The sequence below is a fragment of the Channa argus genome, chromosome 2 (genome assembly GCF_033026475.1).
Source record: "Channa argus isolate prfri chromosome 2, Channa argus male v1.0, whole genome shotgun sequence".
Lineage (NCBI taxonomy): Eukaryota > Metazoa > Chordata > Actinopteri > Anabantiformes > Channidae > Channa > Channa argus.
The window spans coordinates 13,613,202-13,734,277 of NC_090198.1; the positions used below are offsets into that span (position 1 = coordinate 13,613,202).

Sequence of the window (121,076 nt, forward strand, 5' to 3'; positions counted from 1 at the left end):
AGTAAACCAGATTGAAATGAGCCCATCAGCAAGATCATTTGAAAACCAGCCTTTGTCAGATGAGCCTATACTAAGCAATTTTTGTATTAGCAGGACAGAATTCACAGTTTCAAACGCTTATGAGTGCTGGCTTGCCTCTGCCACATTGTCATAAAATGTAAACTAATAAATAATGTTTTAGTTGAGCAAAACAAGTGGTCTGCAGGTAACCCGCTGTAACCACCCTGGCAGGCTGATCACACACACGTGCCACAATGTGGAGCCGCAATCCCCAACTCAGCGTGACGCCATTTCACATTTTCTATTTGTAAATTGATGTTCGTTTTTTGGATTATTTAATAAAATAAAACATGATTTTATTTTATCATATGAAAATTTAATGGAAACTGAAAAAACTGGGGAAATGTTCTATAACTATAAAATAAAGCTTAGTAATAGGTAAAGTGGATTTATATAATAAGCCCAAGATCATTGTAATAATCCTAAAACCAGGTCTTTACTATTCCAATGTTAATACAAACCTTTCTGTGTGTATGAGAATCTTCTAGGCTCTACATGCAGGACTAGTCATACTGGATTAAGTCCAAGGCTCAGATATTATTAGTATCCAGTTGCAGAGAAGGCTTTGTATCAACAGCACTTATATTACATAATCCCAGTGCAGGCTTTCTAACTCAGAGGCTCTTTGTTTCAGATCATGAGCATGCTTGATTGTAAGTGAATCCATTAAACCCACACATGGATGTGTTGATCATCAGTCTAAATCCAATGCCCCAATTAAATGGTTTAATGTTTCTGAGAAGGCATCATCCCGTTCATGTAGGCAGAACAACCATACCTTTGTTTACTGGATTATTATTTTAGTAGATGCATTTGGATTCTTAACATTGTTGCTGTTAAGCATGTTACAGTACGTCTACTGCAGTTGTAGCACAGCTGCTGTGTACACAGGGATTTACAAGATGTCAAGAGCTTTGTTATACACTAACAAATGTATGATACTGAGATTTCCATAGATCTGGGCAGCTTTCCTCCCAGTTACCAGAATCTTTCTCCAAAAAGTATTTTGTATTTATAGTCGAAGACTCACCTCCTGTATTATTAATAGACAGCTCTCGTCTGTCCAGCGGCTGGCTCCTTGTTAAAGATGGCTGCTTGGATTTATGGCAGGACAATGGACAACAAACAGTTTTGCTGTGTCAAAATGTCAATTGAAAACATTCAGCCTCGTCTTGCAGTTTAATCAACTTCTCTGCTTGTCAGTCTGTATGATCAGTACCCTATGTGTCCCAATCTAAAAACGCTCTGCTCTATGTTTCATTTTGTTCAAAAAAATAAAACAATTTCACTGACTTTATGTAAAGGCTTGCAAGAATTTTTTACTAGCACACTTCATTTGTCCCTACTCTTTCATACAACCAGTAACAAACAGTTGTTTTACACCGAACTTCGATCTCCTGTGCCTAGTTGACCAATCCTTCTACCCTGTTACTTCCTGTATCTTAAGACTGGGTTACTGTAATAACTTTGGAAGCTATGTGTCTCCCCAGGTAAATGCTTTTACATTGGACAGTGCTTATTATACAACAATATGCCTAAAATGTCAACCACAACATATTAACATAAAAAATAAGATTGAAACAAACTTGCATCACCCTCTAAAATAATCATTAGCTAATTTAATCATAATCATAACCTAAAAGCCAGCGCTCGAAAGTAATGATGGCCTATTTTCCCGAGGACAGCTAAACCTTGGCAATATTAATAATTATTTGTGTCACAAATACTCACAGGATATCAATACTTCATAAGACCAGTGAGATTAGTGGATCTGAAAATATAGTTTCTGGAGCAGCTGCCTCTCTTACTCTGTGTGGGGCAGAGCTCAGCTCCTCACATCCAACGAACCAACTCCGGCTGCAGGCAGAAAGGAGATAGACAGCTCAGGCAAAGTGAAACGAATGGACAAAATCAGTGCTTGGTACTTTAATGAGTTATGTGTGTTAAAAAGCTCTGTGAGTTTCTGGCCAATCCGAGTAATTTTTATAAAAATGTTAAGTTCAGCTCTGACCTTCAGCCACATGTTTAGAAAAACAAGCTTGTGGGCTAACTGCTATGAATGTATTAGCATCCATACAGCTAAAGCTGGAAGTTATGTAAAGCTGTATGTGTGTCCACATTTATAAAACTGTTCTGGTAGACAGCAGCTCTCATACCAGACAACCCTGTAGCAGCAGTCAGGGGAAGTCAGATCAATGAGCAAGGGTGACTGATTCTATGTTTATGTCTTTTTAAACTTCATCCAGTCAGGAGAGTGTTTATAGATTTTACATTTTATTAAAACGAGATATTATTAAGTCTGTATTGTGAAGTTGCTGTTCTACATATGATTTAATGAATTTACATTTACAAACTAAGTAAGTCTAATTTAACAGTGAATCCTCTGACCCATGTATCCACTAGACAGATACAATGTAAAGGGTGTTGTAGTACTATGGGTAGGGTCTGGGTGACTTCGTTTACCGTTTGCCACATTAATCAGTTTTAACAAATTTCAGGATTTTATTTTCCTAATTGAAATATAAAATTGGTATTTAATGGCTGTGACTCCATTCAGCAGTAAATTACAACTTAATGATTTTTACCAAGAATTATGTTTTAATTACTATTCCCACTTTCCTGTCCTTCTTAGTATGTTCCCTTTTCTTTTTGTAAGAAATCCCAAAAACCTTACTGATTTGTAAACACAACATTCACACAATACTGTAAATGCAAATAACACATTTAGTAAAGAACATATCACTCCTAAAAGAAAATCAACAGTCCTTTAAAATTAAACTTTGCAGGCCTGAGTGGACGCTAGTGAGCATTGTGACCTAGAGCTTAGTGGTTGCTCAAAACAACATAAGAGCACATGCATGTTATTTGTCAGTACTCAGGACAGGACAGCTGAGCTCCCCTTGACTCTCCTGTAATTTTAAAGAGTCAATCATTTAAGTTGCACTCAAAGTATTGGCTTTGATTTATAATTCAATGCCGTATGAATAGTATGTATGTACTTTATAGCTGTGTTTGCTATGAATGAATTGTGCAAGCTGATTTATTATCAGGAGGAAAAGGAATTGTGCCTTTGACATTGGCCAGTTTTTTTGGCAGACTAAGTAACAAAAAGTAAGTTGAGAACAGTAAGAAATAAGTACTAGTCAGATGATAGATGCATGCAGTTCTACAGGTAAGTGGTTCTTGATGTGATAATAATTACCATTCAAATCTGAAATGGTTGTTAAGCCATTCCTGAACATAATGTTTACTGATAATACTGTAGTTCTTTACTTTTACTTTGGTGCATTTAGAGAGAGAGGGAGAAAAAGAAGGAGAGGGAGAAAGAGAGAGCAGGAGGATGTTGACAGTGCAGGGAAAGAAGGTGAAATAGAGGTGAGTGAGAAAAGGAGCAGTACTAAAATCCCCTCTGCCAATGCAAATGAACTTGTATTTAAATTATAAACAATTTACAAAAAATCGGGTCGTCTGTTCGTATAAGAAAGAATTGACTTCTGTTCATTTCATTATGTTTAAGGTTTTATTAATCTCTAAACATTATTGAATCAAAAAAAGAAAAGAATTGAATTCAGTACACTGTTAGACCATATTGTAAAAATATGTGGTGGGGGGCAGGGACTGTTGGGGGCTGATTTGGTCCCCCCCCATTGATGACTCAATTTCTATGATCATGGTCAATGCTTAACATTTAACATTATGCTGTGCAAAAACTAAAGTATAGGGCACTGGTAAGTACTGAGCTTGTGTTTCATGCAAAAGCTTGATGTCTCCATGCATTTTGTCAATTCCTTGGTTAATATCTAACATTGAGTTGAATAAATTACCATCAAATTTCTTTTGGCAGGGAGCACGGCGGTGGAGTGGTTAGCACTGCTGTCTCACAGCTAGAAGGTCGTGGGTTCCTGTTTGCTGCCTTTCTGTGTGGAATTTCTGTGTTCTCTCCTCTGGGTACTCCTCTGGGTACTCCTGGTTCCTCACACAGTCCTAAAACATGCATGTTAGGTTAACTGGTGACTCTAAACTCCCCTAACCTAAGATGTACAGGTCTTAAATGAACTTTTCAGAAATTAACAGTTTGTTGAATTGCACTTGCCAAGAGTCAATGAAGTTATAAAGTTGTATGAAGTTGTAAAATGGAATGGGAATATGTGAGTCTGTATGTATGTATGTGTTTGTTTCTTTAGTTACTACTTATTTACTTATTAAATTATTGTACTGTTATATAAAGCTGGACAAATTTACACAAGAGGTTGAAGATTGTCCACTGTGAAGCAACTTTCTGTAGTGGTTATTGAGACCATGAGAATGATATTTACATGATGTGGATTAATTGTGATTACGTAACATTTGGAAAGCAGTGATTAACTATGAAATTCTTTGTAAACCTCTTTTTTCAGTGCCTAAACCTAAACACATTGTTGTTTTTTAACCATTGTAATCAAGCATTTTTTTTTAAAGTTTTGGCAGGCAAAGTTTCTTTTCTATGGTTTGCTTGACAGGGAAGGGACAAACGATGAAAATGTGGATTTATGTTGCAGGACATGTTTCAAAGGAACCAGTAAATGAAGCAATAAGAGCAAGTCCTTTTGATTTGTTAAACTGATAAGCTGTTTAACAATAAACATTTGGTTATTAGAGATAAATTAATGATTAATTGAAAAGTTAAAGTTACATATTAATAGAGTGGCTGGTAAGAAAGAAACTGCAAAAAACTTCCTGCAAAGTCTTTAGCAACATTTCAGAGACTGCTCAAAAAGGTTCACATCAGGAAAACCTGAAGTTGGCCCAGTAGTGACGTATAATCTGTGGGACTGCTGTCTTTGCTGTCCTCACCAGCAGTGACTGTGATGACAGATGACAAGGAGATATTACCCATGTATAAGCAGGACAGAGATATGCCCACAAGGGAATAGATGTCCTCAAAACACTAAATAACTACTTAGTGGGTTGCCAAATATTTACAGCGGGACAGAACTTTAACTCATCCTGAGGACTGGACATGACAGCCTGACTCCTGCAGAAGAAGAAGAGACCTCATAGTCCCAATATGTCCCAGAATGTACAATTCATGATCTGACGATTTACTTGTAGGGCAGAAGGAAGTTTTTCTTGTAGTGTATTAGATTCCTTTGCTGTGTATATTGTTTCTTTAGTGAGGTTTTTAAAACTATTCTTTCCAATAACACACTGCAAGGGGGTAATCACAGCATGTACAATCCTTTGTTATACACTACTTATTACGTCTTACCATAATTGTAATGCTGTGACACAGGATAAAATACGTTTCACTGTAATAAGGTCCTGTTTTATATTATATATTATGCTTCATAAATTGTTTTGGCTTCTCAAGCAAACTTATTAGTCATTAGTCATAAGAATGAGAGTGCCTGGAGGACTCACAAATGAAAGAGAGAGAATGTCCTACCAAGGAACAACAAGAGGTTCATTTATTTATTTATGGCGAATGGAATACTGAAATTAGAGGAAAAGTATGGAGTTTGCAGAATGAGGGAGCCAGCATGGATTAGATAACAAAATGTTGGACTGCTGCTTATTTTCTAACATAAGTAAATGTTGTGTGTTAACCTTTCCCTAACATTAACCTCATGGACATTTTTCAAAGCATATTCAAAGCAAAATATAATTCACAATAGGATTGCTGTTGCCTTGAATTTGACAATACATGAAAAGCTGCAGGGAAACATTTTCCTTATACATTCTTTACTGTAGCAGCTTTCCATTTTGTCCTGTAGTGATCCATGTCACTGACAGAAGGCGAGATGGTGGGTGAAACAGCGGGAAAGTCTGGTAGTAGTTCTCTGTCATTGTAAAACTTCCAGTCAAGCTATTTATCTTATCTAAGAGGTGTTGATTTAAGTCCAATCTCAGCCTCTAATTTGGTGTGTTGTTGTGTTTGGATTACATTTATTCTGCACGATGTGCCAAATTGTTTTGTCCTCACTCTGTAATTTTTCTGAGACGAGAAAACAGATCAGAGAAACTGAAATATTTGATTATCTTGCTTTCTGAACGTTGTTTTTCATCCTGATCAAGAGGAAAAATAGATTTTGCTGGAATAGAGAAAAAACTGTTAATTATGCCACTGTGTCAACACCACAGAGATGAACCTGATGAGCCTAACAAAAACCAAACAAAACAAAACCACAGTATAACCCTTGAAAATGAGGGAGGACTTTAAACTTCATATGATGCAACATGGCTTTTTCTCTCCATCCCAAATAGAAGCTCCTCAGTGTTATATTACAGGTCAGTCTACACTTAAGTAATCCACATCCAGAGAATCAACATTCTCCCTCCCTCACCCTCCCTGTTCCTCTTAAGTGAAGAAAAACTACTAACTAAGCCCAAGAGGTCCTTTGACAGCAAACGCAGCAACTTCTTTTCAAAGCATCCTAATTAGTGCCTTTAAGAGAATGCACATCCTTATGCACAGCACCATATGCAGGACTGAATATTCATGTGAGCACTGAGCTGGCTGTCCCTGTTCCAGCCCAAATGCCGTGTTTTTCGTGCCCTCATTATTCTGACATGCTGACAAAGAGCAACACTGCAAAGACCAAGGAGGAGAGAGCAAAGTCAGTCCCTGGCAAAAGTTCACAGTAAACTTAACAACCCTGGAATACAGAAAGAGAGAGGAGAAAAATAAAACATTCTACAATGTGCTTAAAGGCAGTGACATCAATGTTTTGCTAATGTTCAATGCAAAATTCATGTTAAGACCAACTAGCCACTCACTTGATTCTAAGGAAATGGGTACTTGTTTGCTGCAGGTCTAGTAGAAGTTTTCATGCCTCAGTTTATTATGAAGCCTATGAATACTGAAATTATTGCTGACACTTTTAAAAATTACTGTATATAATAAAAATAGTCCACCACATCTTGGGTATTGCAGTAAATGATGTACGGGTTTTTTCTGTACATGTTATAATCATGTGTACTGTATTTTAATTTACATCTTTGGATAAGAACTTTAAAGCAAATGTTAATTTAAGCATATGCTCAAAGTCAATTTCACATTCATTGCTCATAGGTCTGTAATAGTTTAGTCCAATGACCCTGTGGTCCATAGGCGACTGCTTTTCCAAGTGAGCTACAGATGCCAAAAAGTGGCTTCTTCCCTCATTACTTGGGTACTTAGGTTCTTTGAGAACTCACCTGAACATATGTTCACCCTGTTTGTTTTGGTCCACTGTCTAACGTTAGTAGAGCCGGTGTTGGCCTGAGTCTGACGACTTAGAACATGGATGAACTGGAAACAGTGGAGGTTAGACAACTTTGGCCAAAGTCATTGGCTTATCGTGGCTGTCAATCCTGCCTTGAATGCTCAATTTATTACTTTTTAATCTCAAAAATGTTGCATTAACAAACGTGTTCGATTTAATTGCTTAATTAGAAACAAATGAACCCCCATACTGGAACAGAAGGCTGCATTAACCCATAATTGTACACAAGTGGTTGACACGATATTAACCTGCGTGATGCAAATCTAGTGCTTGTCTGGCAACAGGCTAACACAATAACTCAGTGTTTTTTTGATCTTCAAGCAGAAGTGACGCAACATTGATGAATTCTAAACCCAAGCGGTCTGCGTGACACCTGTATATATAGTTATGTGTCTTAGCTGTCCACTTGTGTTTGGATCATTTTGGTATCACCCTAGGGGTTGAATGTCTCAAAGAGTTGTTCATCCCTGAAAAAAACTGTTCTTGATTATTAGACAGATAACATTATCTTTCTAAATGAATGCCGCTGTGACACACCTCTTTTTATTCCTAAGCAAATAATGAGACCCTCCTCCTATCCTGGCAGCATTATCACATGAGAGGGCACAGTATATGACAAGCATTTAAATTGGTGCTCAGGAAGTTATGTTTATTTAATTATTTTTGTCTTCATCTTCATTGCACCAGGTGTAGTTGGCAGTGTCTCGCAAACTGTGAATGTTTGTTACATGAGTCAGAATGGCGGCATTAACAGAACAGCAATGTCATGGCAAGTTACAGAGAGGCAGCAGCAGTGGGAACAAGCAGGGGTGTGTGTGCATGTGTGGGTGAATGTAGAGTCGGAATAATTTGATGAGAGCCTCCACTAGAGGAGGAATGTGAGCTGAAGAATGAAGATCGGCGCAGCTCCAGCGTTGACGGTGCTGCCTGTCCTTCACCCTTATGCCCGGCTCAGGCTTCTAGCAGCCTTCGCTTGGACGAGCTCCAAGTACCTCCAAGGTCAGGAGAGCACATCATTCAACTCCACTGTCTGTGTGTGCATGTGTGTGTTTTGGGGGATGGGAAGGGTGAGGGCAGGGGGTAGAGACATGTGTGCGAGAGCAAAAACAAGCCCAGACGCGTGTGTTTGTGTATTAGTTGCTGTGGTAACTGCAAGAGACAGTAACACTGCCGCTGCAGTGGGGTTTGGTCTTTTTTTCTCCTAGCTATCTGTGTGTGTGTGTGTGTGTGTGTGTGTGTGTGTGTGTGTGCGCGCGTGTGTGTGTGTGTGTGTGTGTGTGTGTGTGTGTGTGTGTGTGTGTTTGTGAGTGTGATAATCATGTCAGAATAGCTCCTGACTGTGACGATCCCACTACAGATCTGGTTCATTTGTATGTCAAAACATCTCATCAGTGTCCAGCTGACATTCGAATAAAATCAAATCAGCTATAACAAGCATTTTGGTTTTAATTTAACATTTACAACAAAAAAAAGGCCTTTAGAGGTGGATGAGTAAACATTTGCTAGGTATAAGTTAAGATCCTTTCCTCCAACCTTTATCATATGGTAAAGTTAGGCCTCAAAGGTAAAGATACATGCAAGCCTAAAGTTACTTAATGTACCAACAGAGGAGGTCCAGAATCCCACTGACCTCTCCATTCTTGTTTTAAATGTATTTTGTTATGCAAAAAGGAGCTGTGTTGGGTGTAGCGCAGTTGGTAGAGCAGTCATCCTTAACTACAATGCCAGTCGTTTGACCCAAGGTTTGTCGAATTGTCTTTGCACAAGACACTGATACCTCCATAGCAGTGCCATCATCTATGTCCAGATGAACAATTAACTACTAAATTAACTACGTCTCAGATTTCCTCTGGTAGGGCTCCTTCATCTTGCACATCTGTATGCTCTGCTGTGTGGGCCCCTAGATGGGCCTGTCCACGTCCAACATCCTCCACCACTAAAGTGGATATGAAAAGCAAAGTTTTCAACCTCTGGGCCTCATACGTCCCCCATCCTCACCTCCAGCTGTTGGGGGTCTTTCCCAGTCACACACATACACAATCCTGGAGACCACAGGACCTGATAGCTTTTCAGAGATTCCCTGACATGATGAGATCTTATCACTAGTTTGCAACATAACTCAATGCCTTGAAGAAAAAGCATTTGATACTCTAAAGGAGCAAATTGATAAAACCACCAGTGTAAAGACACCGAAACTACAATGTTCCCTTTATTTTGCATACGGACACTAGTGAGATGGGCCTTGGCGCACTACCAATACAGAAATCTGGCCACGAAACTGAGCCAACCACAGCCTTAATTCGGCTGACAGGAACTCTTCTAGTACTGAGCAGAATACTTGGCTGAAATAGAGGACCCTTCTAGAGGGCCAGCTGTTCACTGTGATGACAGCCCACGCTTGTCTCCTGTGGGGGTATAAACGTGCATACCCAGCACTCAGTTAATCAAGGCGGCACCCAGGCTCACAGGAATGGAACATATAACACCTCTCCAGATTCCTTCTCCTGAACCCCAATGGTAGATTGGGGCACATAACTGTATGTACTACCCTCATAACTGCATCCAGAGTACCATCAAAAAAACTCCCAATCTCTATCCAGGCCATGTGGAAGGTACAGCAAGAGGACTCAGAGTGTCAGATCCCATACCAAAACAATGTGGGTTTCTGGAGCAGCTTTTGGAGTATTTCCACCAAGACCCCTATCTGGTCAATTGGAAAGACACAACTACCTACTGGAGGCATGGTTTACTGGCCAAAGTTGAGCTGGGATGTCAAACAATATATACAGGACAGCCAATTTGTTGATGTGTGATGTGCTATAAACCAGAAAACCAAAAACAAGCATGGAAATTATAACAAACACAGGTCCAGTCTCTCTTGGAAATGCTTGGCATGGACTTACTGGGCCCCTTTCAGAAGAGCCCCAAACTAAATGTCTATGTACTTTTCATTGTAGGCTATTATTCCAGGAGGGTGGAACTTTTTCCAGGCCACTGCCAAAGCCATCTCTCAGATTATAGTAAAAGAAGTATTGACCCGCTAGGGACTTCCAGACCACAATCAGGACCTCTTTTCCTTTGTCTGAAAAAGCTAGACACCGCATGACCTCATTAAAAACAACATTACGACAAACACAAAGACCTATTAATAAATAAATAACTTTGAAACTAGCAGAATTTGATCATTACTTTTACTTTAACTGTATGTCGTTCGGAGTCCATCTGCCTCCTACTGTTGTGGATCCTGCCAGCTAAACACCAACTCTCTTTCGCCATAAACCATCTGCCGTCTACAGCGAGTGTAAGAGGAGACAGTGGTTTGGCAGTGAGAAATAATCGTTCTGATGTCTGTCATCCTGCTCTCCTCCTTTCCAGTCATCACAGTGGAGGGTCTCGGGATGTAGTTTAAGGAGTACTGACCTCCTTACTGGTTTCCTTTTCCTTCTGACTTCCTTCCCTGTAGTTGCAACTCATTCTTGTCCACTTCACTGGACTGAGTGCCATTGTACTCACAATCACTGACATCAATAATGCAACTTTGCATTTTACACAACTTGAGTGTCACCTGCCAATATTTATTTCTGGTTTAGCAAGAGGGATTTACGTTTTTAAATTTAGAGTTAGTATGAATGTGGATGATTAAATGTCTGTCTGACCTCCTATGTCTCATTGACTTTTTCCTTCATAGCCCTACAGGAAATATTTGCCAGTGTGTTGGTTTTTACAGTTTGATTGGGCAATAAGAGGAAATTAGTTTATCTACTTCAGAAACAGTCAACAGAGAGAAGTGTCCTGGAACTTCTCTGACCCTGAGCAGGAAAACAAACAGTTTCAAAGATGGAAGACAGATATCAGTGACAAATGCAACAGCATGGGAAATATTTAATACTGGCTATAATCGACAGCTATCTGAATACCAATATGGTATGGGGCTGCAAACTGTTGCACGTTTAATCTTTTTATTATTTTTTTGTTAATATATAGTTTTTAAAAAATAAACTCTTGTTGAACATTTTTTTAAACTTGTTTTGATTAAAATACATTTGTACTAAAAATACATAGTTATTGCACTGGGCTGATGTCCCACTTCCCTGAAGAAAGCCCTCCTCTCATCATCTTGGGAAACCTGAACATCAACATCACGTGTTTGCTCTTCTAATCATGTTCGACCTGAGACTGGTCTCCACTTCCCCCGACCCACAAAGCTAGCAACAACCTGGACTTCATTCACACCTGGAACTGCACCACAGACAACATCTCAGTCACTCCTCTGCAGTTATCAGTTTTTCATTCAGCTCACAGTCTTCATCCCTAGACCTTCGCATTCTCATACCACACTTTTAACATTTCGCTGTCACCTCAGTTCGCTCTATTTGGACCAATTCTCTTTATTGGTCACTGCAACTCTGCCCCCACCACAGGACCTCTCCACCCTCGATACAGATTCAGCCAGGGACAGCCTCTGCAATACACTTTCAATGTGTCAGTGACAATTTTCCATACTTCTTTACTAATGAGGTGGCTGCCATCAGCTTAGAGTTCCCTCCTCTAGATGATGACATCCTGGTAACTTCTTCCAACACTGCATCGCTCTCCTCATTTTCAACTCTGACTGAGAGCGACATATCCACCCTCCTCCTCTCCAACCATCTGACCACCTGCTCTCTGGATCTGATCCCCTCCACTGTCCTTCAAGCAGTTGCACCCACACTAATGCCAGCTATTAGACAAATCATCAACACATCTATAACAACAGGCCCAGATTACCCCACTGCTTAAGAAGCCTTCTCTTGACCACTCCCTTGTGGAGAATTTCAGACCTGTCTCTCTTCTTCCATTTCTATGGATGAAAACCATGAAACGAGCAGTCTTCAGTTAACTCTCAGACTTTTTCTCCCAGAAGAACCTCCTCGATGCCAACCAGTCTGGCTTCAAGAGTGGTCACTCCACAGAAACAGCACTCCTGACGGTCTTGGGGGCTCATCGAGCTGCAAAAGCCACAGTTCAGTCTTCGGTCCTAATCGTACTCAATCTATCTGCAGCCTTTGACACTTTGAACCATCAGATCTTCTTGTCTGCACTCTCTGACTTGGGCATCTCTGGACAAGCTCTTGCCTGGCTTTGGTCTTACTCATCAGGATGAACCTCAAGGTATCCTGGCATAGCAATGTTTCTAACTCAAATAGCTTCTTTACCGGTTTGCTGCAGGGCTCGTTTCTTGGTCCTCTTCTTTTTTCATTTATACTACATCCCTTGGTTCTATCATCCGCTCAAATGGCTTTTCCTATCACTGCTATGCTGATGACTCACAGCTCTTTCTGTCCTTTCCACTGGATTACTCCACTGTCTCATCACACATTTCTGCCTGTCTCTCTGACATCTCTCCTTTGATGAGAATAAGACATTGTTAACCTCTTCAAGGCATCAACACTGGATCTGCATTGATTGTCCCCACTAAGTTGGCCAGAAATAAGGGGGTCATCACTGATAACCAACTGAGCTTTACGGACCACATCTTCTCAAACAGATTTGTCCTCTACAAAATCAGAAAGATCAGACCCTACCTCAAATAATAAAAAACACAAAGTGCGCAGGCGCTGGTCATATTCCGTCTTAATTACTACAATACTTTGTTAATGGGGTTACCGGTATGCACAATCAAACCCTTGCAGATGACCAAAAATGCGGCAGCATCCCTCATCTTTAATCAGCCAAAATGGACTCATGCCAAACCACTCTTCAGATCTCTACAATGGCTTCCTGTAGTTCCTGTAGATAAAAAGTTCTGTCTCTTGCCTACAGTGTGGTCAACTCAACAGCTCCTGCTCCTCATTAAGGTCTACAATACCTCTCATCTGCTGCTTTATTTTAAACAGTCTGTAAATGTTTTAGATCTGCCCCACCTACAAACATTTATAATGTAAGGTGATGCAAACTAACATTGCACATTAAGCTAGTACAAATGTTGTTTCATCATAAGTAATAACTTAATAAGGAGTCTATTAAAAAAGGTTTGAGTGAAATAAATAAAGTTAGTTTGTATATCCCTTGATAAATTAATTAAAATTTGACAAATTATTTATGATGAAAAAACATTTGTCATTCATTGTTTTACTCTTTTTGCCATTTAATTTAATAAGGGAGTACTATCTTTTGCACATGACTGTATATTACAAAAGAAGCTTTCATCTGTTCTTTGCTCACTATTTTAGTAATAATAACTAAAATAAAGGGTAATGTTATTCTAAATTATGCAAGAAATGCTGGGAAAATAATTAGAATAAATTTTATCTGTTTAAGAAGAAACAGAGCCCAGTTTGTAAATTTTTTTTATGTGCTAATGGTCACATACTGTATGTCATATAAGGGTCTGTGGTACACAGATGAAGTGTGGCTTAAATTATCATTTGAAATTTGATCAAGAAGCAGTTAGGTTTGGATAATTGTTTATGATCACACCAATTCCCTTTTCAGCACTGTTGCCCACGTTTCCTCAGACAGCTTGACTTGATTTCTTGATTTGTAAAAGTATTTTTTGTTAACCTGTATTTCTCCATGGAGTGTGTTAAACCTCTCCGCCCACTGGGCACAAAAACCCAATGACCTTACAATAACTGCATAATGGGAAAGAAACAAAAATAGTCAACAAATGGTCAGCTTTTGTAACTTTACAAAAGGGACCGGCAAGGATAAATGTAGGCCCATCAGCCATGAGTGGATGTTCACATAATCCTCATTGGCCCTATGTGGTGGACTTACACTAACAGAATACGTGATTCTGCTTTCATGCATAATTTAGGCCCAGTGTTCTGCTCTTACTTTGATTAGGAAAATAATTCAATTTATGCGCTTAATTGCACAGGAGAAGATTGCCCTCTACATATTTAACATTTCATGTGCTCTTTGCATAATGTGATTATTGATTCTGCACATATGCATCTTTCCTAAGTGGCTGTACTCAAAGTCCCTGCTGTCATAAATTATAGTTATATTAGCCCCATGATACTTCTGTTTTGTGTGTGTTTGACTCCCACATTATTAAACCTGAGAGGGAAACTGTGCAAGCTAGATGTAAACAAATCTCATAGCTAGAAAACTTAACATCTTTGGTTTTGTTAAGCAAACGTACTAACTTGTAAAATCTCTGAGGACAACCATTCAAGTGTTAAAATTCAGTTAGATGAATATGCTTAGAAGGCAGTTTAAAATTGTGATCATGGATATACTGTATATTGAGCTGAGCAGAGTGATTGGGGGTATCTCCAGGGATCTAACGTAGCAAAGAGGTTATAGAATCAATAGATGAAAAATGTCAAGAAATATGGGAACCAACAGGATCATGAAGCTTTAATATAGTGTTTGTATTTACAAGATGATGACATTTCAGTACTGTGCGTAATAAATTTACCATTCGTGACCTATCTCACTATATCATTTGTGTTTTAAGCTTCAAGTCTATTTATTCAAGTCTATGTACATAAAATGCTTCACAGAGAGCCACCAAACCAAAGTAGTTCTGTAGAAAAAAGAGAGAAACACATCAGGAAAACACTATTGAAACAAATAATCTATCCTATTTAACATCAGTCCAACTACAGAAGACTGCCTAAAGCCATTTCTGGTGCTCTTGTTTCAAAAGGGGGGCTGGAGACTCAGTGGTAGAGCATTGGGTTGGGATACAGGCCCCGCCCAGACACCAAGAGGTCACCTCAGCGCCGGTACGGAGACAAAATTTATTAATAAAACAAAACAATTAATATACAACATACTCATGTCAAATAAACTTGCGGAACAAGTTCTGCTGTGGCGACCCCTGAAGGGACGAGCAGAAAGCTGTTGTTCTGGGGCTGTCGTTTTCATGATCAAACTGATTAAAACTGACAATATCGTACCCACTGGTAACTGTTTTGTTTTAGAACAGCAGTTTTCTCCTATCCAGTGTGTTTCTGTCGACTCTTTCATACTCCTCTCTGTGCTTTTTGTAGACCACCAGCTTCCAGTGTGCTAGTAAACATGTCATGAGAGACTCTACGTCCTAAACTATACAACATGTTTAGCATTTATTTTAGGTGATTGACCAGGATGTTGTAGCATTTGTACTTCAGTTGTTAAGGCTTGCTATGTGTCATAGGATCCCTGGGCAAGACACTGAACCCCAAGTTGCTCTCTGTGGGTCAGATGAGCACCTTGCATGGCAGCCACCACCATCGAGATAGTAGGCAGGTACGTACTGTACCTGTTTACTAGAACTTTCAGGACAAGAACTGAAAAAAATAAACTAAAATAAAAATAAAAATTATAAAAAATAAAAAAGTTTTAACATCATATACATTTCGGTTATCCAGAAGTTTGTCACATTGAATTTTGTAGCAGTTGCAAATAAGCAGTTTATCCCTCCAAGAGATCGATTTATGCCCCCCCCCAAATGTTTATTATTAGAGTCAAAAATTGTGAGCTACATAAAAAAAAAGTTACATATTTGGCATTTTTCACAATAAATAAACAATTGAATATATTATTATGAATACACAGTTTATTACATCGGAAAAGGTTTTTATAACTGGAGTTTAAAACCTTAAAAATTATTTCCAAATGTGCTGCCCTCCTTTGAGTTTGTGCTCCAGTCTGGCCATCCCAATAAGAAGTCCTAGGTCCTCCACTTGCTCTTGACACAAATAATTGGAAAATTTAGATATTAATGTATTTCTAAATGTATTATTGATCACTGCAGATGAGGAAAGTACTGACCGCCTCAGGACAAATTTCAGCTCACAGTTATGATATAACTTTTCTTTTGTTTGCACCTGTGCCACTTTGTATTAAATCTATTGTCCTGAATGTCATTCAGTGCCCAATTTTCAGTCTGGGGGTTAAGCCCAGTGGACCACAGAGTAGTTCACGACTGAATCAGCCTTAAACAACAATATCCTGTTCATCACATCTCTGTGCAGCCCCCAGCTGTCAACACATCACCCACAGAGAATGAATAAAAAAGTAATGGGGAGAGGGGGTTGTTGCAGTGGTGGCTGAGATGTTTTCCTCCTTGACAAAGCCTTGGGGCCCCTGAAAAATCCCAACCTTCTCTGGACTTCCCCTAATCAGCTGCTGTCCATCATGGCTTCCCCCGCTCCGCTGCTGCTGACTTGGCCGATCCGGAGAACAGGTACTGTAGCCGCCCACCCGCCTCCAGCAGTGCTGCTACCACCAAGCTGTTACCCTTAAATATACACAAATTAGCTGTGTTAGCAAGGCATGCTCCAGGGCATCTTTTAATTGGCAGATACTGAATGACACTCTCTGCTCTGCTTCTTCCTCATTTGGCAGTGAAAGAAAAAAGCACAGATCCAGGCCAAGGCACAAAATTTGGAAGTCACCTTGACATAAGCAGGTTTTAACTGTATAGTTTACGAACTAACACTTTACTGCATTGCTGAATTTTATTAATACATATTTTTCAGATATGTATGGCAGTTCATTCAAATGCTCTGTCCAAACTTCTCTATAATACAGTTACCCATAAAACATATCCTTTGTGGCCTCACTCGTGTATTTTAAATTGTTTTACTTGAGTAATATAATTGTGTACTTTTTATACTTCTGGCACAAAGGCCCTGCTTGAATATTACTTTATTTTCTCCCAACAAAATATCTCGTGTAACCCAAGCTCGTTGACTGGCACACATGCTGTCACAGCACTGCAGTGACAGCAAAGAAAAACTAATCTCCATTTTGCAATTTAGGCCTTTTTTCCATTGTTAATAAGTAAAAAAACTAATCAAGCAAATACATTTTAAATCCCACCCACCCAGCAACCTTCAAAGCTCCCCAAAAAACAGTATTGTACAAAAACATATAACTACTGCCTGATTTCCATCAGTACATAAAGAGATTTTTAGCAAGAAGTCTGTGTTGCCATGTTGCCCTAAACAACAAGAGAAAACAACTACTGATATTACTTAGTAACCCTTTACAGCTTTATGCAAAGAAACGACTTTTGATTGAACTGTTGGTCTTCTGAGGTCTCCTTTTTGCGAAGCATGGCTCACATGCTCACAGCTGATGGTGTTTGTGAAAGTTGGTCTAAAGCACACCTCCATAGTCATTTCATTGAGTGGATTTCAGGTTTGTTAACAACCAACTACAGAGGACATTTAATGACATAAGAAGCCTAGTGTTACTTTTTCCACCATCACTTTGTACAATATGTTTAATAGGTGTGTTATGAGTGATCATGACTATGTTTGTCACTAACACTAACCAGCTGTAACTTTGCTCTTATGTCAGGATAACTAACTTACAGGCAGCACTGACCTATATGTTTTCCCTAATTCCTTACAAGAGACAATATTTGTGAAGCTCGGGAGTTTGAAATCACTGCATCGAGAGGCTACAACATTTGATTTTTATCCCTTCAATGTCACAGGTCATTGTGTGTGTCTAGACGTCACACACAGACATACACTGTAATGTATAAGAACCATTCATCCTAATAAAATATTAGGACTCAGAGATTGATTGGAGGTCAAGTCACCGCTTGTCTGTTTCTGATTTATGGTAGAATTTTTTCTAGTTTTTACAAATACAAGTATATGAGTGTAGTATGCATTGCTGTTTAGGGTAAAGTGTTAGGTCTAGAGTACATTTTGTGTAGATATGGATGTGCCCTTACCCTAATCTGACCAAACAGTTTACCTGTGTTCACACATCTTTGCCAAGATGGCCACACTGTGCCTGTTCAAAATATCTTGACAAAATAAGATTTATCATTGTGAAACCCTTGAAACCCCATCTGTGCGCCAGATGAAAGATTCTTCTCCTGGACCCAGACTGCAGCTGATGAGCACTGGTTTGTATACACTTGCATGGGCATAACCTGTAATGTTACATGGCTATATATGGTATGTTACGGCTAAAGTGTAACCACCTGTCACGGCCTGATAAGCTAATTAAGAGGCAGTTAGTTGATTGTGGAGCCGCAGAGTGGATGTGCAGTCAGATCAGGGATTGTGTGTTTGCCATTAAGGCTTTACGCTAGGCTGAATACACACAGTGTGGACAGGCACAAACAGAAAGAGGAAAGCCACATTAATGGTGGCTGAAGATTTTCTTTCTTTGTGTCCCTTCATCCCTCTCTCATTACCCCTCTGTAGAGTCCCTTGATTGTTTCACATGCTTTTTATAAGAAACAATGAAGTGACCCCCTTCCTTCACCCTGAGGTGCTTCCTTTGGGGCAACACAGGGGCCTCTGAAAGACAGAGAGTGCAAGTGTGTCTGAAGCATTGTGCGAAAGTGTATAACTGAGAGGGTCTAAGTAATTAAGTGATATTCTGTGTGTGTCTGTGTGTAAGTAATGGCCGGCATGTAGGTTTACACATTTGTGTGCGTGAATGCACGTGTAAATGTGATGTGAAGTGGGAGTGTGTGATCTGTTTCCAATTAGCCCTCTTGTGTCTTCAGTAGCCGGGAGGCATGACTAATATCTTGGTCGGCTGAAGCCCCAGCTGATTTTGCTGAAAGGACCCCCATCTGCTGACTGAACATCACAATAAAGAGCTGGACAGTCACAGACAGAGGAGTGTGACAGGGCTAAAGGCGACGAGCATCATGGGAATGTTGGAGAGAGGGGGGAGGGCGGAGGGAGGGGCTTTTAGGGAAGGACTGTGCTTGGGGGGCAATTTCCTTGATACACAGTGAAGAACACTATTTGAACTTTTCAGCATTCAAAGGCTGGGAGAATATCAGACGAGTGTACACACACACACACATCTGTTTTCTTGCTCTCCATGAACATTTGCTGCCAAATGCAGTTGGGTGCAAAAGTTTGTATACTCTTATTTGAAAGGGCAGAGTACAACAAGTAATTAATTCTCATTAACATAATATTGAATGCATATTCACATAGTACAACTGTTCCTTTGAAAAGAATAGATTTTTTTCATAATAAATGGAGGTGTAAACCTTTACACTGATGTCAGTTTTATTATTTTACCATTATAATTTTTTTCCATTTTAAAACAATGGGGGGGGGGGGCAACGTTTTGCACCCAACTGTACATACAAAGCAAATGTGCTCATCTACTTGTTTATATCACAAATTTTTTCTCTTTATGATAAAAACAGCTTAATCTACTGCCTAAGAGTAAATTCTTAATCATATATTTACAAATAATAGTTTAATAGATAATTTAGTCTTTTTAAAGACATTACTCCATGTTGTGTTTTCAAAAACAACTTGTTTCCAAGCAACTATGTAGCAACAGTAGAATCGGAGATTTAGACTGACTGCTTCATTTCTCTCTAACACGCTGACAATCCCTTGGAATTTAGTTGATTGTGTTTGCATAGAAAAAAACTAGAATTGTTTGGCTGCCTGTTCCACACTGTACATTGAGCCCTACTCACTGAGACATCTTTCTTTCTTTCTTTCTCTCTCTCTTACACACACACCCACACACACACACACACACACACACACACACACACATTATGGAATCTGAAACTTTTTTATATATTAAAACAGTAAGGTGTATCATTCAAAATGTTTGTTTTTTTATGTTTCCATTACTATGAAGATCATTCAGTCTTATTTCCAAATTCAAACAACAATTTGGTTAAAACAAGTATTAAAAAAAGAATAGGAGAAGCTTGCGATACACCAATGGCTGAAAGAAGCGTTATTGTGGAAGGTGAAGGGACCAACTAGAACAATCGGGGCTGGGGGTCACAGCCCCCCAAACAAAACAGGAGATGCCAGTAACAACATCTGAGATCTCTGTCCAGTATATATATATAAAACAACAACAGGGAAATTACTGTATCTTCAAAGCGGAGCAAAGGAATGATAATAGATGTTGGGCTATGGAGACAACTCTGGATTTGAAACTCAGTAAAGGAGAGAGAGGGAGACACTGGGAAAGGTTTGTCTTTGTAGAGTCTTTGTGTATGTCCTGGTGACTCAATGGGGCATTGTGTCTGCTTCAGTGTTTAAACTTTTAAACAGCAAATCTGCCTCCCAGGTGTCAGGCTGCAGGACAAAACGACCCATCTTCTTCCTGCAGCTGGATGACTCTACAGCATAGCTCCCAATGAGCTGGGAGACACACAGAGTATAGAAGAAAACGAGAAAACAGGTACAAAACAGAGAAGAAAAGTAATCAAGAAACAGAAAGAAAAATGGTGAAAGGCAATATTAAAATACCTTTAGTGATTTAATTCCTTTGTTGGTTTGTCCTTGTGGTTCCCATGGAGAAACAGCTTTCATTTCTCATTGCCAGTGTACTATGTGTGTGTGTGTGCATGTGTGTGTGTATGCACACCTATTTTAAAGAAAACATGCAGTGTGTCCTTGTGACAGTGTCAAATGCTTGTAGTACTTAGTAGTACAGTGCTTTCAAGGACTTGAGTTTTCACAACTCAAAATTAAATGTAAATCTTTAACCATGTTGAGGTATTCATGGTTATTTCAGTCGTAAAAGCAGATTCATGGTGTGGAAAATACTTGTGGACACATCACAGACCCTACTCAACATGATTATGGATGAATAGACAGCCAAAGAGAGAGGTGTGGTCTCTGAGTCAGTCTCTGAAATGAGGGTCATGCGGACAGCTTTCCCCGTAATTTTACTGTGTGCACATCCTGCTGCTGGTCACCTGAGAACCTTAAAAACAGAAGAAAATATATTGTTAGGATATAGGTTGTGTTTGAGTTCCATTTACCTTGGTGTAGCATTACAGTTTATACAACACTGCCTCAAGTGTGTGTGTTAAATGGAGGAACATGTTAATATGTTACCAGTCGTACGGACTCAGTATTGTCAAGTTTGTTCATTAACTGTGTTGGCGTATCGGTTTTTTCTAAATTAACAACCCTATTTAGGGTGAAGTTTATCTGAAGAAGAGACAAATTAACTTTTTTTTTCGTTTTTCCTTTTTTAGAATCTTGTTGTCAGTGTTATTTTCTATTAGTTTATTTCTAAAACAATTGTAAAAAAAACTCATCATATACAACCTCCTCTACACCAATACAAATGTATGCCAATTAAATCAAATAGATGATGAACAAGGGGAAAGCATTAAGCAGCTAAAGAGATGTGTATTTTAATAAGGCAATTTTCAGACAATTAAGTCTTTCATTAACATACCAATAAATAATAGCGATTTCTTATGGCATGATTATGGTTAATTTAGAGTTGCTGCAGGATGTGCTTTTGCTGTTTTTTGTTCTGTTTTTGTTTTTTAATGTTACAGTTGGATCATTGGTCACAGACAGAGTGTGACATTGTGTGTAGCGCTCATACATTTTACATTCATGCTAAGAAACCATGTTTATAGAAATTAACCATATGAGGAAGATATAATGAAAGGTCAACATCTTAAAATCAAATGTCAGCTGTCAAGCACCTATGGGTCAACAATGTCACATTTTGGTATTGAGGTCATGTCCTACAGTATTGCTCCCTGTCATCCTTGGCATATACAATCAATGTGTGGCATATACAATCACTGTGTAGGAGAACAGAGGGTGGTGAAGGCAGTTTTACCATTTCTTACTCTTACCATCAATATTTATAATACAGTTGTGCACATGTATGGATTCCATGTCATCTGTAATGTGTACAGATGCAGATGTTTCAGTGCTGGTGTTGTGTATATTTGTGTGTGCAGTTCCCTTGGCAGCTCCAAAAACACAGATGTAGCTCTAGTAAATATAGAAGAGAAAGTTTGAAGCCATAGTAAGGTTGCTCTCAGGCCAAAGAAACCCCAGCAAAGTTAATGCTGCTGTCCTGCCATGGTCACATCTGATACATATTGAAATATGCTCTAATTGTATTTTTTTTTTTACATACAATACATAGGTATTGAATTTACATTTGGAACCAGTATTTAAGCAGCTTTCATAAAGGTATATGTTTTATCTAATTCTGTGACATACACTTGGGGTGGGTGGGTGTGTGTGTGTGTGTGTGTGTGTGTGGGGGGGGGGGGGGGGGGGGGTGCTTGTGTGTCTGTTTGTATGTCATGACTGGTGGTTTGCAGATTTTCCAAATGTGGCCTTCTGAAGCCCAGCTGACTCTATAAATACTGTGCGGAGCTTTACATAAGTGTGGTTGTCATTAATGTGGCAGGCTTTCCTCCCTTCATCCTCTGAATCACCAACACACACTCAGTGTTGCTCACAAATAGCTGCTTCTCAAGTTACGGACCATGGGCCATAGCACACAAGACTTTTTTACAAAGAAGCACAATTATGGTAAAAATAATGTTCCACTATTTACAGATGATAAATGCAGATGCACATGACCATGTTTATATAGTTGCAATTTTAAGGATATAATTTCTAAAATCCCCTCACATTTATTCAATCGACCGGAATTGGAAATCTTTGAAGAAAATGTTGCTTAAATTAATCTTATATGGCCTGTTGTAAATGATCAGAGGTGTGTCTGGGCTGTGGCTAGATTGCCAGCTACAGAGGGAAATACTGGCTCTATCCAGCCTGTTCTAGTTCCCAAGACATCATAAACATTGCTTTGCAATAGGTACTGCTATTGCATCGGTAATAGATGCACAGGGCTGTCAGTCAAGTATAATGGATACCCTTGTGCTCCAATATTTGATGCCTAAAGCGGTCACATACTATATAAAAAAATTCCTCAAAGGAACGTGGTCGGGCTGGTTGGACGGTACAACAAGGCGCAGGACTTTACCAGAAAGACTGGAGTTCAACTCCAGGGTGAGACGCTGTGCGCTTTAATGATCACTGTTAGGCCTGTGGTTTGTAGAGTAAGGAAATATGTGAGTAACGTTGTCACTGTATGTAGCTATTTAACATTTTGTTTTTACACATTTTATCTTTTAACTCAACCTTACCACATAGTTTTTCTGTCAAACTAACATAGTTTGTGAATGTGTAAAGTTGTTTCCGTGGTGCCAAATAGTGACGCCAAACTTTTCCTGTGGCTTTCATAAGGGACACAAAAGGACATAAAAAGCAGAAATATTGATGCCTCGGGCAGCATCATTATGTGACACTGGAATGAGAACACGTTGATCTATCTCTTCAGCAGCTATGTCTATGGTAACTAGCAACTTTCTAACTGTGTCTGTCAGCCTGTTTGGTGCCAAACAATTAGTGTAGTGGTGTAGTCTGTTGTTATTTAAATTTTTGTTGTGTGCTGCTGAAAATGACCCAATTGAGAACAAGGGCATAAACTAAAACAATAAAGTTGCTCATCGTGATTCCCAAACACAGAGATTGTTCGATGGTTCAGTAGAGCTGCCCTCTGTGGGTTTGTCCCCATGAGTAACCTCTTTCTTAAAATCCAAATCCTCTGATGTGTCATTAGTATAAAATCTGCAGCTTTGAAGTCTGTTATTAAAGTAATAGTACCTCAAAAGAAAAAAAAAAGAATAAATAATGCAGGTCGTTGAACACTGTACATAACTAACCTCTACATATAGGCTTGTCAGCACTTATTCAACACACATTCATTTGTGATCAAGTAAAAACGACCAAAAAGCAAAGAAGAATAATAGGACATTGAGCCCAGCAGGCAGCAGAGTGAAAAGAGAAGGGAAACATCAAAAGAAGACGACATGATGGAGCAGGCCTGGGGGAGAGGCAATCAAACACCCCTCTCACATACACACTCACAGAGCCTGCATGGCACTCATATGTCGGAGAAAAGGGCAAGCCCCTGCTGGAGATTAATTACTCAGTACCATTCACAGAGAGAATTTGGGGATTTTTCGACTCTTGTCCCATTAAACGGACACACACCTCTGCCCTGGGGACATTTGTGTCTGTTGGTGCAGCACTCCCAAAAAAAACCTGCCCACTCAACAATTACTGTTTTGCATACTTTGAACTTCAGCTTACACAACGTCCACAAATAAAACTAAACTTGCAGATTTAGTGCTATGAGTCTCAGGATAAACTGCGGACTTGCAACAGTTTCTAGATTTCTTTTGTCAGTGTAAAAATTATTATGTTTGTGACTATTTACTGCAAGCACCAACGCACATTCTAATACTCACTGATACTGATATTCACAACATCTATATTTGGAGGTTTGTTTGATTGTTTAGTTCTCAGGATAAAGTACCTCAACTGAATACTTACTAGTAAATACAGTACAGTCTGCCATATGATAAATTCACCTCTATCACCTCATTGGTACAGATGCCTGTTGCCCATTGAGATACAGTACTGGGTTAGCAATTGTGCCATATTTCCACTTCTTTCCAGAGCTTGGTGGTATGGAATTAGCAAGCGGTCACTATCTTTCTCCCCCCCCCGCACCTCCCCTGAGCTGAGTGAGCTGTTCCAGCATTTATTGCCTATCAGCCACAGCTATCTGAATGCTGGCCCTGCTTGCTGGGGATGTTAAAAACAGAGGGGGGGGGGGCACTGATTCCAGAATGGAAAAACAAAAATGCCCTAGAGTGACTGGAAATGGAAATGCTTAGCTGACATGTTCCACTGGAAAATGACATGCTCAACATACCACCTGTTGACACAAGATGATGAGTGCATGATGCTTCTCAGTTGGAAGCCTCCATTCTGGGAGATATCCATAGATTAGGTGATTGTGGCACAGGAGGTATATATACACTAGCAAGAAAAAGCTTGGAAACACCTACACACTAATGGTCACTCGATGGGTATAGCAGCTGGATGGGATGCAGAAGTCTGCAGGATCAAAACCCAGCCTACAAACCAGGTGTGTCCCTGAGCGAGACACTTCCTGGTTGCCCCCCAGGAAGAGAACAGATTAATGTTTAAACAACTAGCCTGAATATGGGTCTGATTTTGGTTAGTTTCTATTGGGAAAAAACAATTCTTCCATTGACATTGGGTTTGTCCTTTTAATGTCTACTGGATGACAGACTCACACTCCTTCCTTACATGTCTCTATTTTTTCTCCGGTCAACCGGGTGCTATTTTTTTCCTTCAGTGAAAGATTTCAGTGTGGTTTGGGGATCTGATACTGCAGTGGCCTAAAAGTTAAACAGATGAGCTTGAAAATGTTGATGGTTCACTGTGCTGCCCTTGAACAAGTGCCTTAGCCCCAGCTACTTTACTGGAATTGCTCAGTGGCCACAGGTCAGACAGTGGTTGTACTGAGCAAGTGTTTTTTATGACACCGATGTTCCTATGTCCTCTAAAAACACTGAGTGCAGTGGCTGATGTGGTAAACAGTGCTAGATTTGAAAAGGATAATAGGTGTAAGGGAAACAACACACACATACACACACTTAGCTCAGTTCACCTTGTGTCCTCTTCAACCATAGGCTACATGACATTAGAGCAACACTATATCACATCTTTTCCTTCCATCCTCCTCTTCTCTTCTCCCTTTATCTTTTGAAGTTCACACCTCCTCTCTGTACAGTAGAGAATCATTTACAGGTGGTATTAAAACTGTCAGCCCATCACTCTACACAATGGAGATGGCTCAAGGCCAAATGTGTGTGCATGTGTGTGTGTTAGTGTCTTTGTGGTTATGTGACTGTAACTTATAGGGTAGCTAGCAACAAGGATAAGAGTCAGATCAAATTCAGTACAATGGTGCTTTGTAAGCATGTCAGACAGGAATGTGTATGATGGGGAGGATGAATTGTTCCAGATGCACAATATTGGAGGACTTTGCTCTCAGAACTCAAATTTTGCTCTATTTTATTTAGTTTTCTTTTTCAAAATGATCTGCTTTTCTTTTTCTCCCTTTTCTTAACTCCTCTCCTTTCTCTCCTCTCTCACATGGGTGAATCCATTCACATGCCGTCCACCATGATGAAGGAATGTGACCCATACAGAGTCAGAGTGATACTTTGTAGTATGAAGTTACATTTTTGACATATATCCTTACAAAGGCATGCAGGGGTGGGGGGAGCCATTGTGTTTAAGACTCTGTGAAGGCCACATTCAAGATTGGTATGAGAGACAGGAGGGGGTAAAACCTCTTAAATCTGCCCTTCATTTGACCAAAGCTCTACTTTTTAGTTTTTTGTCTTACTCAAGTTTATGAAGGAATAAATGTAGAGGATTATCTACAGGGGTATTTAGATTCCTCTGGGAAGCTTTGGACAACATTGTGCATGTAAACAGTGTTAAATTAAAATATGAAAATGTAGTGAATATTCAGCTATTCCTTTAATGTTTTCTATCCTAAGAACAGAGCTTTAACCAAAGCTGTGGCGAATGGAGAATTTTTGTGAGAATGTAGTAAATGAATTCAGTTCTGGACAAATTAAGTGCTAGTGGTGCTGCAGTAAAATTATTGAATTACAACATTCATTAAATTTCATCTTTTCTTCACCACAGATATCTGTAACAAATAGTTCTAGTGTTTTTAAGTCGAGGAGCACAGTGGTCACAACTAAAAAGGTTGGGGGTTCTCTTCCACAGCCGTATGCTGCTTTGCATGTTATTCCCGCACTTGTGTGGGTTTCCTCCAGGTCTCCCGTGTCCTCCCACAGTCCAAAGATATGTATGTTACTGTAGGTTAATTAATAACTCTAAATTTCCCATAGGTGTGAATGTGCATGTAACTGGTTGTCTGTCTGTGTTGGTCTTGAGATAGACTCATAACCTGTCCAACGTGTACCACCCTCGCCCAATGAGAGCTGGATAGGGTGCAGCCCACTCTGCACTGGATAAGCTGTCACAGACAGAGAATGGATAAACTTTTCAAGTCATTATGAACTACTCACTGGGGACTATAAACCACATTTCCTGAAGGTTGCAAAGTGCATTTTTAAAAACTATATCCTTATTTTGAGTTTGATTCCAAATCAATGTGCGAAACATGTTCCGCTGTTGCGACCCATGAAGGAACAAGCCGAAAGCTGTTGATCTAATGGATGGATGGACAGATAAAGTTTAACCTAAACCATTACAAAGTAACTCACAACAATAATTACTGGTGGAGCCAATTGGTTTTCAAAGTCACACAACTATTTAAATGTAAATCACCTGAGTGCAGTTACTGATGAATCAGTTTCCCAACCAAAATCTACAACAAAAAACATTAATTTCAAGCTGTTGACCACACACTTTGCCCCATCCTTACTTTTGAATAACCCACCTTCTCTAGTATGGTCCTTTCACGCCCAGTCACAATACTAATCGGTTGCCAGTTAACCTCATTAGTTGTGAAATGGTTCATCAGGGGTTTTTCGTTTTAGCATTACACAACTTTTCCAGTTTTTCTTTTACTTTATCCCAACATTTTTAAAATGTGTTGCTGCCAACAAAATAAAAGTACAAGTAAACATAGTTTTAAATTTATTTGCAAACCATTTTCAGTGTAATTTACATTGTGGCCCAATTTTTCTGGAAATAAGATTTGTGATAATAGTTGACATGTTTCAGTTTTGACAGATGAACATTGCCATCGGGTTAAAAATTACTGTAAACAAAACAACTGAGATACATGACAGTCTGACCGTAACCCTTACATTCAACCTAAATCTAAAAGGTGACCAGTTATTTAAAACAAACCCTATTGATGTTATTGAGCTGAATCTATCTCAGTCTTTAGTAAACTACAGGCCTTCAGTACCTTTAGGTTTTTCATTTATGTTCATGCCACTCAGAAGTGCTTTTAAGTGTAACTCTTTCAGGGGCAAAGGTCTGCAAACATAAAATGTTTGTGCCAGACTCCTAGGGATACATGCAGGTGTATATACACATACTACTGACTGAATGTTTGCCATCTTGCTTGTGTGACAGTTGGTTGTGTAATTCCAGTTCACCTCCACACATTCATAACTACGTTTTACATCGAAATAAACAATAATATATGATATCAGCATGACCCAACCTTTAACTCCGGCTTCCACAAATAAATCTGTTGAAGAAATTAACACTCATATCCAAGCACACTTAACACCATTGATTCACTGGAGCAGTTTGATTACTGCACAGCTTAAACAAACAAGTGACAGGTTTTATAGCTGTGGGTGACCTTTCCATCAGGTGGCTATTTTTCTCCTGCTCAAGGCAAAGGTTTTTTGGCTTTCCAACACATTTAACACAGTGAGGAAAGAGTTTTTGTAGCATGCTCTACTCTGTGTGTGCAATCCTGTTTATGTACATACATTTGTTTTGCATTTCCAAATAATCATAAAGAGGAATAATGATGACACCTGCACTACATATTTTCCATTTCTTTAATGTTTTCATGTTACAGCTACAGCTTTTTTATCTGTTTGTGACCAAGTGGATAGAGATTTTGAATTCCCAGCATATGTCAAAATGGTGGTGCATCTTTCCCTTCACAACTTTAATCAGCTCCGTTTTTTTAAGCACCTGTGAAAAAACGTATGGTAAATCAACATATGGAACATGTTCTGATGTGCCAACTCCTGAAGGGACAAGCCAAAAGCCATTGATCTTTGAATCAGGTTAGTCACACATATATACTAACAATGCGCTTGAACTAATTACATGCAAATAAAAATAATAACTATAATCTTTCATGTCTTTTTGGAACACTGTTGGAAAAACAAGTGAATGTTTGGATTTATTCAGTGGTCAAAGCGCATTTGGTGCCAATAACCTCTATCAAGAGCTTCCAGTAACTGTTATTAATCATAACATATCCATTGATATGCATCTGATGGGAAACAGTTTTATTTTTCAACATGATAAAAAACCCCAAATCACAGCAAAAGTGAAAAAGTGAAATAAATTAAAAGAACTAACAAATAAACAGTAAAACACGGAGTGGCCTCAAAGGAGTCCAGACTTAACCATACCACCATAGGGGTGGTATGAGATCACCTAGATAGAGAAAGAAAAGATAAAAGACAGCCTAGGCCTAAAAACTCTGAATATAGATTTTTACATCATTACTTAAGAAAAAACATCAAGACAGTCACCAGAAATAACTACAGTTGTGTGTAAAGGAGTGCGCTGACTTTTGCATGTTTTAGATATTGTGTACATATTTCCTGATCATATCTTAATAAGACAACCTAGAAAGAAATATAAATAAAATTGTCAATGCAACCTGGCGAAAACGACAAAGCTGGTGGTGGCCAAAGTCAATTGCACAGTTCTGTACTTCTGTGTTTAGGGTCATTGTTCTGCTGCACCACCCGTCTACTCTGATCTTCAGCTAGTGGTCAGTCTCTAGCACTGGTGTGAAGATTACCAGCTGCATGTTGCACCAGACTTATCAGAGTGTAAACAGACCTGTGTGTTTAGTTAGCAGTATGCATGGCCAGACTGCAGACACATGGATTGCTAAATAGTTAGAATGCACGCCACATAATCTCCGTGTCCTGTGTCTCAAACAATTCGTGTTTGCCCTCCACTGGCACCTATCTAATAAGAAAAAGCATAAGGGCCAAACTATGAAACCTGACATACAGATGGAGGTGATTTAATGTGTTGGTGGGTTGGGAGGTTGTATAACCTGCTTCTCTCCCCAGTGAATTAGTACCTGCAGTTTCAGCAGAAATAGGGCACAAACAAATTGAATTGTGATCTGATTCTTGAGATTTATTTTGACACAGTCATATGAAACAAAGCCATATGTCAAATTTGTATCTGTAATTAAAACAGCAGATATTCATCTGGCAGACCCAATCCCTGTGTGACTGTGAACAGTCCACAATCTGAACATGAAAGCTGCTTTAATGTGAACCCAACAACTTTATTGGAATTACACACAGACATAACTGCTCAGAAGGCTGAACGAGGCTAAGAGAGTTAGTTTTCAATTATACTGGAATAAATCTTGATCAGTTACAAGAATGTATTTTTTCTAATACAGCATAATAGTTTTTATATTGTAATAATAGAGCCAGTTGGTAAGCTCCCAGAAAAACACAGAGGCACTTATTAAACAGCTTAAATCCCGACATCATAGACAATGTGGTTTTTAAGGTTGGTGCTTTGTTCACATGATCACAAGCTTAATTAGTCATCAAGATAACTTAACCATTTGTAAAGCCAGCTGGTTTATTGATGTGACAAAACAACTGGGATCAACAGTGTTAGCTGGAGCAATATGTTGTCTGACATAAGAGAAAAAGACTAAAAACCATAGAATAGGTTTATATCAGGGGCATGGTGAGTTAAAAGATTGTTGTTTTACACTTTCAAATATAATTTTCTTTGTGTACATCAGTACATTGTACTGGTTGGTTCAGGCAGAATGTACGTTCTATACCTCAATCAGCCACAACACTGAGACCACTGATGTAAATAACAGTGATGCCCTAGATACAACAACACATTTCAAGGGGTGTAATATATTAGACAGCAAGTAAACAATGACCTCTTAAAGTCAGTAGTAGTTTTAGAGTAGAGTGTTTAGAGCCACTTACAACAAGGAACGCACACATTGGACCTCACAGTGTCTTCCTTCAACAAGTGGACTTTGAGACGTGGGGTAACATCATAAGGCATTTTGTAACAATTAATACTTAAAATTAAAAAATTTCTTCAGCCTGTTTCTGTGTATGTCACTATCTTGACCAAACAAACCAGATCCCCTCACAAAATGATTACAAAAATTATCATATATATGAACAAGCTAAATAATTCTTAATGCTCTTTGTAGTCTGGAGTATTGTAATAGTAGTAGAAGTAGTCAAACTCTTCTACAGAGTGTATTTTTCATCTAGCCCTTTAAAGGTGAATAAGCCTGGACAGATGAAGCAAAATATTACAGACGATGTATATTTGACAATAGCGCCATCAAGTGGTTTACGGCTAAACTACACCGATGCGCTTGCATTTCCCCACGCTCACTCTTTGCTTTTAAACCTGGACAAGTTCTGCGTTCTTTCCTCTTCCATTGGCTTTAAAGTGGAGAATTTGCTACCGCCTGTTGTCCAGGGAATTCCTGACCTTGGGTGAAAAGTAACAGAAGAAATACTTACATCCAATCACCATTTACTCTGTATGACAACTTGCCATCAGGCAGGACAGAAGCAGAGGGGGTAATGTATTTAGGTAAAACTCTGTTGTTAAAAAAGTACTAAAGCAATGATTTTTCTGATGACTGACTGCCCTTAGCTTGCTTGAATGTCTTTGACAGAGTGAGTGCTGAGGTTGCAGGGTTTGCTGATGTGCCAGATGCTGTAAGCCTATAAATAATCCATCACTGCCTTCAGTCAGACAAGTTCAGGCTTGAATAGCAGTGGCTGAGCAGTGGGGCAACCAAACGTGAGCTGGCCAAGGAACACTGATTTTTGCTATAAGGGAAAAAAGGTCAGTAAAGTTATGTTGTCGCTGAAGATTTCAATAGTTCAGGTGTAGTTATCTGAAAACTGAGTCATGTCAAGTGGCATTTCGCACATTGACATTGAATCGCTGTCCGTAGCATAACCACTAAAGTGAAGATGTCAGCGAATGATCATAAAATAAATATCATTTATAGAAACATTTATCATTTTTCCAAATATCAGCAAAATGTAAATATGCAGGGTACCTGCTCTGGATCCGGCTGAGTGTGAGATCTGCTCTCACCTACACTAAACACAAAAATGGAGATTCATGTGGGTACTTGACACAGAAAGGGGAGGAGATCACAGCTCGCCCTGGAGATTTGCCTGGATGATGGTCTCTTCATGCTATTTTAGGACAGTTTGGTAATATGCTGTCAGTCATCAGGTCTCTCAATTCATCTGATTGGACAATGGGGAAAAAATGCTTTCCACTCTGTAATTATTATTTTTTTAGAGCGGAGAAAGGTGAGACATAAGCTTATGCAAAAGCAGCGTGCAAACTGCCTTACTCACGTTTAAAACAATTGCCTAAAACCCCAGCTAAAATGCATTCTGACTGAATCCTTCATGAGGAGACCGGAAAGGGCAGTATGGACTCAGACACAGTCTGTGTCTGTTAAGAGGACTGTCCATGTGAGCATATGCCTTCATTTACTCTTCTCTCATAACATTTATCTTCTCTTTCCAAAATGTGAACATGGTTATTCTGAAGTTGACTTCAGAACGATATAGTGAGTAGGTGAGTAGGTGATCTTGAACAGGTAGGTTTTGAGTCTGATTTGAGATGGATGAACTGAGTGAATTTCTTAAAGTCTCCAGTGAACCTTCTACTGTATTGTAGAAGTATTGCTGCCAGGCTGACATACAGAGACGTGCAAATATTCACACCTATGGGCAGTTTTACTGTAGACTCTACAGTGTATAGTCACCAATTAACCTGACTGCCTGTGGAGTGTGTGAGGAAAGCCAACATGTGGGGAACATACAAGCTCCACATGGAAAAGCCCTCGCTATTTGTGATGGGGACCTTTTGAACAGTAAGTGGTAAATGCTTTTATCCAAAGTACTTTTGCGTGTCGTTGACCCTGTTTACATATTCTCCCCCTCCCTTTTGTAAGACAGCAGTGGCAGTGCCACTAAAGACTATGAATATTCATTGTATCTCCTCTATAATCGTACTGTCAATCTGATTTTATTTTCAAAGTATATGAAAATAAAAGGTGTGGTGTGTGCAAGCAGGGTAGAAATTGGGGAGGGTTGCGTCAGGAAGGGCATCTGGCGTAAAAACTGTGCCAAATCAACTTGCGGACAATGATCTGCTGTGGCCACCCTGAACTCATGGCATAAGCCGAAAGGACAAAAAAAGAAAAGAAAAACTGAAAGGAGGAATGAGCTGACACTAATAGAACTGGCTTACTATTACAGTGTGTGCACGTATGGTGACATCTTTCACTGTATACTTTTTGTACAGTTTAGGTCAAGTCTGAATCATTAGAGCAGATTATAGACTTTATCTGTGTGGGACCAGCTACGTCACAGGGGAGGAAAATGTCTCTAAACTACTCTTTCTTCTTTAATTTTTACTCTACAAGCACAAAATATCTTCAAACGCAGCCATAAGCTTCTCTTTCAAATTGCATTGTAAAAAAACCACGGTGTCTTTGTGAGGCCCGGCTCGTTTTCCTCAAGCAGCCGTTTTAAAATGTATTAAGCAGCTGAATAGCTGACTCAATACAGCTAAAGACTCTGAACCTAATGAATCCTAATGATATGTGGGAGACGCAGTGTCTCTCTTTATGGTAACACTCAGCATCAACTGACTGGATGAGCAAATACATAAATCATGGTGTTTCCTTGTATCACTGCTTCAACTCGGCCACTCTCTGTTACTGTGCAGCCGCCATTGTTTATGTTGTCATTGTCTCTGTATCAATGTTTAACGCTGAAATTATATTGATTTGTAATGTGTCTAAGACATGGCAGCACAATGATGGAGTGGATCACACTGCTCCATCACAGGTGATCCGTTTGAATCCTGGCCGACTGAATTTGAAAATAAATAATTGCTGTGTGTGTATTAAGTTCAATACAAAACACTTATATATTACAAAAAATGACAACAATCAGTATAGATTGTATGATCAAAGGTACTGAGTACATTTCCATAGAAATAGTTTATTGTAATGCAGACATTGTTTGATCATATACAGTATGTCGAGAAACAAAAAACAAAAATAAGTCTCTGTCTTAATTAATTGAAGTGATAATTAATTAATTTAGGGAAAAATATATTTTGTAGAATGAGGAAATATCTGTGCAGCATATCTAAATATAAAAATCACAGTTCAACAGTCATAACCTTTTCCCAAATATTCAAAAGTCCCCTAGTTTAATAGATAAAGGTATGTTTAGGCAATAAATGTTACGCAGAAGTCCCACAGAAGTTGGTAAAGTGTTTAGCTATGAGTTATTTTAAGTCCCATCACAGACGGAACCTTCCCATCTCTTCTTTTATATGTGGTTTAAAAACAGATTCATTGCTCCATACTTCATCGAATCTCAAATGTTTCTGGTCAGATGCACTTGAACTGAGGAATCTGTTGTTGTAGTGTGATGTCGTTATTGGTCATTCTATGCATCGCGAAGTGCTACATAATTTTTTGGTGCCCATATCAGCCGGGTTACTTCTATGTCACGATTATTACCAATACTCCGGTCCCAGCAGTACTCGGGGGAGAGCAGCCTACTTGGTTTGTGAAGCCAAAAGTACTTGTTGAGGTGACTTTCATCATGCCAGAGTGCCTCCACATCATTTATTTTGTCATCCATGATGCTCAGATAGCAAGCGTCTGCCAATTTTTTGACATTGTCCCAGGATCCTCCAAAGATCGCAGCGTGATAGTAGTAATCTCCTGTTTCCATGAAGGCTTTGGATTTGGGGTTTCTGTCATAAGTGAACATATCCTTTGGAAGTTTGTAAAAGTGGGCATGGAGCAAAGCCACAGAATCCCCAAGAGCTTCTGTGCCAAATCTCCCTTTAAACTCCTGATCCACATCAAAGCAGAAGACATATTTGAATTGGTGACGAATTTCAGTTTCTATAGCTTCTGATATAGTCTTCATACGCATCATAGAGATGTCCTGCCACCTGGAGTGCTTTTCAACCTTCATAACCTTCATGTTTCGCTTAGGTGCAAGTTTAATGTTTGGTACCTTCTCTGGTTGATCGGTAAATACATAATATGTCACTGGTAATGCCAGCATGAAATGTTGTTCTGCAGAGATAAGGAATGTGTTGAGGTAGGCATCCAGGTACCTTAGGTAGAGACACACAGAAAGAAAAAACAACTGACTTTTAGTCACTGATGATGAAATGAAAATACTGCACCATAATAATAGTTATAGTTAGTTAGTTTTAACTTTGAGACAGCTGTCATACATACACAGTCTAAACACACTGAAAAGGAAAATCTGGCTGCAAAAGCAAAAGCACTGTCAGATTTATGCAATTATTGTGGCCGCAGAAAGAGGTTGATCAGAAACAGGAACATGTGTACTGTATTCAACTACCTAGTACTAGTTGCTGAAGCATTAAAAAATAATGATTAATCTTAATTATGAACCTTCCACGCACACAAAAGTTAGCCAAAGAGTTCCACAAGGCTCTGTGTTACGACCAATACCTTTTACTTTTTATATGTGTCCTTTAGGCAACATTATAAGAAAACACATACATTTCCATAGCTATGCTAATGATACCCAGCTATATCTGTCTATGGAACCAGATGAAAAAAAAAAAATTAGTTAATCAAGCTTCAAGCATGCCTACAAGAAATAAAAGCCTGGATGTCCCACAATTTCTTACTTCTAAACAAAACTGAAGTCATAGTATTCGGGCCTAAAAATCTATTCTGTCTAACTATATCATTACTGTATCATTACTACTGCAAGGAACCTTGGAGTTATTTTTGACCAGGATTTGTCCTTTTCCTCACATATAAAACAAATATCTAGAACATCCTTTGTGCACCTACAGAACATTGCGAAAATGAGGACAATCCTGTTTCAAAGTGATGCCAAAAAAAATAGTCCATGCATTTGTTACCTCTAGGTTGGACTACTGTAATTCCCTACTTTCAGGATGCCCCAGTAACTCCCTAAAAAGCCTGTCATTAATCCAAAATGCTGCAGCAAGAGTGCTGACTGGAATTAGCAAGAGAGATCATATTTCTCTTTCACTAGCTTCTCTCCATTGGCTTCCCATAAAATCTAGAATAGAATTTAAAACCCTGCTTCTTACATATAAAGCTCTGAATGGTCAGGCTCCATCATATATAGAAGATCTCATAGCACCATATCATCCCAGTGGACCACTTCGCTCACTTTTCTAGGAAGTACACAATTGTACCAGAGTTATTGCCAACATAAACATAAAGGTGTTTATATATAACTATAATGTTCTTAGTTGACTAGATGTGTAAAATTTGAGGTTTTTCTTAGTATTTCAGCTGTGGTATCTCAAAGGTAAATACACATTTCAAACTTTGTTTTCTCCACATTCTAACCAGTCTGTTTGGTAATTAGGGGTCTGTTAAAGTAAGGGCTACCATTGTACCTTGTGCTGTTCGTGTTTATAGTTTCAAAGTATACACGGTCATGTTCAAAGTCTTTTTAAATTCTATTAGAGAAGAGCTACATCTCAGACCCAACAGGTCTCACTGAGCATGTTAAATGTTAAACTCCATGAAGGCATAATTAGCAAAAGTATGGTTTGTCACCATAGAAGAAGTTCACTGAACGTCAACTAAACAAACCACAATTTCCTATAGGCAGAGTGGAATTGTTTGGCCTTAAAAAAAATCCACACAACATATGAGCAGAAACACTACATATTCACTGTCCGCATGGAGCTCAGTCCAAGTCTGCATTAGGTCATGTGGTATAAAATCAAATACAAGAATTATATATTTCAAAATATATATAAAAATTAAAATATAAAAAATTATATATATATATTTCAAAACATTACAAAATCTAAACTGGGTTAAAGCCCAGATTAATCAACAAGTGGTACATGAATAAAATGAACAGAATTACCAGTGGGTGGCACTGTAGATCCATCAGGCATTAATCATTTTTTCTAATGAATTACTATCTTTGCAAATTTTTATAGAATTCCAGTCGGACTCGAACATCATGAAATCTATTATGGAAACTTGTTATTCAGGCTTCATGAAGATTAGGACATATTGGACTTGCACCAAATTAAAGTCTCTTCCTGTGGCAACGGTTAATGGTTTTATGACTAGGAGAAAGTCCTATCATCCAAGTTTTCATAAGGAATCACAGTGTTGTCCTTTTGTAGGAGAGTGTTGATAATTTACACATTTAAAGTTAGGGGTTCAGTGTCCTTGTGCATTTACATGTTACAGGAACATGTTCAGCTACAGAAAGTTTATTTATGTTTTCCAAGACATCATCCAGGAAAGGAGGGGTCCACTCTCCTTGTTCTGGGAACCAGGATAACAGTAACTTTGTTGCTTTGGGCAGGATTCTGTCTGCAGCCTTGTGTGCACTACACAACGTTAAGCATTTAAAACTGTTTATTCTTTCATCTGTATATTTTCTCAACTATTTATCCTCTACATTTATTATACTAGTTGTTAGGTCAATAAATATTCATTTACTCATGTCAGGTGATGTTTTGTATTCCTTCGGTGATAGAAGACATTTGATATGTGACCAATTAATTTGCTCTGGGAAATTAATAATTAACAGGTTTCAACAGAGTGATCATCTATTATAACTGATCCAGTGCCTTATAACAAGGATAAGTTAATTATTAATAATGTGCATGTTTGCTACATTATTTTGATATATTGATAACTCCCATTGCTACACCTGACCTGATAACTATATTATATGAATTGAATAATGATATTGAATTGATATCACCACCTCCACACACACACACACACACACTTAATAATGAATCATTTTCTGCAATAAATTAAAAAGTGTGTATTTATTTGTTCCTCTAATCTGGTTTTAAAACTTGACGGTGATAATTTGACTATGTTTAGGTTATTTATGCATAAATAGATAAGGTATCACAGAGGGAGAGTGAAGGAAAAACCAAAGAACAAGAATTCCTTCACCCCTGTTAGCCCACAAAACAAAATTATCCAATTGGGCTCAAATGTCAGGCCAGTGTTCTAGTATGGTTTCTTGATCTGTATTTATTATTGTAATAAGAATAATTCAAAGTCTAATGTTTTCAGTTTCAGACTAAATAGTCTATGGAGAAACAAACCTGCCAACAGCAAACACAGTAAGGGCCACAGATGATTGGTGCTGGACATGACTTTGGTCATATAGATTAGGATCAAACATCCTCTCCCAGATGATAGGAGCTTTCCAAGATGTGTATGTCTGAACCTGTGGTCTGGCCCTGAAATAAATAAAAATATTATAAAATATATAAAAAGATTATATTTAATGAAGTAGCCACATGAGTTGGTTCATTGCATTATGGTCATGAATTTAATCTAGAAGTGAAACATTGTGTGTCCGGCATTTGTACTGCTACAACTAATAACAATAATAACATTGACAATAATAAAAGCCCTTAGAAGTCTGTAATCACATCAGCATGATCGATCAGCGCATGATCCCACGATGGTGGAACGAGCTACCAAACACTGCACGCTCAGCTGACTCTCTCCCATTATTCAAAAAACTGCTGAAAACTGAACTCTTCCGCATCTTCCTATGCACTTAAATCTCTTAACAAAAAAAAACAAACAAACAAAAAAAAAACCTTTCTGCTCTCTTGCACTTGTATCTCGTGAACTGTGAACACTTTTCTGATAGGACTTTGCTTTGATGTTTTCTCCTTGACTTAGATTTTTGCTGCCTTGTACCTCACTTGTAAGTCGCTTTGGATAAAAGTGTCTGCTAAATGACTAAATGTAAATGTAAATGTAAATCGATTGGTTAAATGGTAAACATCTTTTAGTGTGGTACATTATGGTAAAATCAAAAGTCAGTAATAACAATAATACTATTATTATAATTATTATTATTAGCTATTAATATAAACTAGTGGGCAGCCTGGTAGATCAATGGGTAGAGGTAGAGCATTGGGCTGGGATGTGGAAGGCCCCACACAGCCAACAAGAGCAGATAAAATGGGAGGGTTGTGGCAAAGAAAACTCATGCCAAATCAACTTGTGGAACATGTTTCGGTGTGGAAACCCCTGAAGGGACAAGTTGAAACTTACACCACATCCTAAGATGTGTTGTAACACTTTTAGGTAATATAACAGCCTTTTATTTTTTATATAATTTTATAAATCAAAAGAAAGGTTGAGGGAGCCACACCAAAAATCTTTAAACCATTTTTTTTTTAATAAGGAAGCCTAACAAGGTAACCAAGAGGTAAGAAACAAATTGGATGATAAATAATTGTTTTGAGGGTAATTTATGGCTGATTCAAGACACGGGTCAGAACCGACCCGTTAACACAAGAGATAGTAACAGAAAGCTAACGTAAGAGGAAGGTTAAACATGAAGTAAGTTACTCTTGAAATGAAGCCAGGTAGGTTACTTTTGACATGACTTAGGTTGTGAAAGTGGCGACAAGGTTACAGTGTTAACTGTATGAGCCTATGGTGAAGAAACAAACATAAAAGAGTCCAAAGCCCGAGTCCAAACATCAGAAGAAGCACAGGATAAATGGTCCACAAAATACATAGTGAGCATGGAGGAAATTAAGGCAGTAGCAGGGTTATTAGGAGATTTGGACTGATGATAGTTGCCATTGTAGAGTAAGATAACATACAAACATACTGTAGTGTGAACTAGGGGCCTCAACAGCTGCAGCCCTGCTCGCTTCTATCCCTGGACAACCAAGTGCTAATTATTTGAATCCAGTGTGCAGGGCTGCAGTTCCGGAGGCCTGACCTCCAGAGCAACACCTGCCTTCCTTTAACAGTGCAGTTTCAGCGACACCTTCAGAAACTCCAGACACTATCAGAAATCTAAAAGACGTTATAGATTTGCAGGAGACTCATGGAATCCAGGAGCTGTGCTGAACACAAACTTTAGCTAGTAGTAGTTTATGAGAGGCTTCTTTCTTAGCACAGCATCAGACAAAATTCTCAAAGCATGCAAGTCCTTTCAGATATTCACCACAGGTTTTTTTCATCTGGAGGACATTCAGACATGAAGATGCAACTGAAGTCAATGTGGAAAACATTGTTCTTCATTGTCGCACAACAATCATTACGTTTAAGTCTCTAACCATCTGTTGCAATGGCTACTGCAACAATCAAATTTCCTTTTGGCTATTTATAAAGTAGCTTGTTATTTATCTTGATACTTTAACAAGGAGCAGGACAAGTTTTAACATGAAGTTACTCTGAAATTAAGTCTGGTAACTTACTCTTAACATAAGACAAGCTGACAAGGTGGAGATGGTGCATAGATATTTGAACTTAGGTAATATGGGGAGGAAACCTTAGAGACAGAAATTAAAACACCAGAGGACACCAAAGAAGAACATACAGGTCCTCCAAAATAGGATAAAAAGAGATGTAAAAAGCACAGCTAGGAAACAGCAGTCAGAAAAACTTGAGCGACTGGACTGATTATGGAATTAGAATGAATTGCAAAATAGGGTGAGGATCTAACCGCAGAACCTCGCTAAAATAAACAAGCAGGAAGAGAGGTTCATTTGAAATGAGGAAATATAGAATAGGGTGGGAAGAAACAAACTAAACAAATAACAAAGCCGTGTCCATTTGTGTGTTGGCCAGTAAGTTCCTCATTATTTAGCGTGAACAATATTTGCACGGCGAAGTCATTGTGGTTGTGTCAGTGAAATGGTGATCCCATAATTACAAAATACACATGCTGGCATACTAAAATGTATATTATGATGTCTTGCCATTTTGGGATTGTTTTCTCATTTGTTTAATTGATTGTGACAATAATGCTAGTAGATATTTAAATAAAAATAAACTGGCATGACATCTGAACTTATGGAGATAGAACCAAAGGATTCAATCTCTTACCCAAAGTTGAGTGTTTCATTCAAAAGGAATTTCACTCTTGGTTTTCCTATAGTAGTCGCTGTCAGGTTTCCCACAGAGAAGAAGCTTGTCATATATCTAAAATTAGAAAAAATATTATCATGAAACTGTAATTTGTGCATCCAGAGAGTTTAAAAGCAATAAGGAGAAACTTGATACTTCGATACTTACTTTAAATATTGAGAATAAATGATAAAAATAATGAGCAGACAGCAGAAAAGTACAACTCCCTTTCCCTTGGTAATGAACCCACTGGTGTGATGGACAAGTAGACGAACAAACAACAAAAATAGAAAAGAATGCTGTTAAAACATAACATATTATATTAAATACTTAAATACATACACTATGTTACGGCTCTGTTCAGATCTGTGTCGCACAACAGCGCTACATTTTTGTTCAGTGAAGGTATAGGATGTTTGGTTTATTCATTACAAGCATTTTGCCAGACAATTACAGGAATCGAACACCACACCATCTTCGACGAGTATGTGTGGCAACACAACTTGTCCAAGATGTGTTGTCCAACAACACAACAAAGCACAAGGAGTTCAAAAAATGGCCTGCAACTGATTTTAGCCACTGTAGCACAGAATATTGCAGTTTTTGGGGACTAGAAGAAGTTCATTTTATTAGCATTCTGATGTCATTTGTATTAGCATATGAGATTCAACTTATGCTCGTTGTAGGAATCCAGTAAGATCGTTTTTATTATATAACATACATTAAGTAAATCTAATAGTGAGATTGCTTATAACAAAAGAAGCCATGACTATTATAAACCCTGAGTGCCATGCCACAAAATACCCAAATTCAGCAACAGGAAAGAAGCTAGAAATAGACCTGCTGATGATCAAGGGCTGATGATTAGCAGCACCCAGTTACAACTTATGCTCTTATAGAATTACTAATATTGCCCATATGTGGCCCAGCACACCAATAGGTCTAAACTGCCATCCATGCAAAACCTCTACACCCAGAGGAGCATGAGGATAGCTGGAAAAACCATCAAGGACCCCAACCACCGCAGCCACAGACTCTTATGACCACCAGGGAAACTATTTTTCTGTGCACTTTCTATGCACTTAAATCTGTTTAAAAAAAAAAAAAATCCTTTCTGCTCTTTTTCACACTTGCCTTGTACCTCACTTGTAAGTCACTTTGGATAAAAACATCTGCTAAATGACTAAATGTAAATGTATTTAGAATCATCAGAGACACATCCATCAAGCTGAGAGTCAACAGGTTATTCAGACTGCTAAACTCAGGAATACTATGAACACATGCACAATACACACACACATACACACACTATATATAGTCAGTCTAAAAATGTGTGCATGTTAGTATGTGAAGTGAGGACCTTATTCAACACTGATCATTTTTTCCAATTAAGCACCTTAGAGCTGGTCTGCACTGGTCTCATTTTTTGAATGCAGTGTGATGAAATGGCAAAAAAGTGCAAGTAGTAATAGCTGTCAATTGTAGGAAATTGGGGTATGATGGTTCAGCCCCACCGACATCCATGCTAAGTTCAAGAGATGAGCACCATCTTAAGAAGTGACATTTTGTTAGATTTCCATGACTATTGTGTTGTGAGTGGTGTGTACAACTGATTTCCAGATCAAGTTTCACTGACTATGTGTTGTTTTTTCTCTTTAGCATGACAGTAATTCTAAAAAAACTCTGTATTGTGTATTGTCTCACCACAGTAGCACCTATACGTGACTTTATTTTTAGCATACATCAGTGTGAAATGAAGTATGAAGTACAGAAAATATGTAAGTGCCTAACTATGATCATTCAGTGGGAAATTAAGTTCTATATGTAATTAAAATATAAATAAGTAAATTAAAATAAGCAAATATGAAAAGGGGACAGTTTTCCAGTATTGTGTCTTTTTTTAATCTTTAATCCCTATGATTATTAACAAGGGAAATTACTGTCTTATATGTAGCACTGTACTGTAAATAAACTTAACTAGATTTTTTTTCCTTTTAATAGCCTACATGCTGGACATATAGAATATGCAGTATTTTAAAAATGTAATTATTTTGAATTATCATGAATAAGAATTACTACTTCAATGATTAATTTGACTTTTCTTAAGACATGTTATATAGACTTACATTCTCCTTATTTCTGGCACAATTTGTAATACCTAATAAACCAAAAATCCTATACAATCACTGAATGGAGATTATAAAAATAAACTGCATATTTCTTGCTAGAAATGTTAAAATGTTTTGAATATTTTTTAAAGAATAAAATGAACTGCACAATAAATATATGTTTTTCTATTAGCTTCATAACATAAAAATGTCTTCCTTCTTATGTAATAGTTATCCATAGAGAATATTCTCTTGAAGCCTACACAGACTGATAAAACAAATGACAGATTGTTCTTTCTTTTGGTCCCTAAACATTGTAATATTTAATGTTACAGTGACTTAACACGGGCGTTCCTTTTGGTGAAATGCTCGTCACAACTAATTAACTACACGTTTTGAAACATATAAAAATAAGCTCTATATTTATCACTAGAAACAATTTCAAATGTCTTTTAATGGCAAAAAATGTTTTAAAAAATTGCATATTCCACTGTAACTGTAAGAAATGTCCACCATTTTTGTTACTTTTGCTGCCAGAAAGTCTCACAACAAATGTGCAGGCCAATAGAAAAGAATAGGCAAAAATACCATTGGTATCTTAAAATTTTACAGCCCATATTGTGAGTTGTGGACCAATGTAGCTATTGTACAATTTCATATGAGATTGGGTTGCTTAAATGCAGTTACTCTTTTATTGTTATCTTTATCCAGTTTATCAATTAAAAACTGTATAATAGAAAATAAAAACATAGACTATTAGAAAATAATGATTTCCTCTTACCACAGGAAAAAATATGTGGTTTAAGTAAACTGAGCTTTTTCTATTGCTATACCTTCCCCATTGGGAGACCCCTGAAATATACTGTAAATGGCAGAATACCTCATTGGTGTAGAATGCTCTCTCATACTCATTTTCATGAAAAGAAATTCTTGATGGTAGGAGAAATTATGAGGACGTTTTGTTGGATGTTGGATGATACAACACCTGGAAGGCAATAAAAATGACAGTTAGTTAGGCAAACATCATTAAAACAGTTTTGACAGATTGTGTTAAACCAGATGTTTTGCCTTTGTGCTTCACAGTGTATCTCATTATTTCTGGCAAAGGAAAGAAAGATTATCCCCCTTCTCATGTTGTTTGTCATGTAAAGCTTGTCCAACATAGGAGGGAAATTGGAACTAAAATTCAGCCTGTACCTCAGACAGACGTGACAGCTGCTGGTATACTTGTAAATTTATCTCACCTGTGCTATTCAACTGGGTCCACACAAACACAAAGGCAGCAAGAACCTTGTTGCTTTCTGTAATCATTGTTTTTGAGCACAGCATATATACATATTTAAATGAAATAATTTTTACTAGTTTAAGAAGCTATGTGGATATATATATATATATATATATATGAGTAACAATCTTCTGTTCAGAAAGCATGTTTATGTGTAAAGTGGCATCTGCCAATAATGTTTGGTTCACCTCAACAGGAGGATATTAATAGGGAGTGTAGCTGTTGTACTCTTCACTGTGTGCAGTGGTGCTTAAATGCCCGTTTAACTTTTAGCTAGTTAAATAACAGACGAAGACATTCAAAAAGATACTTGGAGTAGGTAGTACTGCCCAGACCAAAATTTGTCACAATTAGCCAAAATTCTTTCAGTGTTAAACAATCTTCCTATGCAAACATTAAAGCAATATTGACATTTTAAGAATTTATAGGCATGTTATATGGCTACAGTCACTCGCCAGTTACTTTAGCTTTATATATACACATACTCACTGGAAATGTGGTAAAACCTAGTCTTGCTTTGTCAGAAAGTTATATCTCTTTTGTTTAATGGGTATAAACAGCAAAAAAAAAAAAATGTTACTGGACTAATTAACCGAGAACACTTGTTCATGTGTTCTGGTGTTTTCCTGGTGTGTACACCAGGAAAAAATAATGAAAGAGATAAAAATCATCTGTGTAGCTGCAGCTACTGCAAATTGTCAGCCATAGATCTTTTCACAAAAAAGACTCAAAGTCCAACTTGTTATACAGATAGTCAGTCTGGAACACCATTAGTACAAGCATGCAAAAGGAAATGTATAAAGGGACACTACAAACCAAAGGCATTAGTAGTTGGTTATTATCAGAAACACTAAATTTGTGTGTTTTTATTTTTACTTCCCGTTTGTGTTATGAACACAGAAGCAGCACCAATGCCAACCCTAACCCAGCCAGAGGCACAGTTGAACTTTTACAGCTATAAACAGTGGACTCTCTAAAGTCTCTCTAAGTGCAAACTGTGTGAAAGAAACCATCAGTTTTAGATGGACAAATGTCAAAACACTAAGACAAATACAATTGTGTCAAATGACCTACTCTGTCAGTAATTTTTAACTTTGGCCAACGGCCTAACTCAAAACCCGCCTGACCAGTTTTTAAGTACCAGTGCAGCAGATTTTGTTAAGAAATTCCTGTAATTCCTGTCTTCTATTACTCAGTGGTAACTTGAAACACCTAAACATTATTTTTCAAAACAACTACACTGCAAATTAATTTGTTTTGTTCCCCCATTTTCAGTAAATATCTTTAAAATTAATGTAACTGGCCAGTCTGAACATAATGTGACATGTGTCCTGTGTAACAACATCAAACCTAATGCCTAATGGACACTGAATATCATGGATTTATATTCAATTGATGTGAACAGATGTGAGCACTAGCATGGGTAGCACTAACCCATAATCTGTCAATCGTTATATATTCTGTGTATGTTTTTTAATTTACACACAAAGCTTTGCTTACTTTTAAAGAATGCCATTGCATTTTTATGCATCAGAACAGGACAAATTGGTGATGCCACATGCATAAAGCTCACCTGCCAGCTCACATTGAAGGAGGAATTGACAAAAGTGGGGGTGTGGGTATTTTGCGGCACTCCCATCATTTGGAACAGATTTAAAGGAAGGTAAACATGGTGGATGGTTGTGCTCAATCACCCTGCGCTCTGGCATACGTGGCCTTCTGCTGGACAATAAAGTGTGGCAATCAAATACAACTTTATAAAACGGACCAAAATTGATAAAAAGTTATTTAAGCCCATATAAAACATTAACTGGGGAGTGCTTGATTCAAACAGTCATTTCTTTGGAATGCCGTTACAGAATTTGCTCTTTTTGATAAAATGTCCAATGTTAGTTACAGAGCTTCAGACCCAGTTTAATCTCACTTTGCTTTCTAGCAGGATAGGGTTAACACACACACACACACACACACACACACACACACACCAAAAAAACTAACAAGAATACTGAACATAAGTTAGGGAAATATAGGAAAGATAGTGCTAGAAACCAGAAGGAGCAAAATACAGACCTAAATATAAAATGATGAACCAGAGAAATTTACCAAAAGGAAGGAAGCTAGGGTTCCCTTTACACATGGGAAAAAAAATATTGCACTAATTGCCAAAGATTTGGCAATGAGTGAACCTAACTGGGGATTTAAATAGGCAGGGGTACAGCTGAAAATAATCAGGACTGATGAATTGGCTGAAATTACTATAGGACAGGTAGTGAGAATTTGGAACTTTGAAATAACAGGAAACAGGAAGTAAATCTGGACAAACAGAGTAGAAGAAAACATAAATGTCAGCACTACAATTAAAGCCTCTATCACTGCTGCACGTTGTACACTTTGTTTAACTATGTATTAACACTTCTGTGTTAAGGATGTGTCCAGCTACATCAAAGCTGTTCTACATTTTTATGTTCAGCATGTATTTTCTCTAGAGAGTCACAGTTTTATCTTCTACATTGAGTGGTTTGTTAGAGGTAAAACCAGTCCAGAGCAAGGGAGGGAACAAGTGTAAGAATGTCACTGAAAGGGTGTGAGAGCAAGTAAATCAGGGGGCAGAGGAGGCCAGAGATCAAAAGCAAAATCAAGTCCAGGACCGGGATCAAGACGATAGCAGGCTATATGTTAAAAGAAATACCACTAAACCGTTTAATGTAGACCTTTGGACTCTGCGTTTTTAGTCCAAAGGTCTGTAGACAAGATATATATATATAGCACGACATTTGAAAGTGCAAAAAAACCTACTTTGTCTGCTAAATTCTAACTCATCGTCTTTTTGCTGTCTGGGACTGTACATAAAAATAATGTCATTTCTTTTAAAAGAAAATATTATTCGACACCTGTGAAAGCAGCTATTACTCAGTGTTGCCTTATTTGTGGGTGGAGTAGGTTAGTTGAGGAGACAGCTGAGGAGTTTGGCAATGTTTTGCATAGACTTGTGGCCAGGGCCGTTGCAGCTGATATGTGAGACAGATTAGTAGTTTTATCCATTTGCTGAAGTGTGATGACAAACTCACATTGTACCTGACACCTGAGTTAGGAAAGTTATAGATGTCCCAGATCAACTCAACAGTTAAACTCAAGTGTGTGGAATGGGGATATGGCTGACACGCAACACTGTACAGTAACTGTCCCTACTAGGGATCCTGAAGGACGTGGGTGATGGGGCCAACAAATTTTCATTCTTTTTGATTCATTCTAGGGCAAATTACAAAAGCAGCAGCTGAAGAGACAGCTGTGTACTGCCGATAGCCAAACCACTAACTGTCATTAGCACTGAGCACACGGAAAGAATTCTGACACTAGAATGTGAGACTGTGAACATTATCAAGATTGTGACAGTAAAAGCACACAGCAGCTCAAACTGCAGAATTTAGCTCTAATATTACGATCACAACACACACATTTAGGTAGAAATAATGCACAAAAAAGCCTCTTTGAAATAACGGCAGTCAGTGTTCAGCAGGGCTGAACATTTATTTTGTAACCAAAGTGTGTGTAGTTGTAATTATGTAATTGTGTCTACTAAACCATTCATTTGGACAAAATTTATTTTTAGGTGCAACTGAAAGTAAGTAGTTTGAATAAAACCATTTCTACCATGATAAAACATATTTCTTTACTGAAATGGGCAGTCCTTAACCACTGTCCTACACAGGAGTCCCACGTTATCATCGCAGACAAAACACATTAAATAATTACGTGAAATACACACATTCGGTGTAGTTGATGGTGATTCTTCTTGAAAGAAGCACAGCTGGCAGAAAAAAACAGAAAAATAGTTCACAAAGATTAAAGCTTCTATAACTGCTGCACATTGTACACTTTGTTGAACTTTGTATTAATATATATAAAATGAATTACAGACCTTACTATATCTAAATGCGGACGTCATCTCTCCCTATTTTAATCTGACCAGGTCATGAATGACACCCTAAGCAAGTTTTTAGGTGGAACGTGGTACACAAGTTTAACCACTTCACAATTACAAAAATAAATATCCTGGTTAGTAAATGAATAACACTTTTTGTAAAACTTTCTTTAAAACCAAGTCTTTTACCTGCTTATAATACTGTATTTCTTACACACACTGTCTTTTTTATTAGCACTGCAATATAATGAGTAATTCAGATCCTACAGCATCCTACAGCTGTAGGCTTTTTGCAAACCAAACACTTGCTCCATATACTATCATTTCAACACAACTATCAGTTTACATTTGAAAATAACAAAGGTGGTGGTTAAGACTCTTTAAAGTTGAACAGCGGTGGAGCATTGATTCCTTCTATAGGGCTGTGTTGTTAACCACCCACATCACCATAACTAAAGTTCATTCCAGAATCAGATTTGATTGTTATCATTTGTTTACTAAAGTGTTCAGGTAATTATTCTTCTTTATTATTTTCTTCTTTAATACTTTGTAATTTGTGGAGGTTTGTTAGAACCTTTGTTGAGAAGGTAGGACTAATTTGCATACAGATACTTTGAATACTTTACAATGTGGTGAATACACAGGTGAACATTTATCTGCTAGAAACTACATATTATTTTGGAGTATTTTTCTTTGACATGATTGTAAATGTATTAATTTCCTTCTCACAGTATGTATGCCTTATGTTAACTGGGCCAATAGAATGTCCTGCTGTCAGCCACTTCTGCAACTCTCTTTTCACCACAACTTCCTCTTCAACACGGCGTTCGAGGGCGTCTTACCATGATTACTTCAGTGCAACGTCACATGCATCTTTCTATTTCGATATGTTGTATTGTAAAATTGAAAATGGCTAACCCTTACATACAGATCATAGCAATACAAATAATTTTTCACAAAGACACGTTATCCTCATGTGTTAGTCCACATTTAACCTTAGTCTTAGACTAGTCTAACACAAGTAAATACTTTTTAGTTGTTTTTTATCGAGACTACAAATGTTAATATTCAGCTTAAGTAGGATAAAGACTGGAGATTTTATCAAATGGCACGGCTGCAATCCTGTCTTTGATTTACTTTGAGTTTGCAGAAGCAACAGACATGCACGGGCTTTCCGAAAAGAGGAGACACTTACCAAACAACGGGACGGCTGCTGAAGTCATTTAAGAAAAACACTTCATCAGAGTTCCCAAATCAGATGGGCCAGATTTTGCACGAGGTAAAAAAAAACATGAAGGTAGAAGACAGGCACGAAGTAACAACAACAACAAATAATACTAAAAAAAAAAAAAAAAAAAAAAAAAAAAAACAATTCGGAGATCAGTGTCTATCTGAGATTCTAAAAAGTTGGAAAGTGTTCCGTCCAGTCAGGATGCAAATGAAAAGCGGTTAAAACCCCAGAGCGCGCTGCTTTTACTGGCTGAGTGGCGGAGAAAGAATGAGCCCGATACTTGTGTCGCTCAGCACATGTTAGCGACAAAAGCTTTGAAGCTGTAATGAGTCACTAACAGGTAGTCATTCTGCATCTGGAATGAAACCAGCGCAGTTTCAGCACAGAAACTGCGACCAGAGAAGCGCCAAGAGCGTTTTTTAATTATTATTATTATTATGTTTTATGTGCTGATTTGTATATGTAAAGCGGTTTGATGTACATGTAAATCGACTAAAGAGGATGGTGAAGATCGTAGGAGTGGAGCATCAGGGGTGGATACTCGCGGTTCCGGCTCTGAATAACAATATTTGAATAACAATATGAATAACAATCTTCCCCCCCCCCCACATTTTGCTATTATTGTTGTGATGTGTGAAGTTATACGAACATTATTCGCTGGTAAAAATGTCTGACCCATACACGGAATTTGCATTAACACACGTTTAAACATTTTGTAAATAATACACAACATGGCTTAAACCGTGAAGTGGACAGCGCCGCCTCATATTCGGAAAACACAGGGGAGGTCCTGAAACAATTTGTGCAGAACGTGGGAAAACATAATGCAGAGCCACCCCGCAAAAACAGGAAGAGACTGACTGACTGCATTGACACTGACTGCATTTCCACAAAGCCCATCAAAACTACAAATATAGTAGCCAAACGTGTTTGAAACATGATGCGGTTTTTCACCCTTACAATAACAGGGCCCAGCGCTCACACTGTTTGTTTTACTATTTGCGTATAGCATTATTCATACAATCCCCAACTGTAATGTTAGTTTAACTCGTGTGTGTTATTATTTTAAACGGTTACGTTGCGAACATCGCAGCTTTCAGGGAGAATATACAAAGGCGGCTCCTTGGCTTTGACTTTACATATATATGCAACAGTCAAACAACCCCTGCATCATTGCGTTCTCACTATTACTCTCACGGTGACAGAAATGGTGCGCTTTTACGCACAGCCAGTCTTCATGTTTTTGCTCAGATTAAGTTTCCATGGTGTCGATTCTTCTACCTCATTATACTTTTTGTTCATGGACTAATTTGGACCTACAGCCCGTGGAACTTGGATATAAAAATATCAAATGTTTGCTTGTTAACCAGTCACAACACCCAGGTCAGTCTAAGTCTATTAATGGCCACTATAACTTTTCAAGAGATCCGGATTTCAGAATGTTGCAGCCCAATTCTAACACAGTTGTTAAAATCCACCGTCCTCACTCAGGACTGGCACGTATAGCGAAACCAGGGCCGTTTATGGAATTTATGGTGCCCTATAGGCAAGAAGGATTTTAAGTGATTATTTATCTTATTAATATCTGAAATCAAGATCATAGCATCTAAGTTAATTTGCGCATGACTTGACTATATCCACTCAAACTCTGGTGTGTGATTCCTGTAAATGTTCGGATTTTAGAACCCTTCGAAATATAAACAGTAATTGACTGAATTATCCCCAATAATGAACCCACTCGAATACACTGTGAATTGAAAAAGAAGAGGTCCAGTTTCGTTTGGATTTAACATAAATATAGAAGTAGTTGATCCGGACAAACAGAGATTATTGTCCTTTCCTGCACACCCCGAACAAGAGCTACAGACACATGAGAGCAAGTTTACTGATAAACATTAGTGACTCACCTTAAAAGTGGTAGTAGTTTAGGTCTGAGCAACAATATACGTCACTAGTCAATTTTTCACTAACGCAGATGCATCCTGAGAGGAAGTGGCCAAGTAACTAACTGAGAACACGGAGTTCGGTGCGAGGGAAAGGCGGGGATGTGTGGGCACTGCTGCTGCTGCTGTGTGTTTTACTACATCTAATAGCAAATATCTGTGCTTTTTACTCCATTTCATTTCTTAAACGTTTACGCATACGACATTAATTGTTATTTTTTTAATGATAACGACTCGATAGCGGGTCAGCAATTGCTTCACTAAACCAATCGGCTTACTTATTTTTCTTGCACCCTCCATGCATCTTTAGTGGATAGGGACTAAAGGTTCATCCCAAGTCCCTTTTTTTGCTTCCACGTTTCACTCACTTGTTTTCCTGCATCCTAGTCCCTACTAAAAAGCAGACTTCAGTGTAGACTTCAGTGTAATTACTAAATAAGGGTCATGTATTTTTAAATTTAAAGATATTGACCTTTATTTGAATTTGTATCATTTATAATTTAAACAAATTGTCCGGTTTTCAGTCCGAAGCTACACAGCAAGCTAAAAGGACTATGTTCTAACATTGGTCAATTATCGCCTGCATTAAAATGTCCTCACATTGAACTATTCACCACGGCAGATGTTGGCCCAGGGGCCAGTCTATCTCAGGGCCAACACAGAGAGAGTTACATTCACATTCACACCTACGGGCAATTCAGAATCACCAATTAACCTAACCTGCAAGTATGTGGACTGTGGAAACTGGAGTACCTGGAGGAAACACAAGCACACAAGCACATGGAGAACATGCAAACTCTGCTCCGAGGCCGCAGGCAGCAAGCCTTCTTGTTGTGAGGCGGTAACCACTCCACCATCATGCTGCCATTTAATTCATCATACATGAATAAAATAAAATAATATTACTTGTGTAAAATACCAAAGTAGGTTTACCTCAATAAAGAAAGAACTGTGTGGGGGGAAATAACGTTTATATCACACTGCCCTTATTTGGGTTTCAAAAATTGGAGAAAAATCCAAGTTAAAGAAAATTATGACTTTTAAATTCTATCATTCATTTAAAGGGTGTTGCATAAATTAAGTAAAAGTGTTATCTACTGTCATATAAGAAGCACAAAAACAATAGGCTTAATAAAATAATTTTAAAAAGGAATAAATATATCTAATTTGATAAATTAATCAGAATCATGGGGCCTCTGAGAAGGTAACAAGCAGGCTGAATGAGCACCCCTCCCCTCCCCTCCCCTCCCCTCCCCTCCCCTCCCCTCCCCTCCCCTCCCCTCCCCTCCCCTCCCCTCCCCCTTACTCGTCCACCTCACACCTAACACCACGGCAATCTCCCGTTTTCACGTGTTACATTTAACCACAAAAAAGCAGTTCTGCTGCTAAGAATGATGTTTTTTCTCTTTACTGGTAATAGATGTAGTGTTAGCTATAGCTTAACCTTACAGTGTCTCTGTGGTATTTTTCAGCACATTTTTTGAGCCCAGCTTAAGTAAGAAACACAAAAAAGCTAAAGAATAACCTTTGTTCTAAACACACCCAGCCTAAGTGAGTTTGTTGGCTTTCCTTTGGTGTACAATGCTGTTGAAAAGTCTTTGCATATTTGCTTTTAATGCAGGGACATTTCCAGACAGTTGAAAACAAGATAACAGTACGTCCAAATTGTTTGCATAAGTCTGTGACTAACAAGAAAAACAAGGTTAAGTCTTTAGCAACACTGGGCCTATAGACAAAAAACTAAGCATGCTTTATTTTGGTCTTCTCTCGGTTTAATGTAATGTTTCCTAATATGTAACACATCTTGTAATATAACTTGTAAGAAAAGACATTTAAACAGAAATGTTTTTTAAATCTTTTTAGAGAACAAATGGAACATTGTCAGTATGAACGCTGTCTGTAGCAGAAACAGGGGAAACAGAATTTGAACACTGCTCCCACTCTATAGCCAAAAATGAGACATATTATTTTATAAAAATTCTGAAAAACCAGTGGACTGAGTGTCTCAGTAATTCCAAACACTCTCACAACATAGTGAGACACCTTTTTGGGTAAAACCACCAGCTGATCTTCAGCATCAGTTTCAAAATCTCCAAGTTACAATGTTTGCATAATGTCTAATCAAGATCAGTTTTTACTTTTGAATCTGGAGCGTCCGTATTTAAAGAAACTGGCTCTGGGAAAATAATTTTTGCCAAAGTCAGTATGTTGTTATACCATAAAAAAAAAAAAAATAATAATAATACCATACAATCAAATATTTGATCTTCTCATGCTATATACAGGCCTACAGTACAGGTTATTTGTCTTTATACCGAGCATCTTTGGTACCAATATTTGATTAATGAACAAATTCAGTGTTTCAAGCTATGCCAGTTTTATATGGCGACTTGGAAGATTGAATCATGTCAGCTAGACTTATTTGTCTTGGTTAGAAATGTTTCGCAAAGGCTACTGGGATATAGAGACACTTCAATAAGAGCTGGGATGTTCCTGACCATCAAAACCAGTTTTCTCTCAGCTGAGTGAGACAGTCTTCTTCTTAGAAAATTGGTGCACCTCTTAATAGCTTGTATCTATGTACAATTAATTGAACTGATCTTGGAATCAGCAGCTCTGTTGTGTTGGTCAATTCAGTGAGTTCTGTCAAACACATCCTCATTATGTACACAGAAAAGCCCACTAACAGGAAGTGAAGAGGTTTTGGGCTTCCCAAATTCAAAGACATTTAGGACCTTTCAGCACCACAGAATCAAAAATCTGAATGGTTGCATGTGTAGTTTTAACCCCATATGTCTAATTTTGAGCCTTTGTTGATGTCAGAAATCCCAAATGAGGTGACCCTGAATGTAAAATTCTTGCCCATTTTATTTAGTTAAGATGAATGTAGTAAATAGGCCTAGAGAAACATATTGATTTTCAGATAAATTGGAATTATTATTTGCATGAAGCCCGGGAGGTAGCTCCGTGCAAAGAAGCAAGTTACTTGGTGCTTCAACACACAGGACACCGTCTGAACGGCAGGCTTTTCCCCCATTCCACCTCCAGATCGGTTCATCAACATTAGCCTGCTGTTTGATTATAAGGTGGTGTGGACCACAACAAGGTAGAAGAAAAAGGTTCAGTGTGTAGCTGTGGAGGCACACGGTTTCGTACCGAGTTCTAGGAATTCTGCGAGTCCTGTGAGTTCAGCCATACTTTGAGAAACTTGTTTGATGAAGCTGTTTGTGAATGTGCGAGTGAGATTACTGTACTTAAACTCGCATGTACAATTGAACCGTCATTGGCTAAGTTGAGAAGTAACTACAGTAAATGTTCAATGTTCGTCATACAACGATCTCCGGAGTGGAGTATTTGCTGGAACATCAGATTTGAGTAAGACCGCCTCTACACACACACTAAGCCCAATGTAACACACACAACTCAAATAGTCAAGTGCAGCCCTAATAGGCTCAAAGTCTTCATAATCTTAAAGTGTGCAAGATGCTGTATGTGGATAAATTCATATACAAAAAAATGCATCCAACAGGTCTGCATAATAACTCTAGTAACCCGATACTAAATTAGTAAAGTAATGACAGCAAAAAAACAGCAAAGTAATGGCAGCACAGCTATTTTATAATGAATTAATCCCAAAGCTAACCTCTAAAAGGCTACACCATATTTTAAAACATGTTTTTTCCCACACATTCAAATTACATTTGGAAGCAAAATGCTGGAGGGAGTTAGGGCTGCCACCTCACATCTATGACATCTGTGTTTCAATGGTCCTCAATGGCCTTTCTTTGTGGAGTTTGCATATTTGTTTTGCTTGCGTGCATTTCCTCCTGCAAATCTTAACACGGGGAAGTGGTTCAGATAATGGATGGATGGGTGTTAGTTACAGCCCAGGAAATCTACACTTTTGAACCACCAAAGCCATGAAGATGAGTTTGATATTAATCATGGGGGCCTGCAATTAACAAGGCTAACTTCATCCTAGCTTTTAATACAGTCAGCCTTTTAGGTACTGGCATGACAGAACAGCATCAATTCCTCCCACGGACAACAGTGTCAGTGGTTCAACTACCTGGGTAACTTCTGCAATGAGCTCAACAGGCTGTTGTCCCAATTTACCTTAAGATGGCACTCATCATCCTGGGAGACATGCAGTTCTACCTATAGACAACCTCCAGGCTGTGGACATCCTTACACTTCTGACTACATTTGATCCGAAACTGGTCCCCACTCCCCAAACACACAAAGCTGGCAACCACCTGGACACTTGTCTTTCAGGCCTTCCTGTCCCTCACCTCCTAATCCCTGGCTCACTCACCTGATCTGTGAGCAATACACCACAAGCAGGGCTTCTCAGAGAAAGTGGTACAAGTTTAATACTTGGGATGAATCTGATCAGAACTTGCCATCACCCTGTTAACTAAGTGTCAACAAGGCAAAAACTGAAAACAACCAGGTTAGCAGCGCCATCTTCAAATACCTTCTCTAACCCCGCCCCCCATCCTCCTCTTTCACTCAGTTCTTTTTCATGGACTTCAGTAACCAGGTTACAAAGCTGATTTCTCAGTTGACATGTCTTTTCAATGTATAGGCGTAACCAGTTTTCTCATCGCCTATCGCCTTTCATTGCGTAACAAAAGGCTGCAGAGACGAACATCCAGCTGAGTGGAAAGGTGAACGAGCGGAGAGATCGATAACGGGACGATGCCGCCTCGTTTTCATAATCCAACCTGCTTTTCAAGTCCGACAGATAATGTACCTAACAAAGTTAGGTATCTGCAGGGAAAAGCCAAACCAAACAAATAGGTGGCTTTGCCTCGCAGATTCGCCTTAATTCATACAGTGTGGCTCCTGTGGCTCAGCCGTGTATCTCTCACCTCTGTCTTTTCCTCTCTCTCCCTCCACTGTCACTCTACAGCATGAACACAGCCCAAAAAAGAAAAGTGAAATAAAAACTGAAGAAGCATATAGCGATGATCCGTGATCAGGCTTCCAAAATGAGTCCAAAGTGGAGGAGATATTAGGTTACTCTTCTGCTGCATGTTTACAGCTACCTGGTTACTTAAGTACATGTAAACAGTCACAGTTGATGACTTCACCCGTTTGTTTCCCAGAAAGGTGGCAGCCATCAGCTCCACCTCCATTCTCTCCAACCACCTCCAACCTCCAATAGATTACCCTGCTTTATCCCAGGCATTACACAAATATTTTTGTTTTTGTTTCGGTGATTATTTTGGCTGTGTTTGAGCTTATGGCAAGATTTTTGAAATTTTCTCTCACATGCCATTTATAACTATAGTTATGCATTTTGCACTCTCTGGACACCTTCCTGGCACATATGTACACACACACACAAACAAATTAATCATCATACATCAATATTTTTTTCTGCTTTTTTTCATAAACCACTTAAACAACTTTAAATCTGTATGTGTGTGTCCATGTGTGCTTATACTTGTCAATATAACAATGACACACCACCATGAGATTGCATTACATTTTTTAAATAATGAATAATTCACACCTAGACAAATTCCAAAATAAAGAGATTTCACATACTAAATGTTGAATCAATACAATGTAATATTTGTAATTACAAATACAAAATAAATTATTTATATATGGCATGTCTGTACACCCTTTGTATAGCCACCATCTAAGTACATGTTCAGATAGCTGAATAGTCCATATCCTTTATATTTGTTTCTTTTACAGAAATGTGCTCTTCGGCAAAATATAGACCACATAAAATAATCTGTTACAAATCAGTGTTAGTGATAAACAATGCACTCACTGTTTATTTTTCACTGCACACAGCTGTGCTGTACCCCTGCTCGATGTCTCAAAACAATGTGGCAACCCTTTGGTTTCTTCGGCTTAGGATCGTGATCTAATTTAGTTCTCAGTGAAGCGTCACGTAATGATGTCAAATATGGATATGGACACCAAAGGTACCTCTTGGCATTACCAGTGGATGCTGCAGGAGTGCCACTATTTGATGCTACAGGAATTACGTTATGTACACACACTACTGTCTTAGAATAAGGATAAAAAAAAAATCTGGGTATGGTTTAGTTACAAACAAAATGTTGCACGCAGTGACAATGGTACATAGATAGGAATGAAAGAAGAATGTTCTAAATTAAATATGAAATCAAAAACTGGTCTCCAACAGCACAGGTACAGTACAGGATATTGCGTGCAGTCGAAAAAAAGCACAAGTCGTGTCTGCACATTCCTATATGTCAATTTTCATTCAAACTTTTAAATTCAACACACACTCAATGGAAATACCTTAAAATGCTGTGGAAGGTTACAATAAAATGATGGAAAAGAGGCACTACTAGTGAAGATCTGAAGACACCAGAGTTTCGCTTTTGCTCCCTTGTCAGTACCTGTACTTTCTGTACCATAGATCAGACTTGTTATCTTATCACTGCCACACTCAGAGGATTTAGTAGTTTTGATGTGGAAACTACCAAGTTGAGGACCAAGTTACAAGAACACCACACGAAGGAGGCTGCATTTGTTGGAGCTTGTCAACAGATGGATAAACACAGATGTATTGTTTTTTTCCTGCTATCGAACCAACTTGTCAGTGGTTTCCTACCAAGTTAAAACCCATAATAAAAAAGCGGAGAGAGTCTGCCATTAGAATTAAGGACTAAGGTTTTACTGAGCAAATGGTAGGAACTGAAACTACAGTACCAATAGAATCCACTAAAATGTTTGAACGGAAAAAATTCATGCATAAACCATCACACAGTTTCTTTTAGCATGGACAAGTAAGGAGGCTCGGTGCATTTCAGGAGTTTTTTGTGATAAAGTGTTTTTAGTCAGTGCTATCATGTCTGCTCCTGCTTCAGCTACAGACTAGATACCCAGAATACTTTTTAAGAAAAACAAAAAACAGATATGCTACTGTGGCCGGCTACAGCCTGCTCTGTTCTCTGCACTCTTTTCTCATCTGATTATGGATCAGTGGTGGAAAGTGTGGCACTATGATTCTAATGACCTTTACACGTGTTAAGCGGCAGCCCCACCTTTCATCTACGTTAATGGTTTGCCAGTAGAAACTGTGGGAATAGTTGGCCTCACAGATGTGCTGCCTTGTACTTTCCTTGGAGCGCTCAGATGTTCTGTATGGAAGATTTCAAATGCCCAAATTAAAACAAAGCAAACAGAAAGTTTTGATCTTTACAGAAAATTTGTATTTAATTTTAGTTTTAGTTACTTCCTGAAAACTGTAGTCTGCTTTAGTCAGATTTTAATCATTTATTTTAAATTAGTCTTAATCACAAGTTTTCATTTTGTCATGTTTTAGTTGTGATTATTCTGTTGTGGATTTCAAAAGAGTGAAACTGGATGAACAAATACAATCTTTTCTTTTTCATTGGAGGTTATATTTATTTCCTGTAAAGACATACAATACATGTTTTCTTCAGTTTCTTTGTTACAAGGCACAACAAAACACCCTTCAAATGTAACTGTGGAAAACCTCTGACACTAGTCAAATTTCCAAAATAGTAATAGAAAAGTTGGATCACACAGAAAAGATTCAGTGCAAGTAAATCTAGGGTCAGTGGCTTTAAAGTCATTTATGGTCGCAAGACAAAGTAATGACACTATGCAATTTCCTTGTTCTCCATGAAGTCCTTTCCACACTCAACGTCTGAGATCTGCTCAGATGGAAAATCCTCTTTGTATTTTCTCCTAGTGCTCAGCAGGTGCCTTAGCCTTAGCCTTAACTTGGTTGTAAAGAACTTTAATTGTAGTCACATGGAGGAGGGCACCTTCTTCATTGGCTCATATTCATAATTTTTATCAAACTCATCATCCCCCTGTGCTGCTGAAATGGATGCACGAAGGAGGAGTTTTTCTGCTTCACTCCCAGTTCCATCATCAGGTTTCTCAGGGAAAGCTTCTCCATCAATTATTGCATCAAGAAACCAAACAGCAGTTGCAAATGGGAAGAACTTTGTGTCAGTGGAAATTAAGATAAATTAGGAAGCAGGTGAAGCTCTGTTCCATGTTGTGTGTCCCAGAGCTTGCAACTCAAGAAGATGTTTATGAGAAAAAGTGAGCAAAAGTCCATTAAAGGTGACACAATCAAAGACAGTGACACTGTGTGGTCAAAAAACTTCCATGTGGCCAACAAATGAAAGTAAAACATGTCGGACAGCATTCATCTTCATCCACTTGCTTGAGAAGAGACAATTTAAGCCCATCTCATTTGCTTGGACCGGTCATCTGAAGACGTTGTGAAATAATCAGAATTGTGCTTGACCTTTGTGTCCACAGAGCTGACAAATTTTCTCCATTTCAACGAAAGACCTGCAAAACTGTTTGACCATTGCTTTTATCTTAGAAAAGAGACCTGCAACATAAGCTTCTTTTTGTATCATGGTAACAACCAACTATGTCATGTAAACAAATGGAGTGTCTGCTTCATAATCCTTCCATACCTGCGGAAGAGAAGAGGACCTCATTATTATTTGTAACTGGAAATGTGTACATGCCCTACCTTAAGATACAGTACCTTGACCTAGACTATGTACCTCATAGTAATGATCTAGTCAAATATTGTACTTTATTGAGTAAGTTGTGTGTTGTGGAAACAGGAAGAAGGGTCATTATGACCTGACAGAACTGAGCAGTTCTCAGGAAATTTACTGGGAAACAAAAAAATCCCGGAAATCCCTTAAACTGTTCCTTGATAGGAGGAAGTCAGGAGAGAGATAATGAACGAGGTAGTAGAAGTTGGAAGCCTGTAGGACACACAGTCCTCCAGGCCATTTTCCTTTCTTGCCTCTTACACACACACACATTTGTCTGTTGAGGAAGGAACTCTGTATTCTGTCTGGCTTGTATCACCTGTAATAATAAATGCTGAATTGGACTGAATTGATTTGTCTGTGGGTTATTTCCCGCGATCACACATTAAAAGACTATGTGTACTAGCATTTACTATACGCATTGACTCTAATACCTCAAAGTGATCTTAATTTTGTACGATAAATTACCACAGATAAAGGCAGTTGTGCTGTAAACATCCCACTGTACACTTTAACATAAAGCTAAACTGTCTTCACAAGATAAAAACGAGGGTTAAACCAAACAGTAATGCATCTAATATGAATATCAGCTGGCTAGGTGATAACAAATGGTACACAAATTATAACAATAGTTTTTATGAATCCATAATGGTCTTACCTTACGTCTTCATCCTCTGGTTCTCCAGTATAACTGTCATCCTTTTCTGAATATAAGGAGCTGGTTTTGTTATCATCGGGTCTGAATACTATTATCGGTTATAAATGTAAGGATTTAGTTTTTTGGTATTTCACACATTTCAGTTCACTGGTTGCCACAAGCTTACAAAGTCTGAGCAGTGTGTGGATGGTTGACCTGGTCAGCACAAACCCACCACATTAAGCTTTGACCAGTGACTAAGACATTCTGAGTATGGGGTTAAGGACTAAATTCAACACCAAAATTCATCATTTAATTGGCCCAGATTACTCCACTGCTTAAGAAGACTTCCCTTGAATCCTCCCTTGTTGAGAATTACAGAACTGTCTCTCTTCTTTCATTTGTGGCCAAGACCCTAGAACATGCCGTCCTAAATGAACTCTAAGATTTTCTTTCTCAGAACAACCTCATTGATGTCAACCAGTGTGATGTCAAGCATGGTCACTCCACAGAAATGTCTGATTGTCGTGGAATCCCTTTTTTCTGGAATCCCAGGACTGTGCGGCTTGGGATGGGGATGGACTGTCTTGCCCATGGACACTTCTGCATTTAGTTGGGAAGAGTTGGGCGCAAACCTCCAGCACTCTACCAAATGAGCCACTGCCGCCCAGGCTTCAAAAGCTGCAGGTCAGTCTTCTGTCTTAATCCTACTTGATCTGTCTGCAGGCTTTGACACTGTCAACCACCAGATCCTTCTGTCTGCACGCTGACTTGGGCATATCTGGAACAGCTCTGGACTGGCTTCCACGTACCTGGACAAAAGTATCTGGACAAACTTTCAAGGTAACTCTCAAAACATCTACAGGTCTGCCGCAAGCCCTCTTTTTTTATCCATCTCTATCACATCCCTGTTTCTACCATCCACTTACAAGACTTTTCCCATCATTCCTGTGTCTGACGACACACACCTCATTCTCTTCTTTCCACTAGATGACTCCACTGTTTCATCACACATTTCTGCTAGTCTGTCTGACATCTCTGCTTCAATGACACAAAGACATCTTCAGCTCAAGCTCTCCAAAACTGATGTTCTAGTCTTCCCAGTTAGGCCTTCAATAATACACAACATCAGCATCAACACTGGGTCTTCAGTGATTGTCCCCACTAAGTCGGCCAGAAATCCGGGGGCCATGGTCGACGTTGAACTGAGATTCACCAACTCCACATCTCAGAGCTCTGTCTCATGCCACAGAGTGGTCAACTCAACAGTTGCTGCTTACCTCAACGCCTTTATGCAGGTCTACAATCCCTCCCATCCACTGTGCTCTGCTAGCAAATGGCGTCTGGTGGCCCCATCACCACAAATCCCATCATGATCCTATAATGGTGGAACGAGCTAAAAAACTCTGCACACTCAGCAGACTCACATGCATTTCAATCTTTAAAAAAATAGAATAATAAAATTAAATGCTATCTGTTCTTTGTTTCACTTGCATCTCATGAGCCAGAAACACTGTTTCCTCATAGCATTTTGCTTTGATGTTTTCTTCTTGACTTATTTTGCTTGCATGGTACCTCACTTGTAAGTCACAAGTGAGGTAAAAGCGTCTGGTAACAGTTCACACTGTCTTCATTATTATTAATAATTAATAACAAACTAACTTAATTAACCTTTATTTTCTTCTTTCAAAACAAACAAACAAAAAAAAGAATAATATTTTGAGAGCTTTTTTCTCTCCAACAGTGAATGTTGGTAAGTCTACTAATATGCTAGTTTAGTTTTTGAACAGCTTAATTTAATGAATTGAGTGAAATTAATTCATTCAATTCATTATGAGGTTGAAAGACTTAAGACTGAAATATTGTTGAATTAGCTTAAAAATGCAAAACTTACTAATGTTTCATTAAAAAAGCTGATTCTACAAAACTCCTGAATGACAATATACAGTGCATAAATGTTTATGCATAATGCTTTAGTTTATGCATTTACTATGTCATCATGAAGAAAAAAAAGTTAAAAGGATTTTATTTAGTTATTGTAGAAAAAACATATCTTCTTTTTATTTGAATTATGATGAGGCAAACGCTCACATAGGGGGAAAAACATTAAGCAATTTATCCTGTATTTCATTGTAATTTGTTTTCATTTAGGCAAAAAAATTCTTCCATAGTTAAATGTGCCACTTCACTTAAAATTGAGGGTTAATTGTGGGGAAAAAAGATTTCATGGACCCTAACCTTCCTAATCATTTTAACCCAAGATTACATCAAATTATTATTTTTTATTAGAAATTACTTTTTCTCCAAAAATGTCTGTCACAATTCCCAAAGCAATATAAACCTTACCCATTTCTGTGTTAACCTAAGTATGACGTTTTTCCTAAGTCTTTTTTATTTTTCATTTTCAAGCACTAACCTGTCGCTTGGCTTTTATCAGAGAATGGCAACACAAACCTATGCTACACCCATGGCTCTGAAATGAAAAATGCCTAGATTTTACGAGGTTTGGCACAGAACATCAAACATCGGGAATAAATTAACATTGTGTTAAATAAAATTTTAAACAATGTGAAATGTCTTTGTATGAGATGTGCTAAAATGATACGCTTCAGAATTTACTGTTTTTACATGGACTTTTGATGGACTTGGTGTGCATTTCCAGTGTAAGGATTTTATTTATTAAAGAAATCATGCTCAGACCCTAAATGTTTTGAGTCAAAGCAAACTCACTGTGGGATTTGTGACCAAATCTCAGTTGCTGTTTTTGTTTTGCAAAGTGAAAGCACAAGATAATGGAGTCCAGGCCAGCTCTTGGGATTTCAGTGTTGCACCTACTGAGAAAACGCTATACAGCTATACCCCATATGCTATATGCTATAGTGCTGCCAAAGCAGCAGGGATACTAACATTTGTGCTTTCCATGGACAGCCTGTGATCTCCAACTCATCACTGACTCCATTTTGCATAATTTCCTCTCTCAATATATGCCTCCTTTGTTAATCTTCACTTCTTCTTACTAAAGGTTTCAACGCAGTTCCAGTCCTGGTCCTATCATGTCTTGGATGTGGTATTAATATTTTTTTTATCTATTTCGATAAGTCTGTCCTTCATGCAACATTATGGTATGATACGCTGCACTCTAGAGAGTAGTGGTTAAAGGCAGGGCAGAGCTATTCCAAGTAGATGTCCTCGGTGGGGCATGAGAACTCCACAAACTCTTTGTAGTACAACTGGAAGGCTTTCCTAAAAAAAACAACAACAACAAAAAAAAAACAACAGTTTAACATATCTGAATCTCATTTAAAACTTCACACCCCAGTGTATATATTCCCCAATGCATCATGCTCTGCCAAGAATTAGGAGGACTTCTTCTATAACTCCTTAGCCCAGGTGCAGCCAAAGCAGTGTGATATCTGTAGATCCATTTTATGTAACATTGCACATATTTTATATGTATATTATATTTCTTAATAAGACATTTAGAAATTATGTATGTAGTGTAACCTATTAATTATGTATGTAGCATTATCTAATCTTACTCTACCTTTCTTCCTAATTAACTTAAATACATGGTCTTTGCCAGGTTTACTTGGTCTTTCAGATTCCCAACAATGCATTTAACGACAATGGGGAGTGGTCTCACAATTCTGCAGATCCCAACTGTCAGATGTGGTGCTAGATATTAGGGTTTCAAATTTCTAACAACCAAAAGCAATGAGCTCATTGTTTATACTATTGAATCATTGAACAGTAATTAATTATTAAAAAGGTTGGATTGAGGGCCACAGAGGTGACTTGATCAGAGTATTCCTATAACAGAGCATTTGTCAGTTTAGGATGACACATACTGAATATCTAAGAGTTACCAACAGTTCAGCTCACCCTACAGACTCAGCAAGAGGTTTGGTTGAGTTCTCAGACACAAACACATGGCAGGCAAAACGCTGATCTGCCGGGTGCTTGGTAATGAAACCAAAATACCTGCAGAGAAGACAGAGAGAACAGTTAGGGCCCCCCAACGATGGAATCATCTCCTGTCTAATAAGCTACAGTTTCACATTTGATAAGTCAGGTTTGTGGCATCTTATTGTATTGTTAGCAGATAAAAAACGTTCATAGGATACCAACATTTAGGTTTAAAATGTCAACAAAATATTTGTCTTCTCAACTTTCCTGACAGACCTTAATTGTGCTTTTACTTACTTGCTGTTTTTGGGGTGATAGCCACAGAAGGAAACGTTCTTTAACTGGAAAAAGTGACTGCACTCGTTACTCTGTAAACAAGACACAGAAACGGAAAAAAATAACTGTCTAAGATCAAAAAGGCTCTACAGTTACTACATGTGCAGTACTGTACAGCTGAAAGAGTACTCTAATAGTCTATAAATAAAAAGTTATTCAGCAACAATTTTTATTTTTCACACCATTTAAATAATGTATTTCTATGACATTTGGAACATTGTCAGATTTTAATGGCCTCACAAAACAAGACATCTGAGGTCTTCACCTTGGACCTATTTTGTCTGCAGTCGGCAACTGTCATAATTTCAGATAAGTAAGAAAATTATTAAAACTGAAATATAACCTATAATAACTTATAATATAAATAATAATTAATTGCCAACATTATATGGTTGTGTAGAAACTTTTATGTCAATATTATTTTCTGTATTCAAAATGTTTCTTGAGTAAAAGTATGAAGGTATTATCAGCACAATATACAAAAGTATTACAGCCAAACATGATAATTATTTAAAAAGTGTGGCATGTAACTATTGAATCAAATTTGTACTAGCTGAATGTGCTTTATTCTTATGTTAGATTTAAGTTGAGGTTTGCATCCTCTTACATTAAAAGGGCATATAGGGCATGAAAACATAACCCTACATTTTTTTCACTCAACTGTACAATGAAAAGCAGCTCAGTATACAAATCTAATGCATTTTTTAACATTATCTCCTCTTTGTTCAAAATAGATTACAGTGCAATATCGTTTGTAGAGTTTTGCTGATATTCAAGGAAAAATGGTATGGATACAATTTAGAATTGCAGACTAAAAGTCATTTAAAAAAAGAAATAGGTCGATTTAATTGCCTTTCTGAAGATGAAAGGCTTTGTTTAATTTGTGATTATTAGTAAAATCAATCTGGCTGCATAGTAATAAATAATCACCTGCATCTTTTGTTTGTGACACAGTTTTTTCAGAGTTTGCCTGACAATGTTCTTTGTTTGCAACTGTTTAGGGAAGATTTTTTTTATAAGGGACTAAAGCCTTCAAATAAATGTACAGTGTAAAGAAGGAATACAATGTATGTTTTTGAAATGTTGAGAAATAAATTCAAAGGATGCAGCATCCACAGACAATCCACAAGGGCGAGACTTCCCTCACTTGCTCAATGGTTTTCTGGTGTGAGGATGTGCTTTTATTTGGCAAAACTTTAAAAAACCGTTCATTTGTTTTGCAAAAAGACAAGGAGACAGTAAGTAAGTCTTACTCTGTCACAAGCATAAAAGTCTTCTTGAACTGCAAGCTTGATGCCTTTCACACTGATCTCCAGGAGGCAAGAGGAAGGAGGGTTGTACTTGACAGTCATCCTTCTATTGGTGGCAATCTGGAAAACACGTTAAATATTACTCCTTAAATGTAAAATTAAAATGTAAAAGTGTACATTTAGGTGATAACTCAGTTCTATACTCAGATTACTTTAGAGTTACAGTACTAACTTCTTAACTAAGTGGCCTAAGGGCAATGTCTTTACCGTCTTTTTATTTCCCTTAGGTTACCGGGGTATTTGTACCCGGTAACGGGTATTCAGGGAAGGGTGTTTACATGCACTTAAAGTTACCTGGTTACGGGAAATCCGCGTATACATGCAACACAAGCGTAACCTGATTTCAGCCTTCTCCCGTTAACTCATCTCTCCTTTTCATTCATTCTTACACTCAGGTGCATGCAGCTTGCTGTCTGTAGCTTTTGCTTTCATACATGCATAGTTGGAGAAAGCTGATGAGAAACCTGGTTACGCGTATACATGGCAGAGTAATTGGCGTTCTCCGACAGAAATCTACCTGCGGAAACCAGGTTTGCCTAATCGGCTATCCCGATTGCGCAAACCGGCTTTCCCATTTACATGTCATGTCAAGAAATCAGCTTTCCTGAGAAAGCTGACTGTAACCTAGTTACTTTGGAGATGTTATCAACTGCAAGCTGCTATTTTCTGTGTTGTGTGTTGCACTGTGGACCTGTGGCACCAAAATCTTTAAGTGCAGTGTCGCATGTTTCTCTTTTTTTAACCTGATTTCTTAACCTCTAAGCACAGTATTAAGTCAGTTTGCAATGTGGACACAGTTGACACAAATATTGCAAATGTCACATTTCATTTCTGTATTTTGCATTATGCCATGCTTTCTAAGACAATAACTGATGCATTTGTGGCATTTATCCTTCCTTATAATTGCTACACTATAGTAGTCAAATATAGACATATAGAAACATATAGAAAAAGCACAAACATGTACAAAACATGGGCCTTGTACCTTCTGCATAGCTGCACACAGAACATCATTTCCTTTGTGGTAGGGCACTTGGACTGAGCCCAAAAACTTTAGCCGGTATCTGTCCATCCATTCATTGCTCTTCACTGCACATACACCCAAAACCAAAAAAAAGGAAGAAAAAAAAGCCAAGAATTTGAGATAAAATAATGAAATGCCAACATAACACAACATAGAAATGCCAGCGTTTTTTCAAACACATACTACCCAAAACCATACTACGACTTTGGTAACTCTATCAAAGAGACAAAAAAATGAAGTTCATCTTTACCAATGCATCCACAATCAGCTCACGTTATAGTGTCAGTACCTTTGTAACTCTCTGTATCCTTGGTCACCTCTATAGCGTAGTAAGCGGGGAAGATCCCATGAGCACCAGTTCGCATGTTGTAGCCTTCGTACCAGTAATCCTCTGCCTGGACCTCCACTAGCAATGGATCATCCACCTCCAGCTCTAACTCGTCATCATGTCGAGAGACAAATCTGATGAGAGAGATTTAGTTCTGTAGAGGATCCGAAGGCCACAACTTTTATGAGCTGGATGACCACCTTATCCAGTAACCAGTATGTGCACTGCACACATGTCTGGGGTTGTCTGACTGCTTCAATGTGTAGTTCATCAGTATACAGTGGTGCAGCTATGTATGTAAATTATTTTTTTCCCCTTTCCCTTTATGCATCCGTCGGTCTGAGGCCCACAAAAGCATTTAAAGACTAATCTGTTCTGCAAACTGGAGTGTGACTGTTGAAAGAGAAATGTTTTCTGCACAAAAATTTAACAACAACAACAAAAAAAAGACAATCAAGATGAACAGGTTAAGAAGAGAAGGCCGCCGTTGGAATTCATTAAGTGCTGTAATCAGTTCTGTTGGTAAAATTATGATTCAGACTAAGAAATATATACTAGGTTTCAGCATAGTTTGACGTAGAAGCAGGGCTGTACATACAACAAGGTAAAGATCCAGAGACAAGGACATTAAGCTAAAAAAAGAAAACAGATGGCTGCTTGGATTTTGTGGTCAACAAAGACCAGATTTCTTTTGGCATTTAGCGTGGGGCGATGATGGTGATGTAAATGGACATGCAGGTGACTTCTTCCTCACCTGTACACAGCTCTGTGGCTCTGGTCCCTTTCCTCCCCATTTATGATACATGAGTATAGGCCAAATGACTCTGCACCTTGGATACAAATAGAAGGAAAAAAGATTAGCGAAATAAATAGAGAAAGAAAATAATATGTTGTAAAACACATTGAAATGAGCAGATAAAATGATTAATGACAGACTTTAAATTGCAACAAAGGTCTTGAGAAGTAAGAAACAATTAGGGCATATTTTGTTTATTTAAAGCATGGATGCATTCGTTAGAACCTGTTTTTTAATGAATGAGATAGCATTGTGTATTGCATAATGTGTTCTACTTGTGCACATTTCCCTGACGCATGTGTTACCTTCTCCTGAACTACTCAGATAAACTGTGTTGCTTCTAGTATATAAAACACATGGACAGTAACCAAGAGGAAAGAGATGCTATTAGAAGAATTGACCACACATAAAGGCGACTAATCTCCAACTCACGGCAGTTGAAGTCAGCATGGACACACTGACCTGCAAATGTTTCCCATGCTGACCCCTGGTCGCTGCAGATTCAAGGTCTCCGATCTTTTGGTGACTCAATGATCTTTCCTCTAGCTCCAACATTTGTCCACCCTTTTACACTACTGAACAAATCTTAATTATTCAAATTTGGCAGATGAACACGTTCCGTTTGGTACACTTCACAGTTTTACCACTAGGGCTAAAGCAAATGTTTTGACACACTGTAAAAAACAGTCAGCCCCCTATAAATGGGTACGTTACTGCTGACTTGGTATTTATCCCCAGGATGCAAGGTAAAGTCACTGTTATAACTTTTAATGATTGTAAACTGTAGTATTAGAAACAGCATGAAGCATATAGGCATCTGACAAGCCTCCAAAGTTAATAGTTAAACTGCAATGTTTGGATTGCATTTCTTCATACTTACTTACACCTATGTATACACTCCTGAAAGCCACTTGCATATTTATCTGTTCATCGGAATTCCTGTTTCTAACTGCCTGGATTCCTCCAGTCCTTAGTGACGCAATACAGTCTGAAGTCCTCCTATGTGAAGAGTGTGTTAAAGGGGAAAACCACACATACACACAATCCTGGGGGGTATTAATACTGTATTTGTGAACATTGTATAAAGCTTATTTCCTATCTGCAGCGGGAGCAGTCTGAAATCAAATAGGGAGTCAGAGGCTGTGAAGTTAAAGCGAAGTGCATTTACCAGGTCACTCTTCATCTCTTCTTGAGGTTAGAGACATACAGTAATTGGCATGATCTGTAAGCAGAGCTAACACAACTCTTAGTGTTGGTGGTTGAGTTGCATTGTGAGTAATGTAGGTGTTAGGTTTTGAGAAGCAATAAGAATGTATTAAACATAAGTATACTGTATCTATATCAATTTTGATATTTATTAGATGACAATGCCAAACTTGTGGAGCACTTAAAAATAAAGCTCCCATAATTCTGTTTGAAAAGGACTACAAGTGTTTCTGAAATAGTCTGAACAAATTTGTGATTGGCCCTGAGTGGGTCTAGAATCAAAGCCAGGAAACTCAAAACTATTTATGCCCCAGAGTCCCTCCACCCTGCAGTCAATTATAACATCCAGCTGTGTTTCTCCCCTCGGCATGTTGCTGTGAGAATGATGATACTTACATCAACAAAGCCACAAAAGCTGCAGCTTTTCTTTAAAAGCTGTATTGAATACGCTGAGTAAGGTTATATGATGATAATTAGATATGGTTTCTCAAGACAAGGTAGTTTGAATATTACTAGTGACTATGTCCTTATTTGGTCAAATGACGTCACAAAAACACAAATAAAATAACAAACAAATAAAAATAATATAAAGAAAAATAACACATTGCTCAGTGCTACTTAGAAAAAACACTTTTAGCATGATCATAAAGTTAAACCCAACTCAGCGCCGTTGGCCTACACCAGTCAAACCAGTCATGTATATGCTGATCTGTGTCAGACAAGCTCTGCTTCAATGGCCTCATCATTTTAAGCCTTTTCACCATGCTGCCAGTTCAGCTTGAAAGAATTTATAGGGGTTTGTTTTTACTCTTAGTTTAAAGCTAATTACACAGCCCAGCCTGAGTAACAGGAAAAGTACTGCTGTAAAAAGATACTGTGATAGACTAACATGTACTGCATGCAACCCAGGAGTGTCTTGCAGGTCTTTAAAGATACAGAGCTCACCATTCTCATTACTTAAACTAAGCAAAGTCAACGTTTGGATTCATGTTTCTCTGGCTCTCTTTTTACTTCCATAATTATGGCTAAAAATTCAATTAGGAATCTCCTGATACTACTATTTCCCAGACTAAGTACAAGTAGGTAAGTAAGTACAAGTTTGAGTATTTGCCAATTCTGAGTACATGTGATATGTGATATACTGGTTTTGGGCAAATCTTTATATTCCCAGCTTAGATTTTTCCATTAAAATATGCTCCTCCTAATAGAGTTAGCAAGCATTAACATCCTGACCAAGAAACAGGCTACTGCTGCAGAAAATCATGTAGAGACTTACTGGAGGAGCGAGAGCGCCCGTTCATGAAGACATTGAGAAATTTCTTAGAGAAGTGCAGGTCTGCCTCTGGAGTGGAGTCTTCAGACAGACAAGCTGTGGCTTCCCTCATCACGCCTCCTATCCGAGCCCCGTCGTCTTCATCGTCATCCTCCTCGTACTCCTCCCCAATGGCCGACTCATAGGGAGAAGAGACGCAGTTGTCATAGACGGTAGCAGAGTCACTGTCATCGCTGTAGCCTCGGTAACACTGGCGAAGACTGACCAGTTCTAGCTGAGCGTGCTCATCCACCACCAGTGTGTATTTGACTGAGTCATATGAAAGGCCGCTGGCCTCTGAGCTCATTGAAGTTCTTACCGGAGCTGCTCTGCCACAGCCACCATCTCCCTTTCTTCCCCCTTTCTTCAGTCTTCCAGCCATTATTATTCTGTCCACATCCTCATCCTCCCCACAATAGCTTTCATCCGTGGCATCCACATACTCCACTGATGACCCAGCTCTCAGCATTGCCCCAGCTCCCGTCCCCGCCCCCTTCAGGCTGAGGTCCAGTGCCAGGGAGGAGCGAGCTGAGAGAGCCATGCTGGGTGGTGTGATGAGGGACTCTACACAGGAAGCATATGAAGGTGGGGGGACATAGACCTCGTCCTCCTCATAGATAGAGGGGTTTGTCCTGTCTGGGAGTGGCTGGTATGGAGGTGGGCCCTCTGTGTCGGAGCTTATGGACATGCGACCCTGCTCAGTCTGCTGTGAGAGGAAAGGCCGGTCCTGCACGTTGGGTGGTTCCAGGGGGTCAGCAGAACGCTGCACAGGTGTCAAATAGATCTCCTCTGTGGGCTCTAGATGAATGTCTGTGTGGTAGCGGATCCTCTCCCGGTGATGCCCACCTCCATCTGTCTTCCCTGGGGGATATAGAGGAGCTGGTGTGTAGTTCTGTGGTGGGGGTGGGGGTGCGGGGGGCTTCTCCTGAACCTTGGAGCGTGTTGCAGCCGCTGTCGACGAGCTGTGCAGGTGTCCAGATGTGTGGCTATGTCTGCAGGGGCCGTCAGTGGAGGTCCCACGGTCTTTGGTCTGTGCTCCTCCACCCTGCACCTTGTCCTCGTCGCTCAGACAGCTGTGCTCACGTGGAGGTGTGAGCTCACCTGGAGTAAGAGCAGAAGCAAACAACAACACAAACACAGACGCACAAACACACACACACACAAATACGCATGCACAAAGATCAGACACACAAATGGTATAAACACACATGATGCAGAAATGTAGACAAAACCAACAAACAAATGCAGAAACAGTCAGGAAGGCAGACATGGCAGCAAATGCACAGATAGACAGAGTAAAGTAGAAACAGGAAGACAGAAGTAGAAATAGTTAGGTAACAATGTCAGGATTACACAGCTAAATCCCCATTGCTCATCAAATTCAGAGTGCAGCCAAGAGAAGGTGATTGATGTGTTATGTCATAATCCACCGCCAGGAAACCCAGGCATGATATTTTTGCTGTAGATGATAACACACTGACAAGGGTGAGGTCTGAGCGAAGCCTATTCAGGACAAAGCTGAGACAATTTGTCTTGTCTCTAAGTGAAAAGAATTATAGTCTGCATTTTGTGAACTTGTGTTTCAACAGCATTTCACCACAGATGTTGTTTGATTGGTCACAGATTTCTTATCTTCAAAATAAGGAATGCGTTGTGGGCCTGCACAGATGTTTAAAATTAAAAGTAAATTATTAAATAAAGCCTCAATTTGTTTTGTTTTTTACTTGATTGACACTGATTAATACTCATGCATTTGCACTAAATAAGACAACAATACTAGTTAGCGATTTGAATAGACATGCTAATGAAAAAAGGCCTGGGTGTCTCTTGGCTTTCACAAAATGATAGCTCCTGCACCCTGTGACCTTTAACAGGATAAGCAGTTTATACAATGGATGGATGGAGGTTGATAAAAAGGCTAAAAAGAAACTAATGCACGTTTTATATACAGCCGACTGGACTATCTGGTCTAACATCACCTAAAAAATTATTGATGGCTACAAAAACGTCAGACGCTGGGGAAATATTAGGTGTCAGTGTCATTGTAATGGTCTTTTATTTACATATTTATTTTTCAATAAATGTTTTTTCATTGTCTAATCTGTATTGCCCAGTTTCCTTTTTTATTTCTTAATACTAAATCAATTTTATCATTTAATAGAATAATTGAAAGTGTTTTTGCATTTCTCTAAAAATATTTTTCTGTTCCCCGTTTTTCTCTCACTTATATGAAAGGTTCCACATACCGTTTGATTGAGGGGCTGCTTTGTGATGTGTTGTTGGCCATTAATTTTTATATTTACGTACACTTTAATCAAAAAAACATTTTTTTGTTCTATACTAGTGAAAATGAAACAAGCTACCTTTACAACTTTTTTTTGGTATAAAGGATTGCATTAATATGAATTTAATGAGCATGGTTCAGGCCAGCACTATGAGTGAAGGCAAACGGATTTATCCTGATTTCTTGATAATACAGTATGTGAAATTGTGCTCCAATAGTGGTGAGTTGGCATTGATTTTCTTTAGTCTTATATCAACAGAGCTGTATCTGTGAGATATGACAGCTCACCGCTAGCTAAGCCCAGAGCTGGCTAACACACGAACACACACACAGCTATTATTTATAGCTTTGCTTCATCTCGCTACACCCAGTATGATAATCAAGCTTTAACACTGTCCTCTGTTGTTTTTCAGAGACACTCACAAAATGCCTTGTCAAGGATGGTTAATGTCGGATACGTGGTTCTGGTCTGCACATTCCCGTTATCATCGACAAAAGAAAATCACTCACCAGTTAAACTAAACCATGAACTTCATAGTGTAAAGATCTGGTAGGAAAGAACATTTCACCTGTTTTAAGAGGCGAGGACGAGCCCGAAACTTTCTCCTGCCAACTGTATTTCTTCCCAAAGGAGTTGTTGTTTAATGTGTCCTGTGGAAACGCAGAAAATGAGGAAAAGAAGAAGAGGGACGTGATGGGAAAGAAAAGCAGCACGGGGGAAAACAGGGTAAGAGAGACAGAGATTTGATCGCTGAGTGCTGGATGCTGACACTCAGTGTACACAACTTTTTGTCTCTCTCTCTCTCACTTCACACACACACGCACCCATGCACTCTCACACACACAAACCTTTTATTCTGTTGAATGAGCCGGGATTCTTTTGTTTGTGCTCCGCGCTGCACATTTAAAGGGAACCAGACCTTGTACCCAGTAGGAAAACACACACACAGACAGATAAGACGTGTACTGTGCATTTGTTTTCTTATGAATCAGTAATAGTGACACATAATCTTAATTTCCTTATACCTTAGTTGAGTGTCACAGTCGTTACCTGAGTTCAGTTTGTTCCTGTCTCTCTCAGCTTTGCTTAGCAAGCCTTTATTTTGTAGACCCCCAGCCAACATCCTGTCTTTCGGTTCTCTCTACCCGTTATCAGCCCTGATTATTTTCACGTGTGCCCGTGTGTACTTAACCCGGCTTTCCCCTCAGTGCCCTGCCAGTTCATCTTTGTTGTTGCTGCATGCCTCTGGACAGCAAGCGCCTGGGTCATTTCTCTGTTTGGACTCCTGTATCCCTGTGTTTTGTACTCATGTGTTTGGTCTCAGGTTTGGTTATTTATTTGTCATTGTTTTACTGCTACGTCCAGTCCCTGTATGTGAGCACCTCCCTTAGTTTAGTGTATTCGTATGCATGTGTATCTCGTTGTCCCTCCATCTTCAGCTCAGTCACAGTTTAGTTGTGTCTAGTTTAGTTTCCTCACTCCTGTATTTAGGATTATGTTCTGATTCTTAGTTTTTTGCATTTATTGCTTGTGTTTTCCTGTCCTCCCTTTGGAGAAATGTTTCTGTTTTTTTCCCCCCCGCAATCCCAATTCCCCACAACAAACCCCTTTTATTTTAAAACCTCCTCTAGCTGTCTCCTTACTTGAGTCCTTTAAAACCTAATGCGCAATCTGTGACATTGAGAGGGTAGTTATCATATGGACCTTTAAAATAGCAAAATGAAAAGAATGTGACAATGTGATGAGAGATTCATATCTTTGCATTCACATCATTTTTATTGAACTGTAAAGTTAATGTCAGCTGAGTTTTTAGCTCCTCAGCGCACAACCCCTGGTTTACTCTTTGTGTTATTTTTGTATGAAGCTAATTTTTGCGAAACAGCTCCTAAACCCCCTGTAAACTACATGCATCAGCATTATACAAAGCTTTATGTATAATTATTACTGATGACTTACATTTGCCAGGTGGACACAAATAGACCTTACAACTACAAACAAATGTGTAAGCTTATCTGTTTGTCATAGTTAAAAGATGTAAATGTTCTGATCACTCAGGTCACAAACTTTAAGCAAACTAGATTAGACATTTCACCAACATTTGATGGAAGTTTTTGGCACATGACTCCATGGATGTACTGACACATGTCAGTCAGTAGCAGAAAAACTGTGAGATTTGGTACCAGCCTTTGATAAGATGATAAAAGCTTTTAACAGCTGAAAAGAGAACTGGAAAATCCTGCTATGACACAGTGTCGTCCAAAAAAGATCCCATCCTCCTCCTCTGTCCACCCACGGCATGACTCATTTCCCATTTACGTATGGCAGGCAGATACGGCACTGTTCCCTTAGTAACAAGTGAATGAGCAGGTGGGAGACAGTAGCACTGATCTGAGGAGAAAAGGTTTGATGTATACAAACTACAACAACTTGGGTTTATAACTAAAAAGACTGTAAATTTATGGCCTTGCCAAATATAGACATGTGAAACCACTATAGACTATACAACTATAGACACACACAAAAGTACATGCATTTAAAAACAAAATAAAATTTAAAAATTATGAAATGGCTTTATTTATCACCAAAAGTGCATTTGATTTTTTAAAATATAGAATAAAAATGATCTTATTTAATTGAGACTTAATTGAATTCAGAGGTTTTAGCTTATATCAAACAGTCAATAACCACAACAACTCAAATAAACTTACAGTTATTGTGTGTGTGTTCCAGTCTCCTTTATATTTCAACTTGTTATTATTGGCTTTGATGATCTGCATCGCTGTATTTGGGTGTGTTGTGTAATGTGCATGCACACCTGCTGTTTTCAAGCTGCTTCTGCAGAGTAATACTGAGAAATTGAACTGTTCCTTCATTTCTGCAAAAATTGTTTTACACTGTTCATCTTTATAGTGTGACCCATGTCTCAGAAAAGACAAAACATAAAAAACATGAAACAAAACTGTTTTACATTTAAAAATGTTGCTTTTGGTGGATCAAGCTATCAAACTCTGCACGCTCAGCAAACTCAGTCCCAATATTAAAAAAACTGCTGAAAACAGAACTCTTCCGCATCTTCCTATGCTCTTAAATCAATTCTATCTAAAAAAAAAAAAAAAAAAAACTTGCTTTCCGCTCTTTCTTGTACTTGCATCTCATGAAATGTAAACACATTTCTGATAGGCCTTCACTTTGATGTTTTCACCTTGACTTTTTGCTGCCTTGTACCTCACTTGTAAGTCGCTTGGGTAAAAGCATCTGCTAAATTACTAAATATAAATGTAAAATGCTTTTCACAAAGTCTCACCGCTGCAAACCTGGCCAGTGGTCAGAGCTGCCTTTTGTTAAAGCATAGAACTTACTACTTTTACCTTACTACTTTTTACTACCTATTCTGGGAAATATAGGGAACAAGTGAAGTAGTTCAGCCTTGTTTGTGTTCCCATATGAAAGAGGCGGCAAAGCCTACAAACCCCTAGCCCCAGCACACTCTGGAGTTGCTCTCTAATTGTACATACTTCAAATCTATGGAAACAATATCCAATTGTTCTGCAGCAGAATAAAGACGAGCAGCAAACAAAACAAATGTTTGTCAAAATGACCAGAGATGCCTGCACTGAACTAAAGTGCCAAACTTGGCCTTGAAAAGAAACCCGAGGAAGTGTTTCTTAAGCTGAAGACCTGAGGAGAGAGGCAGGCTTAAGATAAGGCCTGAACTACAGGGCCAAACTAGCAGCCCTGAGGAAAAGACAACAATAAGATGGAGAGGAAATACAAGAGCATTTTACAGCAGAGAGAGAAAAACATACCCCAGATGTGTCCTGGTATAACACTAAAACATCAGTAAGAGAAGTAGTAGAATAGAATAGTAGACTACATAATAAATTACTTAATTGACAGCTTCCTTTGGTGAAAATGAAGCCCACATGCCAAATGCCAATGTATATCTTTCAGAACAGCTTGCAAGGTTTGCTGGCACTGACTAATGCATGAGCAGATAAAGTATATCAGACAGTGTTTTAGCCAGAAAATTAAAAGACTAAAGCTAATGGATTAGAAACATGGGACATAGCAACACATTTTACATATAGCGGAAAATCGCTAAAACATCATCTGTAATAACGAAGCTACATTAAAAGACCAGAAAATGAAGAAATTTAAGATCTGCTGCTGTCTGATGCTACAATAGAAGAAAGTGAAAAAGGTCCCAGGAGACAGGTAGACTTTCCAAGGAGAAACATTATTCAGACCAATTATATCCTTTATGCTTTCCAGTACTGACAGCTCAAACACGCACACACACACACACACACACACACAACAAAAGAACAAAGACACATCAGCAGAACAGTAGACTTTTTTTCCATGAAACCAGACATGAACGCAGCACACACAAATATAAAGCTGCTTGGTGATTCATGTTGACAGCCTGCACTGTGGGGAAGTGTGTGTGTGTGTGTGTGTGTGTGTGTGTGTGCTTTATAGCCAAAGGCAAACTCACTATACACTACATATACATTACTATGTGCATGTAACAAGAGTTAAGTATCAAGGTGTTTGTTGTGTTGAATTCTATGTGTAATGTGAAATGGGTTCCTGACTGCAATGAAACTAAACCAATTATCTTACTTGTCCCAGCATTTCAGCAGTGGTGTTGTAGGGAGGAGCATTGTGTGGATTTTTTTTTAACACAAATCGTAATCAGGGCCAACTTCAACCACAATCTTTCCCTAAACCTAATCAATCAAACCAAACCTTAACAACATTATAAATCTGATTTTTCAAATTTTATTTGTATTGGTTTTGGAGGCAAAGTATGACACGAGATCCTGAAAATACAGTAGAGGGAAGTTACAGACAATGTAATTTGTAGTTTAGTTTGGACACTTGTTGAAAGTGTGTTTAGCACAGGCATACGTACACCCATACGCACCCCCACACACACAGACAGACACAAACACACACACACAATCATGCACTCCTGTAGTGCCTGTGTCCATTTAGTGAAAGGAAATATGGAGTAGAGCTCTGCTGTGTGAGGAGATGGATGCATACGCACGATGAGATCAATAAGATAATGATCAACCCTCACACACAACATGCACACATCCAGCCTCACGTAAACACAGGCACAGTCACGAGCTCTAGCAGCAGTCAAACACAAACAGAGACGGGCACCACAGAAAAAAAATCTCTCTTAACAACTGAGGGTATTGTTCAGTCCAGCAACGCATCCTGTCCGAGAAACAATTGCAATAAATTCAATAGTGATGTCACATGGGTTGTCTATTTATGTTTTCATCTTTAAATGTCAGACAGGCCGACACATAAAAAGAAATCACTAAAACTACATTCTTTCTCTCCTGGTTTGTGATCAATATTTAGCCACTGGTCAGAAAATCTATGTGTGTGCGTGTGTATGAGGTTAATCCAGGCTTTACCTGTGTTCGTGGCACAATCGGGAAGAGGTTAAGGGTCGTGGGTCTCTTGGGCCGGTAAGTATCCATAGTAACAGGTGCTACAGGGTCCTTGATCACTGGTGGGGGTGCAATGGCAGATGCCTTTGAGGACTCTTTGTCGCCGCGGTAACCGTCAGCACTGTCTATTAGCTCTAAATGCAGCATCTCTGCCTGAAGCTGGCCAACGGCACCCAGCTCCGCCCTCCCAGACATACTATTGGTTCCTCGCCTCACATGGCCCTGCAGGGATTGGAGGAAGCACACCGGCAGTCGAGGCAGAGAGAGAGAGAGAGAGAGAGAGAGAGAGAGAGAACGACAGAGTGAGACTGTGTTTGTGCACGGGATGAGGAGATTTAGCCGTCCAATTAAAAGCTGCTCTCTCTTCAGTCAGTAACAATCTCACTGCTAAAACTGAGCAGTTAAAACAGAATCAGAGACTATTCCCAGCATCAGCATTAAGATTGAAGACTCCCTCAGCTCTGCTGACTGGCATTTAGTTTTATTGCTTTTTGTCACTGTAGTCTGTTTCTTAATAAAAGACTGCAGTTAAATTTAATTCTCATCTAGCTTAACATCAATTTTCATTGTTCTTACGGTTTGTTTAGTTCATATTAGCGAATGTCAGAGATTGTGTGTTGAGATTTGTTTTTTACATTACTGCTGAAATCAGAGCAGGTCACAAACATGAGCATCATGTGAGAGACAGTAAGTCAGAGGGCAGTGGGCCAGCACATTGTGCCTTACTTATCGTCACCATCCTCACTGCTACACTCACACCACAGCACATGGTAGCTCTTCCTGTCAGCTGATGTAGATGTTTAATAGCGGAGCAGCTCGCTATTTGCTTCACACACATAAACGCATAAATATTCAAGTGGACCAACACCAAAGTCTGGAACCTGGAACATGCAAAGTAAATGTAACATGAAATTAAATTAGCTAAAGTTTAGTAACAGATCAAAACCTCTTCCAGACCAGAAAACTGATTTTATTTTTCAGTATTATGAATTATTTTAGCTATTTCTGTAGTTCAGTCAGTACAATCATTTATAAGGTGAGATAATAAATGGTAGTGAATCATCACCCACTTCAACAAGTGAATCAAAACTGCAATGGAAAACTAATCAGCAAAGGTCCAGCAAACAGCCTGAGTCAGTGATGATGGAGGAAAACTTAAATGAAGAACAACCTTTAGCCATCATCACAACAACATTAATCAGAAAAGGTCCCTTTCCTGGTTTTTAGGAGAGATGATTAGTGATTGTGTTAAGTATTATAATATTCCATACTAGCTGTACAATGGTAAATTGCTGTATTATGAAGAATATGTTATGTTTTATTTGTAAAAACAAAAGTAGAGTTGTGTGTGCGCAGCTGCAGATGGTGATCTGACTTACAATGGATGAACGAGATAGATGTTAATCCAATTCTGTAGGCAAAGTGTTGCCTTCAGGCGAATTTGTATGCAGCAAAACACAGAACACAGATATGCAGAGGACTCTTTCAAGTTGGGAAATGGCTTATGTGTATTTAAGAGAAGGCTGCTGCATTTGCTAAAATGGTTTGAATAGGGACTAAAATGTGATTTTTTGTTTATCTGCACTAACATTTATGGTCCACCTGTCCCTTTTAATGATGCAATGAGGCAATCTTATCAAATTATGACATGCAGAAAACACAAATGACCTAAGGAAGGTTTCTTTACCATTTACTTTAGGTTCAGATGGTCATCAGTCACAAATTAACAGATTAGATGATAAACACAACTAAAATTCCACTGTGGGTGTAAACAATGGAAGATGGACCAAAACCTGAATGCTCTGATTAAAAAGCAGGAACATCACTTTTTCAAAAATCCAGACAAAAGCATTATTTACCAGGTTTTATATGAGTTTTCCCAGTACAATTTCCCCAATACACGACCTGAGTGGAAACACCCAGAATATCCTGAGGTTTCAATGGTGCTAGTTAATTGTTACAACCTCCACTTCTGCAGCAGTTCTCAATGAAGTTAACAGAAAAGTGGATAACAACATGCATTTATTTGTGTTTTCTTCAGCTGATTTTGTCTATGTGATTCAAATTTAGATGAGAAACCACCTAATTGTAATGGTGTAAAAGTGATGTGCAGAGTGTTCACAGTTACTATTGCGTGATATCTTTTCATCAATTTGTCCATTTGTCTTTCCTTGCTTGCCTTGGCCACTTGTCATCGATCAGTCATCAATGCATGTGTCCATCCTACCCAACTATCCATCCTGTGAGTATCCATAAATCAATCCCTATTCTGATGATCTTTATGACAAGATGCTCCTGTCATCCCTCCTTTACTTTAAGCTCAGCCACATCACCAACGCCTGTGTGTTTGTGCCTGCAATCACAGCACAGCCACCATCATTTTTCTCCTCATCTCTCCTATCACCTTCTGCTCACCTTTTCACCTACCAAAGATAGATACCTACTGCAATGTGTTTCTTGTGTTTCTCTTGCTTTATGACCTCAAATTACATCTAGCCTCTTTAAGAGAGCCTTGCCCGCTGTTGCTAAGAGACAAGGGGCTCAGTGGAGATGAGAAGGCTGAGAAAACACTGCTGCCCCAAAGATGCTGTGATGCTTAACTCTCATCCAATCGCAGCACTCCAAGCAGAGAAACCACACTCCCAACAAGTCAAATACAACAACACAAAAAAGGCAAGAGTAAGTCTAACCACTTAAAACCAGCTCCTAAAATACAACTGGTGCTGACATAAATGAAGAACCATTGATAATATTATAATATTTAAGCAAAGAGTAACCCTTGGTTTTGGTTCTACTGGACTTAAGTGCTGCTTTTGATACAGTTGACCTTGACATGGCATCTTTTTCTATAGCTGACACTCCGTGTGCTACCAAATCTGTGTTATGATAACCTGAAATAAAAGCTAAACTACAGCCATTTCTCAATGAACAACATATAATGCACACTTTTATGCAGACACCTGTAATGCTCTTCTCTCTGTTCAATGCAAATACCTCATAAACCACTTACAGGTAATTCAGAACTCCATGCCCAAATCGTGACAAGAACCAGAAAGGGAAACCACATAACACACCTATTTTAAAGTCTTTATGCTGGCTGCCTGTCAGCTTCCATATTGTTTCTAAAATGATTTTACTTTTTTTTAAAGCACTTCATGGTTTTGCACTAGCCTGTGTATGAAACCAGTCTCTTCTCTGGCTCGAGTCTTTTAGTTGTTCCAAAGTGCTACAGAAAAACTTTTGGTGAGGCGTCTTTTAGTTTTTATGCTCTGAGCCTCTGGACCTCAGAACAACAGAAAGTGTTGATGTTTTAAAACGCAAAGTTAAAACCAAGAAATGCTTGTTTAATATGAAGTTGACACACATGAATAGACACACAAACAGCATGGTCTGTAAACCTATCCTGCGACAGCTGCAAAAAGAAGCAGCAGATGTAATCTCTGCATCTGAAAGTGCAATAAGGGCGACTGGAGAACAAAAGAACAAATAAGATCAAAGGCTTAACATTTAATTAGGCGTTAACATTTATTATGAATTCATGTTTGCTTTGAATTTCTATTAAAGGCCATCTTTCTAAAGTTCAAAAAGATCTACTGGTACAAATACTTGATCAAATGCATGATTTCAATAAGTACAGGAATGAAATCACAAGCACAATGTCTGATAATTGTGATTGTGTGTTTTGCCATAATCGAGCAGCCTTAGTGAGATGCTGTTAACAGAATCAATGGGGGCAGTGTGAGCATGTGTATGCACCAACACTGCATGCATTTCCAGCTCTGACATGTGCAATAGGTGAGAGAAACACTGTTGCCATGGAAATTGATATCCTCCTCTTGCAATTTTGTATTGGACACACCCTCACTGCTCTTTCTCTCTCCTCTTTTAATGCCTCTCTCATTTTTCCCTTAGCTTCCTCTTCCTCTTTCCTGCTTCTTACCCTCTCTCTGCTTTGTTCACTGTCTTTGTACAGTTTATCTTTGTCCTTTGTGTGTAAACAAGATCAGTTTAGTTCAAAATTAAAATCAATCATCTTTTATTGGCAAAAGGTTTTAAAATAATTGTACTAAAGCCATGGCATAAATCTAAAATTTAAACTATTTAATGAAAAGCACTGAGAATATTGAAGAATGTTTCAGTGTAAGAGAAGAAATTTGATTTCTATGCTGACTTGATCATTTTGATTCATGTTGAAGCAAAAAACAAACAAAAAATGTCTTAAGTGTAATAATTACTTTATTATCTGAAAATCTCTTTATTTCTCTAACACATTGTGAAGGCAATGGGTAATCTAAGCAGGGTAACAAGTATTGGTTCTTTTATTTGCATAGGAAATTTCTCTCTAAGGTTTATAGTGTACTTTATTTTTGGCAAACACAAACACACACACCCACCCACCCACACACCCTGCTGAGCCAGTCACAACGACTATCTGGCATGTGTGATGCTCCTTACATGTGACTGTCCATTATTGATGAGACCAAATGCATCCTGAAACTCCCCTGGGAGGATGAGCTCACTGATGAGGTCACCACTCCGTGTGTATACACACAGTTAGGACCTACGTAAAGAGCTCACAGTTCACAACCCCATTCCCACCTAATGACCTGCTGCTGGACCACCTCCTCATGCATTATTAACAAGGGAGGGCCTCCATCAATCACTGTGCACTTTTAAATAACTGTGTCTTTAAGATTTGTGATGACAGTTGAATTATGACAGAAGCAATAACATATAACAATGACAGTCTATCTAAAAAGGCTGGCCCCCGCTTGTTTTGCCTTTCTGATCATTATATCAAGTCAAGTCAAGTCAAGCTTTATTGTCAGTTCTTCCACATGTACAGTACATACATACAGGGAACTGAGATTGCATTTCTCTCGGATCCATGGTGCTTACAGGTAGTTCTAACAGTGGAGCCTAAGATCTAGATCACATAAATATAAAAATATAAAATACACTATACAATTCAACTATACAATAAGGGTATTGGAGAGTATACTAATAAAAATACAATACAAAGTACAATAAAGTAAAAGCAGCGCAAGGCACATGGCAGAAGGAGTGCAAACCAGTAAAGTGTACATCAGTGCAGGTAACAGAATTAGTGCAAAAATGGCTTATTCAGACTGGTAAAAGTGGCAGAGTGCAGAGGGCTCTAGAGCAGTTCTTTAAATTAAGTTTACATGTGAGGTAGTAGGGGGTTATAGTTCTGTGCCTGTACGGTACAGTACTGAAGCCGAAGAGGGAAGGGGGGGCAAGTTCGGGAGTGAGTTCAGCTTCCTGACAGCCTGATGAATGAAGCTGTCCTTCAACCTGCTGGTCCTGGCCTGTAGGCTCAGCAGTCTCCTCCCTGATGGCAGCAGGCTGAAGAAGCTGTGTGACGGGTGAGTGGGATCACCCGCAATGCAGAAGGCTTAGCGGGTGAGACGGGTTCCATAAATGTCCTGGAGGGAGGGGAGAGAGACACCAATGATCTGCTCAGCTGCTCTCACTATGCGTTGTAGAGTCTTCCGGCAGGAGACGTTGCAGGCCCCATACCACACAGTGATGCAGCTCGTCAGAATGCTCTCGAAGGTGCCTCTGTAGACGGTGTACATGATGGGGGGCGGGGCTCTGGCTCTTCTCAGTTTGCGGAGGAAGTAGAGACGCTGCTGTGATTTTTTGGCTAGTGCTGCAGTGTTGTCGGTCCAGGAGAGGTCCTCTGTGATGTGCACACCCAGGAACTTGGTGCTGCTCACCCTCTCCACATTACCACCGTTGATGGTTAGAGGAGTGTGCTGGGTGAGTGCTCTCTTGAAGTCAACAACAATCTCTTTCGTCTTCTCCACATTCAGAGAGAGATTGTTGTCACTGCACCACCCGGCCAGGCGCCTCGCCTCGCTCCTGTAGTTTGTCTCATCGTTGTTGCTAATGAGACCCACCACAGTCGTGTCATCCGCAAACTTAATGAAGAGGTTGGAGTTGTGTGATGGTGTGCAGTCATGGGTCAGCAGGGTGAAGAGAAGGGGGCTCAGCACACATCCTTGGGGGGCCCCAGTGTTCAGTGTGATGGTGCTGGATGTGTTACTGCCGACCCGTCCTGCCTGAGGTCTTCCAGTTAGAAAGTCCAACAGCCAGTTGCACAGCAAAGTGTTGAGCCCCAGCCGGACCAGTTTGTGAATGAGCTGTTGACGGATGATGGTGTTGAATGCTGAACTGAAGTCTATGAATCGCATTCTGACGTATGAGTCCTTTTTATCTAGATGGGTGAGTGCTGAGTGGACAGCCGTTGCGACAGCATCGTCGGTCGAGCGGCTTGGACCGATATGTAAACTGGAACGGGTCCAAGGAGGCGGGGAGGGCAGACTTCATGCGGTGCATGACTAGCCGTTCAAAGCACTTCATGATAATCGGAGTAAGTGCAACATGGATGTTAGTCATTGAAGCAGGATGTAGACGGCTTCTTCTGGACTGGAATGATGGTGGTGGCTTTGAAGCATGTGGGTACAACAGCGTGACGTAGAGACATGTTGAAAATGTCTGTGAAGACATTGGTGAGTTCTGCTGCACAGTCTCTCAGTACACGCCCAGGAATGTTGTCAGGACCCGAGCTTTCCGTGCATTGATCCTGCTGAAGGATCTCCTCACACTGTCTGGGGTCAGCGTCAACACCTGGTCGCCGGGAGGAGGTGGAGTCTTCTGTGCAGTGGAGCTGTTTTGCTTTTCAAAGCGAGCGAAGAAGGCGTTCACCTCGTTCAGCAGAAAGATGTTGCTGTCACACGTCCGCGGTAGGGGCCTGTAGTCCGTAATGGTCTGTATTCCCTGCTACAGGCTCCGAGTGTCTCTGCTGTTGCTGAACTGATGGGCTATCCTCCTGGAGTACTGTCTCTTAGCCTCTCTGATGGAGTAAACAGTAGGTGTGTGGTGTAAACAGTAGTTTACACCACAATTCAGTGGTTACTGTGTTTTCATGTCCGCACACATCACTGTACTGTTTATGGCCATGTTAAATATATCATTCACACTGTGGGCTGAGACTGTGATCTTCTGGGATGGATTTTAATAAACACTATTTTGAGCTTTATAAAACCAGTTGTTCAGTTAATCTAAAAAGTGTGGTGCAAATGCATGTGCCAATGTGAACAATTAATATTGACAATAGTTGATTTACATGTAGCTGACTCGGATAACTGGATAAAACACCTGTTATTGAGTCTATCATGTGCCCAACGTTTTTGAGAAATGTTGCCCTACATGCTTTTATTAACCATAAATAACAGCAAATCTCCTGGTGGATTCATGTTGATTGGGAAAACATCTTTTAACCATTCAAACATTCAACGTAGGCGAGTTGGTCAAGGTGCCCATTTCTAGGTTTGTGAGATATACCGTACAGATTCAAAACACAGAATACAAAACATAGCCTGGTAAGGACCTCCTACCTTCATCTGTGGACATCACGTCTTTTAAGACCTGCTTGGACGACCACTGACATAACAGGCAAAACAAAAACACCACATCTTTCTGAAGGTTTTTATAATGTCTAAGTCATGTATTGGACAGATACAAAAGTTCTAAATGTATTATCTGATTGTCTACATTAGACAAATCGATGTCTACAGATGTCCATTTCACATTTAGGGACCTGGACATATGTCTATCAGCCTGTGGATGTTCACAGATGTCTAAAACAAATGAAATACCTGATCATAAATAAGACTTAGTTTGGACTTCCACCAGCTGGATCTAAGTTTGACATCCAGAATGGCAGTAAAGAGTAAAGCCCCACTCACAAAACCTTTGACTTTTCTGGCAAAACTAATAAACAATTGATTCAAAACAATTTTAAATTTGCCCTAAAACTAAACACTATTTTCAAATTACACTCAAATCCATCCAGTGTGTACAACTGTATAGCGTTCATTACACACTACACACAAAAAAACCAAACAAACCAAAACAAAACGACAGTGCTCTCGGCATAGCAGGATACAATATCTTTACTCATGTATTATAATATATTTTTATATTCCTCAAAACATCATGTCTGTGGTATGGCTCAAGTTACAGGTCTTCATGGGCCAACTTTCAGTTCTACAAACAGAGGTCATTTTACAGTATTAAAAGGTATATACTCTATTGAAAAATGTCCTCTAACACAGTTTATCCTGTCCCCTAGAGTTTTAGTAGAGTAATGCACCAAGACAACCTACTGTGTACTTTTACTGTACTGTAACATTACACTGTGCAACCTTCTGAATGTCCTGATTATGGAGGCCAGTAAGATTTTTGTTCTAATTTCATACTTGTTCTTAATCTTCCTTGGAAACAATGAAAGAAGAAGAGCCATCTCGTCCTCTTTCATTGTTTCCCCTACATTGCTGAAGTCAGAAACTAACTTATAAATGCTAGAGTACTTGGATCGGTGCTGGCTTTTTATCCTGTTTACTTGTTGGATTCAACCCCAATCCAGACTAGAGACAATTGTGTGAAAATGTTATTTGTAGCATGCTGATAATGACAACACTGTGTTAGCTGTGTTTAATCTTTGTTGCCCAGCATCAAAGTGCACAACGGTACAAAATGTCTTGTCAGTATTGCTCATTCACACAATGAGTTTTGGGACTGGACGGTTTGGTTCAGAGAATGAAGTTTATTGTTTCAGCAATTCTGAAAAAAATAATTTCTTTGTTGCACTCTGTTCCTAGTGTACTGCCTTCTAGCCAGCCTGCCTGATGTCTTTGGACTCTGCAACTGGTTTGTTTCCCCTAATGTCTACAGAAAATGTTAAGAATGCTCAGAAGACTTTGCAAAACATTCTGGCTATTGAGAGGACCACTTTTAAATGTCTGACCGAAACTAGAGGTCCATGGCACATGCCCTGGTTGTGTGGGAAACATTTTGGTATTAAACCTGTAGAATAAACTACAGGTTCCATATTTCCAACATCATTGTCTGGAAACTTTCCTTAAATCTTTAAAAAAGTTAGCTGGTATTTAACTATTAATTACCAGAGATTTACAAGCAGAAAATACACCTTATGCAATAAAACTTTAACAGCCCATCAATTATACTTACAAACATATTACGACCTAATTTCCACACAACCAACAAATTAAAATCTCTGAAACAACTCTGGTAAGAATTACTGTTAAATCTTTCTTTAACTGTCAGTTTATTTATTTTTTTATTAAATATTTTACTTGCATATGACTTAATTATTTTCTACAAATAAAAACTAAAATATAACCTGCTGATAAATAAAACTGTAGCATTCTGCAATTTTCCCATGTCCCTTATCAATCATAAAAGCATTTTGTGAAAGATTTCCTGACATGAATTTCTACAAACTCAGCCTGACCCATATCCTGAATTAGGAAAGATTTTATTAATTTGACACAACGTGTAAATCATTCGAATAGTGAAGTAAACCCTCATTTTTTTCCCATTGGTTAAAAATTGTTTTAATTAATTTTCACAGTTTTACAGTCACTCCCAGTAAAACACTTAAAAATCCAACTGCTGCACGACCAATTTTCTGTATCAGAACGAGATAATCAACCTGAACCGAGTGAGGCAGGGAAACACATTATCAAGACCAATCAACAGGGCCTGCTCTTAACCTGCAAAGCAATGTCAAAATCCTTAACAAGACATTGTTTTCAACCTCTACACACAACCCAAACCGTTCCTTTCTTATGCCAAAGGTGTTTGGTTGTTGCTGCACCGTCACAACTGTCTACTCTTTGCCAGTCACGGGGCAATTTTGGATTCATATCTCTGTTACGCCCCTGCAGGAGGATGAGCCATCAGTGTTCTTGCTAATATGCGCACACACACATACACAGCAGAGATCATGCAGTAATCTGTACTATAATTAGCCCCCTGGTTTGGATGACAAAAAAAAAAAAGCCAATAGGGAGACAGAGAACAGGTTTCCCTCCAGTCATAAGCATCAGAGTTGTCTTCCCATCAGTCAGGTCATTGCCTTAAACAATCAAATATGAGTCACACATGAAACAACTCTCTCATCTGCTAGTATTAAATGCAATAAATAGGCCCTGGTTGCCTTGGTTACGGTAGTTGAGCGTAATGGTGGAAGAGAAGGTGGTGATGGTTTCACTGGGAAAAGAGCCAGCGAGATCTGACAGAATTACAAATTTACTTGCAATTATTTTCTGCCTCTTCTGCACTGCTCATCTCTCCCTCTCTCGCTGTTGCACTTCACAACAAATATCTATGCCAATAAAATATGGAAACAAAATACTATTGTGAGAGATGTTTACAACTATTGAAAGTCAGAACAGAACAAGGTCTTTAACTTTTTCACTTTCCCTTTAATGCTAAGGATCCTTCTGACATCATAACAGAATTACAATACATTTTGTTATTTTAATAAACAGCCAGCTGTGGACAAGTCCCTCATCAGGTAAATAAAGACCAGCTACTGGATGGCTTTGTAACATATAACCATCATAACCATGTTAATTATCTGGAAAATACACTGGGCAAAACTTTGCAGCAGAATGCTGAATGTATTAAATAAAACATCTTAAAAATACAACACCGCTTAAGACTGTATAAAGAAGACACACAGTTAACTAGCTGTTTAGCAGAAATGTGCTGTTTTGGACCTGATTGAAGTTGGTTCATGTTCTCACCACAAACTTATCGAATCCAGTAAAAGTACTGGATGCAGTTGTGCAATTGCTTATTTCAGACCAGCTCAAATGAACAGTACTAAAGGGGAAAACAGGCCAGGGTTCAACCCAACTGGACTAAACAGGGTAGGCTTGAAAAAGTTTACACCTTGCTGCTGCACATTTAGTCCTTATAAAAGCTGATGTTTAGATGCAATCAGAATGGAGGCAGAACAATGAAACCAGTCACATTTCGGTGATGTAAATTTAGGCTGCAGATGTAAATACAATTAAAATATGCATAGGGAAAGCAGACTATGCAAATATTGTAGTTCTTACTGAATTTTCCTATAGTCGGTCTCCCAGTTAGGCTTTTAGAAGATGTTTATTCTAAACTGATTATTCCTTGTTCAATTCCAGCTAGAAAAAAGAGAATTCAACCATATAGCTGAAGAACTACTGGTTGGATAAGACACCAGGTCATCAGTCCCACAAAACAGCTTGAAAAGAATATAAAAGCTTATTTCAATAAATCTGTGATTCCGCTTTTTGTGGAGGCAGCTCACCTTTATATCTGGACCATTGCAATTGAGGCTCATCCCGCACTCGTCTGTGATCTCTGTAATCTCCGACAGGTCATCATCTTCAAACTCATCTAGGCTGATGTCATGGGTCAACCTGTTTGAAGGGGAGGGTTAGGGGGGAGGAAGGGTGAGAAGGGGATTAAGAAAAATAAATGTTTATCCTTAACACTAATCTGTACAGTGCATCTCAAAATCTCATTTTGACCAAATAATCTATTTAACAGGGTGGAAACACCAAGACACAATCCAATCCCACTGACACAAAGGTGTGAATGTGACAGTAAACATAATACTGCAGCTAAAAAAAAATACATTCCAAATTTTGAGGGGAAATGTCATTAAAGATAAAGCTGATAATGAATGACAATATAATAAAATAATATATTGAATTTTAGTAAAAACTACATTTATGGTATTTCTTTTGGACCATTTCAGTGTGTGTACAATATATTTACATGCATTTGTACGAGCGAGTCTAGATTCTCCTCATGTACAAATCTAATAAAGCCCTGTTAGCACCCTGTAGAGACAATAATGTTTATTCAGAAATACAGTAAATTCAATAACTTACTAAACAAACATTGATTTTGTTGCTTGTTGAGCTCTGCATAATAGGACCAAGAAGAGACATTAGAAGAATGTTATGAAGGCAATTCAAACATTTCCATCCTCAAAAGAGCCTAACAGTGTTCAGATATCTTTTCTTGTTAAATCAAGACGGAAGCTTATGAAGCACTGGAAATCATCATGTGAAAAGAAGTAGAAAAGGAAATAACAGGTTCATAAATTGAGATTCATCATTTGGAAGCAAAGAATATCCACTGTGATAGTAATGGAAATTACTTTCACACTGATTTATCACTGCTCGTGGTGACTGCACACTCCTTTTACAATGCTGTAACAATGTCAACTAGTGTAAAAGTCTGCTACTATCCAAATAACAATGGATATTTATAATTTGCAGCGAGGAACATGAGTCGCTTAGTCGCTCTCGTTGTGACCTGAGACATCACTCCTGTGCCAGGCCAGAGAAATACACTGTCCTGCTGTTTTGGAAGGATTCAATTAGCTTCCAGTAAACAATGCTTCGCTTTTCCCCAAGTGTAATTATGTCCGCCTGTTATCTCTTTACTCAGCAGCCTCCTGGGCATGACAGACACAGACAGAGCAGGAAAATGTTATTAGAGGGAGGAAAGAAAAGATGACAGCGATCACAAAGAAGAGAGGAGCGAGCTGTCAGAGAGACCTGCTGAACCTGGAGAGCTGCGATCCCCTGACTGCTGCATGATGCTAATGTCTTTTCTGGCTACATCAGTGCAGAAGTTGTCTCCTTTGAAAATGTACATACGGCTGCGACCTTCAGTCACATGTCAGACCACAGGCGTTAAATGGCCAGAATAGACGCATCTGCTTACCTCTATAATAAACCCCCTAAAGAGGCAGGAGTGAAGATCTAAAAAGAAAATTAGAAGCAGAAAGAAGAAGAAAAAACTGCATTTTCTCTAGATACTGATTTTAAATTGCTTGTAAAGTTAATAAAATTAAAAGAGTGAACAATAAATCTTCGGTTTTCTAATATTAACAATACATATAAATATCAAAAACCAACCTTAAGCATTATGGTTGCAAATTTCAGATATTGTAACAAACAGATTCACAGCCAAGACCAGCAAGTGGCAGGTGGGTAGGTTTAGCATTTTAGGGTCATTGAATGAGCGGGTAACAAGTAGGTTTTAGCTTTAACAGACTCTCTTGCCGTATGGTTCACAGGTCTCCAGTCAACTGAATTAGTAAGTAAACCAAAATTAATCTGCAGCAAATAGTATTAGCAGGCGAGTATATAAGCAGCAGCAGGTTCATATTCAGGGACCAGTAGCAGGAGAAATGAGTTGAAACAGCAGATGAGGGAGCAGTTTAGGCAAAATTACATTGTAAAACAGGTGAGTATGGGCGGAGTTCAGGAAAAGTGAAGGAGAAGGGGGAAGGGGGGAAGGGCAGCCTGTTAAACGGACGGAGTGACCAGAGTCAAAAACAGGGGCAAACAAAAGTGTTTATTGTTAATGTTGGGACAATAAATTAAAAAGCACATCAGTCAGGACTTTCCTTAACTAACATGACCACTGTAGTTTATTTTAGGTCAGATCCACATATGGTAGATGATCTTGCTGCTGTACATTAATCTGTATTAACCCACATCTCCTAAGACTTAACAATAAATGCTCTAGCTAGTCACAATTATTTTTCTATAACATAGTGCACACAAAATTAAACTAATATTTGTGATTTTATTTATTTAAACCATCAGGAAATCTATTCTATCTTGACCGACAGCATTGTTTGGGACTACATCTGATTGTTTTACTGTACATGTTTTACATTTCAACCTTGTTGTGCTCTAAAGTGCAGCATAGTCCAGTGTAGACTGCAGGTTTAGTTAAAAAAGCTCGATACTATGATGGTTATGGTTTTGTATAATTCTTGGACCCACAAGGAAGACAGACAAGAGAGTGCAAACATTTAATGGACAACTAAAGATATAAAACAAAAGATCAAAAGTAAAACTAAAAATTACTCCAAGGGGGGAGAGCTAAACCTACATGAGCGAGCTGTAAGGTAGAGTAGCTACACATGAACATATCAAACTGAAGCCTTGGATAGGTGAACATGAATATTATAAACTAGCTAAACATGAGGGAATAAACACATGAACCTGACCAGAAGTGAGTTTGAGCAACAAACTAATTGTCTGTGTGTGTGTGTTTAAATCGGCCAAAAATCTGGGGGTCATCATCGACGACCAACTGAGCTTTAAGGACCACATTTCCTCAGTCTCTAGAGCGTGCAGATTTGCTCTTTACAACATCAGGAAGATCAGACCCTACATCACGGAATATACAACCCAACTCATTGTACAGGCACTGGTCACATCTCGTCTTGATTACTGCAACGCTTTGTTAATGGGGTTGCTGGTATCCACAATCAAACCCTTGCAGATGATCCAAAACACACCACCTCATTTTTAATAAGCCAAAAAGGACTCATGTCACACCAGTCTTTAGATCTCTACACTGGCTTCCTGTAGCTGCTCGCATTAGGTTCAAAGCTCTGTCTCTTTCTTACAAGGTGGTTAATTCAACAGCTTACCTCAATTCGGTCATTCAGGTCTAAATTGTAAATGGTAAATAGTCACTTATATAGCACTTTTATCCAAAGCCCTTAACAATGTTGATTCCCATTCACCCATTCACACACATACCGATGGCAGTGGCTGCCATGCAAGGTGCTCACTTGACCTACCCGGAGCAACTTGGGGTTCAGTCTCTTGCCCAAGGACACTTCAACATGTAGCCAGGAGTGGGGATTGAACCACTGACCCTATGGTCCATGGTCAACTGCCTTACACACTGTGCTACAGCCACTTTTCTGATAGGACTTTGCTTTGATGTTTTCTCCTTGATTTCTCCTTGATTTCTGCTGCCTTGTACTTACCTTGTAAGTCGCTTTGGATAAAAGTGTCTGCTAAATGACTAAATGTAAATGTAAATGTAAATGTGTGTTTGCGTGTGGTAGGCAGACTGAGGGCTGGACATCTGTGACTATGGGCAAAGAACACAAATAACACTACAATCAGCTGTACCTACTGTATATCCTTATACAGTATAATTAATATATTTAACAGAGAAATGCATAAAAACAATTATTGGGGGACCTTAATTTCTAAACATTTGCAAGTAGACCAAATGTCTTTTGCCATCGGACACAATCAGCACAGATCAACATGTGTCTTAAGGCAACATACAAGCTTTTGTTCTTGTCTAGACCAAACTGCATTGACAGGCTTTAGTCTGGGGACACTGTTGTGCTTTTAAATAACACAAACTTTAGAACTTTAGGCTTATCCGTTTACTACAAATGTCATTTATAACAGCACACACAGATGCACAAAATCAATACGCGGCTAAGTGTCCTTCTGTTGTCACCATGACTTACAGGAAAAGAAAAAACGTAGAGGAAAAAAAGAACACAAAAATTATACATGGTCCACAAAGAGTTATTTTAACCCTGATGGTGCAGGTCTTAACCGTTAAGTGGGGCTTTACGAGGACAAAAAGTGAAAGGAGTCTGAGTGGTGAACAAGAGGTGAGAAGAAACTGTGTCGTGACCGTAGATCAGAAGACAGAGGACATGAGAGAATGGAGAAAGTCATGGAAACAAATAAAAATGGAGGGATGGGTAGAAAATTAGGTGCTGGGAGATAAACCACCTGGGCAGGACAGGGTGACCCCTTTGCTGCAGTGAATTGTGGGTAAGGAGGAATGCAGCCACCAGAGAAAACCAGCAGAGTGTATAATAAGGAGCAAATTATATGCTCAGTGTCAAGGAATGGACACCAGAGAGCATCACAGTTGTTGTGTGAAAACACACATTTGGTTTCCTTAAACAAAAGAGTTTTTGTTATTTTTTTGTGTAACTCATTCCTCAGGCCAATAATAGCAAAGACATGGGTTTTTTGGGGGGCTGTTTTCCTGTTTTAGTTATGACTAATGGAAAAGTTTCTTGTGTAAAGTTAGAATGTTTACTTTGGAACATGGGTTGATTCATTGTCATTTGTGCTGCTTACACAGAAACACCTTTCCGTTACTTAGCCTACCGCCAGTGAGATAAAGAGGGTGTACACAATTATTATTAAAAAACTAGAAAAGGCAATTTCCAAGGAAATTACGTGGGAGAGCTGTTAAGTCGCCCGGTAGAGGCCGACCGCTCAGAAGCTGCTGAGAGCAGAGGCGTTTGTACGTTCAAAGCCGCAAACGCTGAAGAGAGATAAATACAAACAAAAAGAGAAGAAGATGACAAGAAAAAGAAAAAATCCAAAATCGTCCAACCAAAAAGTTGAATTCAGAAAAGAAAAAAAGTAGAAAGTAACAATGGAGGAAGTAAATAAGTAAAAAGTTGATATTTAAAGTGTAAAGAAACAGAAAAAGAAGCAAAGTAAAAAGTTCCTATTGAAAGTGTAAAGAAAAAAGTAAGAAGTGAAAAAGCAACAACTTGATTAACAAAAGTGGAAAGAAGTCGTAAGAAACAAAGGAAAAGGTAAATATTCCCAAAGTTAAAAGAAACAAAAAAAGAAGCAAAGTAAAAAAGTTGCTATTAAAGTGTAAAGAAAAAAGCTAGAAGTAACTACTTAGAAATGAAGGAACCATTTTAATGCTGAAAAACTGTTAAAAAGTTGAAAAGAGCTTTTAATATGAAAGTGTGTTTCCTGTCTGTGTCTGTGTGGTAGTTTGTGTGTCCACTGTAGGGAGACTTCAAAACAAACTTATTTTAGCATTTAAATGCTAAATAATTAAAATAAGAATGATAAAAGGCTTTCATTTTGAAAGTGTTTCCTGTCTGTGAGGGTGTGTGTAGGGAAACTTCACCACAAAGTCATTTTAGCATTTAAATACTAAAAAGTGGATAAAATATTATGAAAGGCTTTTATTTTGAAAGGGTATTTCCTGTCTGTGAGGGTGTGTGTCTGTGTGTGTCTCCACTGTGTATGTTGAGGGAGAAAAACTCAGGTAAAGTGTGTGGACACAGCTCTGAGGCTGATTACATGACGTCATGCAGCTGTGTCCGTTACCATGACAATGACTGCTGCCCGCCTGCTGAGTCATGTGAGCCAAATGCAAAGGCAGGCTGGAAAAGTGCTGAGACTATGCCTCGCAAAATGCTCAAAATATGAAAAAGTATTAGTCCTATCGAAACAATTCAAAAACTGTGAGTGACAAAAGGCTTCAATGAACACACTGATGTACTTTATTTGAAGATACTCCATAAAATGAAGGCGTGGTGGCAATTTTAAAACAGCCCCCCGTTTGTGATTTGATTAGAATTTAAGAACCTCTGTTATAATGGGCTCCAATGGGAGTTTCAGCCGGCACTCTCTCTGCTTCTGGACACTTGGAGAAAGAACCGTCAGTCCTGTCACTATGAGAGTTACATTTACTGAAAGAAGACAAAAATACCTACATTCTGATGTATAGTTTGTTTATGTAAGATTAAAGTTGACTGAAGGAAAGAAGGAAAAGAAGGAAAAAAGTTGCTAAAAGTGGAAGCTGAAAAGTTAGAGTGCGTGTGATGTCACCCACTCTAGCTGCTCCAACATTCCGCAATACACACTAATGGAAAAGTTGAAAAAGCTCCAAAAGTTGCCTAAAACTAAAACTGCAATTATTCAAAAAGTATAAAAGATAGAAAGAAGCTGATCCACCCAGAAAAAGTTGAAAGGGACTAGACCCGTATAAACTTTAAATGAAGTTTCTACTCCAAAGTATGACGACACAAGAGGCAGATGAAAAGTGGCAAGTTGAATGGAAATTTTAAGTGCCTTCCATTCATTTTCTATGGGAAAAAAAGTTCATAAAAAGTGAAATATAATAAAAAGTATAAAAGTTATTAATGAGAAAAGTAATACCACCCCTGTCCTAAAAGGGACCTACGTTTAGGAAGTGGAACGAAGTTTCTACGACAAACCGTCTAGGAGGAGATAGCGACCGAAAAACGAGCTATAATAATAATAATAACTAGAAAAGGCAATTTCCAAGGAAATTACGTGGGAGAGCTGTTAAGTCGCCCGGTAGAGGCCGACCGCTCAGAAGCTGCTGAGAGCAGAGGCGTTTGCACGTTCAAAGCCGCAAACGCTGAAGAGAGATAAATACAAACAAAAAGAGAAAGAAAGAAGATGACAATAAAAGAAAAAATCCAAAATACCAAGAAAAGTTGAATTAAGAAAAGAAAAAAAGTAGAAAGTAACAATGGAAGTAAATAGCTAAAAAGGTGATATTTAAAGTGTAAAGAAACAGAAAAAGAAGCAAAGTAAAAAGTTGCTATTGAAAGTGTAAAGAAAAAAGTAAGAAGTGAAAAAGCAACAACTTGATTAACAAAAGTGGAAAGAAGTAGTAAGAAACAAAGGAAAAGGTTAATATTCCCAAAGTTAAAAGAAACAAAGAAAGAAGCAAAGTAAAAAAGTTGCTATTAAAAGTGTAAAGGAAGAAGTGAAAAAGCAACAACTTGATTAACAAAAGTGGAAAGAAGTAGTAAGAAACAAAGGAAAAGGTTAATATTCCCAAAGTTAAAAGAAACAAAAAAAGAAGCAAAGTAAAAAAGTTGCTATTAAAGTGTAAAGAAAAAAGCTAGAAGTAACTACTTAGAAATGAAGGAACCATTTTAATGCTGAAAAACTGTTGAAAAAAAAAGTTGAAAAGAGCTTTTAATTTGAAAGTGTGTTTCCTGTCTGTGTCTGTGTGGTAGTTTGTGTGTCCACTGTAGGGAGACTTCAAATCAAACTCATTTTAGCATTTAAATGCTAAATAATTAAAATAAGAATGATAAAAGGCTTTTATTTTGAAAGTGTGTTTCCTGTCTGTGAGGGTGTGTGTGTAGGGAAACTTCACCACAAAGTCATTTTAGGATTTAAATGCTAAAAAGTGGATAAAATATTATGAAAGGCTTTTATTTTGAAAGTGTTTTTCCTATCTGTGAGGGTGTGTGTGTAGGGAAACTTCACCACAAAGTCATTTTAGCATTTAAATGCTAAAAAGTGGATCAAGTATTATGAAAAGCTTTTATTTTGAAAGGGTATTTCCTGTCTGTGAGGGTGTGTGTCTGTGTGTGTCTCCACTGTGTCTGTTGAGGGAGAAAAACTCAGGTAAAGTGTGTGGACACAGCTCTGAGGCTGATTACATGACGTCATGCAGCTGTGTCCGTTACCATGACAATGACTGCTGCCCGCTGCCCGCCTGCTGAGTCATGTGAGCCAAATGCAAAGGCAGGCTGGAAAAGTGCTGAGACTATGCCTCGCAAAATGCTCAAAATATGAAAAAGTATTAGTCCTATCGAAACAATTCAAAAACTGTGAGTGACAAAAGGCTTCAATGAACACACTGATGTACTTTATTTGAAGATACTCCATAAAATGAAGGCGTGGTGGCGATTTTAAAACAGCCCCCCGTTTGTGATTTGATTAGAATTTAAGAACCTCTGTTATAATGGGCTCCAATGGGAGTTTTGACGGCACTCTCTCTGCTTCTGGACACTTGGAGAAAGAACCGTCAGTCCTGTCACTATGAGAGTTACATTTACTGAAAGAAGACAAAAATACCTACATTCTGATGTATAGTTTGTTTATGTAAGATTAAAGTTGACTGAAGGAAAGAAGGAAAAGAAGGAAAAAAGTTGCTAAAAGTGGAAGCTGAAAAGTTAGAGTGCGTGTGATGTCACCCACTCTAGCTGCTCCAACATTCCGCAATACACACTAATGGAAAAGTTGAAAAAGCTCCAAAAGTTGCCTAAAACTAAAACTGCGATTATTCAAAAAGTATAAAAGATAGAAAGAAGCTGATCCACCCAGAAAAAGTTGAAAGGGACTAGACCCGTATAAAGTTTAAATGAAGTTTCTACTCCAAAGTATGACGACACAAGAGGCAGATGAAAAGTGGCAAGTTGAAGGGAAATTTTAAGTGCCTTCCATTCATTTTCTATGGGAAAAAAAGTTCATAAAAAGTGAAATATAATAAAAAGTATAAAAGTTATTAATGAGAAAAGTAATAGCATAGATCTCCTAAAAGAGACCTACGTTTAGGAAGTGGAACGAAGTTTCTACGACAAACCGTCTAGGAGGAGATAGTGACCGAAAAACGGCGAAATAATAATAATAATAAAGAAAAGGATCTCATAAGTGTGAGAGCTGTGCTTACAGCTCTCCCACTAATAACTAGAAAAGGCAATTTCCAAGGAAATTACGTGGGAGAGCTGTTAAGTCGCCCGGTAGAGGCCGACCGCTCAGAAGCGGCTGAGAGCAGAGGCGTTTGTACGTTCAAAGCCGCAAACGCTGAAGAGAGATAAATACAAACAAAAAGAGAAAGAAGAAGATGACAAGAAAAGGAAAAAATCCAAAATCCCAGGAAAAGTTGAATTAAGAAAAGAAAAAAGTAGAAAGTAACAATGGAGGAAGTAAATAAGTAAAAAGTTGATATTTAAAGTGTAAAGAAGCAGAAAAAGAATCAAAGTAAAAAGTTGCTATTGAAAGTGTAAAGAAAAAAGTAAGAAGTGAAAAAGCAACAACTTGATTAACAAAAGTGGAAAGAAGTAGTAAGAAACAAAGGAAAAGGTAAATATTCCCAAAGTTAAAAGAAACAAAGAAAGAAGCAAAGTAAAAAAGTTGCTATTAAAAGTGTAAAGGAAGAAGTGAAAAAGCAACAACTTGATTAACAAAAGTGGAAAGAAGTAGTAAGAAACAAAGGAAAAGGTAAATATTCCCAAAGTTAAAAGAAACAAAAAAAAGAAGCAAAGTAAAAAAGTTGCTATTAAAGTGTAAAGAAAAAAGCTAGAAGTAACTAATTAGAAATGAAGGAACCATTTTAATGCTGAAAAACTGTTGAAAAAAAAAAAAAGTTGAAAAAAGCTTTTAATTTGAAAGTGTGTTTCCTGTCTGTGTCTGCGTGGTAGTTTGTGTGTCCACTGTAGGGAGACTTCAAAACAATCTCATTTTAGCATTTAAATGCTAAATAATTAAAATAAGAATGATAAAAGGCTTTTATTTTGAAAGTGTGTTTCCTGTCTGTGGGTGTGTGTGTAGGGAAACTTCACCACAAAGTCATTTTAGCATTTAAATGCTAAAAAGTGGATAAAATATTATGAAAGGCTTTTATTTTGAAAGTGTGTTTCCTATCTGTGAGGGTGTGTGTGTAGGGAAACTTCACCACAAAGTCATTTTAGCATTTAAATGCTAAAAAGTGGATAACATATTATGAAAGGCTTTTATTTTGAAAGGGTATTTCCTGTCTGTGAGGGTGTGTGTCTGTGTGTGTCTCCACTGTGTATGTTGAGGGAGAAAAACTCAGGTAAAGTGTGTGGACACAGCTCTGAGGCTGATTACATGACGTCATGCAGCTGTGTCCGTTACCATGACAATGACTGCTGCCCGCTGCCCGCCTGCTGAGTCATGTGAGCCAAATGCAAAGGCAGGCTGGAAAAGTGCTGAGACTATGCCTCGCAAAATGCTCAAAATATGAAAAAGTATTAGTCCTATCGAAACAATTCAAAAACTGTGAGTGACAAAAGGTTTCAATGAACACACTGATGTACTTTATTTGAAGATACTCCATAAAATGAAGGCGTGGTGGCGATTTTAAAACAGCCCCCCGTTTGTGATTTGATTAGAATTTAAGAACCTCTGTTATAATGGGCTCCAATGGGAGTTTTGACGGCACTCTCTCTGCTTCTGGACACTTGGAGAAAGAACCGTCAGTCCTGTCACTATGAGAGTTACATTTACTGAAAGAAGACAAAAATACCTACATTCTGATGTATAGTTTGTTTATGTAAGATTAAAGTTGACTGAAGGAAAGAAGGAAAAGAAGGAAAAAAGTTGCTAAAAGTGGAAGCTGAAAAGTTAGAGTGCGTGTGATGTCACCCACTCTAGCTGCTCCAACATTCCGCAATACACACTAATGGAAAAGTTGAAAAAGCTCCAAAAGTTGCCTAAAACTAAAACTGCGATTATTCAAAAAGTATAAAAGATAGAAAGAAGCTGATCCACCCAGAAAAAGTTGAAAGGGACTAGACCCGTATAAAGTTTAAATGAAGTTTCTACTCCAAAGTATGACGACACAAGAGGCAGATGAAAAGTGGCAAGTTGAAGGGAAATTTTAAGTGCCTTCCATTCATTTTCTATGGGAAAAAAAGTTCATAAAAAGTGAAATATAATAAAAAGTATAAAAGTTATTAATGAGAAAAGTAATACCACCCCTGTCCTAAAAGGGACCTACGTTTAGGAAGTGGAACGAAGTTTCTACGACAAACCGTCTAGGACTAGATAGCGACCGAAAAACGGGCTATAATAATAATAATAACTAGAAAAGGCAATTTCCAAGGAAATTACGTGGGAGAGCTGTTAAGTCGCCCGGTAGAGGCCGACCGCTCAGAAGCTGCTGAGAGCAGAGGCGTTTGTACGTTCAAAGCCGCAAACGCTGAAGAGAGATAAATACAAACAAAAAGAGAAAGAAGAAGATGACAAGAAAAGGAAAAAATCCAAAATCCCAGGAAAAGTTGAATTCAGAAAAGAAAAAAAGTAGAAAGTAACAATGGAGGAAGTAAATAAGTAAAAAGTTGATATTTAAAGTGTAAAGAAACAGAAAAAGAAGCAAAATGAAAAGTTGCTATTGAAAGTGTAAAGAAAAAAGTAAGAAGTGAAAAAGCAACAACTTGATTAACAAAAGTGGAAAGAAGTAGTAAGAAACAAAGGAAAAGGTAAATATTCCCAAAGTTAAAAGAAACAAAGAAAGAAGCAAAGTAAAAAAGTTGCTATTAAAAGTGTAAAGGAAGAAGTGAAAAAGCAACAACTTGATTAACAAAAGTGGAAAGAAGTAGTAAGAAACAAAGGAAAAGGTAAATATTCCCAAAGTTAAAAGAAACAAAAAAAGAAGCAAAGTAAAAAAGTTGCTATTAAAGTGTAAAGAAAAAAGCTAGAAGTAACTACTTAGAAATGAAGGAACCATTTTAATGCTGAAAAACTGTTGAAAAAAAAAAAGTTGAAAAGAGCTTTTAATTTGAAAGTGTGTTTCCTGTCTGTGTGGTAGTTTGTGTGTCCACTGTAGGGAGACTTCAAAACAAACTCATTTTAGCATTTAAATGCTAAATAATTAAAATAAGAATGATAAAAGGCTTTTATTTTGAAAGTGTGTTTCCTGTCTGTGAGGGTGTGTGTGTAGGGAAACTTCACCACAAAGTCATTTTAGCATTTAAATGCTAAAAAGTGGATAAAATATTATGAAAGGCTTTTATTTTGAAAGTGTTTTTCCTATCTGTGAGGGTGTGTGTGTAGGGAAACTTCACCACAAAGTCATTTTAGCATTTAAATGCTAAAAAGTGGATCAAGTATTATGAAAAGCTTTTATTTTGAAAGGGTATTTCCTGTCTGTGAGGGTGTGTGTCTGTGTGTGTCTCCACTGTGTCTGTTGAGGGAGAAAAACTCAGGTAAAGTGTGTGGACACAGCTCTGAGGCTGATTACATGACGTCATGCAGCTGTGTCCGTTACCATGACAATGACTGCTGCCCGCTGCCCGCCTGCTGAGTCATGTGAGCCAAATGCAAAGGCAGGCTGGAAAAGTGCTGAGACTATGCCTCGCAAAATGCTCAAAATATGAAAAAGTATTAGTCCTATCGAAACAATTCAAAAACTGTGAGTGACAAAAGGTTTCAATGAACACACTGATGTACTTTATTTGAAGATACTCCATAAAATGAAGGCGTGGTGGCGATTTTAAAACAGCCCCCCGTTTGTGATTTGATTAGAATTTAAGAACCTCTGTTATAATGGGCTCCAATGGGAGTTTTGACGGCACTCTCTCTGCTTCTGGACACTTGGAGAAAGAACCGTCAGTCCTGTCACTATGAGAGTTACATTTACTGAAAGAAGACAAAAATACCTACATTCTGATGTATAGTTTGTTTATGTAAGATTAAAGTTGACTGAAGGAAAGAAGGAAAAGAAGGAAAAAAGTTGCTAAAAGTGGAAGCTGAAAAGTTAGAGTGCGTGTGATGTCACCCACTCTGGCTGCTCCAACATTCCGCAATACACACTAATGGAAAAGTTGAAAAAGCTCCAAAAGTTGCCTAAAACTAAAACTGCGATTATTCAAAAAGTATAAAAGATAGAAAGAAGCTGATCCACCCAGAAAAAGTTGAAAGGGACTAGACCCGTATAAAGTTTAAATGAAGTTTCTACTCCAAAGTATGACGACACAAGAGGCAGATGAAAAGTGGCAAGTTGAAGGGAAATTTTAAGTGCCTTCCATTCATTTTCTATGGGAAAAAAAGTTCATAAAAAGTGAAATATAATAAAAAGTATAAAAGTTATTAATGAGAAAAGTAATAGCATAGATCTCCTAAAAGAGACCTACGTTTAGGAAGTGGAACGAAGTTTCTACGACAAACCGTCTAGGAGGAGATAGTGACCGAAAAACGGCGAAATAATAATAATAATAAAGAAAAGGATCTCATAAGTGTGAGAGCTGTGCTTACAGCTCTCCCACTAATAACTAGAAAAGGCAATTTCCAAGGAAATTACGTGGGAGAGCTGTTAAGTCGCCCGGTAGAGGCCGACCGCTCAGAAGCTGCTGAGAGCAGAGGCGTTTGCACGTTCAAAGCCGCAAACGCTGAAGAGAGATAAATACGAACAAAAAGAGAAAGAAAGAAGATGACAATAAAAGGAAAAAATCCAAAATCCCAAGAAAAGTTGAATTCAGAAAAGAAAAAAAAAGTAGAAAGTAACAATGGAGGAAGTAAATAAGTAAAAAGTTGATATTTAAAGTGTAACGAAACAGAAAAAGAAGCAAAGTAAAAAGTTGCTATTGAAAGTGTAAAGAAAAAAGTAAGAAGTGAAAAAGCAACAACTTGATTAACAAAAGTTGAAAGAAGTAGTAAGAAACAAAGGAAAAGGTAAATATTCCCAAAGTTAAAAGAAACAAAGAAAGAAGCAAAGTAAAAAAGTTGCTATTAAAAGTGTAAAGGAAGAAGTGAAAAAGCAACAAGTTGAAAGAAGTAGTAAGAAACAAAGGAAAAGGTAAATATTCCCAAAGTTAAAAGAAACAAAGAAAGAAGCAAAGTAAAAAAGTTGCTATTAAAAGTGTAAAGGAAGAAGTGAAAAAGCAACAACTTGATTAACAAAAGTGGAAAGAAGTAGTAAGAAACAAAGGAAAAGGTAAATATTCCCAAAGTTAAAAGAAACAAAAAAAGAAGCAAAGTAAAAAAGTTGCTATTAAAGTGTAAAGAAAAAAGCTAGAAGTAACTACTTAGAAATGAAGGAACCATTTTAATGCTGAAAAACTGTTGAGAAAAAAAAGTTGAAAAGAGCTTTTAATTTGAAAGTGTGTTTCCTGTCTGTGTCTGTGTGGTAGTTTGTGTGTCCACTGTAGGGAGACTTCAAAACAAACTCATTTTAGCATTTAAATGCTAAATAATTAAAATAAGAATGATAAAAGGCTTTTATTTTGAAAGTGTGTTTCCTGTCTGTGAGGGTGTGTGTGTGTAGGGAAACTTCACCACAAAGTCATTTTAGCATTTAAATGCTAAAAAGTGGATAAAATATTATGAAAGGCTTTTATTTTGAAAGTGTGTTTCCTATCTGTGAGGGTGTGTGTGTAGGGAAACTTCACCACAAAGTCATTTTAGCATTTAAATGCTAAAAAGTGGATAAAATATTATGAAAGGCTTTTATTTTGAAAGGGTATTTCCTGTCTGTGAGGGTGTGTGTCTGTGTGTGTCTCCACTGTGTATGTTGAGGGAGAAAAACTCAGGTAAAGTGTGTGGACACAGCTCTGAGGCTGATTACATGACGTCATGCAGCTGTGTCCGTTACCATGACAATGACTGCTGCCTGCCTGCTGAGTCATGTGAGCCAAATGCAAAGGCAGGCTGGAAAAGTACTGAGACTATGCCTCGCAAAATGCTCAAAATATGAAAAAGTATTAGTCCTATCGAAACAATTCAAAAACTGTGAGTGACAAAAGGCTTCAATGAACACACTGATGTACTTTATTTGAATATACTCCATAAAATGAAGGCGTGGTGGCAATTTGAAAACAGCCCCCCGTTTGTGATTTGAGGAGAATTTAAGAACCTCTGTTATAATGGGCTCCAATGGGAGTTTCAGACGGCACTCTCTCCGCTTCTGGACTCTTGGAGAAAGAACCGTCAGTCCTGTCACTATGAGAGTTATATTTACTGAAAGAAGACAAAAATACCTACATTCTGATGTATAGTTTGTTTATGTAAGATTAAAGTTGATTGAAGGAAAGAAGGAAAAGAAGGAAAAAAGTTGCTAAAAGTGGAAGCTGAAAAGTTAGAGTGCGTGTGATGTCACCCACTCTAGCTGCTCCAACATTCCGCAATACACACTAATGGAAAAGTTGAAAAAGCTCCAAAAGTTGCCTAAAACTAAAACTGCGATTATTCAAAAAGTATAAAAGATACAAAGAAGCTGATCCACCCAGAAAAAGTTGAAAGGATCTAGACCCGTATAAAGTTTAAATGAAGTTTCTACTCCAAAGTATGATGACACAAGAGGCAGATGAAAAGTGGCAAGTTGAAGGGAAGTTTTAAGTGGCTTCCATTCATTTTCAATGGGAAAAAAAGTTGATAAAAAGTGAAATATAATAAAAAGTATAAAAGTTATTAATAAGAAAAGTAATAGCATAGATCTCCTAAAAGAGACCTACGTTTAGGAAGTGGAACGAAGTTTCTACGACAAACCGTCTAGGAGGAGATAGTGACCGAAAAACGGCGAAATAATAATAATAATAAAGAAAAGGATCTCATAAGTGTGAGAGCTGTGCTTACAGCTCTCCCACTAATAATAATAATAATAATAAAGAAAAGGATCTCAATAGTGTGAGAGCTGTGCTTACAGCTCTCCCACTAACTAGAATGGGCATTTCCTGCAGAAAATGCGTGTGATTGCTGAAAGCCAGCCGCTGCACCTGCTGCAGCCATCGCCGAATCTGCAGCTCTGAAAGTTGTAGAAGCAACAGGCAACACTGTAACATGTGTAGTTTTTTAAAATATTAAACAACTAGTGAAAGCTCATGAAACAATGAAGAAGTTTTCAATTGTTATTCACCAACTCTCCAGCAGATGGCAGCCTGTCCAAAGGAATCAACTGTTGCCATCTTGCCCTCTCAACACTAATGAAGTTCTGAGGATAAAATACCAAAAAAAAAAAACACCCACAATAGCGCCCCCCAGTGGATAAACGTTTAACACGCGTGTTTAGGGCAGTGTCCTGCACATATTTGTAAAGTTTCATTCAAGTCAGTCATTGCATTAGCTTAAAAAAAAAGATCGAAACAGTTGCAGTACCGCGAACGGCCGCCAGGTGGCGCACGTGGTAGTACTAAAGGCCCTGTACAACATAGAAGTGAAATCAGAAAAAAAAAAACAATTTTTAGGAGTTAAAAAACGAGTTAAATAACTGACCACACGGTGGCGCTAGAGAGCCCACACTGTAACATGTGAAGCATTTCATCATGGGGCATCATGAGTCAAAGTTTCATAACAATATCACGTGTAGTTTCCGAGATACAGCCATGTGAAGATTGCTCTCATAGACGGCAAAAAACTAATCATACAAATATTCATAATAATTATTGTACATCAGCTGTCAGCCCACAGAGTAATACATCAACTCTCCTAACTGTACTTAACATGTTACAGTTGGAACCATGTTTCTAGCTGTAAGCGTGTAGGAGTAGTAGCATGTCAAAACAACTAACATAAACATGCTGATAACTGACCACACGGTGGCGCTAGAGAGCCCACACTGTAACATGTGAAGCATTTCATCATGGGGCATCATGGGTCAAAGTTTCATAACAATATCACGCATAGTTTCCGAGATATAGCCGTGTGAAGATTGCTCTCATAGACGGCAATGCAAAATAAAAATCATACAAATATTCATAACAATTATTGTACATCAGCTGTCAGCCCACAGAGTAATACATCTACTCTCCTAACTGTACTTAACATATTACAGTTGGAACCATGTTTCTAGCTGTAAGCGTGTAGGACTAGTAGCATGTCAAAACAACTAACATATACAGGCTGATATCTGACCACACGGTGGCGCTATAGAGCCCACGCTGTAACATGTGAAGCACTTCATCATGGGACAGCATCCCACAAAGCTGCATCATGCTACCATGTGTAGTTTTTGAGATATTGCAGTTTAAACATCACTCCCATAGACTTTCCATTCAAAAAAAATATCATATTAATATTCATAATAATTACAGTACATTAGCTGACAGCACATAGGGTAGTGAGCACACCTCTCCCAACCATGCTTAACATATTACAGTTGGAACCATGTTTGCAGCTTTTAGCATTCAGGACTTACAGCACGCCGAAAAACGGGCGGAAGAATACGGAATAATAATAATAATAATAATAATAATAATAATAAAATTAAATACTGGAAACAACAATAGTGTGATTGCTTTCAGCAATCACACTAATAAAATTAAATACTGGAAACAACAATAGTGTGATTGCTTTCAGCAATCACACTAATAATAATAATAATAACTAGAATGGGCATTTCCTGCAGAAAATGCGTGTGATTGCTGAAAGCCAGCCGCTGCACCTGCTGCAGTCATCGCCGAATCTGCAGCTCTGAACGTTGTAGAAGCGACAGGCAACACTGTAGCATGTGTAGTTTTTTAGAATATTGAACAACTAGTGAAAGCACATGAAACAATGAAGAAGTTTTCAATTGCTATTCACCAACTGTCCAGCAGATGGCAGCCTGTCCAAAGAAATCAACTGTTGCCATCTTGCCCTCTCAACACTAATGAAGTTCTGAGGATAAAATACCAAAAAAAAAAAAAAACACCCACAATAGCACCCCACAGTGGAGAAACGTTTAACACGCGTGTTTAGGGCAGTGTCCTGCACATATTTGTAAAGTTTCATTCAAGTCAGTCATTGCATTAGCTTAAAAAAAAAAGATCGAAACAGTTGCAGTACCGCGAACGGCCGCCAGGTGGTGCACGTGGTAGTACTAAAGGCCCTGTACAATATAGAAGTGAAATCAGAAAGAAAAAAAATTTTTTTTTGAGTTAAAAAACGAGTTAAATAACTGACCACACGGTGGCGCTAGAGAGCCAATACTGTAACATGTGAAGCACTTCATCATGGGACAGCACTACACAAAGCTGCATCATGCTACCATGTGTAGTTTTTGAGATATTGCAGTATTAAGATTGCTCTCATAGACGGCAATTCAAAAAACAAATCATACAAATATTCATAACAATTATTGTACATCAGCTGTCAGCCCACAGAGTAATACATGAACTCTCCTAACTGTACTTAACATATTACAGTTGGAACCATGTTTCTAGCTGTAAGCGTGTAGGACTAGTAGCATGTCAAAAAACGCACATAAACATGTTGATATCTGACCACACGGTGGCGCTATAGAGCCCACGCTGTAACATGTGAAGCACTTCATCATGGGACAGCATCCCACAAAGCTGCATCATGCTACCATGTGTAGTTTTAGAGATATTGCAGTTTAAACATCACTTCCATAGACTTTCCATTCAAAAAAAAATTCATATTAATATTCATAATAATTACAGTACATTAGCTATCAGCACACAGGGTAGTGAGCACACCTCTCCCAACCATGCTTAACATATTACAGTTGGAACCATGTTTGCAATTTTTAGCATTCAGGACTTACAGCACGCCGAAAAACGTACGGAAGAATCCGTAATAATAATAATAATAATAATAATAATAATAAAATTAAATACTGGAAACAACAATAGTACACTAATAATAAAGAAAAGGATCTCAATAGTGTGAGAGCTGTGCTTACAGCTCTCCCACTAATAATCTGTTCCAATAATATAATTCACAACAGGACTCAGGACACAACAGAGCCAGGATGGCCCACTGGCTCAGTTTTGTCTGCTAAGCCTACAGTGTTTGCTCGTGTTAAACAACTGCACACTCTCCCTCCCAGGCCATAATGGGCTCTGCCAGCTCATTAGTCTTTATCTGAATCCACTTATGACTCGATATAGTGTTGTATTTACCTTATATTACTTGCTTCAAGTTTTGGTCATAAGGGTTTTTTGTAACCAGTATTCACTGAAAAGAAGATTAGTTAATCCAGTTTTTCAACCAAGATTTTATGACCCCGCAGACTCATGTTGTGTTGATGGTGGAAATAGGTCATCCTGTGATGAAGACAGCTCAGAGGACTGCTTCTACTATTATATTAGATTTTACATAATATTTTACACTTTCACATCTATTGCTAAGTTATAAACTCGTAGGGCATTATCTGTTTTAAGCTGATTCAGTCACCTAACACACCATGCAGTGCATGTTTAGTCATCACAGCAGATGCATGTATATAATTCCCTGCATCTTTTCTCTACTTCTCTTGCCAATACACATTTTACAAATACTCCCAGTGAGAGATTACAAGGTTGCATGCTAGCGCGTCGTTCATTAGCTTCGCCCTCCTGCAAGGACGGGACAAGGATCAGGACTGTCCCGTCCAATTCACCTCATCCAGATAAAACAATTTCTGAAGACGCAGCGCTTATTCTACACCAACACTGCTTTCCTGATATACATACACATCAACATAAAGTGTGATATGTGTTCTCTTCTGTGGATTTAACCACCTCTGCTGAACGCTCTACCACAAACATAAACACTGACATATGCATCTGCTCTCCTTCAAGGGCATGCATACCATGAGCTTTGAGATGCACGGAGCTCACACATAAAAATAACAAGGCATGTTAGCAGTTACACACACAAGGTCACACAGCCATGTTGCTGCATGCCAGTAAGAAATGCACACACTGCTGAATGTCAGAGATTCCCTACCATTTCTCCCACTGGTCCTCCATCCATCCCTCTCCTCCTTCCCTTCCTGAGTCCATTCTGTAAGTGAGGAGGGCATCAACAGCGGAGAGGACAGGAAGAGGAGAAGAAGCAAGGGGGTTAGGAAGTGAAGGCTGGAGGGCGGTAGAGAGAAAGAGGAGCGAGGAAGAAGAGAGCTGGAGGAGAGGGAGGAGGTGTTGCTCATTCAGAGTAGAGGGGGGAATTATTCAAAGCGTGGAGCTGAAGCTGCCAGAGAAGAGAAGAGTGTTATATAATCTACTCCCCCTCTGTCTCTCTCTGATGTTTACACGGTTCTGTGTGCATCAGATTTACTATGCCTCTGCTGGAAACTGCCGGTGTTAGCAGAACGTCCAATGCCACAATAAGCTCAAACAGGAGAAACCATCAACACAAGCCCCTCCTATCCCTCTTCCCCTCTCTCTCTCTGTCTCTCTCTGCAAAACACTGTGATGCTCAATTATTCAAAACCCATCGATCATGTAAGACTCCTAATTTTCCGTTTCTTCCACTATTTTACTTTCTCTCCATTCATCCTATATGGCCATCATCTTCATCAGTTATTGTACTCTCACAAAGAAACTGAGTTCAGGCAACACAACAAACACATTGGTTTGAAAAGGAAGAGTGACAAGCAGTCAGCTTGCCAGAAATTGTATAAACCAGACCACAATTTATCCAGATCAGGTTATTATATTTATTGAAGGCTTACGACAATGTAATTTGTATAAAGGTTCACTAATCAGGATACAGTATTATTATCCCACACTGTAGTTATGTTTTAAAATATTTAGGTGAACTCTCCTCTCATCAAACTTATTTACAATTTTTATGTGTTGGAAGAATGGCAGTTACTATTATTATCACAGCTCTGTTAATGTCATCCTCTTTTTGAAAAAAAGAGAGAAAGAGAGATAGAATGAGAACGAGATGCTGTCAGATGGATTGTGTCTTTTCAGCAGATTTGAGTGACAGCAGTAAATAATGACTCTGTGTGTGTGTGTGTTTGTGTGTGTGTGTGTGTGTGTGTGTGTGTGTGTGTGTGCACAGAGCAATTACTGTCCAGTCTCTCAGCTGTAGAAGCAATTCAAATCCATTTAAGTTCTCGTTCTCTCTCTCTCTCTCTCTGTCTCTCTGTCTCTCTCTCTTTCTCTGAGAGAAGCGAAAAACTAAAATTTAAGACCCTGAAATAAAATAAGATCAAATGAAATTAAATGAAAATGTCAATGAAAGACAGATGCGATGAATCAGAGAAACCGACGTCTCAAAATCTGTGTAACTTCTCACATCCCTTTCATACCCCACACCCTGTGAATCCATCTGCCACAGCAGATCTCGTCAAGCAGAGTAATGTCAGTTTGGAAGCTGCAGTAAAAAAGATGAAAGACAGAAAAACAGGCATGGGTGAAAAAGGGAAGGAGAGATTATAGACACTTTACTTTACTGTGACGCTTCAGTTATCTGTACATTTCAAAATATGTTTGCAGTTTGCATCTTGCAAGTTATGACTTAGACCAAGTTATGACTTGCAAGTTATGACCTCTAGTTATGAAAACAACAAATTAGCTAAGGTCGGGGAAGGATTGTGAAATCAGTTTAATGTTTACTGCATCAACTGCTATGACAACTGGTATGAAAACCAGACGACAGTCACGTTGCAGGGGTCTAGGTACAGGAAAACTTCATACCTCCAACAAACCGACACAATAAAGACCTCTACCTGTAGTGAATACTCAAAAAAACAAACAAACAAAAAATAATAATAATAGTAGCTGGTAGTTTTTCTGTCTAATGACTAATGGAATAATCGACTAATTTATTTTGCGGATTCAGTGATCTCTTGTTGTGAGTTATCGGTTCACTCACAGATAGTGTGTGTGTGTGTGTCTGTCTGTCTGGAGCCATAAGATGGCTCTCTAGTTCAATGGTGACTTATTTCCCACAATGCACCAAAGCACAGAAGGGAAATATTCTTGGGCTGCATCCATGCATGAACATGGATACACAAATACACAATACTGTGAGAGAATCTCCTGCTGCGCCCCCTTGTGCCACAGATAACCAATGCAGGAACGTTTAAAGGTACAGTTCAGTGAATATATGATTTCAGATATCAGCTCCAGTGAAAATAGGAGCCAGCTTAGCTTTTAAGTTAGTGTAACGTGATCCAATTGTTTAATATTCAAACATATTTATGTGACTGTGCTATCATTATGCCAGTGTTTTTAAAGCTGTACACCCAATCATTGCTGGAAATCATATTTATAATTAATTCAATGTGGAGCTTGTTTGGGTGACAACATTAGAGATTCCAACCTTGGGAAATCATCAGGGTTTGCTTGAAATGTAATATAATCTTTCCTTTTGATTTAACTAAAACACAGTATTTCTGTAAAATATATTTGTTGTTTGGCAAACTTATATGACTGTTTGACATCTCCCAGCTGAGACCTTGAAAATGGGGTGAAATTTAAAAAGCTGAAAAACTGTATGCTGCATATTGATTTGAGTGCGAGCTGCTCTCAGCTGTGTCTCACTGAATATCTCAACACAAAGAGCTGCACAGACGGCAGCAGATCGACTATCTGCTGTCTGACAGCAGCAGGTTGGTGAGAGAGGTTTTGGAGGATTTGACCACAGTGTGATGGAGGAAAACATGCCAACATATGGTCTCTCTGGGACTGGGCCAACCCCAAGGTTGTGGGTTATCTGACTTTCTCTATCTATCTTTCTCTTCCTAACTTCAACTCTGAAATACCAGACTGTCTCCTATGATATGTGAAGGCAGGGGACATGTTGAGGTATCATTACTCCTGGTTTAAAGTTAGAAAAATGCCTTTGTAGCTTGTAGTCTGTCATCCTTCTAGTTTGTTGGCAGCCACTGTGTTTTATGCTAAAAAGTTTTTTTGAAGGGCCAAACTGTTTTCTCTCCATGTAACCTACACACTCACTCTCATAAGTTAATTAAGAGTTTGACTTACAGCTAATCCTTAACCTAAATGACTGATTACTATAAGTAGCTCTACTGTAGCTCCACTGTTTGGTTTCTTGTGATTTGAACTCTGTTGATAATACAACAATTACATTCAGATTTTAATTGTGTCTTTAATTTATTGTACTCTTGCTCCTGTATTTCTTCTATCCGTTGCTTTTCCCTTGACAGTTTGATTTTGGTTCTGTTTTACCGTTAGACTCATTTTGATTTTATTTATAAATCTGTCAGGTATGTCAAACACGGCGGGAGCAGCGCTGATGCGTCTGTGGTGACACTTCGAAGAAATATGGTTGTGTGAAAGCATGTTTGCAGCTCAGCTAATGAGACAGGAGCAGACTGAGCCTGGGGGTGGGTGGTTGTTGCTGTCACGCTGGGAAGTATTGATCTCAGGCCACCATCCACTAAGTCATGGCACTGAAGAATCACAGCTTCTCCTCAGGCAACATTGTAAGGGTCTCTGTCCATGTACAGTGTATATGTGTGTTACTGTGAGAGAGCTACTGAGCTGCAGATAACGCCTCACCCTCCTCATCTCTCTAACATGTTGATCAAATCTGTTGAATTAGCTCTTAGTGATCAAGTTCAGTGATCAACAGCTGTGCAGCAGTCGTCAATAACTAACCTACCAGTCAGGTTGTTAAGCAACTCATCTGGAAATATTATAAAGTAAAATGTGCATCCAGCTAACTCAGTGTAAAGTTACTGATGAATGATGTATCCAGATTACCAACTGCATAACCACTAAATTATAAAGAAAACCACCCATTTATGAGACAAGTTCCCATTCCCTGATCAAAATGCTGTAAACTCACTGATGACTCCCGCGCATACAGTATTTATGTAACTGCCCTTTATACTGATAGCACACTAATATGCTGTAATCGATTTACTGTAGCTAGTGGATGGACCACTGTTCATATGTGCGCCGCAAACAATCGGTAACTATATAAAAAACAAATCAGGCTCCTAATGAGATTATAGAAAGAAACCAGTCCTGCAATAAATCCTTCCACTGATGTAATGGGGGGGGGAGGGGCATAAAGCAGCCACTGAGGGCAATATAAACTCCTTATTGTAACAGCTTAACAGTCATGTGTTACACAGAGTTCTGCTTAGAGCACATTGCCAAAAAAAAGTCAGGGACATCTCTATGGTACGGTTCTCCTCTCGGCCCTCGGGCAGCAGACACGCCCAGATACAAAACAAGCAACTCAGCAACACATTACGACTTCAGCCCGCAAATCTGAGCCGAGCCAAAGGCAGCTGCGGCGGCTCCGAGCAGCCAACATCAGCACCTTCAGCTCGAGACGAGGCGCTGCCTCGTCGCTTATTTTGCGCTACCACAGCCCCGTACTCCCTCCATCGGGCTTCTTACCTGAAGCTGGCCGGGGATGTCACCTGGATGTTGCGGCCAGACGGCGGGATGCTTTTCCTCTTCTCTCTGTCCGCCATGCCGCCCCGCTCATTCCTCCATTGGCTCCGCTGTGCAGCCGCCAGAGAGACACCTGAGAGCTCCGGCAATGCTGCGATATGGTGGTGCCTTTGGGGACCGTGGGAAAAATGGCGATTCATATGAATTGTGCAGAAATGATTCAAATGAACTATAACATTTAAACTTAAACCTAAAACTAAACCTAAAACATAAAAAGTTGCTGACAGCATGTTATGTTTAGGTCCGTGATTTAGGTTAAAAATACCCAGTACACAAAATGCAGGCTACCTTAGATCCTGCAGATCCAGCATTTTTAGGATCTGAACCACATCCTTGTGTGGAAGGGGGGCACAGTTCTGACCAGTATGCCAAATCATGTGAGATGGTCATCCATACATTGCAACTAAACAAATACAGCTACAAAAAGTTTGGTTTTATGCATAAAACATAATTAATACAACATGCTGTTTGTAGTTTGAATTATTTCATTTCATATCTCATTTTGAATTTTGTACCAGCAACATGCTTCAAACAAGTTGGGACATGGGCAACAAAAGACCCCCCCACACAACTCACATTACACAACAATACAGATGGAAAAACAGAGGTGGATCACATTAAGGTGGATGTGTAGTTTTAGATTGGACTAATATAAATATCTAACACAATAAACATTTTAAAGTTGTTACCGGTGTGTTTTAACTAGCAGTCCACACTACAACAAGTCTATTTTTCCACATTCATTAGTGCTGACAATGTACAAATACTTTAATCCTTACAACGTGTAACAGGCACGTACAAAAATCTTGTAGGAATCATGTTCAAGACAAACCAGTAGAGGGCGATTCTAAACACAGAAACAATGCAGCATTAGAATTCTTCTCAAGAACAACAATCTGTCCTTTTTCACATTTTACTCTAATCCTGAAAAGACAAATTCCTCCAAACATGTTTCCTCAGGTGTGCAAATCTCACATCATACCTTAAATCATAACAATCTAATCATATTTCCAGTGCCATAGAAAGGGGAACCAATCATATGTTTGTAGTGTCTGACCTCTCCTGGATTCAAATTCACCTAACAGTCTCCTCCCGTCTCTCACATCTCTTGCAGACAAAATGAAAATAGGATATCTGTTATTTAGATTTCTCATGTTACGGTTATCCATCTTTTATCTGTTTAGATAAAAGAAGGGGAGCTTCTACTGTAGCTGTGAGACAGCAGCACTAACTATACCATCTGCTGCCCTCCAGTGATAAAGTCAAAAATTCTGTGCTATTGTGAATTCTTGACAATATGACAAAAATGTTTTATTTTATTAAAAACATTTTCAGGACAAATAGATAAATACTGTAAATGAAGCTGCAAAATGAACCTCTATTACATTAATTTGCATTATTTAATTTGCCACTATATGAACAGCCTGCTACAACTAGTCTTTTGCCCTATCGCATTAGTTAAAGGGCAAACATTTGAAGTTACTCATGTTTGCTGTGCTTTACTTCTCACCTCTGAGGTTTCTTCATCAAACCAAAAGTGAAAACACATCTTCTTTTGTATTTTTCTTTAACATTACATATTGTTACAAACATTTCCTTTTGCCTTTTGAAAAAAAACATCTTTCTTCCTAAATGTGTGTCCTTGTTAAATCTATTTAATAAAAAACCATAACAAACCAAATGAACACTTAATGTTGCACTGTAACATGTAGTAGCTTTCTGGGTCTTTTGGTCTGCAAATATCTTAGTGATTTTCTGGTTAAACTCAGGCTCAGTCCCCAGTGTGTTTTCCATTGACTCTGTGACCCACAGTGTTTAGACTGCCCTGGGTCCTGGTGTTTCTCAGAAAAGTTAATTCCTTACAAGATTAAGTATGTCTCAGCTTCAGCCTTGGTCATGGTGAGCTGATGAGGATCTTGTAATGATTAAACCTGTCCTCCTGCATCAAGGTGGCTCGGACAAGGCGGTCTGTGAAGTGGAGGGGTTCCCTGGTGTGTCCCAGCCCAGTATCATAGATTTACCGACTGAAGACTTAAAAAACAAACCTGGTGGGTGGGCTTCGATCACGAGGCCTTCTGCATCCCAACCTGATGCTCTACCCATTGAGCCACCAGGCCCCCAACATTTAAGAACCAATAATATAAGAAACTATCTCATGTGTGGCTAGTGCTCAAAAACAGATAATAAAGATAAAAGAAAAGCATTTTACTGGATATTAATCATTAATCAGTTTTAGTAGCAGACTTATCTCCTTTGTTGTACTATAAACTGCCTTCTTTAACAGGGCACTATTATGTTAATATTATTTTGGGGGCTGTTAACTGTTTTATGAGATGACTGACAGTGGGTAGATTCTCACCACATCCTTCAATCTACTGTCAAAATATACACACTGGTCTCCATCACACACCTTTGTTGAGTAAAGACAAGTTTTATTTTATTTCTTTATTTTTCAGGGACAATGCAGCTAAACATTGCTACAACTAGGTAACCAATGCTGTGTACACCTATCTGTGGTTAGGCTGAAAATAAACAATAAAAATGTCAACACGATTAATGTGGCAACACAGTTATATGCATATGAAACTCCTCACAGAAAATGTACACAGTATTACACACAAGTGCTTTCAAAAAGAGTTTAATTCAGCAAACCATCCAAAGCTGTTTAGTGTTGACACCATTGCAGCCACTGTTTCAGCTTTGTTGGTTTCTCACCTTTTATTTATGAGTGCTATTAAATACATTTTTTTAAATGTACTTTCTACTACATTACCTTTATCCCAATTGCTTGTTATGGTGTCTGTAAAATTTAGCCATTTCTGTTAAATACTGTTAAATACTCAAAATCCAAATTACTTGGAATGTAGAAGTTTATTAATTTATTTACAACATGGTGTTGGTTTTGTTATTATATGCAGTGAAGTCAAAGTACCAAAAGGTAGAACATGTAAATACTCAAGTAAAGCAGAAATACATCAAAAATATAGTTGAATACAGTTTTTATGTGAATGTACTGTTATTCTCCAACAGTTGAACACATTTGCACATGTATGTTAAGTGAGACTGATCCTATATAAACTGTATATATTACATAACTGCAGTCCCACACAACCATGATTTATGAAGCTCTGTGCATACTGCCAACAATTCTACAATGCAATGCACTTTATCACTACCTCTATCCCTTGAGAATTTAAAAGGGCACTACACTGCGTTTACACATTAGGCTTTGCCAGGAGTAATGATGAGCTTGTGAAATCAGTTTTTTTCCTGTGGTTCTTCAGGAGCTTTGTCAAGTTTGGGAAATGTATCCTGGTGATGTTATTGTGGTTATTTGGACATTACAAAAAAGTTGTTTTTAAAAGCTTAATCCAAATTGACTACTGAAATTTGAAGCGTCCAATAATAATGACTCTTTTTTCCCCATTTCTTAATCACGGGTTGACATATACTAATACTTTGTCAGACCTGGTGCCTGTCAAACACAAATGTAAGGTAACGTTGAAAGGATTAAGAAAAGGAACTTGCAGATATAGTAATTAAAAATGTCATCATAAAATTGCTACACATATTGCTCAGATAACACATTTTACTTCAAAGGCAGCTCACATGATTAATGTCCATGTTCTGTGTTTCAGATGCACCATTATCTGCTTTAAACAACTTGATGAATGGTTTCTAGAGGTCCTAGAATCTGTTTAATTCTAGTTCTACCTGTGTCTTTACTTTGTGTATCTGCTGTTTTCAACAAACCATGCCGAATTAGCCCAATTTAAAATTGTATGAGACAATGCATACAGAACTATGCTGAAGGTTACCCACAGTGTCTGCAATGAATAGTTGGCTACAACTGAAGATGTAGTCAACGATTCAGGGTTCTACAAGAGGAGTTGGACATAATACCTTATTAATGTGATGCTATACCCCAATCAAGGATTTGACAAGCTTAGTTTAAAGCAGTAATCCTCATCCCAGAAACTAGTAGATGGCTCATGATAGTCACTTGAAGACAGTATAACTGTAACTTTACTGATTTACTGCTGATCTTAATCTTTTATTTTGATGCATGTGACTTGATAACAGATTCCTTTAGATTGAGTCAGTAGGTCTCACTAGAGAATGTTACATGATTTATGGTGACACTCAGGTAAAGCTGTAGAACGTAAACAATTGAGCAAATCCCAGGGATTATGGCATTGGCTGACTGAATGTAGGTTGATGGTGGTACATAGATGGTGTCTGGTCCTCAAATGTCTCTAGATTGGAACATGATGTGAATCACTTCTTATTACGAACTGAACCATCATTTCAGACATAAGTCAGAGGAAAAAGGAGAAAAATAACACACTGACATTCACGTAAAGCTGGAAAGCAAAACACAACAATAACTTTTTTTCAATCATGTTTTTTTTTTTAAATAAACATGATACTTGTGCCTTTTGACTTGAACAACAATAAAGTAATGATATAAAAAGTATTACTTTACAGTGTTAGCTTTAATTCAATATTTACAATAAGAACATAGATGTATGACCTACTAATGTTGTTATTTGCTTAAAATTAAAATGAAGAACAATACAAAAAAACAAACAAACAAAACAACAACAATAGAAAAGCAGACACGCTGTAATGAGGATTCCTTGTTTACACATTGACAATTTTTTATAACAAAGCTCTGACATGAGTTAGCAGAATTACATGTGTAGTAGATGGACTTTACCAAACGTTGCTGCTTTAATGGTAGCTGAAGGTAATAAAAAATCAGCTTAATCATTGTTATAGATTAGTGAAAGGAGATGTATACACACTGTATTTATACATTTTGTGTTACTTTGTTACAGTCCAAGTGACTTTTCACAGCAGTTTTATTTTTGGCACTTGATTCATTTTTTTGGTCTTTTGATGAATGCGTTTAGGAGTTTTTGGCCAACTGCACTGTGCTTTGACATTTCAGAAGTGTGCACTCCTTCTCCTCTGCTCCAGCAGCCATCCAGCAGGGTTCATGTCCAACTTAAACATACTGAGCAACCAGGGGTCCTGCTGTGCACCTCTAATAAACTCTTCCACGTTTATCTTACCTGTGGAAAAATAACAACAATAACAACAACAAAAAGACATATTAGGATGCATTTCCTCTGGTAATATATTCAGTGCTTTCAGTGTTTTATTTCAAGTGCTTTTACTGCATTGTTGTATGATCTGTGGCTTAAGGCTTACCATCTCCATCACTATCAACAGCCTGGATTATTCGATCCACAACCTCATCTAACTTTATCAGGGAATCCCCCATATCCGTCTTTGAACCTTTTTTCACCCGATAAATGCTCTAAATTTGAAAAGCAAGAGAAGATTTGTATTTCATGTGACAAAACTGAACAGCACAAACACCAACCACATTTTTAGCATGTAGCTGCTGCATGTGACGACACTGAACAAGTGTCATCGAGTTACAAGTGACTGAACAAGTTCAGCATTTATTTGAGAAATCATGTTTAGCATTTCTATTATCACGCCATTAGCTGTTGATAAATGTTTAAGAGTTAACACTGTTAACACAAGGCAAATAAAGTTTGCAAATCTCTCGCTGTACATTGTGTTTTGCTTTGAAAGAAAAACAAACAAACAACAACAAAAACAAATATCCAATAAAAAAAGCAAAAAAAAAAGAAAGAGAAAACATACGAATAGGTGAAGATGATGAAAATGTGAGACAATGAGCTATAAATTGTTGCTTACTGTTTGGACTTAAAATAAATTCCAATCTGTCAAAGAGCCGCTTAGTGTAAGGAATCTCCTTTTTGAAGCTCAGCATTTAGTTACACCAAACACTCAGTATGCTTTAGTTGACTTACATCAATTATTGACCTTAGTTCATCCTTGTCCACATAGCCGTTGCCGTCTTTATCATACACCTTGAATGACCAGCGCAGTTTATGCTCCAAGTCTCCCCGGAAAACAAGATTTAGTGCTGCCACAAACTCAAGGAAATCAATTGTATTGTCCTAGAAGATAGATTGAAAGAGGAAAATAGGGTCACCTTGTACATTTTATTAAAGGTTTGCAGTGAGCCAGATTGTGTCAACCTTTACTCTCTTACCCCATTTTTGTCAAAAGCTCGAAACATGTTCTCAGCATAATCAGATGCTTCTCCTGTTGGGTCCACACCAAAAAAACGCTTGAACTCATGCAGAAAAAGTAGTCCGCTTGGGCACTCCATGACAAATCTTTTATACATATCCTGAAGTGCTTTAATATCGATCTCTTCACTGTTCTCTGTTTGTTGTGACTGCCCCATGGTTAGCTTGTAATTTAACTGTCCATACTTCTGTAGCTTTTGGGTATATAGTCTGTTAAGTAGCAGCCAGACTTGAAATAGGCATCTCACACTCTCAGGTGTTTTTATATCCCGTGGAATCCCAACGCTCCACTTTACGTATGAGACAGGTGATTAGTGAAGCCTCAGGATTACGTTGGTGTTACGTTGGTGAGGTTCCCGCTCTCTGACTTAATTAGCTTTGTAGCTAATTAATTTGTAGGGTCTAGGCCAAACTTGTAAGAGTGTCGGGGCAACATGCATTAAAGGTATATTTGGAGTCATCTTTCTGCATATCTGATCAATCAAAGATGTTTGTTGTGGCTCCTAAGATGCTATATACTGACCAGCTGGGTGCAAAATTTAACTATTTACTATTTGGTATTACTGTCTCTTTTGTCCTTACAGGTAAGTACAGGTTTTAACTTAAATGAGTAGATTTTTCCCCTCATAAAAGTACATTTTACAGCTCTTATGCAAACATGCAGCTTTATTTGGCAGGTATTCAAGTCTATTGCCATCTTTAATCAGTCTGTGTTGTTTGTCTGTTCAGGAAAAAGAAGCTAAACGACTAAGAGGCTCTGGGTCAGGCTAATTTGGAACTGGTACCAATCTCTTTTAATTAGATTGCATTAGCTCTACAGTTACGCTAGGGAAACAAATCCAGAATGCATGGACGTGACCTCCTCAGTGCACCCAAATTAACTAACAATATCCCAAAATGTTTTATGAATATTTTATACTTGATTTGTTTTTTTTTTCGTTGGCTGCTCTGTCATTTTACTAAATTCTCTAGGATTACATGCAGCTAACAATGATATGTTGCAATTTGCTCATTTTCTTTTCTTTATTAGTCTACTGTACTTTGTTAGAGCAGTGAAACTGGACGGAATCTTTTGAAAAAGAAAAATGTTTTATTTACTGTTCACCAGGTAAAGTGAACATGTTCTCCAGCAAGGCCTCCATGGGAGTAGCTTCCTTTGTATTAAATGTTTATCCCAGAACTGTGTGTTTTTTGTCCTGTGGACTACAGTTACAGTACATTAAGGATAAAAAAAATCCGTCAGGGAAAAAAATGAAGTGTTGTACAGTGGTCTGTGTAAGATTTGCACACTGGTAAGCAGTTAACCACTGACTTCATGTCCACAAGACTGTTGCACCCTGCCAATTAGTATGAGCTACAGCTCACCTCAGTGGTCTATTTAATTATCCCAGATGTAGTTTGGGATTCCTTTGATGCTGCGATCTCATTAGTGAGTGAGCAGTGTAACCATGTGATCCACACTGAAATCCCAAGAGGTGATCTGAGGTTTCTAAGATTATCACGCATCAGGAGGTCCATTAGAATGAATGTC

At 38.4% G+C, this 121,076-nt stretch overlaps 3 protein-coding genes across 21 annotated transcripts; all 3 read right to left on the bottom strand.

Annotated features, from left to right (window-relative positions):
* Positions 1-33,684: 33,684 nt before the first annotated feature.
* Positions 33,685-56,207, bottom strand: LOC137116824 (N-acetyllactosaminide alpha-1,3-galactosyltransferase-like). 15 transcript variants are annotated; one of them, XM_067495612.1, is made up of 8 exons: positions 51,103-51,121; positions 47,809-47,850; positions 45,628-45,761; positions 43,638-43,742; positions 40,818-40,898; positions 40,629-40,724; positions 37,865-38,002; positions 33,685-34,867 (listed from the first exon to the last, which is right to left on the bottom strand). In XM_067495612.1, coding segments are annotated over exons 3-8 (1,107 nt in total). In that variant the 5' UTR covers positions 45,630-45,761; positions 47,809-47,850; positions 51,103-51,121; the 3' UTR covers positions 33,685-34,182. The 15 variants fall into 15 exon arrangements, with proteins under 15 accessions (XP_067351713.1, XP_067351711.1, XP_067351716.1 ...); XM_067495610.1 differs by lacking the exon at positions 51,103-51,121 and adding an exon at positions 49,160-51,013; XM_067495615.1 differs by lacking the exon at positions 51,103-51,121 and adding an exon at positions 49,160-51,013 and having other exon boundaries at positions 45,616-45,761.
* A 1,460-nt stretch (positions 56,208-57,667) lies between these two features.
* Positions 57,668-113,508, bottom strand: mapk8ip1b (mitogen-activated protein kinase 8 interacting protein 1b). Of its 5 annotated transcripts, XR_010913585.1 has the most exons (13): positions 113,352-113,508; positions 89,493-89,604; positions 78,269-78,526; positions 73,399-73,480; positions 70,510-71,646; positions 67,986-68,061; positions 67,193-67,365; positions 66,865-66,968; positions 65,823-65,939; positions 64,531-64,601; positions 64,210-64,308; positions 60,349-63,570; positions 57,668-59,600 (listed from the first exon to the last, which is right to left on the bottom strand). XR_010913585.1 is itself a non-coding variant. In XM_067495604.1 (12 exons), exons 1-12 carry the CDS (start codon positions 113,426-113,428, stop codon positions 63,498-63,500), a joined length of 2,379 nt encoding a protein of 792 aa, XP_067351705.1. In that variant the 5' UTR covers positions 113,429-113,508; the 3' UTR covers positions 57,668-63,497. The 5 variants fall into 5 exon arrangements, 4 of the variants coding, with proteins under 4 accessions (XP_067351705.1, XP_067351709.1, XP_067351706.1 ...); XM_067495604.1 differs by having other exon boundaries at positions 57,668-63,570; XM_067495608.1 differs by lacking the exon at positions 113,352-113,508 and adding an exon at positions 108,967-109,117 and having other exon boundaries at positions 57,668-63,570.
* Positions 113,509-118,132: 4,624 nt separating this feature from the next.
* Positions 118,133-119,703, bottom strand: LOC137108577 (guanylyl cyclase-activating protein 2-like). The gene is made up of 4 exons (XM_067493344.1): positions 119,506-119,703; positions 119,261-119,410; positions 118,626-118,734; positions 118,133-118,486 (listed from the first exon to the last, which is right to left on the bottom strand). Exons 1-4 carry the CDS (start codon positions 119,701-119,703, stop codon positions 118,359-118,361), a joined length of 585 nt encoding a protein of 194 aa, XP_067349445.1. The 3' UTR covers positions 118,133-118,358.
* Between the last annotated feature and the right edge of the window lie 1,373 nt (positions 119,704-121,076).

Bases quoted from the DNA above. Each gene is read 5' to 3' on its own strand.
- LOC137108577 (XM_067493344.1), bottom strand. From the start codon at position 119,703: ATGGGGCAGTCACAACAAACAGAGAACAGTGAAGAGATCGATATTAAA. The intron at 119,411-119,505 runs GTAAGAGAGTAA...TCTATCTTCTAG, and splicing joins GAGCTTTTGACAAAAATGGG to GACAATACAATTGATTTCCT. The intron at 118,735-119,260 runs GTAAGTCAACTA...TTTCAAATTTAG, and splicing joins AACTAAGGTCAATAATTGAT to AGCATTTATCGGGTGAAAAA.
- LOC137116824 (XM_067495611.1), bottom strand. The intron at 40,725-40,817 runs GTAAGTATCGAA...TTCTAATTTTAG, and splicing joins ATTTATTCTCAATATTTAAA to ATATATGACAAGCTTCTTCT. The intron at 34,868-37,864 runs GTTTGTTTCTCC...TCTCTACCTAAG, and splicing joins ACTGTGTTTGCTGTTGGCAG to GTACCTGGATGCCTACCTCA.
- mapk8ip1b (XM_067495604.1), bottom strand. From the start codon at position 113,428: ATGGCGGACAGAGAGAAGAGGAAAAGCATCCCGCCGTCTGGCCGCAAC. The intron at 65,940-66,864 runs GTACAAGGCCCA...CGTGTTTTCCAG, and splicing joins TGTGTGCAGCTATGCAGAAG to ATTGCCACCAATAGAAGGAT. The intron at 64,602-65,822 runs GTAAGACTTACT...TCTTGTTTACAG, and splicing joins ACTTTTATGCTTGTGACAGA to AGTAACGAGTGCAGTCACTT.